This window comes from Melozone crissalis, unplaced genomic scaffold (genome assembly GCF_028551555.1).
Source record: "Melozone crissalis strain CALT ecotype California unplaced genomic scaffold, PUWL_Pcris_2 ptg000026l_1, whole genome shotgun sequence".
Taxonomy (NCBI): domain Eukaryota; kingdom Metazoa; phylum Chordata; class Aves; order Passeriformes; family Passerellidae; genus Melozone; species Melozone crissalis.
In genome coordinates, this window is record NW_026535804.1 from 4,428,186 (window position 1) to 4,567,386 (window position 139,201).

The window sequence follows — 139,201 nt, forward strand, 5'->3', positions numbered from 1 at the left end:
GTCCTCCAAAAACTTGAGAGACCTCCGGGGAATGCCCCATGGCCTCTCCCTTTATTCTAATGAAGCCAAAAAAGGACTCCTCTGTCTCCTTTTTGGCTGTAAACCTCTGGTGTTTGTGGATTAATTTTCCTAACAGTTGTTATATTGTAAAAGAGGTTAAAAGAGTAGTTATAAGAAATTACACCTCAGTAAAGTGCAGCACCCCCCAGCCTGGACAGAACTGTAATGGCCAATAGAGCGCCTTAAACCTTCATGCAAATGAAGGACCCCAAAAGAAACAAATCCAAAGGGACAAAACCAGGATAAAAAGGGGGATTTGACCCAGGGAAGCTGTGCTGTTCCCCTGGAACATCGGGGCCATCGCTGCTGAGCAGCCCCAGAGCCGGCGCTGCTCCATCCTTGAGGGAACGCTCCTGCTCAGCCTGGGCCCCTTGCTTTGGGCCTTTCTTTTATTATAACAAATGCTGAAATCCTTTAGCACTGGGAGCCTGCTCTCATGTTTAACATGTACTGTTAATTTGGTTGTTACATTGTAAAAGGGGTTAAAAGGGCAGTTATAAGAAATTACACCTCAGTAAAGTGCAGCACCCCCCAAAGCCAGCCTGGACAGAACTGTAATGAGCCAATCAAACGCCTTAAAAACCTTCATGCAAAGGGAGGATACAAACAGAATCCAATTCAGAGGGACAAACACAGGATAAAAAGGGGGATCTGACCCAGGGAAGCTGTGCTGTTCCCTGGAGCATTGATCATTGCTGCTGAGCAGCCCCAGCACCGGCGCTGTTCCATCCTTGAGGGAAGATCCTGCTCGGCCTGCGCCCCCTTGCTTTGGGCCTTTCTTTTTATTATAACAAATGCTGAAATCACTTTTGTACCGGGAGCCTGCTCTCGTTTTTAACACGTACTGTTAATTTGGTTGTTACATTGTAAAAGGGTTTAAAAGGGGAGTTATAAGAAATTACACCTCACTAAAGTGCAGCGCCCCCCAAGCCAGCCTGGACAGAACTGTAATGGCCAATAGAGCGCCTTAAACCTTCATGCAAATGAAGGACCCAAACAGAAACCAATCCAGAGGGACAAACACAGGATAAAAAGGGGGATCTGACCCAGGGAAGCTGTGCTGTTCCCTGGAGCATTGATCATTGCTGCTGAGCAGCCCCAGCGCCGGCGCTGTTCCATCCTTGAGGGAAGATCCTGCTCGGCCCGGGCCCCCTTGCTTTGGGCCTTTCTTTTTATTATAAAAAATGCTGAAATCACTTTAGTATCCCTTGCTTTAGGCCTTTCTTTTTATTATAACAAATGCTGAAATCACTTCAGCACCGGGAGTCTGGTTCCATTTTTAACAGCTTGGCACTGAAATTGTTCCTGCGCCTCAAGAGGCTCAGCACTCGTGGCAATGGCACCATTGTGTTGATGGAAAGGTGGATGAGGCTGCAGGGCAGAGTTTAAACACTGTTTGCTGACCCTGAGACACAGCAAACCACACCAGGTGTGGCATTCAGGCATTGCCACCAACCACAGCAAGGTGAGAAGTGTACAAAATCCTCACCAACAGCAAGGAAGGAAAGTGTTTCCCAATACATCAAAATACGAAACTGAAAACAACTCTCCTTCTCTCTGTTTCCATTTCTCCAAAAATGAATGGAAAACAGCTGTGAATTGAGGCTGCTGCTGCCCAGCCCCGTGGTCACACCTTGCTGTGGGCACTGATCAGCCCTTGCTGCTGTTGGAGCTGCAGTGACACCGAGCAAACGCCACAGCCAGCCCTGCCCTGTGCCAGCTGTGCTTCCCTGGGGCTGGGGCAGCAGGATGGGATCCCCTGGGATGGGACAGGAATCCCCATGACATCCCCACAGAACTGCAGAGCAAAGCCAGGGAGGCCACACTATATAAAACACCAAAATCCAGCTAATTTCAGGTCTTCTGAATACTTCATTCCCATTAATTTACATGAGATCCACTCATGGCAGTGTGTGAAAAGAAAGACATTTTGTCTGAAAACACATTTTTGTAATTTATTAGATCTGTACACAGCTAGTGCTGTTCTCATTAGCATATTTTTAACCTTTTAACCTCCATCCCCCCCTCCCCAGGCCAGCAGCCTGTTCCACTGGACACAGGGAAGGCAGAGCCCTCAGCCTCCTCTGGCATCCTGAACTTCCACAGGACCTGAAACACTCGGCAGCCAAAAGGCAAGTTTGATTAGTTTATTTAAAATTAAACATTTCTTTCTGTTTAGCTACTGCACGTGGAGCCAAACCTTGAGTCTGATCATTGTTAGTGCCAGAAAACTGATTCAAAATTAGACTAACAGAGCCCAAACCTGCAGAGAAGCAGCTTCTCAGGTGTTGCCTCAGAACTGCAGGATTTGGGTTCATGCTGAAGCTTTTAACAATTTTAAGCTCAGAGCTGCCCTTCTCTAGTGTGAAAAGGTTTTATGGTTACTGGACATGTTACTGGTGTGGAAAAGCAGCAATGATTTTGCTTGGTTGTAGTTGCTGCACTGATTTCCCTGGGCAGCAGGATGTTCTCCTCCAAGCTGATTTCTTCCTGTTCCATCAGACAGCAGCGTGCAAGGCCCAAGTCGGTATCAAAACAAAATTAAGCAAATCAGAGAAAGCTCCTTGGAAATGCATAGGCAGGAAAAATAATAAAAATCTGCACACTTCACTTGGGATTGTCATTTTCTTGACAAATGCCTTTAAAAAGCCAGGACAACATCCCAGAAAAATCAGAAGACCTGAGGACATTGGTCAAAACTGATTTCTGCCCTCCAATACTGGCTTCATCATTCCAGGTCAAATTTGCAGTTTTTACCACTACATGTGGTTTTTTCCCCACCAAATCAACATAAGTGACATTTGTAAAGTGCTTCAAGATAGTGCTTGAAAATGCTAAGAGTGAAAAGAGGGGCAGAACATCTGTTATCAGCACCCAGCTGATTACTGTGAGTTGGTTTTATCCTCAGAGCAGCATCACTATGTTCTCCTTTGACCTCCTATTAACCAAGAGCTGGCACAAAGGAAAAAGGAGTTTGTGCAGGGCAGTGAAAGAAGGAAAACAAAGGCAACACGAGGATTTCTTCAGGAAAGAGGCCTGAAGCAGAGCTCCAGAGAAGGATGGGTATTTACTTCCCAGATCCATCAGGAAAACACACAGACTCACATGCACAGAGCTCTGCAGGAGGCTTCACACAGCATAAACATAGGCCAAATGAGGAGAGAGGTGGGGCTAATTTAACAAAAAAAAAAAAAAAAGAAAAATTGAAAAATCAAGACACTGATGCTTTTTTTTGAGGGGAGGACATAACTGCTCACCAGAAGCTACTGCCTGAGGGCTGTCAACTATGTCATAGTGAAGCCCTGCCACCTTCTCCAGTTGACAGGAACTTCTCTCTAGTTAGCAGCTTCACAAAAACAATCCTTGTATAAATCCATAAAGCTTTCCCAGATTTTTAAAAGGTTAATTTTACCATTATAATTGCACTTTAAAAACAGGCATCAATCCCTATGCACTCTCCCCAAACACCTCCTCACCTAAAAGAGGAAAGAAAGGCTACAATTATTCACTGTCCTACAGCTACAGGATTCAAAGGTTTGATTTAGGTGCCTGAAGGAAGGATGCAAACACCCACTTTTCAGGGCAGGGCCAGAGTGCATTTTAAAAAACCTGCAGGCTTCACAGCTTGGCTTGCATTGGCTTCAGGTGCTTGTGGAAAGATTCATGAACCTGCAGGACAACAAGACAGAGGTTACAAGGTCAGGTTTGATCTTTGAAACAGTTTTACCTCCTCACATCTTGCAGTGTGTTTGTATACTAAGAATATTTGAATCAGAGGCACTTCAGAGATTTAAGAACAGCCAGATAACTTCTATATTTCAGGCTCTACGTGATAGAAAGCATGAGGATATAAAAAACAGCCTGCCCACTACCTTTCCTTTAAGAAAGAAATGCAAAATTTATATCCATACTATTGTTTGGCATTTTAATTACAAGAAAACTGGTCCAGGTTTCCTAAGGGGCTGTAATGAAGCTCCTAAGCCCCACTGGCTTCAGAAGTACAGAACACTGAGCAAACTGTGGGATTTAACTCCAGCTGCAGTCTCTGGCAGCCCATTGCAGGAGACACAGTCTGCCCTCATCAAATAAAGGCACCAGGAAACAGGATTTACTATTCTGGCTGATGGAGCAGGGACACTTCAGTTTATTTTAGCTCAGCTGCAGCTCCAATCCTAGGCCAGATATACAACATCTGACACCTAAATACTACAGGGTAACAGTTCATTTTCTCCTCCACTCACTGCTAGGGCCTGAAGAGTGGAAGATTATTACAGTGACTTGATGAGGTCTCAGGGGTGAGAGAAGTATGAGAATTTTGTTTGATGATCAGAAGGCTGGATTTATTGATATATGATATATAATACACTATTACTATACTAATAAGAATAAGGAGAGAAGTTGTAGAGGCTGCTAAGCTAAGAATAGAATAGAAAAGAATCTAAAAACAAGAGAGTTTTCTGTCACTGTGTTCTAGAGAGCTTGCCCTGTGATTGGCTCTTAATTGTACACATGGAACATGAACCAATCACAGGTGCATCTTATTGCATTCTACAGCAGCTGATAATCATTGTTTACATTTTCTTTCTGGGGCCTCAGTTTCCCAGAAGATGCACAAATCTCAAAGAAAGGATTTCTATGAAAAAATGTCTGCGACAGAAGATTTGCCAGAAAATGGGCAAGGCTTCCACAGCTACTGTCACTAAACAGAATTAACAGCAAGTGAGAATTGCTTTTGAATTCACTGAAATACTTCAGTTGTTTCTCTGTGGAGTGCACCATTTCCTCCCTCAACTGAGAAGCTCAGGAGATCCCACAGGGATGAATGCAAGGTACACCTGGGAGAGAAAACTACAGAGAGCAAACCGAAAGTAGATTGTTAGTTTTGCTTCATTACTACTTGTGACTTTTCTCCCCACTTCCATGAGATCACTGAGCAGAATTAACAACCCTAAACTGAGTTATTTCTTTGGCCATGTGAGAAGAAGAAGAGAGGTTTCTTTACCTGTGTTTTGTTCAGTGGGGATTTCTTTGCCCACTCAAACATGTTCTCGTAGACGTTGCCGTCGTAGCGGCCGAGCACAGAGCCCAGGTGGACATCATGGAAGTCAAAGGAGTCCACCAGTGCCACTGCATTGGGACGAATGGCAGCCAGGAGCTCCTTCACCTGCTGGTTCACCTGGCTTATCTGGGCACTGCTCAAGATACCAGCCTTGAGAGGGGAAACAAGGATTACACAAGTCACAGATCCTTCCCTTCCCCAAGGTCTCACACAGGTCAGCTTTCCCACACACAAAAATGCAGCAGTTCGGTTTTCTAAGTGATTAAATTGGCAATTTGCCACAGTGCACAAGCAGAAGGAGATGCCCTCCATACTGCCCAGCTATTAATCCTGGATGGGAGATTCACTCTGTGAGTACCTGTAAGTTAACTGTAGCAGCAAGTTTCCTTGGAGAATATGCATATTCATAAATTGTGCCTGACTTCAGGGAAATTTTTAGTAAGCAGCAAAGAGGAAAATGGGAAGACAAAACGTATCATGTCTGCCAGAAGAGCAAACAAAACACTGCTGCACAAATGCATTCTCAAACTGACAGAAGAACAGAAAAAAAGCAATGCCTGACAGTGTAAAGCCATTAACTGAAGGATGGGTTAGAATTTGGAGCACAAGATCCCCTTTCAGGGTTATTAGCTGTGAGACCATCTAACTGCAGCTCCTTTATTAATTCCTTGGTTTTTAACACACAGCAGCTGGCCAACAACTGGAAACCATTTTAGCTAAACCTTGGCACATGCCTGGTTTCCATTTATCACTAGGGAAACCTACAAGAGCCTTCCAGCAAGCTGGCACTGCTAATGACCCTCTGACAACCAACAGCCAAGAACTTACACCTCTAACATCCACACAGCTTGGCATTTAAAGCACATTTGCAAGCAGTGAACCTGGCTTCAGAGATCTGGAGTGCTGGAGGAAGGCACCAACCTGCAGGAAGTCTCCTGCGTTCCTGCTGATGCCGAACAGGGCGTAGAGGAGGCACAGCTCGGTCAGCACCGCGCGCACGGCGGCGTCACCCACCTCAGCCAGCTTGGCTGTGAACAGCTTCACCACCACATAGTGACAGTGGGCCTGCAGGAACCAAACAGGCTCAGTCAGGGACACAGAAACATCAGCAGCTCTCACAGCATGTTTCTTGAGCAGGCACATCACTGACCTCTGATGCCCGCACAAGATCAACAGAAGTTCTGTTCCAGGCATCCTCCTTGCTCTTTCTGTGGGCCAGCTCAGCTTGCAGATTCTTTGCTGCAGATTCTACAAGCCTGTTTTACATGAGGAAGAAAAACAGTTTCAATAATAACACCACATTAACAGGATGACATACACTGAATTCACACATGTCAGTCATGGCACATGAGCTCAGAATTTTTCTCATGTGCTGTGAATGAAGACAGTGACTGGAGTGACAAGTTGTGCTTCTATAACACCAGTAATCACTGCTGCAGCTACAATACAGCTACAGAGGGGTAAGAGGACTTCTGACAGCACACATGTAGTGCTTCAATACCTACTCACAAACAGGTGTCTGTTCTACTCTCCCACTTCCCTCACAATGAACTTTAATATCAGGACTGTTTCTCTCCAGAGAGATCTCTGAGTAGTTTGGTATTTGTAAGTTTGAATATACTTTACACATAAATAAGAAAAAGACACATCACAAAGGACTGAGGAGCAGAGTAACCAGGCTATGGGCAGGCTGTGAGCAACCTCAAAGCCCTTAACCCTGACCCCAACCCAGTAAAGTGCGTCACTTCCTGAAAGCAACACACAGATCAAAGCTTTGCCAGCCACACCTCGAGAACCCAGCACAAACAGGGCAGTGCATCACCACCACCTCACCCAGTTTTTCTTGGCTCAGCCCAGTCAGTGTGAGCTCACCGGGCAGCACGTGACTTGTAGGCCTCCACCAAACTGGAGGGGTCGTTGATCCTCACGGTGACAGTCCTGGCAGCCACGTGCTGGGGCTGGATGCGCTGCCTGGAGAGGTCGTTCAGGTAGGACACCATGCCACTGACCTGCTGGCCAGAGGTCACCTGGGTGTAGCTTTTCATAAGGAACCTGAAAAGAGAGACAGCAGATGGCAGCAGCTCTTACTCATGAGCTGTTTGAATGGACAAAAGTCATCTCACTGAGGCTCAGGCCAGAAAGTTTATCTGTCAAAAATGGGGCAGGGGACAGAAACATGACACCACTTTTGTGCTAATACAGACACTTCTGCTCATTACTTTGTCACCAAATTCACTGTAAATAAAAGACTCCTCAACACCAATTTAGTGTTAAGATTTATTACAGGTGTCTGGTTGCATGGGGATAACTCCTACTTGTGTGCATGTGATTTTTTACAAGTGTGTTGCTTACATACAGTCACTACATGCATATTGTAATTAACTCATTACCATAAAACCTTCCCCACGTTCCCAGACTGAGTTCTTGTTTTGGCTATAGCTGCATTCCTAAGCCAGGTGTCTCCCCCTTATCTCCCAAGTGTCCTTGCTGGGATTCTGTTTCTCTGACCAAAGTTACACAGACATAGCAAAAATCCAATTAACCCTTTTGGTACCAACTCCAGCCACAAGGACCATGAAGAGAGGCTGGAACATGCCTGTGCAGAGCTCCCCTACCTGGCAGTCTGCAGCATCATGACAGTGTTCTCCCCCTCGTAGGTGCAGGACGGGGTGAAGGTGACATAGATGTCAGGAATGCCACTGCAGCGGGAGTAGCCGTGCCCGCCGCACGCCATCCGACACTCCTCGATGCCAGCATTGGCAGTCCAGGAGGTGAACGCCTTCAGCCCCGCTGTCAGGGCGTGCAGCTGAGGGGAAACAGCAAAGCCAGCTTCATTTTCCACTCTTAGCTTGCACACATACATGTTAAGGACTCCCAGAAAAAGAAAAGTGGAGTCAACACCATTCCTGTGCTGTTCCACAGGTTTTTGTTTTCCTTGAAGGAAGTCTTTCCTGAGCCAAATATTTATATGAAAACCCTTGTACATGGAAAGACTTATTTTAAGTCTTTAAGCCTTCTGCCCCTACACATTTTATGTACAAGACTGTTTTCAACTGCCCATTGTCACAAACCCCTATAGAAAATTAACATTTTACAATCCTAACCCCTCAGTATAGTACTGACACTTTGATCAACACACTTGTTCTATCCTAGGCACCTGGAAGAACAATGAAGAAGTTACAGCACAAGCACAAGACCAAGGCTTAACTCCCAAACAGTACTCCATCATTCCTGGAAATGCACCTTTTGAATAAAAATATATTCCCAGTAGCTTTCTCACTGTGCATCACTCCCTGTTTTTTATAAAGTGCTAAATTAATAGAGCAAATAAATGTCACCAGCATATTCTGGACTGGGGGGCTTCTGAAACTACAGAAGTAGAAGACATCTCATGAGTGAAAGCCAAAAAGGTTCGATGACTCTTTTTCCAAGCTGTGAAGAAACCTCACACAAATTCAACCAACACACACTGGTTTCCAGAGGACACAGTACCTCTGGCAGCTCACTGAGGTCCCCCTTGCTGATGTCCCCATTGATACGATGATAGGTGTCCTTTATGTAGGCTCCCACAAAATGGAAGGCGTATGCTGTTGCCAGGAGAGGAAAGAGTTTGTATTGCTGGGTCTGATAATCCAGGATCTGGGGTTCTGGTTCCCTGGAGCAAAACACAGATGAGTCAGCATGTCAGTGGTAGCAGCCTGCTGCAGAAATCCCATTTAGCCCTACTCTAACTAAGTTCACCATCCATATCAAGCCAGACTCTCTAACACCATCCAGCAAAAGCCTCTGGGCAGGGGAGGACATTCCAAGAATGAAAGATTATGCACTCCCCAGGACAAACACTGTTTTGAAACCATACTGAGTGCCAAAGCAAGTATCAGCCACAGCCCCCATTCCTCCCAGTAGTTCAGAATTTTCCCTCAGCAGTTTGGGCTGCTCTGGGTCTCCTGCCCTCACCCTGGCTTCAGCTCAGACTGGTGTCTGACGGCGCTGTAGCGGATGGCGATGGTGCAGGCCCGGGACAGCGAGCGAGCAGAGTCACCCACGATGAGGGAACGGATGAACACCATGGTCCCATAGGTCAGCTTGTCACTCACTGGTTTCACATAGGTGCCATCTGGTTCAACCTGCCAAAAAATAAAAGATTAAAAAAAATACAGCCTGGTGATTTGTGAAGTTTCCTTCCTTTTACATGTTCACACTCAAAACTCATCAAGCAGCCACCCACAATCCTTTTAGTGCAGTACCCAAGCTCACAGGAGCATTCAGCAGGCCCACTTCTAACAGCAGATGCTGAAGCTCGCTGCTTTACCTGGGCATATTTCATCAGCATGTTCTCCCGAGGAATTCGGAAGTTGTCCATTTTCAGGTAGCCATTATCCATTTCATCATAGCCAAACTTGGGGCCAATGTCACCCACTGTGATGCCTGTCACAGACAAAGCCACTTGCATTAAGAAATAAACACCAAACAGCACACAAGAGGTTCAACCCTTCTCCAATAAGGAGATTGGTTAGTTTTCTAGCAAGTCCTAGCAGTCTTATGAGTAAGAGTTAACAGGAACCTTAATCTCTTTGATGGAAAAGTGGTATCCTGGTTTTGGCTGAGATAGAGTGACATTATCTTCCCAGTTGCTGGTACAGTGCTGTGTTCTGGATTTAGCACAAGAACAATGTTGATAACACACTGTTGGTTCAGTTGTGGCTGAGTAGCATTCGCATCAGAGCAAGGACCTCTCAATTTCCACACTGCCCCAACAGTGTGAGGCTGGGGGGGACACAAGAAGCTGGCAGGTGACACAGCCAGGACAGCTGATGCCAGCTGGACAAAGGGATATCCCCCACCATGTGGCATCATGCTCAACAATAAAAATGGGTGAAGCCAGCTGGGGGGAATGACAGCTCTCTGCTCAGGGACTGGCTTGGCATCAGTCAGCTGCTGCTGAGCAATCACACAGTGATCACCTGCTCTGCATGTTCTACTATTAATATTATTGTTGTTGTTGTTACTGTTATTATTGTTGATTTCCCTTCCTTTTCTGTCCTATTAAATTGTCTTTATCTCAGCCTACAACTTCTACGTTTTTCACAACTCTTTCCCCCATCCCTCTGTGTGGAGGGATGTATGTGTTTAGCTGCCTGATGAGTTGAACCACAACAACTGGATATCAAAACATGGGAATCTCCATAACTTCCATGCAGCCCTACTATCCACTCACTGCATGAGCTGTCTATAAAGTTCATCCAGCTAAAGAGTGATGAAAGCTCTTCTTCCCCTATCAGAAAGCAGGACTGTGGAATGCATAGCTGGGACACACTGGGACAGAATCAAATCCCAAACTAAACTTCACTGGGGCAGAATCAAATCCCAAATTAAACTTCACTGGGGCAGAATCAAATCCCAAACTAAACTTCACATTGAAGGTCTGGTAGGAAAGATGGTTTAGTGGTAGTTCAGTTGTAAGAAAGACTCATTTAAGCCCTGTGACCTACCAGCTGAATTCAGCTAACGAAATAAGCCACGGACTTTAACAAACACAGCAGGAAGTTTAACAAACACTGTATACAGTGAGAGAGAAAGAGATGTTATCTGTAATGCACTCCCTGAGTGTGAATCTGTACCTGGCAGAGGTTCATGTGTGCCCAGCTGCCTGATGGGGACAATGAAGGCGTGCAGGCCTTTGCACTGGCCCTGGGTGTAGAGCTGAGCCAGGACGATGGCGTGGTTCGACGTCTTCCCAACTGCAACGGGAGCAGGACTCAGCACAGAAACACAGGCAGACACACTCACACACTGAGTCTCTCTTCTGAGATAACCTCATTACATCATGCTCTAGGAAACCAGATTGACTCCACTGGATGCCACCCCAATTGTACAGATCCATGACAAAATGTTGCTCAAGTCAATGGAAGTTGAACAACACAATTTTCTTGACTATAAAACACTGAGTCCTTAGCACATCCATCAGTGAAGCTGAAGAACTATAAATAAATTGATACAAGAATCAAAAATTACACCAAATCCACAGTGTGAATGGTTCTGAACAACAGTCCAGAGCACACAATGTTTAGCAGGCTCTGATAAGTCTGCTTGTTATGCACGAGTGACTGGATTTCAGCCAACTCTTTGGATCAACTTTCAGCTATCACTCTGCAGATATAACACACACAGCATCACCTCCCTGACTTTCTCCATACACCTTCCAGATTTAGACACACTTACGTCCACCTGGCCACCACTTAATGGAGGTGACAGTGGGGCTGTTGAGGATGAACTCCTGTGTGGAGGGGTCATAAGTGGCTGTTGTTTCCAGGCCCCTGAGATGAGTCCCTGGAAAGAAGCAAACACATTGTTTTGGCAGGAAGTCAGTCACAAAACAGAGAAAAGGACAGAACTGGGCAATGGAAAGTGGAACTCCAGTAGTAATGTTTGAATTTTAATTTTGTTTTTAGGCTATATGTATAAAAAGCTAAATAGCAACAAATTAAGGAAGAACAAGTGAGGGTCAGACCATATTCTGGGACCGCCAATTCTCAGAAAACATTGATTTTTTTCCCCAGTGGTCTAAGACTGGTTTTCCAAGCACCTCCAATCTGACACCTTTTTGCTATCACACACCAGAAGCCCTTTCTCATTCAAAATGTTCCACAGGAACACAATCACCTGAATTTCACTAAAATGCAAAATAAAACCATCCAGTTCTCAGCCACAAGACGAAAAAAACAGTGCCCATCCCCTCCCCATTCCCTCATCAAGCCTACATTCTCCTCACTTGATGGAGCTGATCTCCCAGAAGAGACCATCCACAGCTCCAAAAGCACAAGTAATGGCATGTGTATGCCAGGTGCTGATGCAGGTAGATGAAGAGACTACATAAAGATGGAGATAATTCCAGGAACAGTCTTTGTCTTCTGCCCTCAATGCTTCACTTCCCACACACCTCTCTCAGAGCAGTGGCACTGCCCCTGAATGCTTTAAAAGCTCCCAAAATCCCCAGGCCTACTTGCTCAAACCAGACAAGCAGTGAACACTCCTGAGAGTCTGGACTGGCAGGGCAGGACAAGAGCTCCAGCAGGAAAAAGGAGATCACCTTGCAGCAGCCACGTTCCCAAAGCATGGAGGTAATGGCACATTTCCACAGGCAGCTCAACACAGACTCACTCTGCTGGCAAAGGATCTTCAAACCTCACTAGTTCCAAGAGATTCTCCTCAGACTTGCAGTTACTTTATGCTTCACACAGTCTCTACATTTCCCTTCAACACAAAGGTGAATCCTGCTCATTTTTAGAAAATAATTCTCATCTGCAACTCTGAGGTGACCAAAATTAAAGTTTCCCAAGGCAGAATATCCTCCCTTTGAAACTTGAATTAGAAGTGTTGCAATCACAATACTGCTGGAGTTATCAAAATCCATTTCAAAGCTTGAAAGCGAAGGAACAGCAATGAAAAACAAAGTCAACGTGAGACAGAGAACTCAAAAAGCCCAACACATTTCACAGTCAGTTAAAAAGAACACATGGGAGTGAACTAAGGGGAAAAAGCTCCCCACAGAACATGAGCATTGGAACCAAGGTTAATCCTGAGGTGAACAAGCAACTCTTAATTTTTTGGCATCTCTTTCACCACCTCAAAGCTCTGTCCTTTTGTCTTTACACTGAACTTTATTAGAGCAAAGCAGAACTCCAATGGAAAGAACAGCAAGGGTAAAATGAACAGATGCCACCAAACTGCCAGCACCAGTGATGGGCAGCAATGACACTGGTTTGAATGGCACAAGGAGCCATTCCTTACAGAGCTACACACATCCAACCCTCCCTTCAGAGGAAGAAGGAAGCAGCACATGGCATAATGCTCTATTAACCCTTGCAGAGGCTCTCCACCTTTCCCTAGAACCACAGCAGGCTGTGTAAAACTGTGGGACACACACACACACACTGCTCTAGCAGGCACAGGAATCCTCTGCACACAAAGGCATTGTCAGAAAGAGCATTTACTGAGGGTACTGTACCATGGCCCATCTCAGTCTGGGCATAAGTGCCAATGATCTCCAGGTTCCAGGCAGGCATGAAGAAGCGATCCTGCTGCTCTGGGGTGGCCTGGGTGAGGAGAGTGGGGAGGAACATGCCCAGGTGAAGGTCCAGGGGCTCAGGCCGTCCGCGGTGAACAAAGCTGTGAAGAATTGTCACGGGATGGGAGCGTGAAGGGAATGTTATGGGAGGGAAGCAAGCATGAGGATTCATGGTGGAGATTCAGGAAGAGACAAAAAGAAAAAAAAAATGATTCATGTGTCAATCAGAATTCAGCAAGTGTATTTCAGAGAGCCAGAGCACTGTCCTTTTCTCAGGCTGAGTAATAAGAAATTGCACTCACTTTGAAATAAACATGCTGCAAGGCATTTCCCTGTAATCTTGCAGAAAGTGCATCTGCAACACTCCCCTATTTATGATGCACTATGATTGATTAAAAAAAAGGATGAATCCAAACCAAAAGATGGACCAGACCTTCTGGTTTGAACATCAGAGCATCCCTAACTTCAACGGGCTGAGGCAGTCAGCTGAGAATGTCAGTTTGTTGGAGATGTGATGTGGCTGAATGCAGTGTGCTTTCAACCAAATACAGAAAGTCCACCTTTTTTTGTTTGTTTGTTTTTGTTTGGTTTTTGTTTTTGTGGTTTTTTGTTTGCCTGTTTTGACATGTTTTGAAAGTAGAACCCTGTGGAAGTCCCAGTTTATTCAGCTAAACAAGTTGGATTTTCAACAAATGTTACTTTTTAAAAAAAGACAAATCCTAACTGACTGTACTATTTACTCTGATTTTTAAAAATGAAATATCAGACACAATTAGTGCACATGGCATTTCAAATCAACTCCCTCCAACTTCAGCTATTTTAAAGAACTTTCTTAAAAGGACAGTGCTCTGTAAGTGTAAGTCAAAGTTACACATGAACAACTTGGGAAGAAAGCCAACATTTTTCAATTTGTAAATCACCAGCTCAAATTATCTCCAATTAAACATACTGCAGTAGAATTACTTTTTCTCCATGTTCTGTCAAGCACCACTGTCAGGTAATTAAGTGGTCTATTAAGCTTTTCAATAAAAATAATTAATTAATCATTCAATCTTAAAATATTGGCAGCTTTGAGTATTAAAATGGTGGTGATAGATTGAGGACAAGTACCTTCATCTGGCTCCTTTATGTATGAAATAAATTTAATTTTACTTTAACAGGAATATATATATATTTAAATTATATGCATTATATAAGAGCACTGGTCTGAGCTTGGCTCAAACTCATCTGATATTCTTAGCAAAGTGATAACAATGCATCCTTGGGTCCTCTAAATACACATTAATATGAACTGGTTCTGTCCCTAGGCCTTCCTGAGAACTGCTTTTTTATATTCTCAGACTCCTATAAATAAATTCAACTATCTAATAAACCCAGCAGCATGGTTTTCTAAGCTTTCTGACTGCACAGTGACTGATGGCCTACCGGGAATACCAGATTTTAAGTGAGTCCAGTACTGGTGAGAAGTACTGAACAGCTACAGCTGACAGCCAAAGAGTGACAAAAAAAAAAAAAAAAAAAAGAAAAAAAGAAAATCCCTTATTTATCAGCAGTAGCTATAAACCAGATAGAAACAGCACAGGATTTTCACTTGTTTCATTTTCTGCCCTGTGCTATTTGTGTTTTTTCTTTCTTTGTTTTTTTTTTTTGAGAGACAAAGAGACTTCTTCACTATGAAAGAGGTTAAAATCAACACAGGCTATCACACATATAGTCACCAAGAGAAAACTGAGTAACTACCCATCCAGGCCAGAGTTCAATTCAATAATCCTGAGGTCTGCTTCCCCATCACCAGATTTTAAACATCAGGATTAAATTAAGCAAAGCTCAGTGACAATTACTGCAGCAGCTTCACTGATGGAATATCAGCTACTCAACATTCACAGCAGGAATGCCAGATGTTTGCATTTTTTAATTATTCAGCATAGAAGGCATATCTATTTCACTGTATTCCATTTAGTGTCAAAATACCAATTTAACCATGAAACAACATGAGAACTACAAGGAAATCAACCATCACCAGGCAAGAAAGTGCAATGATTTAATGTGAAATCAGAAGTAAAACCAATCACTGCAGTGTGGATGTGACTGATTTCAAGCAGCTGGTGTGAGAAAGCAAATAAGGCCAGCAGGCCCTGATTGTTGCCATTCAGTTCTCTCTCAGCTTCTGGGGTTCAGCTGGGTTTGTTGAGCAGGACAGAGGACAGGGTTCTTCCACTGAGTCTTCCACAAATGTTTCAGCAGCTGTAACTGAGCAACCAGGCAGCTGCCATTGTGCCATTGCCATCCAGCAGTGTCCAGACTTGACACTTCAGACTTTCCCACTTCAGATGCCAGCACAAGCACTGGAGTCTCTGTTTGTTAACTATTCTTGCTGGTACTTAACAGCCATAATTCCAGGTTCTGGGCCAAGAGACTGTTTTTTGATCCATTAAATGTTTTCCCATTTGAAGCAGTGAAAGTTGCTTTCAACAGCAGCAGGAATAGGATGGTTTTTTTCTTTGTACACAAGACCTTGCCAGGAAGCTGTACATCTGGAAGAGAAGTGCCTGGGGCAAAGCATACCTGACTTTCAACCAGAACTCACAATCTCACCGTGCTCCACTGCCCCTGCAGGAATGCTCCTGACCTGTTTGTGCAGGCCAGCCATGCACTGAGGGCTCTGGCATAAACATCCCAAAGTCAGGCAAAAGCAAAAACCACAGCACTGTTCATTGACACAGTCAACTGGCTCAAGTGAAATTCAGATTCTCGGGGCTTAGAACAACCTCCTCATTTCAAAACAAAGGTAACAACTACCCATGCAGAGATCAGCTAAGAGGTGCATTCTGGAAAAGACCAAAAGGAATCCTGGCATTGTCAGGATGTGAAATGAGGCGGCTGCCTGGCTACAGACATCAACCATTAGCTGAGGAATTTTACCTTTCCCCTTTTGGACTGACCCAGGGAAGATGAAGAATTACCCAGTGGAGTTAGAGCAGAGGTTACCCAGTGATCCCTGCAGGGAACTAACCATGTCCCATCTCGGTTTGGGCGTAGGTGCCAATTATCTTGACTCCACGGACCAGGGGCAGCCACTTCTCCTTCTGAGCAGCAGACGTTTGGGTCTCTATGGTTTTGTGAAACATGCTGAAGTGGAGACCCAAAGGTTCAGGAAAATTGCCCAAGCATGTTCTACAGGAGAGAAATAGAGGGATCTGGATCTCAGTCTTACTGTTAGCATGAACCTGAAAGGCTTTTCCCCAATTGGAGCATAAGATAAATAATCTCTGCCTCATTCAACCTTTTTTTTTTTTTTGTCCCACAAGCAACCTCCAAATGTGGAGGCATCAGAAGCAATGCTAATGGGGAATCAGATGGTATTTTCTTCACCCCATGAATCCTGCTGTTGCTATGTAACTGGAAAAAATATTATTCTACAAAGGTTCATGAGGAACTTGAAACTAAGGACATGAAAACCAAAATATTTTCCCCTCCATCTCTCAGGCTTTGTGGGAATAAATCCCACTGCTGCTGGTAGCCTACAAGTAGGGTATTATTAGTTAGAAGAAATATGTATTAAAAATGAAAAGGTTTCTTTGATGACTGAGCTCTTTTTGGACCAGCTCTGTATTGCCTGCAGCTGCTTCTATCAGTTGTGAGATCTGGAACTCACCTTCAATTAAAATTACCATTACAGTCTAGTGCTGGAGGGAATGGAAAGAAAAATCAGGCATTTTGGGAGAGCTTCACCAAAGCAGAAGTTATTTCATGAAAGAAAACTGTAATCATCTAGTAGCCACAATGCCAGGCAAAGCACATTCTCAATTAAAACATCTTCCCTTCAGCAGCTTGAACAGTTTCTTCGTCTTCAATCTACTGTACACAAATGTTTATTCCATCTAAACTTAAAGATAAAGGAGTTAAAAATGAGCCCTCTGCATAAATACCATAGGGGATGTTCTGCACACAGCTTGTCCATACAGCAGCATTTGTGACTGACATTTTGCACCACGCAGAGAGTAAATAATTGATAATTCAACAGCAGGTCCTGTACAGGCTGTGAAAACCAACCTTAGAGTGAGAGACAAAGCACCACTGGACTGCACATTGCCTGTTTTAAATGAACAAGACTAAATGAGCCATGGATTTTTCCAGGAGCAAAACTATTGTAATCAAGTAATCTAATGCTGGTGATTAAACTGTGCTTTAAGCTGGTGTGGGTGCAGGTACAGTGTCTGAAGTTCCTGGAGCTGAGGCACACAGTTCTTTCACCAAAAATACTCTTGCCTACAGCAGCAGTTACCAAAGCTGATGTTTTCAGGGTGACCAAGGGCTTAAAAATACTGCAAGGACATCAAGACAGAACTTTTTAACACTCTTGTGGTTTTCTAAGTAGGTCATTCTTTTAGCCCAGGACCTACAGAGCAACAGCAGCACCCTTTTCTCCCTCACTGCCTGCAGCACAATTATTGTGCACCTACTCCCTGGGCCCAAAAAGGACAAATCTGCAGGGAGAAAATGAGTGCTGACCTTGAAACATGAAGTTTCAAGGCTTGGGAAGAGCTTGAATGGGTCTTTGCATATTTTCAGCACTCATTGAAAGATCTTGAGAAAAATGTGCAGCTCATGCTTTGCTGTTAGAAAAAATCAGGTCAGACACTGCTTCTTTGAAAGTAATGCTCCAGGAAACATCTCAGAAATCTTCTGAAAGGTCACACCAGCAACTTTCACTGCCTGTGAGGAAGTTTAATCAGAAGTGCCAGATATCTAATGATTGCTATTACCTTCTCTGACAGGAGGAAGACAACAGACATTCTGCAAGTGGATGCTTTAACAGCCCTGTGTCATGGTCATGATGTTTCTGTAGCAAATTGTGCAGGGTTTTAACAGCTTCTTGCATTAACTAAGCTGAAAATTAAATTACAGCAGAAACTGTTCTTCTCTGCATACTCCACACTGAAGACTTAGGATTTCCTTAATGTGCCTTTTAACACCTTGAATGACAATGAGAGAGAATCCTGTTTTCCTCAAACACAGGGCAAACAGAAGAGGTACCAGCTGTGAAGGGAGGAACAACAGCTTTTCTTCCCTTCTGTTTCTTTCTCTGAACTCTCTACTGCTTTCCATTAAAATTTCATCACTCCCAGCACCTGGATTGGCTGTTCTCCAATTCTGCTCTCTGCACTGTGCAACAGTTCAATGACTCTGCTCCAAGACTGATGGTGGCAGTGACCACCTGATCAATGCCCAGCTGCTCTGAGGTCACCCTTGCTACAACAACCAGTGTCACAATGAGCCTGCAGCTCCAAATGCAATTCTGGGAGAAGGTAGTGTAGTAAAATGTGCTTTGGCAATAGAGACCTTCCCAGATTCCACAGCAACCAGTGCCACCCACACAGCAAAAGGCACTCATGTGACAGGTGTGTCACTGGCTCAAGACAGAGGATGCCAGAAGCAAAGCTGTGTGTTCAGAGGCTCCAAAGCCACAGGAAGAGCTGCAAAGCCATCCTCAGGCTGCAGAACTGGGTCACAGAACAGGGGCATTTACTTTACATCAGTCTGTGTGCAAACTTTGCTGCTTTGGGCAGTTCTTGAAGTTACTCTTTCAAGGATGAGCATGAAGGATCATCCTAGGGGAGAAGGAGCAAGAGCTGTGTTTGAGCTGTGCTAACTGGGCTTCAGAGCTGGGCTAACAACTGCTCTGGCAATAAACTCCTGCTCCAGCTCTATCAAAGTAAGATTAAGCCAGACTCATTCACTCTGCATTAATTTAGTAGTGCCCATAGTAGAGTTTTTCTGCTTTGGTTTGCTCAAAGGTCCTAATTTAGAGATGTAAGAACAAATTCCAGCAGGGAAAGTGCACATTCATGCAATGCTTATGAACACAGGAATCATCTGGTGACCAGCAGCTCTCAGATCTTCTCTTCTTCCGTGACCCAGTTTGTCTCAACTGCTTTTCACTTCTTTGTTTAATCCCATTTTCCTCAATGAAAGTTAATTAAAGTTGGAGGTGAATTAAAACTGAGCAGCTCTCTCTCTTCCAAGAGCGTTGGAGCATTACACCAGAAACATTTCCCATTTTTCATGCTGACTTACATTTTGCAGCAGTTAGACTGTAAAAGAAATCTGAAATATTGGCATTTTTTGGCTGATGGCCTTCAAAGCTGTAGTCACAACAGCTGCAACTGCAGTGTTGACACAGAAGAATTACTACATGAAAAGCAATTAAGTATATTTAATAGATCCTCTTATGATTTGGAGTCCAACAAAGCCCTTTGGAAAGAGGAAGGAGGAGCATTCACTTGAACATGTCACAGCAGCAGCAGCAATTGTTTAAGTATATCTTCAGGGCAGTGAAGGAAGCAGCATTTCTCCTCACCTACTCATAAATCAAGCTATAAAGTTGGTGAGTCATGTGCAAAGCTACCTAGAGGTGTTCTGGCACTTCAGGAAAGCTACAGGAAAAAAATTCTTTAAAATTGCATATGTAAATCTGTCCCTGCCTTTTGGGGATAACTGACCAAATTTCTTAAGTTTCCATAAATAGAAATGTCAATCCCAATAAATACAACTTGACATCTGAATCAAGGATGTCAGTCTATTTCATAAACTTCTTTTGAGGCATGTTGCAACACCATAACCATTCAGTTTTCAGTTTGGAAAAATGAATAAGCCCAAACCACTTTCTCCAGGTCACCTTTTGCACTAATGAAGTAATTTCCAGTTAGCACCAATCAGCATGTTTGGATATGGGAGAGAAATATACATAATTTTGTCAGTTGGGTGCAGTTTCACTAAATCTAAAAAATCTTTACCACTCAGCAGGTGGGAAAGTGGGGACTGATGTTAAAATGCAAATGAAAGCAAAGGATGAAAAAAGAATCCTTTCATTTAATCAATTTTTTAAGCAGCAGCAAGCCCACATCCTCCCTTGCCAACACCAGAGATTATAGTAAAGAAGTCATTTCAGAATATCAATAGTGTACAGTTCTTAGTGCAAACACTTCACCTGTAGGCAGGAAGTTTATGCACTGCTTTTCATTCTGTTACACATTATTACAGAAGAAATATGGTATATAAAATAAATAAAAAAAAAGGCAAATACAATCAGTCTGCAGTAACTGCAATTATATTTTGAAATCCTGAATGGTGGCAATTAGATTTTATCTTGGAAAAAAGTAAGCCTTTTTTATTGTTTCTGTTGGCTTTGGACTGTGAATTCTGACTAGTCACACCTGACCATTTATGCCATGTTAGATATGGAGGTACTAGTTGGTATCTAGTTGGTATGAAATATTTATTACACTTTCATTCACTTAGGAATTGCTGAATCCAAAGTAAGCTTATGGAAAGACAAAACTAGAATCTCTCATTTGACTACTTCAGAAAAGTCTGTTTTCATATAATATTGTCACTTAATAATGGTACAAAAAGACAGAAAATTTGTTAAAATATTCCATCTGATAGATTGGATAGACTTTGCTGAATTTTCTCTGTAGAAACAAATAAATAAATGAAGAAACTTCCCCATCACTTTCAATAAACCCTGTGTTGGAAAAAAAATTATTAACTTTGGCTGTGCAGCACCTGAATAATCTCTACTGTCACTGAGCTTGTTCCCTGTTATCACTGTCCACCAATGATGATTTTTAAATTATTTACATTACTCCCATGAGAACTTTCATGACACAGGTCAGTGCAGACCATTTTCTCTGAAAGTAAAACCACAGTGGACAAGATAACTTCATTTTCCTAGTGCCAGGGGTCATGCCCTGGGGCCCATGACAGCTTTTCCACAAAACCAGTCACAGGGGGCTTGTGGCTCATTATTTAATCTGCCAGAGGATATATCCATGGGATTATGAGAGATTTCTAGATCTGTGTAACTTCTCTGTTATCACTTTCTGTTTGATTAAATCAGAAAGAGTTTAACAGAATTAAGGGAAGAAATACATCAAGATCAGGAACTGAGTTCTAATTTCTTCTGGAAGGAATGAAAACTCACATGTAAAGGCAATCTTATTTTCATTAACTTGATCCAAAGGTGGTACTATCAGATAAACCAAAGGTCAGGTACAACAAAAAGCCTCTGGGTCAAAGAGAACCTCTGGAGCTTAGAGGAGGGAGCCAGAGCAGACAGTGAACACAAGAACTTATAAACCATCTTGGAATCGTTTCAAGTATCTCTGCAATGTGACTTTATTGGGTCTAAGTGCAAAGTGAAGTAATCAGCTTTTAGAGATTTCATTAGAAGCTGCAAACTCATCAGATCTATTCAGATTCAAAGTAATTCAGTATAATTTTTTATTCCTTTCAGGAAAAAAAAAAATCTGACTTCAAGTTCTGTTTTTTAGTTTCTGCACCACACAGACAGAAGAGCATATCATTGTTAATGTTGCATTTCTCTTAAAAAAAAAACCCTAAGAAAACACAACATTAAGGAATTCAGGGTTTCATCTGAAATTCACTGAAGCCAGACTCGAGTGGGCTTTTATACAGGTCTTGAGCTTCCTTTAGACGACAAACACAGGAAAAAAGCACAACCCTAGCATCCTTGGTGATGACTGAAGTACAAGAAGCAAACTCTGGATCTTTTTAGGTACCTTTTAAACCAGTAGATCTCCTCGGGATCTGCAATTCCATATTCCCTTAGCTTCATCACCATCAAGGAGCTTTTCCTGATGGCTTGCTCATAGCGCTGGCTACGGGACAGGAAATTCAAATCCTCGTGCTGGAAGTCGGGGTCATTAAGAACTAAGGCCTCTGGCGACAGAACAGGAGAGGAAAACAAACTCAGTTTCCACAAACCTCAGCAGGGAGTGAGCAACGACCCAGCATTTTACCTGCTCTACCTCAAGGCATGGGTATCAAAAAATTGTGAATAAATGAGAGGTTAACGAAATGAGAATGAAATCAAAGCTCTTTGAGAGCTGCTGGCAGTCCCATTCCACACATAAACCCCATTCACAGTTCAAAGCTCTCTGGACTTGGCAGGAGGGCAATTCACTGATGTAAGACCAGCGGGGCCCTCAGCAACAGCCCCAGAGGCTCAGGCAGCCCTGTGAACTCTGAACCCCACGCAGCTCCAGCAGAAGGGCAATAATAACAGGAATAACAGGGGTTATTATCCCCCCTGTGCCAACTGGAAAACAAGGTGCCCAGAGAGCACAGACTTTCTGTGTCCCCCGCTTTGGCAGCGAAGTTTCACAACAACTCTGACAGTCCCAGCCCAGGGAAGAGCCTGGAAGTAGCTCATTAATCTCTCATAACCACATCGCGCCGGCTGACAAACAGATGACATTTGTACTGTTGGGCAAGAGCATGCTAGGAAGGAAAAAGGAGGGGACGGAGCCCATGGGAAGCGGCCTCTGAGCCTCTGGAGGAAGGGGAAACAGAGCAGTAAAAGGACACCGCTCTATCAGGGCCACCCTATGTCCTTTCTGAGGAGGAGGGGGACCAGGGACGTAACGCAGCTCCTGTTCCTCTCTAACCCCCCCTTTACGCTGTCCCTGCACCTGCCAACCCTCTCCTCACAGCTTTCTCCCCTCCTTGGCGTCTCCCCTCTCCACAAAAGCTCCTCCACACCCTCTCCCGCCCCACGACCCCCTCACAACTCCGTGGCTCCTCACCCCGCTATCCCCGCCCTGTATCCCGCTCTCCCTGGGTCTCCCCACTCCGCATCCCCTCCGAGCCCTGACCGGGGCTGTCTCTCCCGGTGCCCGCGGCCCGGGCCCTCCCTCACCGATCTCCTTGCGGCGGCGGGTGCGCTCAGGGCCGCCGTCTAGGATGTGGGTGAGCAGCTCGGGCTGGAAGGTGGCGGCGGCGCGCTCCCTCCGCAGGTCCGCGTTCACCGACATCGCGGCGGCTGCGGCGGCGGCTGTGCCCGATCCCGATCTCAATCCCAGCCCCGATCCCGATCCCGAGTCCTTCCCGTCCCCCCTGCGCCGGCCCCGCCCCCGCGTGACGTCACTGCCGCGACGCCACGTGGTTCCCGAGCGCGCGGGCCGCTGCCGTGCCCGCCCTTCCCGCGGCGGCCATGGCGGAGCAGTGAGCGCGCGTTCGGTGTGTGGGGAGCGGTGCCTCGAATCGCGCTGTGTGTGCATGGAGCAGCGCTGGGAGAGCGCCCGGCATCGGCATGGAGTGGCTAATTAAATAAACAGCTCATTAAGTGCCGTTAGCGGGCTGCGTTTGTGCACGCGTTAGGTACGGTGTTGGGTAGTGCTGTGGATCTGTGTGTAAGGGGCTGCGCTTGGGGCTGGGCCTGCCTTAAATCTCTCTGCAGGGTCCTGTAGTGGAGCTGCCGCATGCATTGGGTAGCACATTGGGTGGGCCCAGGGTATGTGGTGATTGAGGTATGGCTTTTACAACCCAAGTGACTCCGTACGTTAAAAAGTGCATTAAATGCACACTAAATGCCTTGCATCCCTGGCTGATCCACCTTGCTGCACAGTGGGATACAGGAGCAAAACCCGAGCGGTACAGAACAGCCTTTGCCCTTCTGGAGGGGCAGAATTGCCGCTGCTGTTTGAATGTTAGGTGCGGCGGGGATGCGCGGAGCCGCAGAGGGCGGGGAGGTGGGCGGGGACCCTGCCGGAAGGGTTTTCTGAGGGTCCACAGCCTGGCATGGCACTGTGGGGCCGCAGGCCGAGAGGGAGGCGTGTGCAGGGATGGGGTAAGCCGGGATCGCCCTGGTTTCCCCAGCCTCCCACAGAGTCCTCCGTGGGGCATTTTGCAAGGTTGCAACCCCGTGAGCAATGCATGGGGTGGGGAAGGGACACCAAGCATTAAAGCCACAGCACGTGTGTCAGCTCAGTGTCCCCTCTGCTGAGTAGTCAGTGTTGGAGGTCCTTGAATGCCCAGCGATGGACCCACTTGTGTGAGTGGCAGGAGTCCCTGCCTGTGCTGTTGTGCAGCTCTTGGGGTGCCCCACAGAGAGAAAAAAAGAGAGAGAGAGAAAAGCAGTAAATGAGACATGGAAACATTCCAAACACAGGCAACCTGCAATGGAGATCAGAAGAAAAATTATGCCAAAATAAAACCACTTCAGGGCACAGCCAGGGGCTGGGCTATGGCATTGACTGGGCAGGGTTTGAACTTTGCTGAAGCTGCTTTGCATTCTTGCCTTTCTGTGTGCTCTCTGCTGTGGCTGTGACTTGCCTGTGCCAGCCCTGCTCCACCGCAGGCACTCCCAGGAGGTCCCACCTGAGCCTCTCCTTTGCATTAATCCTTCTCACTCCTTGCTGTCTGCTAAACCCTGCCAGACTTCTGATGAAACTTGGCTGGCTTGGATCCAGTTTATTGTTCTCCAGCTGCAGGATCTGACACTGCCAGCACTTTTTTATGTTGCAGTAAGGAAACAGGCTTGGGATCATTCCTGAAGTCTTGCTGCATAGTGCTCTGTCACCCCAGCAGCTGAGGCTATGCCACACTCTCTGAACTGCTCAGTCACCATTCTCCCCACTTCCTGAACCTTTCTCAACTCATCCATAGCCTGAGGGAGACCCAGAGGACCTGGTGAGCTGCCTGTAGTTCATGCTGGGTTGTGTGGGACTGTGCATCTCCTCTTTGTGCCAGGATGCCCTGGGCTTGGCTCATGCAGTGAGCTGCATTAGGACTCAGCAGGGAAGCTCTTGCAGCCCCCTGGATGGTGGAACCTGGGCAAGGAAGGAATTGAAGGGCAGTAGCACAGTTTGGATCAGGTACTGGAGAAGCATGGAGTCAGAGCCTTTACTTTACTGCAGGTCAGCCGTTGTGTGAGATGCTGCCAAGTGCTGGTGTCTATTACTTCCCGTGGGAGATCAACAGCTCAGTCCCTGAGGGGCAGACACTGAGGACATTTGGCAGGTGAGAAGGGTACCCTGCTCTCCTTGCAGGCCAGGCCTTTCCTTCACTGACTGAGCAACCCCTTTTTGGTTGTAATTGGATTTCTGCACAGCTGAGCTTCCCAAATTGATCATTCCCAGGTTATGCTGCTATGACCTGGCCCGGTCTGAAGCCATTCTCACCACGCAGCACAACTCGGCTCACTACCAGGTCTGTGTTGACACCAAGTTTGTGGAGCCATTCCAAGCCCAAGTGGGATCTTCCTATATGGTCCTGGGAGAGGCTGAACACAGGGAAGGTAAATGCTCTGGAAACTGGTGCTCTTTGCTGCTCTTCATGGTACATCAGCTCTTTTGGGGTCCCTGGGTCACTGAGGGCAGCCTGGACCAAGGCTCTTCTCATGCAGCTCCTCCATCACACATGTGATTCAAGGTAGGAGCAGCCTGTCTGTCCCAGCTGACCATGAGAAGAGCCACCCTTATCTTGGTGAAAATCTGGTCCTCTGGCACTGATTTTTTTAGAAACAGGAAGCGTTTCAGCCACATTGCTGGGCTTGTGAAACCTATGCTGAAAAGCCTTCTGGCATCACTGCCAGCCACCACACCGACTGCCTTCGCCCCAAACGTGGCAGATTGCAGCAATACCTCTTTGCAAGTGACTGGATTGGTCTTTGCCATCCTTGAAAGGCTCTAATAATATATTATCCCTGCCCTCAGACATGTGAGGAATGCAGGCAGACTGTGTCATGCAGGGCACCCTGTTGTCCTTTCCTGGGGTGCCCTGTGTTCCAGCTGCTTGGTGCTTTGCGTGGGGAGCTGATCTGAGCTGAGCCATGGGATGGTGAAGCAAATTCTTTGTTATCTTGGCCACAACTGATAAAAAGCATTCACATTCATGCCAAAGAAGTCCTCAGTGCCATGTGGAAAGCAACATTTCACGTGGCCTCTGGAGAGTGACCTGCTAAGCCATTGCTGCAAAATTCCTTTAGAAAATTGTTCTTTTGGTCATCCCAGCCTAGGAGAGAGTTGGCCCCATTTTGCAGGGGTGGAGGGGGAGCAGACTGAGGTGGTGGCTGTGTCACCAAGGCTCTGTCACCAAGATTTGGCCCCTTCTGTGCAGCTCCGTGTTGCCACTTGAATGCCACCAATGAACTGTTGGTAGTAGCCAGCTTTGAGCCTCTTCTAAGCCCTCCTGTCTGCACAGGGGTGTTCAGAAATGACCTCAGACCCATCACTGCTGCTTTTCAGCCAGGGAAAACCAAAATGCATCCAGCCACAAAGCAGACAGATGGCAGACAGATGGGGGTCCTTGAATGCCCAGCGATGGACCCACTTGTGGCACTGGCACTGTTCCCCGGTGCAAGGGGAGTGCAGTGTCAGTCACCAGCATTTTGTAGCCATCAGGGCAGAGGGAAAGCACATCACTGAATTAAGCTGCTCCTGCTGCTCACATCAGTGGCAGCATGCAGCCAGACTGGTCCCCTGAAGTTCTCAGGCTATGATTATTTGCCCAGCTTGAGTCATAATGTTGCCTGAGGGAACTCTCTGTCTCCAAGCTGCTCTGTTTTCCTTTCTCCAGAAACTTCCAGTCCTGTGGTAAAAGCACGAATATTGACCTGCGTGGAAGGGATGAATGTGGCCCTGCTGGAACAAGCCATACAGGAGCAGAGGAAATACTTCAAAGAGAGGCAGGAGCAGAGGGAAAGCAGCACATCCTGACAGCAGCTCTGAGACCAGCCACACGCTGGTCCTTGCACTGCCATTTGCAACAAATATGTTAAAAGCCAATTAGGAAGTGTGTTTGCTGTGGCAAACAGCAAAGTCACTGAGCAGGGAAACACTTGAAGACTGAGTCAATGTGTGGGACTGTGGGCTGTCCATTCCTGCCCCAGGTGTCATGACTGAAAATAGCTCTGGGAAGCAGGTTTGTTGTTTGCTTGGAAGGGTGGTTAAGGAAAGGGAACACTTGGTTTACACTGCTTCTTTCATAATGCACGACATGAAGGAGTCAGAAGCTCTGAATCTGGAGTTCAGCAGCTCACCTTTGGCAGATGGGGGAAAGGGCATTAGCACAAAGTTCATGAGCCCTGCCTGGCTGCGGGCCCATGAGTGCCTGTGTTGGGGTACCCTGACTCAGCTGCCACACAAACAAGCATTCCTGGCAAAACACTCAGCCATCTGCACTGACCAAAGGAGCAAGAAGAACAAAGAGTCACTATTTTCAGTAGCACCTGCCTCTTCAGGTAGGAAGAGCTAGTATCTAAGGGGAGGATTAATTTTAATTCTAAAATAAATATTTGCAGTAGCCTGAGTACTTGTCTTTCTTCCTAAGTTTAAGAGACCTTAAATCACTATTTTTCAAGTATCTAAAGGTTTTGATTTAAATTTTCCTAAATAAAGATGAAAAAAGAAGGCAGCCTGTTATTTATTGATTAAATCCCTCATTCGTGCCAAGTTGGATGTGTTAGGCCCTGCAGAAACCCTATAGATCATGTAAGAAAATTCAGTTTTCCTCCTCCGAAGTACTGGGTGTGTATGGAAGTGGCTGGCTTTAAAAAAGTTGCGAGAAAAGGAGACAAAATTGCATCAGAGGCACTCTGGTGTAAGAACATAATGCCAGGCCCACACAGCTGTATTAAACCATTGACAGAAGGACAGAACATTGCTAATGTCACATGAGAATCAAATGTTTGTGCAAGGGAAAGAAGACTCTCCTGTACTGTGGAAATCCCCAAATTTGGATTGAGCTGTGCCTGTGGTTTGCAGTGGAATGCAGCCATCTCCAGCCTTTTGTGTTTGCACTCAAAGATTTTGAGCCTCTGGCTCAGCAATGGGTTAAATCAGCCCTTTTTTAGGTCACCTAAAAGTTGGGAGTCTTCCCTGTGGACCCACACAGCTGCAATGTCCATGCCCACCCAGAGCTATGGAGCCCCCAGGTCCTCCAGATGAAATTCCCTTTGCCTCTGCCTTTCCTGGTGCCACAATGCATAAGATTATTTTAATCTCATCTTCTGCCAGCTATAAAGTCAATGATTAATTCCCCCTCAAGGACATCTCCCAAAAGGCTGACTGAGCAGCACAACCCATGTTGGGGAGGTTCAAGGGACAATTGTGCAAGACAAAATAAAAAGGGGAAAAAAGGCCAAAAAAAAATCAACTCCACACTCAACATAAAAAACCCAAAAAAACAAACAATAAAAATCCCCCCCAAAAACCCAACAAAAAACTACAAACCAAACCAAAAAAACCCACAACCAAAAACCACCAAAAAACCACCAAACCCAAAAAAAACCAAACCAAAACCTCCCTTTCACCCCCCCAAACCAACCAAACAATAAAAAAGACATTTCTGCTGGATGTTTGCCCTCAGCATGTCCCAGCAAGCCATAATTATGAACCCAATTACTCCACCAATGCCCAGCACTGTGCAGATGGAGCGGGAGAACTTCCCCTGGCCCTGTGCAGTTCATGCCGCTTTTCCTGAGGCCCCAAAGTACATCATTACATCAATTTTCCTCAATTTTTTGCTGTAGCCAGCACACTGCACAACGTGGGCAGCAGAACTAGCAGCTCTGGGCAGCTTCTGTGTAGCCCTGTCCACCTGAAGCTCCTCAGAGCCCACCAGGCCGCCCTGTCCACCCACAGCTGCCCCAGGCAGGTCCCTGAGGGCTCCTCAAGGCTGAGGGAGAACCAAGGTGGGACCCAGACCCCGGCAGCACCTCAGGGAACACCTGGAGGGCTCAAACGCTTTCCCCACATTCCCCTTTTTGTTTCCCGCTTTTTTCCCTCCCCTCAGAGCGCGGTGCTGGCTGCCCCCAGTGCCGTCACCAGGCCGAGGCAGCGCCATGGAGGCCATCCAGGCGTCGTTCCAGAAGGTGGAGAAGATTGGGGAGGGCACCTATGGCGTAGTGTACAAGGCTCGCAACAAGCGCACGGGGCAGCTGGTGGCCCTCAAGAAGATCCGCCTGGATGCGTGAGTGGGGCAAAGCCCTGGGCCTGCCATGGTGCCAGGCCTGTGCCCAGTATGGTGTGGGAGGCACAGAAAAGACTCACATGAGGAGAAAAATGGTGTCTCTAGGATTAAAATAATCTTGTGTACTGTGGCACCAGGAAAGGCAGAGCCAAAGGGAGTGCTGTCTGGAGGGCTTGGGGGCTCTGTGTCTCATGGGCATTGAAGCTGTGTGGGTCCACAGGGAAGACCCCAACTTTTCGGTGATCTAAAAAAGGGCTGATTTAACCCTTTGCTGGGCCAGCAGCTCAAAATCTTTGAGTATGAGTGTTTAGGGCCTGACCTGGCACCACTTGGCCCCGGGTCCATGGCACAGAGCAGGGGGAAGCGGCTGCCATGTTGTGAGGTAATATCTCCCTCAGGGCTGTGCTGTGGGGGTCAGGCAGGGTCAGCCTTGGACCTTCAGGGTGGGACTGAGCAGATAAAAGCTTATTTCTGTTCCCCTGGGTCATCCCTGAGCTGTATGCACAGTGAGGGGGGTCTGCCTGGAGTGGGAGCCAATATGCCCCCCACAGTGGCCTTCAGCATGGGAGAGGTGGCTGCCTGAGGGGCGAAGAGCTTTCAAGCTTTCATTTTCCCCCCTACCTCCAAAAAGAAAGACCAAGGTAATTAATACATTATTGCTTCTCTAAATGCACTCTTAGATGCTTCCAAAGAAGCTCTGGCCCAAGGCTTGCATGTCTAGGTCATCCCCTCCCTCTCCTTGCCCACAGCTCCATTTCCTCTGCCTCACCCCAGCCCACCCCAGTCACTGCTGCACCCCAAACTCAAATGCTCCCTTGGGGTACAGTGGAAGAAGGAAGGGACACAGAGCCCCATTGGTCTGAGGGATCCCCGTGGGTTATGGGGTGCAGTACAGTCTGTCTCTGCCACAGGGAGTCAGAGGGCGTCCCCAGCACTGCGATCCGAGAAATCTCACTGCTGAAGGAGCTGAAGCATCCGAACATAGTCAGGTAAGACCTGGATGCACCCTCTCCACCAGCTCATCCATGAGCTCCTGCTCTGGAAGCAGGCAGCAAGGAGGTTTTTCTGTCATTCCCCAACTGTATAGCAGGACCAAAATGCACAGGAAAATGCAGGAATCCCTTAAACTTCCCTGGCTTTCAGCAATACCTCATGGGTCTGCCACTTCACCAACACACTGCTGCTGCCCCATCCAAGATTCTGCCCTTAAACTGCCCCTCTCTTCTTCAAAGGACCAGCAGAGCAGAGGCATGTGTGGGAGGAGGGATATTTGGGTATTTGCAGAGGTTTGGATCAGATATTGAAGGGAGAGCCTGTACTTCTTTTACAGGCTCCTGGATGTCATACACAGCCAGAAGAAGCTCTATATGGTGTTTGAGTATCTGAATCAGGACCTGAAGAAGTACATGGACTCATGCCAAGCTGGAGAGCTTCCTTTAAGCTTGGTCAAGGTACAGTGTGGAAGGAATGCCAACAGGCAGGGCAGACAGCATGTGCCTGCTGCCTTCTGCTGGGCAGAGCCATCTCAGAGCTGCTTAGACTGTGCCTGGAAATGATTCCTCAGCCTCCCAGATCTCAAACACTTCAGCTGGGAAACCCTCATGGCACTATTGCTCAGAAATGTTTATTTCCCAGCAGTTTCCAGGCTCTCCAGCCTATCCTGCTGCAGAACAAAGGAGGGATCTGTTGCTAATTGCCTTTGTAGAGAGCAATGGGTGGGTGGAAGAGAAAAACAGTGCCGGGACCAGAGTCCCTCTGTCCCCACGTAGTGTGGCAGCAGTTTGTGTGCATTGCTGAGTAGTTTATGGGAACCTGATGTTGCACTGTAACAAGGGCTTTCTTCTCATTCAGATCTATAAGAGATCCAAAGTGCATTGGTTCACACAATCCAGAGTTCAAAGTGTTTTCATCATGGCTTTATCTGAAATCTCCTCTCTCCTCAGAACTACCTTTTCCAGCTGCTGCAGGGTGTGAGCTTCTGCCACTCGCACAGGGTCATCCACAGGGATTTGAAGCCTCAGAACTTGCTCATTAACGAAGCAGGAGCAATCAAGCTGGCTGATTTTGGACTGGCAAGAGCTTTCGGGGTCCCCCTCCGCACGTACACTCATGAGGTAGTGTTGAGGCTCCCTGAGTGGGGTACAAATCCACAGTGGGTGAACAGGAGCAGCAGCAGCAGAAGTTGCTCATCTATAAAAGAGGCACAGCCATGGAATGTGCTCTTAACCTCACCTGCAGCTAAGGGACCTCCATGTCCCCACAAGGTGTGCTGACTGTCTGCTGGAGCCAGGCTGCCAGCTGGGCTCCCACCTTCTCTCCACAGGGTACACTTAATTTGTTCCAGAGTGTGTAATTGAAGAATGTTCTGTTCATCCCAACCTTGCAGGCACTAAAGTGTCTGTAAATTCAGCAAGGCCTTAGCATGCTCTGATTTGTACAGTCACTGCATTCCAGCTGAGAAGGGAGGGTCCCACCCCTCTGGTTTCATCCAGGGAAAGCAGACACAGTTTGTTTGTGGGTTCCTTTCCAGGTGGTGACTCTGTGGTACCGAGCCCCTGAGATACTGCTGGGATGCAGATACTACTCGACCCCTGTGGATATCTGGAGCATTGGCTGCATCTTTGCAGAAATGGTAGGATGGGTTTAAATAATCTCTTTCATGAGCCAGAGGAGGCAGCTGCAGTGGGAAGGAAGGATGAGATACAGAACATCTGGGATACTGTGTTCCCACCCTGTCCTGGGTTTGCTTTATGGAAAGTCCACCCTAAGGGTTAGCTGGTCCTTATCTCAGAAGGAAACCTACCACCCTGGGGCCTGGCAGAAGTTCCAAGTACACTGGAACATGATGCCTCTCCTTGCAAAAGGGGTAACTTCAGCCTCGCCTCACTGCTGCAGCATTTTGACTCTGGGAGGAGATGGCTCTTCCAGATGTCCCCATGGTGGGCTGCAGAGAACAAGCACTCTCGTGGCATGACAGAATGGATCTCCTAGGGATCCATACTCCCCTTGGAAGAGCTGTGGCTAGCCCTGCAGCATAATAGCACTTTTCCTCTTTCCCAAAGTCCCTGAGCTGCAGAGCAGGGAGGAGGGAGCTGGCCAAGAGTGGGAGCAAGCAGTTAGGCACCTGTGATGTTCCCAACCATTGCCTGGCAGAATCACTGCATTGCAACTTCCCTGGTCTGTGCAGTGTTTGCACCTGCTGGGACAGAGGGCTGCTTGCAGCAGGAAATAGGGCACACAACTGATGGAAAGGTGGGAACTGGCCTTTTCTTTTCTTCCCCCAGATGACCAGGAAGGCCCTGTTTCCAGGGGACTCTGAGATCGATCAGCTCTTCCAGATCTTCCGCACCCTGGGCACTCCCACCGAGGTGACCTGGCCTGGTGTCACCCAGCTCCCTGACTACAAGGGCAGCTTCCCCCGGTGGCCGAGGAAGGAGATGAAGGACATTGTTCCAAACTTAGATCGAGATGGGAGAGACTTACTGACGGTGAGTGAGGGCTCAGAACAGGGCCTGGGGATAGACAGGATGTTTTCAAACTGGGTAAGGAATAGGGATATTTGAGATTTAATTATCTGGAAGTGCAGCTGATCTGGGTTGAATGCTCACCTCTGACATTGCAGCAGCACCAAATCATGGAACAGGGCTGTTTTACTCTAAAGAAGGTCTGTCATTGCACGTTCCTCTAGGAACCACTGCACTGGGAGTCAAGGAACTCTTCTTACACAATCCCCAGAGTAACTGCAGTTGTGGGTGACTCCTGGAGCCCAGAGAAGGAAAAAGGCAGGACCAACATCAGCAACTGGGCCCAGCTGTGTGCAGGTGCAATCACTCACCCAGTTTTTAAAATCCTAAATCTGCTGGGTTTTTCCTCTTGACAGCAGTTGCTCCTGTATGATCCCAGCAAGCGCATCTCGGCCAAAGCAGCCCTCAGCCACCAGTACTTCCTCTGCAGAAACTCTGGGAGCCCTGAGCAGCGACCTGTGCTGCGGAGAGACTGCAGATGAGAGGACACAGCTCTCCCCAAGCTCTTGCACCTCCAGGTAGCCCTGCAGATGTGGTCTGGGGCACTTAGCGGGGGCCTGGCTGGAACCCAGGGTCCTGCTTCTCCTGAGGAGCCTGCAAGGGGACATTCTTGGCATTTAGAGACTTTCATTCTGTTGCTGGGGGAAAGTTTGGGTTACAGCCAGGAGAGCTGTTTTGAAGAGGTCATGTGCAAAAGGTGGGGGTAATTTATCAGTATAAGCCACTGAAATATAGAGAAGAGAGCATTTCTCTGAGGTTTGTCTTTCCACTAGTAAGCTAAGGTGACACACAGTGATTTCTGTCCCCAGCTCTGTTGGTGGCAGTTGCTGGCACCAGGCAAGGGGGACACTTCTCTGCTCAGCCCTTTGCTGCTGTTATCAGCCGGGCTTCTCAGCACTGGACAAGCTGTTTAGTCTGAGCTCTTTAACACAGCTGATATCCTGCTCTTTCACAAGCTGAAGAGCACTATCAGGTGTCTTAGTTTGTGCCTTAGCTGTGACCAGGAGGCCAGAGGATCCAGTTAGCATAAAGCAGATCCACTTAGGATAAAGCACTTGCTGCATATGGCTGGAAACAGGGAACAGCTAAAACACTGGCTTTCCATCATCATTCCAGATGTAATGCTGTTTCCTTTGCTTTATTGCCTTGGAAATGTTTTTGCTGTTCAAATGTTTGGGGGATTGTCTCTGACTCTTGGTGTGGTGTTGACATCCTAATTTCTTTTTCTTCAGTATAAAATAAATGCTTGTCATTTGTTCAGAAACCTTGGTGTTCATTGTTTGGCAAAGGCCATCTGGCTGGTAATGCAGGACAGCCTGGCTGGTCCCTTTTTCCACAGAGCCTTTCTCCCTTCCACATGTCCTGCACTCTTTTATCTTTTCCAGCCCAAATCCTTGGCAGATGCAGAGATGTGCTCTCAGTCCTGTCATGGAACTGGTACCAAAAGCGTTAATCCAGTTTCTGCTGTGCCTGTGTACTTTTAGCAAAGAAACAGGGTATGCAGGAGCTGCTTCCTCATCAAGGACAGAAGGAAGATAAGGGGAAGACATCTGCCTTAGGAATGCAGCTATAGCCAAAACAAGATTATAGAAAAAAACTGAACCTGGGAACACGGGGAAGGTTTTATGGTAATGAACAATTATAATACCCACGCAGTGACTGTATATAAGCAATGAACTTGCAGTGAATGGTGTGCACGCCACGTGGAGCTTATCCCCCGTGCACCAGGCCTCTGATAACTTCTTAACACTACTTGGGTGTTAAGGGGTTTTATTTTGCCCACTTTTTGGTGAATTTTGGTGACAGTTATTGGCCACCCAGGTAGGAGCTCTCCTCTGAGCCTCGACGGATCTGTAGTCGACAGATCTCCAGCCGGCACCGAGGGGTTCTCGGGGAGAGCTTCGGCCTCAGACCGTCACGGGCTTGAGGCAAGATCCCTGGGGTGAGTGAAGGCATCGTTTAAATTATTTATCTTGGGGTTATTGACGAGGGGTACGAATCCCCTCACAGAGTTACTGGTGAGGGGTTTGAGGCGCCCAACAGGGGTCAAGTCCCTGGGAAAGCTCACCATCCAGGGTTTTGAGTCCCCAGGACTACTGGGGCTTCCAGTCCCTCAGGACTAGGGGGTTCCAGTTCCCTCCGAGGGGGTCTCCTGGAGCAGGAAACTTAAAGCACTGGTGTAGCTGGCCGAGGAGAAAAAAAAAAGCCAGGCTCGTAACACCGGAGCCAAAGCATTGCTGTACTTGCTTTTGTGGTGGAGTTTGCTTCGATCCTTTGAATTCTTTTTGGTCTCTGGCAGTGTGCGTGTGTGTGTGTGTGTGTGTTGATTTCAGTTTGCCGGCCTGTAAAATCAACACTGGGACGTCCGTGATATAAAGCTCGTTGAGGAAGAGTGTTGAAACTTAACTGACTGTTGGCCTTTCAAAGCATTCGGGGCGTGCTATCGATTATTGATTTGTTTTCTGGTGCGCCGCTGAAATCGCATTTGTGGACGCCAAGCGCCCTCTCGTGCCAGTGCACCCCGGATTCCCGGGCGGGCAGGGGCACCCCCAGCTGCAGCTCAGCCGTTCCCCCGCCGGGATCTTGGCTCGGGGAGGAGGAGGAGAAGAGAAGAAACCCAGCAGACTCGCAGCACAGCAGCCCTGCCCCGGCCCGGCGGGGGCTCGCCTGCTCCAGCGCCAGCCGCCTGGGCAGCATCACCGCCCGCTGCAGCCCAGAACCAGCCGGGGACTCCCCGCACGCAGGTAATCGTTGTATTCGCTTTCCAGCCGCTGTTATATACTTGTATCATTGAGTATGGGGGCGGTCTGTTCTAAAACTAGAGTGGGAAATGAGATCCCGAATTCTCCATTGAAATGTGTATTGAACCGCTGGGAAAAGATAGGGGGAGGTTCGCTACTGAAATCCAAACTAATCCAATACTGTAACCACTGGTGGCCGCTGTATAAACTGGACAATGAGGCCAAGTGGCCGGAGAACGGCACCTTAGATTATCACACCATGTTACAGCTGAGGCTGTTTTGTAGAAGAGAGGAGAAGTGGAGTGAGATGCCTTATGTAGATCTGTTCTTTACTTTAAGAGACCATCTGGAATTGCAAAGGGGGTGCGTGCCCAGCCTGTCAAACCCTCTCATGCTAGCTTTTGGAAAGGCAGGGGAAAAGGACAGGAGATCGAAGCAATATTGCTCCTCTTGTAGTATTGGGCACCGCTGTTTGAAATGCCACTGCCGATGGGAGGAGGATGATGTAGAAATGATAGAGGCACCAGATGCAGGAGACAGGGGCGTAGAGAATTGGGGTGTGCCTGATAAGGGGGAAGCACAAGGAGGGGAGGAGCAGTCAGGGGAGAGGCAAGAGTTAATTTCAAGTCCAGTGGTGGGGAGAACCCAGGGTGAGCAGGAGGTGAGAACAGAAGAGGTAGGGGAGCAAGGGGTGGGAAAGCAGGAGGGAGAGGAGCAGAGGGTGAGGAAGCAGGAGGTAAAGGAGCAGGGGGTGAGAAAGCAGGAGGGAGGGGAGCAGGGGGTGAGAAAGCAGGAGGGAGGGGAGCAGGGGGTGAGAAAGCAGGAGGGAGGGGAGCAGGGGGTAAGAAAGCAGGAGGTAAAGGAGCAGGGGGTGAGAAAGCAGGAGGGAGGGGAGCAGGGGGTAAGAAAGCAGGAGGTAAAGGAGCAGGGGGTGAGAAAGCAGGAGGGAGGGGAGCAGAGGGTGAGAAAGATGGAAGGAGGGGAGCAGGGAGTGAGAAAGCAGGAGGGAGGGGAGCAGGGTGTGAGAAACCAGGAGGGACAGGAGCAGGGCATGAGAAAGCGGGAAGGAGGGGAGCAGGGGGTGAGAAAGCTGGAGATGGGGGAGCAGGAGGTGAGAAAGCAGGAGGGGGATAAGCAGGAGGCCATAGCTCAGCTCTGGACAGGGCTGGGGTCTCACAGCCTGGTAGTGGTGAAGGTGCCTTTCTCCCCAGTCGATCTCGAGGCATGGATGAGACTGGCAGGGCCCTACAGAGAAGATCCAGAGAGAGTATCTAGAGTATTTGAAACCATTCTCAAGACCCAGAACCCAGACTGGGGGGTTATACAAGTTCTGTTAGATACTCTATTAGACTCCACAGAAAGAGAGATGGTACTCAGGACTGCTAGGAAAGAGGTGGACAGGATAGGTACAGCAGGTGCGTTACCAGGAACTGTGGAGGAGCATTTTCCCTCCCAGGACCCCCACTGGAACCCTTACACAAAGGAGGGGAGGGTTTTTCTGGGACAATATCAACAATGGATATTATTTGGCTTTAGACATGCAATGCCAAAGGCAATCAATTGGTCTAAACTTTATGAGGTGAAACAAGAACCACATGAGACTCCAACTGCATTTGTGGAACGCCTGAGGGCAACTGCCAGGAGATACACCAATATTGATCCAGAAAAACCAGAGGAAGCTGTACAGCTGACTTCCATTTTCATAGGGAACTCAGCACCGGATATTAGAAAGAAGTTACAAAAGCTGGAGGGAGCAGAGTCTCGTGACCTGGGAGAACTATTACAAGTGGCCTGGATAGCTTTTAATAACAGGGGAGAAGAGGAAGAAAACAAGATCCGGGAGAGAGAAAAGGAGAAGGAGCAGAAAGAAAAGAGACGCAAAATTGAATGTGAGGAGAGAAAAAAGAAATGGGAAATGGAAAGGGAGGGGAGAGAAAAGAAACGGGAGGTGGAAAGGAAAAAAAGAGAAAGATGTAGGGATGCAATGCTGAGCGCATCCCTGCAAAGGGCGCTGTTCAAGCGCAGGACGGAGCGCGGCTCTGCCCGCGGGGCGCTGCAGCCGAACCAGTGCGCGTATTGCAGGGGGCTGGGGCACTGGAAACGGGAATGCCCCAAAAACCTGAAACGGCACAAGCTCCCCCAGCTGACCCTCCACCAGGAATGACGGGAACCGCGAGGGAGAGCCCCAGCTGAGCCCCTGGTTACAACAGCTGGGGGAAAGAGAAAACTGACTTTCTAAGAGTTGATTTATATTTAAACTATATATATTGACTTATATATGTATACTGACTTTCTAATATTATATTATATTATATTATATTATATTATATTATATTATATTACATTACATTACATTACATTACATTGTATTACATTACATTACATTACATTACATTACATTGTATTACATTACATTACATTACATTACATTATATTTTATTATATTCCATTCCATTCCATTATATTCCATTCCATTCCATTCCATTCCATTCCATTGTTTATGACATTATAAATACTTATTTGGTATTAAATGCAAATCATGGAAAATTAAACCAAGAAACTGTAAATGTTGTTGGTGCAACAGGGAAAAAGAAAAACAAACATTCTTTAACCCTATTAAATTTAAATTTGGCAAATGGTGGGTAACACACCAAATTTTTATATATGTCTGAATGTCCAGTTCCTCTGTTAGGAAGAGACCTGCTAAGTAAATTGGAGGCAGATTTTGTTTAAACATGGAGAAATACAATTATTGGTGCCCAAGACTAAAGCCATCGAGGCAAGGACTTTTGGTTTGCAAGGAACACTGGAACCAGACAATTCTGGAGGAATACCAGAAATAACAGAAAATGCAGTAAACTCTTAACTTGGACCAGTAGAACTCCAGACCATTCCCAACAAGCTCAGCCTGTAAGTATTACCCTGAAACCTGGATGAAAACCAGTAAAGCAGAAACAATATCCTTTAAAGTTAGTATCCAGAGAGGAATCAAGAGACTAATAGAAAATTGAAGGGAATTTGGATTATTGATACAATGTCAGAGCACTCTGATTTTGCCAGTTAAAAAGTCAGGGATGAATACACAGGTTGGTACAGGACCTATGAGCAATAAATCAAATATTCCAGGATATCCACCCTGTTCTAGCCAGTCCCTTTACCCTATCAACATCCCTTACAGAATATCACCAATGGTTTACAGTGTTAGGTTTGAAGGATGCCTTCTTTTGCACACCTCTTGGTAAGCAAAGCCAGGGCATTTTTGCTTTTGAATGGGAAAATCTTCAAACTGGTGGGAAGACTCAACTTACCTGGTTTGTGTCACCACAAAGATTTAGAAATAATCCAACGATTTTTGAGAGCCAACTGGCAAAAGAATTAGACACCTGGAAAAAGGAGAACCCTGAAGGGTCCTGCAGTATGTTGGTGATATCTTACTAATGAAAAGTGCATGGAATTGACTATCAGTCTTCTAAATTTCCTAGGCCAAGGAGGTTACAAAGTATTTTGGGAAAAAGCTCAAATCATGAGCCAGGAAGTTACCTACCTAGGGCTTGAAATAATACCAGGACAGTGGAAATTGGGAATGGACAGAAAAGAGGCCATCTGCTGAGTACCCCAACCTGCAATTGCCTGAGATTTAACAGCATCCCTGGCTGTGGCTGGATGGTGAAGATTGTGGGTTTTAAATTATGGACTTTTGGTCAAATCATTGAGCTTTTAAAGGAGGCCCCCAAAGGACCTTTGATTTGGGCTCCTGAGGGTGAACATATGTTCTGTCACCTGAAGATGGCCCTGATGTCTGCACCCACCTTAGGACTTCCAGACTTAACAAAGCCCTTTGAGCTTTTTGGGCAGGAATGGCAGCACCTCACCCTCAGAGTTCTGGCTCAGAAGGTGGGAGACTTCCTGTGGGGTGCTTTTCAAAACAGCTGGACAAGGTCAGCCAGGGATGGCCCCGATGCCTGCGAGCTGTGGCTGTGACTGTTCTCCTCATCCAAGAGGCCAGGATATTGACTTTGGGACAAAAGATAGCAGTGCACACTTCACACACCATAACCACTGTGTTTGCTGAAAAGGGGGGCACTGGCTTTCCCCATGGCATATGCTGAAATATCAGAGTGTTCTAGTGGAGCAAGAAGATGTGGAGTTGAAAGTAACCACAGTGGTAAATGCAGCCCAAGTCCTGAACATCCCAAAGCAAGGAGAAGAGCAGCTGACCCTGCATTACCTACACACAGTTGAGCAAGTTCATGTAAGCTGACCAGACCTACAAGATGCACCAAGTGAAGATCCAGAATTCTTTACAGAAGGAGGTGGCTTAGTGCAAGATGGCAAATAAAATGCTGGCTATGCCATAGTAACAGCCAAGGTGATAGAAGCTGCACCACTGCCCATGGACACCTCAGCACAGCAGGCAGAGCTCAGTGCTGTGAAGAGCCCTGGAATTGGCAGCAGGAGGAAGAGTAAACATATGGACTGACTCAAAATATGCTTTTAGAGTTGTTCATGCCCATGGAACCATGTGGAAGGAAAGAGGCCTATTAACAGCACAGGGATCTCTGATCAATATACACAAGAGATATTGTCCTTCCCTGATGCCACCCAGTTACCCAGAGAAGTATCTGTGCTACACTGCAGGGCACACCAGCATGGGGATTCCCAAATTCTTGTAGGAAACAGACTTGCTGATAAATCTGCACAAGAGGTTGCACAACAAGGCATCCTGGCATTAATACCTAAGAAAGCTGTTTCACTCCCAGAAGTTAGTCCTGGGTATAGCCAGGCAGATTTAAAATTAGCAACTTACCTAAAAGCCCAGAATAGAGAGGGTGGATGGCTGATAACTCCCAAAAAACAGATCATAGTCTCACCCCAAGTGATATTGCAAATTGTCAAGGACAAATACCAACAAACCCACTGGGGAATCAGTGCTATGGTGACTGGTCCAAGGACTCTGATACCAGTGTCCCTATGACAAAAGGTGTCTAGTCAGTTACAGAAAAGTACCTGATATATCTTAAAAATAATTCTTTGATTTCAAAAGGACTGCCTCCATGGATCACTAACAGAGGAAACACCCCCAGGGATTACTGGCAAATTGTTTTTCCTGAACTGCCACACCAACAACAGTACTGGTATCTCCTGGTATTATTCATTGGACACCTTTTCCAGGTGGCCAGAAGTTTTCCCCTGCTGCACAAAGGCCAGGAAAGTCCCCAAGGTGTTCCTCAAAGAAATCATACCCTGGTCAGGAGTTCCTATTGGGATGTCACTGATTGGGGTCCCCATTTTATACCTGAAGTGTTACAGCAACTTGGTAAGCAGTTGGGTAAGAGTTGGGATTTACATGCTCCATGGGGACTGCAATCTAGCAGAAGGGTTGAGTGAAAGATTCAAACTTTAAAGAGGCAGATTGGCAAAATGTGTCAGGAGGTTTTCTTAAAATGGCCACAGGCTTGCTGTGAGTTAGAGTACAGCCCCACACTAACCTGCAGGTGAGCCTATATGAACTGATGTTTGGGAGATCATATTCTGCTGCAGCTTTCTCTGGATCTGAGGAACAAATTTGGAATTGGGAAAGAGAACATTATTTAATTTTATTAGGGAATTTTATTAGGGAAACCCTTGAATGAGCAAAAAAGGTTTGTCATTCTCTCAGAACCTCTTACCCTAGATGCCCCAGTTCACTCATTGCAGCGTGGGGATCACATACCCATGCAGATCTGGAAACCTGAGCCCCTACAGGAGCAGTGGAAAGGACCTTCTCTGGTTCTCTTGACTACAAGACCAGCTGTGAAAGTGAAAGCAATTAACTCCTGGATAAATTGCTCCCAAATTAAGAGGACTCCTGACTCAGACTGAATCGTGGAAAACACCAGACCCTTCCAGCTGAAAATGTTGAAGACATCTGTAAAGGAGCAGCAAAATGTATAGACTAATATTTATGGGAATTATTTTATCTTTAGGTGGAGATAAAAGAATTTTAAAATTATTTTAAAATTGTTTTAAAATTATTTTAAATTTTATTTTTTTTAAAATATAGTTTTAAATTATCATGAAATTTTTCCGAAGAAAATTTGAAGAAAATTTAATATTGAAGAGAATTTAGTTTGAAAGTAAATGAAGAAGAAAATTTAATATGGACTTGAATCCAAGGGTTTGGTAAGATGAACAATTTGTCCAGCATTACAGCCTGCCTCCCTATCCCCAGCTCAGCAGGGGAACCTATTCCTTGGGGAATTATCCCTGTAAATCTGTCAATGGTGATTCAATCTGATAATCTGACATTACAAAACAGAATGCCCTTAAATCTATTGCTGGCCAAAGAGGAAGGGGGTTGTGGATATTTAAAACTGGATAGAGAACGTTGTGTGTACACATCCCAAATGTAACAGATGATCTCCAGAGACCACAAAATGTGGGCTGAGGGTAGCAAAGCTATCCTGAAACTATTTGGTTCAATAAAATTCTTCAAGGAATAGTGTGATGGTCCCTGACAGGAGGGCTGGCTGGAATACTGGAAATCAGCATGACTGTAATTGTAGTTGTAATAATTATCAGTACTGCTGTTGGCTGTGTTTGCAAAATGATCAGTCATAATCTTGTGGGAATATATCTATTTCTATATAGGTAGAAATCAAGTTGGAACTTATCAAATGGCCTTAAGAAATTTGAGATATTTCAAAGGGGAGAATTGATACCAAAAGGGTTAATCCAATTTCTGCAGTGCCTTTGTATTTTTAGCAAAAAGAAATGGGGCATGCAGGAGCTGCTTTCTCAGCAAGGACCTATTGAATTCCTAAAACATCTGGCTTAGGAATGCAGCTGCAGCCAAAACAAAGCTATAAAAAACCCTGAACCTGGGAGCATGGGGAGGGTTTTATGGTAATGGGCACTTAAAATATGCATGTGGTGATTGTATATAAGCAATGCACTTGTAGAGAATCATGTGCACGTTAGGTGGAGCTTATCCTGTAATAAATGATGCCTCTTCTTAACACTACATTGGTGTTAAGGAGTTTTATTTTACTCAATTTTTGGGGAATTTCAGTGACAGAAGAAGGGGCTGATGGTTCTGCAGCCCAGTGATGTCTCAGGGTGGGACTGCTTTCCACCTGAAGTTGCCACAAACGATTTCAGAATTATGTTCTACTTGTTTAAATACTCAAAAGTCACATCTAATTTACAGAAGCCAAACTTCTGCACTCCTGTTTTTCATGCAGGTGCACACATGTGCTCTCTTAGTAACTGCAATCTAAAAAAACCAATTTCAGCACAACCTGACAGCTGTGCTTTTGCATCTCATGGCCTCTGTGTGGTGACAGCCAGCTTGGAGGCACATTTGTGTGGATGAATCCATGGAAAGATGGATGAATTCTGCTGTGGGAATCATTTCCCTGCCTTTGCATACATGCTGTAAAGTCAATGCTGTGCTGTTTGCTCTATGCAAACAATGCTCATGTTGTACCAGACAAACCGTTTGCAGAAGAGCTTCCTTTTTGTTTTGTTTTTAAAAGATCTGCAGTAAAAATAAATACCAAGGACATTCATCCAGTCCAGAAACATAAATAAAACACTAGAACAAACCTAGCCCAAAAATTGAAGCAACTGACTTAACTTTAAACATTTCTTACCAACTCCACTGCCAGCAAAGGGAACAGCAGCTGTGTTGAAATAACTGCTCTGGGAAAGGCACAGTGCAGCACCATCACCCTGTGCCTGGGAAGGGAGGAAAAGTCAAAAATCCTACCTGGCTCCTCCTGAGCAACTCACAAGGCTCTGGGGAAAGCCTTGTGGCTGAGTGGTGCTTCCTACACAGCAGGACATGACATGAGCTGCTTTCTGCAGATAAGGGGTGCTTGGCAGCAAACAAAAGCATTTTTAGTGAGTGCTTTTCAGACTAGACTGAACTGCTCAGCCACCTCATCATCTCTTAACAACTTCACCCAACCCAGGTAAATCCCTCCTGCCATGCACTTAGGGAGCACTTCATCCAAAGTGATTAACTGCCTGCCTAATTACCACAGCTCCAAGTCTGGTAGTTACAGAGCACTGCCCCAAACCATTAATGACCCCAGAGTAGGGTGAGGGAGGCTGAGCAAACTCACCTGCTGGGCACCTGATTGCTGCTCTGCTTTCAGCCAGCCCAGCGGAGCAGAGCCAAGGCACACAGAGGCTGCTCCCAAGGGCTGGGAGCCCAGGATTCCTGGGAGCTGCACTGCTCCAGGGCCCCTGGGCTGTGCTGGGACAGGATCCTCACCTGGCCATGCTCCTGTGCTTCAGGAGAGCTCCTCCAGTCCATGGCAGCCCAGCTCCAGGGCCTTGCTGCTGATCCAGAGCAGCAGTGTTCTACCGAAGGAAACGGGCTGGGAGTGGATGTTCTGGGCGGTGTGCAATGGTTTTTCCCTGTTGTAAACCAACAGATTCCCAGCAATCATGGCAGCTGAGATGGCCACAAACAGCAGCCACAGGCCTGACAATAACCAGAGACCCTGCAGAGCCTGGGCAGATCTCAGACTGGAAACCTGCTGTTACAGATTATTAATGCTGGGCACTACCTACCACTAGGAGGGTCATGGGAGCTGAGTGTGCTGAGCCTGCCACAGTGGGAACCATTTCTTCCTGGAGCCCAGACTTCAAATTCCAGCTAGGCTATATGGAAATAGAGACTATGCTGCTGGTGTGGTGGGAGAAAACCTCTACTTTCATGGGTTATTTAGGATATGTTGGAGTTCCTGAATAGCATCAGCTAAAAGAGCCCTTGGGAGAGGGGAAGGAGTAGCTGATATGAATATAAAGTAATTTTCTCATCCCATAAACCCAAGGGATGCTCCACAATAGGGTAGATACTAGGGAAGAACATTTGGGATATGAGAATTGCTTGTTTCAGGAAGGACTAGGTGATGGCAGTTACACAGAGGAGCAACATCTTTTTAGTTCACCTAAAGAAATAGCAAGTGCAGATTTTCCAGTGCTGTTTCGGTGGGACTGTACCCCTTTGGTGTTCAAGTCCCTCTTTTAGAGGTGTCCAAATGGTCAGGAAGCAAAGTCCTGTTGGTTTTTCATTTTAAAGACAAATATAACAAAATCTTTAAAAATATGGACTCATAGGTAGAAGGACTTAAGGGGTTCAGTGCTGGGAGATCAGGGACAGCAAGAGTCTACAAAACCCATGTGGATTGGGCTGCAGGGCATGGGATTGCATGGAGCAGGAGTAGCTGTGCCCTCAGCCACAGCCTGCAGAGACAACACAGCCACAGACACTCACTTGCTATATTTATTGCATGCAGAATGACCCAACTGGAAAAACACTCTGGCTCTCCCCCCTTTCTGGGCACAGCCACATTTAACCTACTGCCTGTGAAGTTCTCACAATCAGTCCCTCTCTGGGCTGATCAGGGAACAGCACCTGGGGGCTGTGGGGACCCCTCCGTGGCAGGCCCACGTTTTCTTACTCGCACGGCCGAGCTGTGTTGGGAGGCAGGTAGCTAAGAGAGAAGAGTAGGCAGCCCTAAATGCTAGATGCTCCATTGCTGGGAGCCTGCTGCCTCCATAGGGAGAGGTGTCCTGAAGGGATGAACTCCTGAAGGAACCAGCCCCACTAAGTGCCTTGGTCCATTCAATGCCTGAACCGCGAGAGCCTGGGGGAGCGGCTCGCCTGGTGGTACCGCTGATACCCCTCTGACGCAGCTGGGAGCAGCAGCAGGTGGCTCAGAGAATCCTTCTGGCAGAGGGCCATGGCCTCCTTGTAATTGATCTTCTCTTTAGTGACAGGGTCAATGAGATCTTTTTCATAGTTGGACTCATCCTGGAGCCTGTTGGCGAGGTTGCTCGTTATCATCCCTGTCTGGACAGCTTCCAGCACAGGGATGCGACCCGTTTTCTTGGGATCGATCAGCCCTCCAGTTAGATGCTGGACTTGCAGGTAGGGGAAAGCACTGTCCTTCGTCATCCAGCCCTTCTGAACTGCTTCCCCCACAGACAGCCTCCGCTTGGTCACTGGGTCCTCAATGCCTGTGAAAGCTTTCTGGGCATTGAGGAGTCTCTGCATGTAGGTCCTGTCAATCAGCCCCCTCTCGATCGCCTTATGCACCGAGAACCGGTCCCTGGAAATGAGGTCAATGATTCCCCCCGTGGCAGCCTGGGCTTCCAGGAGCTTCTGAGCTGTCATGGGATCGAGCAGCTTCTTGGCAACAGCAGTCTTGATGTTGTACTTGGTGTTGGTGGTGGTGTCATACACCCCAGCAATGGGGGATGTGTCATCACATATGCCCTTCTGTGAGGCTGGGGGGAAAAAGGTTTGGGTTTGGTGGGTGGTGGGTGATGTGAGTGGGGATTTGGAGATGATGGAGCCAATTGAGAGGGATGAGGGAGGCTTGGTTTCCCCAGCCACCAGCAAGGCAAATTCAGAGATGGGAATCTTGCCATCCCGGTACAGCTGGTACTCCTCCTTTGTGATCCTCCTCAGCCTCAGTGCATCATCGATGGAATACTGCTTCCCACTTTTCTTGTCAAGGAGAAGTGAGATCTCCCCATTTGGGCCCAAGGTGGTGACTTCTTCCCAGTCACACTCCAGCTCTTGCAGCTGGATGTACTGGCCTCTGTCTATGATACCTCGCTTATAGGCTTCGTACGGGGACATGTCCTTCCCTGTGTCAGGGTCCAAGATGGAGATCTTGGTGGAGAGGTTTGTCTCTCTCATCTGGGTCTCATGATTGATTTCTTCACGGTTGACCTTTGACTGGAGATCCCGAATGAACCTCTCCTTGTTGTAGATCTGGTCCTTCTCCCTAAGGATGTCTGCCTCCAGCAGGGAAACCTCGTGTTCCAGCTGCTTCTTCTTCTGCCTGTCATTCTCAGTCCGCTGGCTGAGCAGTTTGGATTCCTCCCGAAGGAAGAGAACTTTCTGCTGTTTCTGCCTCTCCAGCTCCCGCAGTTCACTCTCCAAGTTGGCTCTCTCCTGGATGGCCAGGTTCCTGGCTTTCTGCAGCTCCGTCTCCTCACGAGCCCAAGTCCTCTTCATGCCTTCAGCTCTCTCAATCTTCTCCCGGAGCCGCCGTACCTCCTCTTCCACCTTTTGCTTGGCTGCCCTCTCCCTGCTCAGCAGCTCCCAGATGCGTGCACGTTCACTCTCCAGAGCTCTGTCCTTCTCCACTCTAATCACCTCCTTGTAGATGGTCTTCTCCTGGGATTTGGTTTTCTGCAGGACATCGACTTGCACCTGCAGATTCTTGCACTCTCTCTGCAAGTTCAGCACCTCCATCTTCTCCCGGTCCAGCTCCAAGCGCAGGTTGCTGGCAGACTGTTCCAGGACTGGATCCTTCTCCAGCTTGACCACTTCTTCCATAATGATCTTTTCTTGCACTGGGGCTGGGCTCTCCTCCAGCTCCTTTATTCTCAGTGTAATTTGTCTCATCTCCTTCTCCAGTGCAAGCCTCTTGCTTCGATCCTCCTGAAAGTTGAGCAGCTTCTCTTGCTCTTCCACCAGCACACGAACCTGCTGCACGTCGCGCTCCAGGCGACGCCTGTTGCTCACCTCCTCATCCAGACTGCGTCTCAGCCTGCTGTGCTCATCTCGGAGCTTTGGATCCTTTTGGGTCAGTATCACCTCTTGAACAACCACCTTCTCCTCTGGCTTCCGCCTCTCCAGCAGCATGTATTTGTTCTGCAGGTCATAGATGGCATCCTCTGCAGCTCTCCTCTTCTGGGACATGTTGCGCACCTCCTGACGCAGGCGATCGGCTTCTTTCTCCAGGAGTGGATCATTCTCATAGCGGATGACTTCCTTGTTGACCAGCTTGGTTTCCACCTTGGATCTCTCCCTCCTCCATTCATCCCTTTCCCCCTGCAGCCTAATGAGCTGCTCCTGGGTCCTGCCGTTGGTGTTCACAAGTTCATTGAGCTGCTCTTTCAGCCTGTCAATTTCTCTGAGAATCTCTGGACTCTTTTCATGTTTCACCACCTCCTCTATGACCTCCTTAAATTCCACCTCTGGTTTTTGTGACCTGAGGACTTTGAGCTCTGCTAAGGCCTCTTCCACTTCACTGTCAATCTTTGTCCTTTTCAGAGTGACCTCCTGCAGCTCCCTTTTCAGGTGTGCAATCTGCCTCTCTGTTTCAGGGTCCACCAGGAAGATTTCATTCACCCTCTCTTTTACCTCTATCCTGGGCTTTTGCTTCTCTGCGATGCTGTACTGAGTCTGCAGCTCTCCCAGCTCACCTGTTAGCATCAAGTTTTTGCTCCTCTCTTCTTCAATCAGAGTTTTCAGCTTGGAAGTCTCTTTCAATAACTCTGGGTCCTGCTCTACCTGTTTCACCTCCTTAACAATAATTTTTGGTTCTGTTGTTTCAATCAGTCTTTCCACCTCCTCAATCTTGTTCTTCACTTTCACTATCGCTTCTTCTGCAGACTTCCTTTTGAAGGATTCCTCGTCTATTTGTAACTGCAGGGTCCTAACAGACTTCAACATTTCTGGGTTCTTCTCCAGTTTGATGAGCTCCTTCACCACCACTTTCTCTCGGATGTTGGGCTGCTTTCGCTCCAGCATGTGCAGCTCCCTCTTAAGCTGCTCAAGTTCTGAAGCAGCAGTCAAGCTTTCCTCCTGGAGATGCTTGATCTCCTGACGAAGACTGGCTGCTTGGCCATCCAGGCTTGGATCCTTCTCAATTTTTGTGATCTCTTTGGTGAGGAGCTGGGCAGGAGCGACCTTCTTCTCGCTCTCCATCTGGGCAAGCTTACGGTTCATCCCATCAATGTCTTCTTGCAGGCTCTGCCTCTTTCTGCCTTCCTCTTCAATCTGCTGTACCATCCTAGACAGGTTGCTCTCCACCTGTGGGTCTCTGTAGTATTCAATCACCTCTTTTTCTTCCACTCTTTCAATGGGCTTCTGAGTTTTCAACATCAGCAGCTTGTTTCTGTGTTCCTCCAGGTCCTCTTCAATCCTGGCCACTTTCCTCCTTTCCTCCTCCAGCTGTGATTTCAACCCCTCAGATTCCCTGCTTGCTGTGGCTTTGTTTTCAGCTTTCTGGGTTTGCTCATGTACAGCTTCAATGTCCTCATGCACTTCCTTCTGCAAGGTAAAAAAAAAAAAAAGAATTTAAAAAAAGGCAGGCAAACCAAGCCACTCTTTTAAGGTGACTCAGAGATCTTTTAAATGACATGGCATGGTGGGAGACAAAACTGGCACAGAATCCTCAGGCAGTCTTCAAATAAGGCTGTTTGTAAATTTGTGAGGACACAACCACATCACCTCAAGCAACTGACTTGGTGGTGTGGGAAATGAATTTGTAGAAATTGGGTCTTCCCCTTCAGATGGAGGTGCTGCATCAGCCCACAGAGGTGCTTTGTGCTGCCTTCCTGTATCTGCAGCCAAGGGAGAGCATCACAGCCAGTCCCCAGCTTAATCTCTCGTGCTTCCTGAACCCACTAAAAGTCACCTGGTCCTGAGACCTTTCCTACAGGTGGTTCAAACCTTAGAAAGGTATAAAAATCCTATTGCTTTGAAGGGTTTCCAGAAGGTTGTGAGCACTAAATTCTAGCCACACCCACAAACAAAACTGAAATTCTCAGTCTGTGATGGTTGATTAGCTACGGCTAAGAAAACTGGACTTAAAAGCCCTGATTTTTTTTTTTTCAAGCATAAACTACAGCTCCAGTAAAGAGCTGAGGGCCACCAGAGGTGATGGGAGTCACAACCCAAGATCAGTTTCAGTGAAAGTGTTCTTTCTTGTGGTCTTTTTCTCAGTGGGACTTCCATTCCTGTCCTTCCTCACACTTGGATGTGGAGTCTCAGGGAGGGGTGGGGGAGCCCCAGGCTGAGCAGATCTGAACCCCAGTCTAGAGCACCCCAATCTCTTGCAGTGAGCTCTAAGCTGGTACCTTCTCCACGACCTTCTTGGCAAACTCCAGCCGGCTGAGCTGCTGCTTATTTTCTGCTGCCAGCTCCATGTAGAGCTTGGTGACATCATTTTCCTGCAAAAGAAAGAGTGGTGAGAGCCTTGTGCCCTCCCCCAGACACAGCTCTGCTGCATGGCAGACTCTGCCACACCTCCTTTCACCTGGACCACTTCTGTGTATGTCATAGTTCTAGAGTTTAGTGTCTTCCCATCTGACTCTTTAGAGAGGCACAGAGTCTAAGGACTCCTGCAGGAGATCCTGTCCCTGTAATTTGAATTCCTGTTAGATGCCTGCAGGCCTACACAGGGCCCAGTCTTCCAAATTCACAGATGGAGAGCAGCTGGCAAAAGGCTCAAGGTGATGCAGAACTGGGGTGTAACTGGGAAGAGCACAGAGGAGCTCTGGCTTCTTCCTCTCCCCACACACACACCCTGTAAGTTTTATCTTCATACACAATGTGGTGAGGAGGCAACACCAATCTCAACCAAGGTGCCAGGCACAGCCCTAATTCAGGATCTCACACTCAGGATCTGTCCCTGCTGCTTTGGCCCAGGGACAAAGGGATCCCTGAGGACTCTGACTCTGGGATTAGGACCATAACCAGTGGTGGCTGTAAGATTGGATTAAGGCCTTGCAGAGGACATTGGGGCATGGGTAAGGAGCTGGACAATGGTTTCTGTGTCTTCATCTTAACATTTTACCTGGGCCTGGATGCTTTCCTGCAGGGGGGTCACCCGCAGCCTCTTTGCAGCAGAGTCAGTCAGGGAAGGGTCCAGAGAAGAGCTGTATTTGCCTGCTTCAAACTCATAGTCCTGTCCAGAGCAGACACACGAGAATCAGGTGGGATCTCTTGGGTGAAGTGCTTAGGGAGTGACAAATAGGAGAGGCCATCCTTACATTGAGGGTGGACTGCACGTTTTGGGACAGCCTGATCAGGGCGTTCTTCTCAGGTTCCTTGCTCTGGATCTCCTCCACCAGCCTCTGCAGGAGACACACAAGGTGTTAAGGACACTCTGAAACCCAGCTGCCCAGTAATCAGTAATCAGTAATCAGTAATCCTGCAGCCTAGAGAATCAGCTCAGCTCAGGAAATGGTGGCAACAGGAAGACATTTAGGAAGAGTCTCCAGGGTTTTAGGGTATCTCAGCTGTGCTATAACTTGCCTAGGACTTCTCACACTGATTTATCACAAATAAAATAACTAACAGCCAACAAAGAGACCTCCACAACTCCTTGTCTGAGCTAGTGAGCTTAGAGTCTGCTCAAGGAGAGAAAAATTAAGGACTTGGATACAACATCTTAGCTTGAGGTGCAGTATTTCAGAATCTGAAAGTGTCCTCTCCATGAAGAAGATTTCAGCCTGGAGGTGACTGGCACAGAAGAGGACATCAGCACTGCAGATAAACCCAGCAAGGTTTGGGTATGAGATACACCAGGTTTGAGATACACCAGGTAACACCATCCATGAGCTGCAATCCTTCTCTAGTTCATTCACTGTGGTGGGGAGCACACAGCTAGGAGCTGGCTGGTACTATTTTGCATGTGCTCTTCACAAGCAAATTGCCCCATCCCTGTAAAGTTCCAGGCTGTTCCTGCCCTGGAACACACCTTCTGTGCCTGCAGCTTGTAATTGATCTGGCTTGGCCCATCAGTGGTCTTCACTTGGTGCTTGGGTAGGTTGTTCATCCAGAACATCAGGTTCTCATTGGAGTTTTGGAACTGCTGGTAGGTGAGGCTGATGTTCCTGAGGGTCTTCTCTCTGCACGGCACAAAAGTGGACAGGAATGTTAAGGGAAAGGGCAAAGATTCATGTGCAAGTTCCTAGGGAGGAAGGTGAAAGGTGAAAATGTCACCACAACAAACACCAAGATAACAAAAACAAGGAGGTGACAGCTGATGCCTGAGTGGGGAGCACAACTCTGGAAGCTCAAAGCCTGTGCTGTGAATAGGAAGGTGGCAACTGCACAGAAGGACACACGTGGTCCTCAGTATTACAGGACTGGGGTCAGGATCAGGGTCCTGCAATGCAGAACATACTCAGGGCTTTGACCCTGCCCCACTCTGTCACAGTCTATCCTTTCCTTAGGATTTTTTCTCCTAAGAAGCTGAGAGGCCTCAGGAACAAAATGTAAACATTGGTTATCTGCTGCTGTGGAATGCAACAGGTGCATCTGTGATTGGTCTCATGTGGTTGTTTCTAATTAATGGCCAATCACAGTCCAGCTGGCTCAGACTCTCTGTCCAAGTCACAAGCTTTTGTTCTCATTCTTTCTTTTTCTATTCTTAGCTAGCCTTCTAAAGAAATCCTTTCTTCTATTCTTTTAGTATAGTTTTAATATAATATATATCATAAAATAATAAATCAAGCCTTCTGAAACATGGAGTCAGATCCTCGTCTCTTCCCTCATCCTCAGACCCCTGTGAACACTGTCACACCATTCCACCCTAGCTGAAGGAGCAGGGATGCCCCAGGGGTGGGTGTGGGGGCCTGACTAAATATATGTATTGTAAATACATGTATGGCAGTGATCTCTGTATTGTATTGCCCTGATTCTAGTTGCTGTAAATGGGCTGCAGCTGTGATGTGCTTAATTGGGCAGCAGCTGTAGCCTGTGGAGGTAACTGAGATAAAAGGGGGTGAGGCATTCAGAGAGGGCTGGGGAGGGGCTTCAGCAGAGAAGACAGCAATGACACTGCTGTGAAGATTACAACATCTGGTGACCCCTAATGTGATGAAGAACATGCAGCCATAAGAAAACATCGAAAGAAGGTATGGAACCCCCTGGCATGATAGAAGAGAGGACAGCCGAGAGCTGTGGCAGCCTGAGAACTGGGACTTTAGAATATAATATGGCCTTTGAATCAAGGAGCTGTAACAGCAGCTGTGAGAATATGGCCTTTGAGGAAAAGAGCCTGGGAACATCTAGGGATTTGTATGTGTTCAAGACAGCTGAGAGCTGTGGCAGCCTGAGAGCTGGGACAAAAAGATCCAGGGATATGTATATATTCAATGTATGTATTCAAGACAGCTGAGAGCTGTGGCAGCCTGAGAGCTAGGACTGATATGTGTATTGTAATTATTGTAATTGAAAAATGTGTAAAAGAAAAGGGGGGAAATGTGGGGGCCTGACTAAATATATGTATTGTAAATATATGTATGGCAGTGATCTCTGTATTGTACTGCCCTGATCCTAGTTATTGTAAATGGGCTGCAACTGTGGTGTGCTTAATTGGGCAGCAGCTGTAGCCCATGGAGGTAGCTGAGATAAAAGGGGGGTGTGGCATTCAGAGAGGAGCCCCAGCAGAGAAGACAGCAACAGCACTGCTGTGAAGATTACATCAGGTGGGTGCTCACCTCTGGTCCAGCTGGTCGGCCACGGCGTGGTAGCGGTCATTGAGGAGCTGCACCTCGCGCTTCTGCCGGGGCAGGTCGGGGCAGAACTCCTGGAAGTTGTTCTGCACAGCACTGCAGCTGTGCTCAGCATCCTTCAGCCCCCTGTTGAGCCTCAGCACACAGCCCTCCTGGGCCACCAGGTCCCGTCTCATCTTCTGCAGGCCAGGAAAAAAGACAAAATATTGGAATAGGATCCCAATATTTCCAGGTAGATTGTGCCTGGGCCAGTCTGACCCTTGCTGCTGGCCAAAGGCAACAACTGTGGTGTGTCACCCCAGAGACACCTTTGGCTGGCTGGAGGTTGCAGCTGGGCAGCTGAACAAGTCCAGGCTTGTAGAAACTCAGTTTACCTCAGGAGGGAAGGCTTCAGGCTATGGTGAAGAGGAAGGAGACGGATTCTGTTGGAGGGTTAATATCCAGAGTTTATTCCATGGTCACAGACATCTGAATCATGGTAACAGCTCCAACAGAATACTGAGCACATGGTCCAAGCTCAATTTAAGCCCAGGGACAGGGGGAGGGGAAGGGACAGGTGAGGCACCAACCAGGTGGGAGGGGCAGGGTCTCAAGGGACGAGGGACACCCAGACAGGCCAATGACCCAGGCCCGAATTGCATCCTTTGTACCTGACCAACCACAGGAGGCCTTGCTGGAACGTTCAGCCTGATTGACAGGACTCACTCAGCAAGGGGGAGAGCGGTATAGCCACACCTGGGAAGGGACTGGGAAGTAAAACAGAAAATTGCAACACACTGCAATGACCTTGTGTTGGCATCGGTCAGAGCAGCACCCAAACACCCTCCCTGATGTGCCACTGACTGGGCAGCACTGGGGGCTGGCCAGGCTCTCCAAGTGAGGTGGAAGAGGTGGAGCAGTGAGGTTTATTCACCAGGGAAGCTGGGGAGCAAAGTGGCTTGGACAGTGCATTGAGAAGTTTTGGGGAAGGCAAAACATCAGATCACTGTGGGTGCCAAGGATGGGGCAAGGAGATTGGGAGCAGAAAAGATCAGGGAGAGGTGTGAGGCACAGCAACAGAGACTGGATGCTAAGGGGGTCATGATGTATTTTAGGGACTGCAAAGGGAGAGACAGAGGGACAGAGTGTTTTGCTGTCCAGTGAGAGCAGGTCAACACCAACATCAAACCTTTAAGGAAAAAGTCCTCAAAAATGCTTAATCACTGGTGCCTCAAGGTGCCCTATTAACTCCAGCTTCTCCACTCTGGTCCCTGAGCTCAGGGATCTCCCCCAGTGAGAAGCCTGATGCTCCCCTACCTGCAGGTCATTGGCCCGATCCTGCAGGGCATTGGGGGATGCAGGAATGATGCTGTCCTGAGCCAGCTTGGCCTCAAACGTGCTGACAATCTTGTCTGTGTTCTCAATCTGAGTCTCCAGGTTCAGGGCAGCCTTAGCCCTGGGAAAGGGGAAAAAGAAGGACAAGGTTAGCTACAGAAATCCCACTCTTTCTTTTCTCCCTTTAATGTTTAACCTTACTTAAAATTAGAGCTTCTGCAGGATGTCAGAGAACAAGGAATGTGCTGCTCACAAGTCAGATATGCTGCAGTTCACCACACAGCAGAGCTGGGACACACACCCATTGTGGTGGATTTTCTGTGATGAGGGGATCTCCTCACAAATTACCCACAGGAACTCCTTCACAGGAGTCCTTTGATGATGGATGGGAGGTTTCCAACCTGTGCTGGATCTCAACCAACATCATATAGATCAAAAGCATTTTCTGTCATGCTTCTTGTTGGCACACCTGTGCAAGAACAGCTCCTTCCCTCATCCCCATCACTCACTTCTCGTTGTACAGGCTGGAGAGCATTTTGACATCGCTGTATTTGCTCCTGAGGGCGTTCAGAGTGACAGGGAGCTGGGAAGCTGAGGTGCTGCTGGGTTTCTTGGAAAGGTAGGTCTCACACTCCTTCTGCAAGGCATCCTTGGCTGCCCCCAGGTTCTCAAGTTTCTTTGTTGTTTCCTGGCACACCAGATGGAAGCACAGTCACCCAACACAGCCAGAACAGTGCTGCTGTGGAAATGTGTTTTCCTTCAGGGGCAGGTTTGGCTGTGGGGCTCAGGGTGTGGTGCCCCTCCAGTGCCCCTTGGGGCACAGCCCCATCCAGACTGTGGCTGTCTGGCAGTGCCAGGGTGTGGGAAAGAGATCCACATAGACAGGTGGAAAAAACCAACCTGCCTGAGCCCATCCTGCTGCCAGAGCCAGGTAAACACCCACAGATGAGGATGTAACAAGCTGAAACACTGCAAACCCAGACCTTGACCCAGAGGAAAGGAGGGGGGCTCCAGGGCACTGCTTCTTTTCCTGTCTCACTGACATTGACAAGTCTGTATTTCCCATCAGGTGAGACAAAGCTGGCCTTGGATTAATTCCCTTTATCCCTTAGTCTCTTAGGGTGACAGCCTTCCCAGGACAGGGATCTGGACCACAACTCTGAAATGATTGGACCCTTTTGCTTCAGAGACAAGGAAAGATCCTGCATTTCCTGAGGGTTTCACTTTGTCCCATTTCAAGGGTTCAAGCCAGCCTGAAACCCTTGAATCTGCAGTGTGCTTTTCTCCTTTGGAGCACCAGCTGTCCTCTCCAGTGTTATTTCCATGTTGTCCTGCTTTGGGCCAGGGACACAGAGCTACCAAACTGCTCCTACTCCTGCTCACCTGCTGCTGCTTGATCCTCCTGCCCAGGTCATCTGTAGGGTCACTGTAGTTCACAGGAGACCTCACTCGGTTCAAGACCTCCTTCTCTACCTGCACCAGGTCCTTGCCCACCTGATCCAGGCTGCTGAGGAGCTGGTCAGCTTGGGGATCATCCTGGACTGCTGGAGGGCTCTTGGACAGAGCTGCAGTGAGACACAGCTTAGGTTAATCCCCAGGTTTTAGCTCTGCCATGGTGAGCCTCAGCTGCAAAGGAGGGGCAGAGCCAAGTGCTGCCATGCAGACATGTCCCTTCTCAGCTTTGCCTTTGAACTGCAGCTCTGGGAATAGCACAGATAACCCAGGGTTGGGATTTAGCCACGGCTGCCTGCTCATCCCACAGCCCCCAGCTAGGGAAGAGAACTGCAAGGGACCCAGATTACAAAGCAGGTTTAATTAAAGTTTCTGGATAAGCACATCCCCCTGAAATCCTAAATACCCTGCAGCTGTTGATGGAGCTCAGAGGCTTAGGAAAGGCAGCAGACTTTAAGTGAATTGCTGAGAGAGGAATCAGGTTATCTTTGCCATGGAGGAGAAGGCATCCTCCCACAGGGCCCTCTGCAAGTGTCACTGTGTGAGCTGCAGGGGCTCTGCCCACCCTGGGTGGGTGCTGTGCTCCCAGAGCTGCCTCTGGAGAGGGCTGGGCTATCCAGGTGACAAACCTTGCTGGCTGGGCTGTGCCTGCTCCTTGTGGCTGCGTCTCAGGGTGCTCTGAACCGCTGCTCGCTTCTGCTTCACCGTGTTCAGTTCCCCTTCCAGCCTGTGAGCAGGGAAAGGCATCATCAGCCACGAGGGGCCACAGCACTGACACAGCCCTGCACAGCAGCAGCAGCTCCATGGCTGTGCTGGGGAGGTGTCCCCAAAGGCAAAGCAAGGTGTCCTCAAAGACTGGGAGCCTGCAGCTTGTTGTAACTCAGAGATGTCCCTCAGGAAAGGGCACAGCAGCAAGAGCAGCTGGTGGGTTTGAGCAGCTGAGTTCTCTCAAGGAAGCCAGTGATTCCAACTCTCAGCAGAAGCTATCAAAGCTGGAAATGTGTTTGATATGGTTGCAGTGCTTTGCAGCCTTGCAGGAAACAAGGACAGGTGGCTGCTGCACTAGAAATGCCACGTCTCACTTGTAAGGATGGTTCCTGCCTAATGAAACCAGGGCTGGGATCTGCCAGAGCTGGAAGGACCAAAAAATATTTCTGGGTGAGAAAGGACTCCTCGAAGCAGAAGGAGGGGGGAAGAGGAAGGACCAGGCTGACTGTCATCCCTGCTGTGGATTGTTCCAGCTGAACACTATGTGCTAAAACCAGCAATTCCCAGCTTGCCTGGCTGCTGTCAGATGAGAGCTGTTCCTCTGTGCAGAGGAGCTGAATTTGTGTTTTAAAACACTCACGAAAACCATAAATCCAAAGGACTCAGTAGTCTGGGATGTGTGAAGAGGGGTACACACTGAGGAACACAATGAAGCAATCACACCCATGGCATGCCTGGTGGGCACCCACCCACCTTGGGCATGCCTGCATAGCTCTGAGTCTGGGCTGTGGCCTTTCCTCAGCACTTGAGCAGCCCTGATTTGCCCAAACACCCGGGGCAGTGATTAAAGAGGCAGGGCCAGCCTCCCTGCACCCCGCCCCGTCCTGTGGGAAGGGCAGGAGCTGACAGAGCAGGCAGCAAACCCACACAGAGGCTCAGGGAGCCCTGCTCAGTCTCAGCTGGGGCTGCCTGAGAGCAGATTCCACAGATAACTCTGTCCTGTTTGGCAGGTCCCAAGCTCCAGACTGATTCTGCAATTAATTTAGTCAAACCTATGCAAGTCACATGTTTGGGTGAAGAAATCAAGCCTGACTGCCAGAAAACTCATTGAGAGTGAGGTCTGTGCAGTGTGCAGGGATGTTGAGGAGTGGTAGACACCTGGATAAGACACTTGGGTGCACGGAAAAATCCCCCTCCAAGAAGGATTTAGTACTAGATGGTTGAGAGGCCTGTCCCCAGCTGCTGTCTCTGCAGTCAGGCTGGTTATGACCCAAGAGAGTCCAAAATGTCTCTCTGGGTCAGGGTCTCTGCTGCAGACTCACCTATTGACCTTGTCTATGGACTCAGGGTCAGGAGGAGGGATGGAGAAACAAGCAGAAGGTGCCTCCTGGACCATGCCAGTGCTGCTCTGGATCACCCACATCTCTGGGTTGCTGTTGTCCTTCAGAGTGTACTTGTCCCCTCTGGTCAGCTGCACCTGGGAGGGGACACAAAACCCAGTGAAAGGCTTGGCTTTCTGGCCCTAAGGCAGCTCCTCACACCTCAGAGTCAGGATCTGGAGCAAGCAGAGAAGAATCCAGTTCTCTGTCCCTTCTGAGGGTGCTGCTAGTCCAGCCTCACCTCCCCAGCATCCCAGTCACAGAGGGTGTCCAGGGTGAGGGGCTGAGGGGGACGTGTCCTGCGCAGTTTCAGGGGGCTGATCTCTTTGCTCCTCCTCTTCAGGTCAGTGATGCTCTTCTCTGCCTGCTTCAACGCCTTCTCCTCGTTCTAAACAAAACAGGGGAGACAGAGCTTGTGGCCAGGTCTGGGTAGGAAGGAAGGGGAGGGTCACACTACAGCAGGTATGATGGGAACAATTATTTGGGACTCTTTGTGGGGTGGAATTGAGAGTTTCTCCATTCTCAAGCCCTCCATTTCCCTCCAACACTCTCCTCAGTTTCCTTTGCTCACAGTTCTGCCATTGAGAACACAGCCTGGGTTAACCTTAGGTGAACCCACCACACTTTCATATCAAATATCCTGAAGGAGTTTTCCTTTTCAGAAATGGAACACCTGCCAAGAGATGGCTGCATTCCAGTGTCAGAAAGTACCAAGATTCCAGCATCTCATGAGAGCCAAATGTGTTGCATGCTTGGGAAGATACCATGGTGAACGTGTCCCCTCCCTCTCTCCGGGGCAAATCTTCCTTTCCCATCTGCACCTCACCCCTGAGGTCAGATCTCTTTGTTCCCTCCCTTGCCCTTGGCTCATGAGAGTGCTGAGGAGATGGGAGGATCTTTCCCTGTTGGATGCCAGGCCCTCCAACCCAAGTCTCTTGTGCTAGGGACAGCACAAGGCTTCTCCTTGCACTTCTCCTTCACTCTGATGGTGACCTGGGGCCTGGCTGTGTGTCACTGATGGGGACAGTGCCACCTCAGGGCAGTGTGAGCAGCTTGGATCCCCTCCCTAGCACACAGCTGGGCTGAGCTCTCCCTGTAGGATTATTCCCCCACCTCTTCCCTTTCCCCTTTCTAATTTATTGGGGAGTTTTTAACTTCGGATTTAACTGAGGTCTGGCTGGTGCCACCAGCCGTGAAGGCCTCACCTCCAGCTGAAGCAGCAGATCTGACACCACCCCAGGGCTGTCCTTGTTGAATTTGCTGTATTTGGTGTCCAGGTCAGAGCTCATCTTCTTCAGGGAGCTGCTCACAGCCTCAGCATCATCCTGGAACTGGGGGTGTGGGTAGGGAAACAGTCAGGCATGGGGGGACACCACTGTCCCCAGGTCCAGTGGGGTCTCTCAGTTCCCAGCACCTCTAAAAGGTTCTATTTTGAGGGACATTTCCCCAAAATACCTTTACTAGGGGCAAGCAAAGGGTCTCCCTTCCTCACCCCTTTGCTGTCTCTCCTCCCAGCCTGCCCACTCTGGCCTGACCTGCAGAGCCATGGCCCATGAATTTGCTTTTTACCTTCTTATAGCTCTCCACACTTTTCAGTTGGCTCTCCTGGCAAATGCAGAGATTCAGGAAATTCTGCCACTCGTTCTTCAAGGCTTCCTGGTGGGCCTGTGGTGGGACAGAGCACATCTCAGTGGGTTCCAGCTGGTCCTGCCTCCCCCATCACAGGTCTCCTTTCCTCAGAAGTGCCAGAGATCAGAGGAGGAGCAGAGACAAAGCTGTGCCCAGGCACTGCCTGATGCTGAGCCTGAGTGAGGACACCCCTTGGGAAGGACCTGGCTCACACAGAGCAGCCACCACTTCTCAGGTGGTCTCAGCTCCAGTGGTGCTGGGGACTGAGAGCCCACCACAGCCTGGCACTGCATCTGCAGGCTTGGAAATCCAGCCTTGGAGGATGGGAGCTGCTTTCACGTGGGAGAAGTCACACCAGGAACTTCCCAACAGTGTGAAGGTGGCTGCACTGATGTGTGTGAGCACCTGAGCAAGGGCTGGTCCCAGCACACAGATGTTGGCCACTATGTCCTGGAAATTTTGGAAAGGGTGAAGACCCTGCACTTCCCTCAGCTGCCCTGTGGGGCTGAAGCAGGCAGAAGGATGCTGCAGTGCAGGCAGGGCAGTATGGAAGGAAGGAGTGGCACAGCTGCAGGGAGAGGTGAAGGGGTCTCCTCTGCCCCACCACCTGAAACACTCTCACAGTCCCATGGGACTGGGGAAGGGACCCCTCTCCCCACCTGGATAGGTTTGATGGCTGGGTGCTTCAGCTCAATCATCCTGTCCCCATCGTCCTGCAGGTGGTTCACAAACTCCTCCTGGCTGAGCAGCTCATTGGACTTGAAATCCTGGAGGGAAAAGAAACTTTCTGACCTTGGGGGCATGCAGGGAGCACAGAGGGGTCTCCTGGGGCACCAAACATAACAGAGATGAGGCTCCCGAAGCACAGACAACCTTGCCTGTTTGTTTGTTTGTTTTTTAAAATAGAAGGGGCTAGGCAGAGCTAAAACTAATTAGACACATTTGGGCCTCAGAAAGCATCAGGGCATTTGTTCAAAGAGCATTTTCCTATGCAATTATCCCTCTCATTTTCTGTGTCCCAGCACATGGCAGCCACTGGGTGTTGTACTGTGGCCACTGAGGGCGATGTGGCACCGAGCTCCTCCTTTCTCTCTGATCATGGAAAGCCTCCAATGATCCCACGTGCCAGTTCAGGGGACAGGAGGGGTCCCACAGAGCGGCTCGGTCCTAATTCCAGCACCCAGGGGGGCTCTTCCCCCTCTGTTTTGGAAAGGCTCATGCTCAGGGCTGGTGGTGGCTGTGCAGGGGGCTGGGATGCAGGTTCCCTGTGCCAGGCACCCTGCAGGTGCCCTGTGCCAGGCCTGGCCAGCCTTCCATGGGCAGGACACGCTGGCAGCCCCCAGGGCTCACCTCGTACTCGCGCCGCACGCTCTGCACGTCCAGCATTTGGTCACTCCAGTCCTGCTTCAGGATCTTGGTCTGCTGCTCTGTCAGGTAGCCCAGCTCCTTGGTGCAGCCCTGCAGGTGGTGGTAGAGGCTGCCAAGGCTCTGCCCTCGCCAGATGGAAGCTTTCTGCCCACGCACAGGACGAAGAGAGTGTCAGTGGTCAGCCTAGGGAGTCCTTTTTCCCTCCTCCTCTTCCTCCCCAGGACCACACTCCCATTGCACATCCAGCAGGAGATTCCCAGAAACCTTGGTGGGAAATCTGCTACCACTGGCTCTTATCTGATGGGGCTGCTGCTCCCTTTCCCTCCTCACAGACAAGATGTGTTTGTCTAACCAGAATCCCAGGTGTGGGCTGGTGCCCGGGGCAGTCTCAGAGCTGCTGAATTTCCCACAAATCCCATTTTCAGCATCAGCTTCATGGGCCCAGCTGGGTAAACCCAGGACTTTCTTCCTGGCCACCTCTTTGCTCTGGCTGTTCCTTTCCTCTCTGGAACCCTTGTTAGGGATCAGGGCAAGCCTCCACATTTGCAATCCTGATTTGGAAGTGTGTGGGCTGGGCTGCATTTCCTGGTGCCTTCTGGTCCCTGTGCTCATGGACACAGAGGAAACTGCAGGTCCATGACCCACGAAGAGAAGAGACATGGATCTCACCCTCTGCACTGCCCTGAGGACAGAGAGTTCTTTCATTTACAGCGATCCCAAGGAGGGAAGGAAATGGGGAGATGATATGAGGGACACAACTTTACTGAGCAAGCCCAGGGGTGGCTCCTGTTCTGAACTGGGTGTTCCCTGCCCATCAGGGATGGTGTTACTCTGCTGTAAGACCCCACCTGCTCAGAAAACCACCCAGAATCTTACCAGCAAGTCCTTGTACTGGCTTTTTAAATCTGCCACATCCTGGGTTACACCACAGCCAAGACCAAGGAGGTGAAAAAAAAAAAAAAAAAAAGATGAAGAAAAGCTGTTAGCAAAATATGTGGTGAATGCTGATGAACTGATTTATGGAATTTGCTTTAGAAACCATCCAGGAGCCACCTCCTGGGCCCTCTGCAGAACAAGGGTGTGGAGCAGCAGATGGGACACAGGGCCAGCAGTGGCACAGCCAGCAGGTCCCAGTGCAGTGACAGGGCAGAGGGGACAGAGGGGACAGAGGGGACAGAGGAGCCTTACTCCAGAGCGCAGGTTCTTGATCTGGAGCCCGTAGGCCTCGATCTCCTTCTGCAGGATGTTGTGCTCAGCAATTTGCTTCTCCAGCTCCGACATGCCGGGACCATACTGCCCTGCATCGACTTGTTTCTGTGCAAAGGAGGAGGGCACACACTACAGCCAAGGCTGCATCTCAGGGAGAAACCCCAGGCAGGGCTGGCAGGGCATGGAAAGATCTGGTATCTGATAGGGGCCCAGCAGAAAGGAAGGGGATTTTTTTGTTGTTTCCCATCATTGCTGTTGGTTGCTATTTCCCCAGCCATACACAGGGGCAAAAATAACCAGACACACAACCCTGGGCTACAGACCTGAGCTGAGCCAGCCCCCTGCTCATGGTGACAGGCATGGGATGCACTTAAATACCATCCAGCTTGCAGGGGAATCCAAACTGCCTCCAGTCTGGGAACTCCACATACCCAAACCTTGCAGTGTGAAACCCTGAAAGGCAGGGTTGTAAAATCCTAGGAGACAGCACCTTCCCCATCCCTTCATCCCACAGCAGGACTCTCTCCCTGATCCCCCTCTGGTAACTCTTAACCAGAAGAGGTTAATTCAGAAGGTGCTCCAGAGGGTTTTAAGAGGTAGAAGGAGAGTCTGTCTTTCACTTAGAATTATTATTATTATTTTATATTATTAATTTATCAATTCTATTCATTTATATTATTATTTTATATTTTTGTATTATATTATTTGTTATATTATTCGTGAATTATTCCCACTACCTCCAACAGCCCTGCATTACACTGAGCATGTATATATTATTCATGTTTATCTATATTATTTATGTTTATTATTTTTATATTACTATATTATTTTTATATTATTACTGAATTATTCTCACTACCTCCAACAGCCCTGTGTTACATTGAGCATGCATATATTATTTATGTTTATCTATATTATTTATGTTTATTATTTTTATATTACTATATTATTTTTATATTATTACTGAATTATGCTCACTACCTCCAACAGCCCTGCGTTACATTGAGCATGCATATATTATTATGTTTATTTCTCTTATTTATATTTATTATTTTATATTATTACTGAATGATTCCCACCACCTCCAACATCCCTGCATTATGCTGAGCACGTATATATTATTCATGTTTATTTCTATTGTTTATATTTATTTATAAATTATTATTTTTATATTATTATATTAATTTTTATATTATTACTGAATTATTCCCACCACCTCCAACATTCCAGCGTTATGCTGAGTATGCATATATTATTTATGTTTATTTCTATTATTTCTATTTATTATTTTATATTATTATTTTATATTGATATTTTATATTATTATTTTATATTGATATTTTATATTATTATATTATTTTTTTCTATTTTTACTGAATGATTCCCACCACCTCCACCATTCCAGCATTATGCTGAGCATGCAGTGGCTGGCACAGCCCTAGAGACAGCAGCAAACACTGCCTGTCCTGGCAGGAGATGGAGAGAACCCCCAGCCCCAGGTGTGTTACCATTTTCTGCTCCAGGATCCTGGCCCAGTCCAGCCTGGGCCCCAGCTCGGGGAGGTTCAGCTGCTCGTAGAGGGCGCGGTACTCGGCACAGAGCTGTGTCACACGCTCGTGCAGCTGCTGGATGCTGCAAAACAAGGGAGACGCACAGGTGCCCGTGTCACTCAGAGCACAGGACAGCCAAGGTGGAGCCCAAATTTCACCCCCAAGGCCCAGGTGCTGTTCCTCTGTGGCACTGGCCTCCTTCAGCAGGTGTTACAGGGCTTGCAAGGGTCTTCAGGGTAAAGAGAGAGGCGAGAATGTTGACTTCATGTTCAGAAGGCTTGATTTATTAGGTTATCATATATATTACATTATTACTATGCTAAAAGAAATAGAAGGAAAGTTCTCAGAAGCTAGCTAAGCAAAGAATAGCAAAGGAATGAATAAACAAAGGTCTGTGTCTCAGCAGAGAGTGAGACCCAGCTCTGCCATGAGTGGTCAGTAAATCCAAACATTCACCCAAGACCAATCACGGATCCACCTGTTGCATTCCACAGCAGCAGATAACCATTGTTTGCATTTTGTTGCTGAGGCCACAGCTTCTCAGAAGGGGGAAAAATCTTAAAAAAATTATTTTTATGAAAAGATGTCTGTGACAAGCATGTCCAGCCCTTGTCCTGCTGTTCTCCATCTCCAGGGTTGTCCCAGGAATTGCTGCCCTCAGGATGCTGCAGGGAGGTCAGGGCTGCCCTTCCCAACTGGGGAACTTCCCTCCTGATTTCTGCATAAAGGGCTGGAAGTGAGGGGACCAAAGCACCAGAAGCCAACTGAAGCTCTTCTCCCACTCCAACAACACCTCTGGCTCTGTGCTTGCCCCAGATTAAAGGTATTTATTTTAGGGAAGGCAGAGGAAAAGAGGATTTGCCCTGATAGTGGGGCCACATTTTAGCTCTGCATTTTTCTAGTACCTTTTATAAGGGCTCCCAAAATACTGGAGCCTCTTGGGCAATCGCTCTGGCATCCACCCTGCATACCAATACCTTTATAATAAATTGGCAGAAAAAATTATTTTAAGGCTAAATTCTGTGGGAAGAGGAGTGAAACTACCACTTATGGCAAGGAGTGGAGCTCATTCCATGTCCTGAGGAGGTTCCCAATTGCTCAGTGCCCTCATCACACCTATCCCTCCACTGTACTCACTCTTTCTCTATCTCAAGAGCCTGTGGGTGTTTCAGCCTCTTGGCACGGTCCACATCCAGGAAGAGATCCTTCAGCAGGGTCTCAGCTTCCTTCAAATTCCTGGCATTCTCTGTCTGGAACTCAAAAGCCTTGTTCTTCTGGTGATTGCTGGAGTCCTGGAGGCCAGAGAGACAGAGGAGAAAGCCTTGTTGGACCACAGGGACCTCCCCACACTTTCCTTGGCCAGCACAGAGGCTCTGCATCCTCCACACAGCAGCCACAAAGGAGCCCTGGTGCCCAGGCTCCTGCCCCAGCTCCCTCCCTACCAGGCCCTTTGTGGGCCAGGCTGGCAGCCCCTGGGGCTGTGCTGCCACAGCTGAGACAGCCCTGGCTGTGCAAAGCCTCAGGCACCGAGCAGAGAGAATCTGAGAAGCCTCAGGATGCTGCCCCAAGGGTTGGGAGGCTCTGTGGGGTGTCTGTTCCTCCCCAGCCTCGGGCCAGCCCCCAAACCTGCAGCAGCACACACAGAGCAGACGCCTGACCTGCTGCAGTCCTGGGTGCTGAGAGTTTGGGACTTTCTGTGCTGACAAACTCTGACCCCCAGGAGAGCACTGCATTTGACCTGAGGCTGTGGAGAAGGCTTCCAAAACTGATTGATAGCACTGGGATTATGGGTGTGTAGTTTGATTGGAAGTGTGTAATATCACAGGATGGAAAATTTAGAGTTTAGGTCTTAGAATACAGTAATATATATAAAGCAAGATGGAGGTTTTAGGGTGGAGGCTGGTCCTTCTTCTTCATAGGTTTGGGTGGTGTTCTGGACAGTGCATTTCCAGGCAAAGCCTTTCACCTCCCACCACCCCCTGCCACGAGTGACCTGCTTGAGTCTGGACTGAGTCTCCAGGATGTCCTTCTCCACCTGGTCAGCATTTGTCTGCATGCGGGAGATGAGCACGGCCAGCTCGTTTGTGGAGGACCTGGAGAGGGAACAGCAAAGCAGGTGGGTGGGTAAAGGTTCAGCCCCTCCATCCCTGCCCAGGACCTGCCCCAGGCCTTCCCCCACGTCCCCTGGCTCTCTCAGGAAAGAGCCTGAGCTGTGTCCGAGGGCAGGGGCACACACAGGTGCTCAGTGCCTGCTGCTGCCCTCAGAACTGCTGTGCTCAGAGTCTGGGGTGGGGTTTTGCCACCACCCAGCCCCTCTGCACAACTCCTTGCTGCAGATGCTCCAAACTTTGTGTGCATTCAAAAAAACATCAGAGGGGGAAAAACAATAGAGAAAAAAGAAGGGGAAAAACCCTGCTGTAGGGCTTCCAAAAACACCAGTATGGGGTTGGAAGACCCAAAGCCACAGAGGACTGGAGGCCAGGGGAGCACCCTGCAGAGGCAGCACAACATGCTCACCCTGTTTGGCGGTGCTCCCCTGGGTGCCTGCCCTGGGTGCTGCTGGCACAGGTGGGCTCCAGCCCATCCCAGAGCTGCCATCCTGTTCCTGCCCTTCAGCCCAGAGCAGCCATCCTGTTCCTGTCCTCCATCCCAGAGCTGCCATCCTGTTCCTGCCTGTTCCTGCCCTCCAACCCAGAGCTGCCATCCTGTTCCTGCCTGTTCCTGCCCTTCAGCCCAGAGCAGCCATCCTGTTCCTGTCCTCCATCCCAGAGCTGCCATCCTGTTCCTGCCCTCCATCCCAGAGCTGCCATCCTGGTCCATGTGGAGCTCTCCAGAGGTGGACCAGGGAGACACTGGAGAGCCCAGTGCCACCCCAAGACTGGGCTGCAGGGCACAAGGACTTGCTGCGCAGACCACAAGCCCCTCTGGATGCTATAGGCTGCTGTGGTGTTTTCAGAGCTCGGGGAACAGCAGGAAGCTGAGTCAAGGCAGGTTTAGGTTGGATATCAGGAAAGGGTTTTGTACCCAGAGGATGCTCAGGCACTGAACAGGCTCCCAGGGAAGTGGTCACAGCACTGAGCCTGTCTGAGCTCAAGGAGTGTTTGGACAGTGCTCTCAGCACATGGTGGAATTCTTGGGGTGTCCTGCACAGGGCCAGCAGTTGGACTTGATGATCCTGGTGGGTCCTTTCTAGCTTTGGATAGCCTGTGGTTCCCAGACTCCAATTTCCCAAGGCCATGGCAGAGCTACCAGCCCTCCTCACCCCAGTGGGGCTCCACTGAAGGTTCCCAACAGCCATTCCCTACTGCTGTCACCTCAGTGCCACCACACATCCCATCACAGCCCTTGTCCCACCCTAGGGAACGAGCAGCCCTGCTGGAACAGCTGGATCCAAAGGCTCAGCCAGGCACAGGATGGCTCCCAAGGCTCCCTGCAGACAAGGAAGCAAAAAGCTCAGTGCCACCTTTGTCCCCGTGTCCTGTTGTTTCTGACAGCCCTTGGGGACAGCACTGGCCCTGCCCTGCAGGCAGGGAGAGCACAGCCCTGCCAGGGGGGTGGGCAGGGACAGCAGCACCAGGGATGGAGCCTTGGAATGCTGCCGAGGGGACAAAGTTCAGCAGAGCTGAGCACGTTGTGTGCTGGTGCTGGCAGCTGAGAGCAGGGAAGAGTCTGAGCAGCAGCACTGGGACATCAATGGGGGTCAGCTGGAGTGGGGACACTTCTTCAGGGCAGGTTGGTGCCTCTTTGGTGGAAGAAAAAGGTAGGAGAAAGGTGATGTCCTGCAGCAGAGCCACCACACCCGCCCTTTAGCCGTGTGCTTTCCTTCCCAGCCCCTGAATCGACAAAGGATGGGGGAAACAATTCCCTTAATGGCTCTGCCATTGCTCCAGCTCCTGCTCGACGCTCCAGCTCATTCCAAAGGCTGGAACTGGTGCTGGGATGTTAATTTATTACAGCCCCAAGTGACTCTGACATGCCAGGGAGTGCTATGGTCACCCCAAGCCAAGCACTCGGGTGCCACAGCTCCCGTTTGAAGTGAGCTCAGCCCACACTGAGCACAGCCCATGTGGCTCCAGAGGGAGCACAGCCCCAGTGCTCCTGCTCACAGCGTCCTGCTGTCCCCTTTGCCCAGCCCCTCTCTTGTTTTTAATTTCCCAAGCCCTCAGCTGCCCCAGGTTTGGGGCTGGCCGTGCCTGCAGTGCTCATCGGGAGGTGAAAGGGAACTGCTGAGCTGGGCAGTGCTGCTCTCCGGGTCTAATTCCAGGGACTGTGGAGCCCAAGCAGAGCATCCATCACCACCAAAGCATCATTCCCTGCTGCAGCCCGTGTTTAACATCCCGTTAATCATCCCTCCTACGACACCCCTGCTCTTTGCCGGTGTAACCTGCGGTGCCCAGGGAGATGCACAGGGTGAGTGGGAGCAGCACAGGGCTCGGTCCCTGCGAGCCTGAGCGTGCCGCAGGCTGGAGCTCCCGGAGGTGCCCCCTCCCCAGGAGGTTACACAACCTCCCACTCATCCCTGACACGCCTGGAATGAGGTGGTGTCCCATGAGCAAATACTTGAGCACCACCCAAATTTCCTGCCCGGGCTCTGTGGCAGGGAGGGGATGTGAGTCACGGGCTGGGCTGGGCCCGGAGCCTCTCCCAGAGCCCGGGAACAGCATCGGCCCCCAGCAGCTCTGCCTGAACCCGGCTCCTGTCTAAACACCTTGATGGGGTGTCCTGTTTGAGCCCATGTGGCTGTGGATAACTCTGTGCTGCTCCAGGAGGGGAGGAGTGAGGATCCATCCTCCCCAGGATGGTAGATCACCAACACAATCCTGTTTGTTCCTGCTGGCACTCCCCTTCTGGTTGAAGGAAACACTGGGGCACTCCATCCCTTATTTCCTAAGGTTGGGCATAGGAACCTGCTTTGTTTAGGCTGAGCCATGACAAAACTGTGGCCAGAAAAGATGTCAGCAACCTCGTGGTCACAGGGACTCAGCCCATGCCAGGCTGTGCTGCAGGAGCACCTGAGGCTGGAGGGCAGGATGCTGCTGCCAACAGCCTGGTTAGCAGGAAGGGGGGATGATTCCTGGAGAACATCACCTCAGGAGAAGCAGGGTGTGCTGAGGGGAGTCTGTGCAAACACACACACACACAGCCCGTGGATGCATCCCTGCCCCTCCCTGGGATGTCCTCCTGTCCCTCCCTGCCCATCCCTGCTGCCCCTGGGCAGGAGCTCTCACTCAGCCAGAGCTGGGCCCTGCATTTCAGGGTGGACATGCTGACACCTGGGCTGTGTGAGGCACCTGGCATCAGGTGGGATACAGGCAGCCACGAGCTCCTGTTGGACACCCCTCAGCCCCCTGAACTTCGGGTCCAGCCCCACACACAGAGCATGGGACAGCCACAGCCCTGGGATGGCTGAGGGCAAGCTGGGCAAAGCTCCTCCTGCTCCTCCTCCTCCTCAGCAGCCAGGGCAGCCTCCTCCCCAGGGCCATCTCATGCCTAGGAGAGGCACAGCACTATTATTAGCATTATTAATTGGTTCATTTCTCCTTCCACTTTCTGCCTCCTGGACAGTCCAGCTGCACAGCACGGATGGTGTCTCCCAGCAGCAGCAGGACTGTCCCCACTCCTGGTCACCCCTGCCAGGGCACTTTGAGCAGCACCACAGCTCCACCCACAGCAGTCCCTGACCCCTCTGTCCCTTCCTCGTGGGGTGAAAAGGGCCCAAGGCTGGGTCTGTTCTCCCTGACACACACAGAAGTCCTGGCACATTTTGGTTTGCCAGCAGATCCAAGAAGAGCACCCCTGAGCCCCTGGTCAGTACCTGAGCCCCTGCCAGCTCTGGATCAGAGGAATTGAGGATCAGGAACTAAGCCCTGCCAGTTCTGGGTCAGTACCTCAGCCCTGCCTGTCCCCACACTGCTCCAGACTGATGGGAGCAGCAGAGGGAGATGGTGGGAAAAGCAGCAATCCCAGGAGACACTTAAATCCCAGGAGGTGCCTTGCCATCCACTTCCTTTGTCAGAATCACACCCAGGCACAGCCAGTCCTGCCAGATCCAATCCAATTCCACCTTCCCAAGAGTTTTCCATTTCAGCCCTGCAGTGCCTCCACCTGGAGCAGGGCACAGCCAGGAAGCTCCTCGGGCACAAACCTGTGCTGCTGATGCTTCCCTGGGGTGCATCCACCAAGGTGAGGCAGCAAAGGGCCCTGGCAGGAGGCTCAACACCACAGCCCCAGGGACCAGGAGCCCTCTGTGGGGGTCCAGCTGCTCATCATGAACCCCAGAGAAAGGCAAACTCAGCTGCTGCTGAGGCTCTGGCCTTGGGGCCACCAAGAGAAGCTGTGGGCCACCAACATTTTCTTGGGGCCATCTGCAGAGCGTGTGCTGCTGGCTGCTCCCAAGACAACTCATCCACCTTCATTTTCTCAGCTACTTTGGGCACTGACCCAGCCCCAGGCCATGGCCAAGCAAATGAGGCTGTGTCTGATGGTTGGTGCCTCCTGGAACAAGCACAGCTCAGGAATTGCTGTGCTGCTGGCTCCAGCCTCCATCCTGCAGGGGAAGAGCTGTGAGGTCTTGCTGGGATGCAGCGCCAGTTATTCTGGGAGGTGCGTGCTGGGGCAGAGCCTGCCCAAACCCTCTGCAGCTGCTGAGAAATCCCCAGGCTGCTCTGGGAGCTGGCTGGGGAGGTGCAGAGGTTGCATTAGTGAGGCTGAATAAAGCAGAGCCTGACACAGCTCCAGGCTGCTGGGGAGGTGCCTCAGTGCAGCCAGGCCCCAGGCAAAGCTGGGTGCTCAGAGAGCCCCCAGAGCTGCCTTTGAGATGAGTTTGTGCATGCTCAGCTCCACTGAAGGTTCCCATGGCAGGGTCCAGCTGCTGACACCCCTCAGGCAGCCCCAGCCTTTGGGGGGGTCCCCTTGTCCCCAGGCCCTGCTCCCTGCCCAGCTCCCCCTCTCAGTGGCTGCTGGCTCACCTGGGGTTTGGCCCCAAAGCAGCACATTGTGACCCCCCAGGTGTCCCCCCACACACACACACACTGTCCTAGAGTGCTGCTGGTGGCCCCAGAGATGTGGCCAGCACCCCCTTCACCCTGCATGGCCCCTTTCCTCAGCACAGCCCCCCTGGCTGCTTCCTCAGCTTCCAACCATGGCAGGGCAGAGAGTTCCCATGGAATCAACCAACCCTACAACGTGCAAAATTGCTGAGGAAGGTGGAAAATAATCCTGATTTAACAAGAGCAGCTGGAGGGAGGGCTGAGATCTCCCTGCAGAAGTTCCTCCTCCCAGAGGAGTCCCCGATCCTTGGGAAGCATCACACATCTCATTCCCTCAGCACTGAGGGACTCTTCATAGAACCACAGAATGGTTTGGGTGAAGGGACCTTAAGGACATGGCCAGGGACACCTTCCCCAGAGCAGGGTGCTCTCAGCAGGTCTGAAAGAGGCAAACCCAGGGATGAGACCTGGCCTGTCCCAGGCTGGGTCAGAGCAGCCACCAGCAAACCAAACCCTCCATGCCCTTCCCCTGAGCAGCAGCAGGCTCAGCAACCTTCTCCAGGGATCCAGGGCAGCATCCCAGAGCCTCCCACAGCCAGGGAACCCCAGAGCCTCACACAGCCAGGGAACCCCAGGATCCCAGAGCCTCACACAGCCAGGGAATCCTGGAATCCCAGAACCTCACACAGCCAGGAAACCCCAGGATCTCATACCCAGCTTGGGATCTGCATCAGCACCGAGCACACCCCATTCCACCCAAGCACAGAGGCTGCTTTTATCCTGCTCCTACCTGCCCAAAGAGGGCTTTTTTTTGTACCTCCCTGCTCAGTGACCACAGCTCTGAGCACATTCCAGGGGCTGCAGACACTGCTGGGAAGGAGCATGAAGCCCACCAGAGACCAGGACAGCAGCCAGGCAGCACATTTGGGTAAACAGCAAACCCCAAACTTCTGCTGCTCCATGGGGGATGGCACTTAGGGTGGCTTAAAAACCACTGATCCACAGGGGGATGGCACTTAGGGTGGCTTAAAAACCACGGACCATGCATCCCTTGTCATCCTCCAGGGTCACACAGCACTGACAGGGGTCACACAGCACAGACACAGAGAGGGGACACACAGACACAGACACAGAGAGGGATCACAGAGCACAGACACACAGACAGGGGCCACACAGCAGTGACACAGAGAGGGTCACACAGCACAGACACACAGACGGGGTCACACAGACACACAGAGGGGTCACACAGACACACAGAGGGGTCACACTTACTTGCTCGGTTTGACAGGGGAACCTCTGCTGGGGGAACTTCTGCTCGGGGAGCTTTTGCTCACCCCCTTGAACATGTTGGCGAGGTCCCAGCTGCTGTCCCGGGCTCGGCACGGCTCTGGTGGCTCCCTGCTCCCTGCTCTGCTGTGTGGGATGGAAGGACAGCGCTCGGCGGCGCATAAAGAGCAGCTCCTGCGAGGCTCCTCCCCGAACGCAGGTGAGCAGCAGCAGCGGAGATGGAGGCACCTCTGAAAAAATGACTCGAAAAACCAGTTTAGGGTGGAAAGAGCAGAGCACCAGAGGGAGAACGGGAGACCTCGCCCTGGCTCGGAGAGTGTTCGGGCTCACACAGCCCCAGCCGAGCAGCAGCTTCCCAGCAGAGGGACAGGGAGCACTGTGCAGGCAGGAAAAGCCTGGGAATGTCACTTGCAGGGAGTGCACTGCAGCCATCGAGGCACATTTTAAAGCATCTCCTTGCAGCCTCTGTTTAAAGCGCTACAGAACAGCAGAATCCCCACGGACAAAGCCAGCCGAGCGTTTCCTGAGGTGGCAGCAGCAGTTTGGGAATCAGAAACTCTCAGAACATTTTCAGTCCAGCATTTTCAGTCCAGCATTTTCAGTCCAGCATTTTCTCAGAACAATTCTCAGTCCAGCAAGCTTTTGGCCCAGGCTCAGCACAAGGTGGCCCTGTGGTTCCCAGGAAAACACTGAGGGCTCAGGGCAGGGGGGAGGTCAGCAGCTCCACACAGCATCCCAGGAGCCCCAAACACCAGGATTCACTCGGGACAAACCCAACCCAAAGATGTGGGTCTGAGGCTCTGCCCAGCCACCCTGGCTGCACCAGACCAGGCTTTGCCTCGGGGCAGCTCTTTCCCCTCTCTGTCAGAGTCCCAGGTGGTTCCCACTGAGCCCAGCAGCAGCCTGGCATCCCTGTGGCTCCTGGGGATGCCATCCAGGCTCAGAGGGGCTGCCCAGCCCCAGGGCTCAGACAAAGCCAAGTTCAAAGGTCCCCACAAACCAGGAGCCCTGATCCAGCACAGATCCCACAGCAACACAGGATCTTACCCAGTGCAGGACCAGGGAGGGAGGGCACAGGAGAAGAGGGGGGTCACAGCCCCCACATAAACACCAGCGAGACACCAGTGATGCCAACACAGGTTTATGGTTGTTCTTCACCTGTTTTGTGAGGTCCAAGGACAAACCAGGACCAGAGGAAAAGGCCCAGGATCCACTGTCCCTTCCTGGGTGACCTCTTTGTCCTCTTTAAATTTAAATCACACTTGTCTCAGGAGAGAGGGGAAGACACAGACAGGATGGAAAGTGGTTGCTGAGAGATCACCCCTTTGCCATTGACATCCCAGTGATGCCAGCAGTGATGCTCTGTGGCCAGAGCCAGTCCTGTCATTGGCATTCAAAGGTTTTGAGTGACACAAAGCTTTGCCAGAGATGAGAGCTGAAAGCATTTGTGCCTGATTTTGTGCCCACACAAAACAGAAGCATGGGACAAGCTCTTCTGTGGGGGGCTGCTGTTTGCATGGGCCAGGAGGGGATTCATTCCCTGTCACAGGAAACTAAATTGGACAAGATCAAGTGCCTGTAATCCCCTGGAAAACAGCCCCTGGCACGTGGAGGAAGTTCTGAGGATTAGCACCAAGAGCAAAGCCAGCACACACCAATGCAGCCCTCTGCACAGCTCTTCCCCAGCCATCCATCACCTGGAGCAGCCTGGAGCCCTGGCTGGGCTCCCCCCCTGCACAGCTCCAGCCCAGCACCTTCCTCTGCTCTGCTCTGTGTAACCACACACTGCTGGGGTCCCTGCCCTGTGTCCCTGCCTGTGAGGAGCCCTGGCAGGACACAGCATTTCAGGTCCCTGCTGTCAGCCCGTGCACACACTGACACATGCCCTGGCAGGCAGCAGCAGCCACACAGACAGGACAGACAGACAGACAGGGGATCATCTCTGGCAGGAGAGCATCCCCTTGGCAGGGCACCTGGCTGCTCACAGACCGTGTGAGGCACCAGCTGGGAGGCCAGGCCAGCTCCTGAGCCCCATGCAGGAGCGATGCTGAGCTCCCAGCCTGCCTCAGCTGCCTCTCCCTCGCTCAGCCACACAGGGAGGAGGACAGAGCCCATGCCAGGGGCAGCTCCTGGCTGCCTGCTGCTTGCCCAGCCCTCAGCAAAGCCCCATCCCAGCCTCAGGAGGAAAGGCTGGCAGGGCAAGCCAGGGGATGGCTCTGGGGTGTGGGTCGTGCCAGCCCAGCAGCCCTGGCACAGCACCAGCCCAGGAGTTTCTGCTGCTGCCCAGCACCTGTGGCACACAAGGAACGTTCTGCTGCTGCCAGCTCGGCCTCCCCTGCTCTGTGACGGACACCAGGATGTGCTCAGGGGAAGGGGAAGGCGCTGCAGGAATCCTCAGGGGATTATGGCAGACACTCACACTGGTGCCAGGCACTGCTCACTCCACATCCCCATGGGTTTTGCCCAGACTGGCCCGAGCCGTGCCAGGGCAGAGCTCGGTGGTTAACCCAGACCCTGCAAGAAGCAACAGGCAGGGAGACCAGTTCAACCAGTTGTGCAGCCCAGCCTCCCCCACAGCAGCACCTGGCACTGGGAGCTGGGCATGGCCCACCTGCCCCAGTGCAGCTGAGGCCTGGGCACAGCCCTGGGAGCCATCCTGAGAGCACTGCCAAGGGTCCCCTTGTCCAGAGCACCAGAGCACCCAGTCTGGCGCCCCAGAGCACCCCAGGCTGGCAGCTCCATCTCCAGCAGGATCACTCTGTGCTGCCATGGGGACCAAGCTCTCTCCTGCCAAGCTGGCAGAGCTGCTGTCCCCACACTGGGCAGGGCTGGGCAGCTTCTCCTCATCCCAGCTGTTCCAGCCTGGAAATGCTGCCACCAAACCAGAGCTGCAAAGCCAACCCCAGAGCAGGTTGTGCCTTGCCCAGGCTCATTCCAGCTGGGCTCCAGCTCTGTTTGGGGGCTCAGACACATCTCCTGAGGGAACAGACCTGGGACTGGCTGCTCCTGCAGGGCTCCAGACACAACAGGAGGTGGTATGGGAAGTCACAATCACTTCACTCGTTTTCCAGAGCAGGATTCCTCCCTGTGGCTGGGAACTGTGCCAGGATGCAGATTCCTGGTTTTGCAGGGCAGTCACACAAGAGCAGCTGCCTCTTGCTGCTCACCCAGCTGAGTGGTTGCCTGCAGGGACAGATTGCAGGCACAGCTGCCATGGGGGCCTCGGGAGCACAGAGCTTTTGAGGGCAGGAAGATTTCAGACCCATCCTGGGCTCACCCGAGAGGCTGGCAGAGGCTGCAGGATGGGTGCTGTCCTTATCAGCTCTCTGCTGGGTTTTACAGAGGGGATGGCAGGTGAACATGGCCCATAAATGATTTCCTGTTACCTGTGAAGACCATTTGCATTCTTGGATGACAATGAACTCGCCTCCCCTGTGCCTCTCCCTCCTGAACACCTCTGCACACCATTCCTTGGGATCAGTTTTCCTCCCATTTCACCTCCTTGCTTTCGAACTTTTTCATTCTTGAACTCTTCTCCCTGGGACGTGATGCAACAAAATCAAAGCACTGCCCAAACCTCCCGTGTCATCACACACCCAGAGCTGCTTCTGGCCAGGGGAAATTCCACTTTTGAGGTCCTAAATGACTCTGTAGAGTAGTGGGTGCCACAGCAGAGCAAGGGAAAGACCTTTACAACAAATTTAACCATTGGGAAGTAGGAGGAGAAGCACAGGAACAGCCAGTGAGCACAGATGCAATGGGGGGGTTGGGGTTTGTTCTCCAATTGTTTGGAACCTGGAAACAGCCTAGAGCTGTTTATAAAATACCTATGGAAAAGCAGTTTGTGCATCTCCTCACCCTGTAAAGCCCCTGCTCACAATGACCCATATTTACACCCAATGAAACCAACCCATCTCACCAGCAGCTCCCACCAGCCCATCCCCATCCCCATCCCCAGGGAGCCCCTGCACCCATGGGGGATGCCCTGCTCCCTGGAGATGCTCCTTGTTTGGCAACAGGACCAGGCCAAGGCTTACAAAGGACACCTGATCTTTGCAGCTGGAGACTGAGCCTGCAACACTTGAGCTGACCTCAGCCACAGGGAAACCCTTCTGAGGGTCCCCAAAGCCATGGGGAGCAGTGGGGGATGAAATCACAGCCCCCACCCCACCTTGGAGGGATCAGAGCCTGGCTGCCCACACTCCTCAGTCTCTGGTTGCCCTGCAAGGGCAACCAAGGCCAGCACACTTTCATACAATTCCTATTCCAGCCCTTTTCCCCCCTTGTGGAGCAGTTTTCATACTCCACAAGCCAAAGTGAATCTCCAGAGCCTCAGAACAGCCCAGCTGAAAAAACTGCTCCACCACTGGGACAATGGGACACCTGATACTCTGGAGTCTAAAATTACTGGGTCCTCAAACCCTGTTTTGCTTTGCCTTATCTTTGCCAACTGATAAGCAGAGGGGAAGTGCAAAGGGATCCTCCCTCCAGGTGGAATTAAGCCCCATTCAAAGCTCCCCAGGCTCAGCACCCTGCCAGGGGTCAGGGGGCTCTGGATGCAGAGCCAGCCCAGCTCCAGGGATCTTTCCCCAGGAGCCAGAGGAGGCCCAGGCCAGCACAGCACACATGGGCAGCCCTTGTCCTGCTCCTTTGGATCTCTCTAAGTACAGGGGACGTTCCCACCACGCCATCTCCTTAACAGCCCGGTCTCAGGGCTGTTGTAGACTACTCATCCTCAGACCCTTCAGACATCAAAAGGAGCTGCCTGCTTCGCACCCCACGGCCTCTCCAGCCTCATTCCAGCATCCTGCACCTCCTTGAGTTCAAGCCCCAGAGCTAAGGAGCAGGACATCAGGACAATTCCCTGCAGCAGTTAACGCCTTAGCCTCATTTTCCTCTCCCCAGAGGATTAGCAAGGCTGTAATAGCACGAAATAAATTCACTAATGGCAGATTCTCAGGACACTTTGTCTGGAAAACTTGCTTGTAACTTACAGGATGCAGCCTGCAAATTTGGCTTTATTATCCAGTGACACAGCTGAGGAGCTGCTCCCTGGCAGAGTGATTGGATCTGAACAAGATGTGTCCTAGATCATTAACGAGGCAATGAGGTAATTAAACACCTGCCTGAGAGGCAGCCTTCACTCTCATGGCACAGCTGGAGAAGAAACCCATGGAACCAGAGTGGGAGAGCAGAGCTTTTGGAGTGTTTCTTTCAAAGCTGCTTTGCCCAAACAGGAGTGCCCTGGAGAAGGGACCATACCCTGCAAATGCTGGGATGAAGCACCAGGTGGGCAGCCTGTGCTGGGTGATGGAAAGTGAAATACGAGGGCAGGTTTGCTCCCCACACTCAGGTGCAAGGCAAAGGCCCTGCAAGGTGCAGAATACCTGCAGGATGGTGGATTGCAGGTGGTGGCCAACTGAAACATGTCCTCACAGATGTTCCTGCTTGGGAGAACAACTTCAACAAGGAGCTGGCTGAAGCAGGAGACGCTCAGAGGGGCCCAGGCTGGAGCAGCCCATCCAGCAAGACCTGGAGGCCCTTAGGGGGGAGGGTGCTCACACCAGCTAGGAAGGATCAGATACCCTCCAAACCAAACCAAGCTCCTGGAAGGGCTCTGCTTGCACCACAGGGCTATCAGGGAGAGGGGACAAATCCTTCCAGGGTGACTAAGGCAGGGCACAGAATGGTGACAGCCCCTGCAAAACACCTCCCAACCCATCTGTGAGGGCAGAGGGTGCAGCAGCCAAGAACATTTGAGCCAAGGGGGCTCATACCCCAAACTGCAGCTTCCAGCCCAAATTACAACCACACATAAACCTCCTGCAAAGCTCCAACTGTGAGCTGCTGTTGCCTGATTCAGCAGCAAGTGCTTCTGTGTCACAGGCAGGGACCAGAGCAGGATGAATGTGTCTGCCACAGCTAATTCTCCATGGCCAGACCTCACCTTCCCCGACTTAATTTGATGCTCTGAGAAAATTAGACGCTCTCCTGCTTCTGTGGAAAAAGGCAAGCACTGAAGGTAATTCAGAGGCTTTGATGCTGCTCTTCAGTCATTCGGGCACCACAGCCCCGGCACGGCTCCCTGCACTGACCACGGGCAGGGACGGGAGTCACTAATCCTCATGCACAGCGTGTGAGCCTGGGGCAAAGCGCCGAGTCTGTGCTGGGCACAGACACAATGTACTGCAGCCCAGCGAGGCAGGGACACGATGGTTCCCACAGCAAGAATTCTGACTTTCATATCGGCAGCACCGATATGAACCGTGCTCAGCAGTGGAGGGGTTTGACGAAGATCCCAGCCTGGAAATGCCCAGTGCACGCTCGGAGCTGGAGCGATGCATCCATTGTGGATGTGAATGGACGGCACTGGGAACATGAAAGCTGCGCCCAGGGCCGCCCGCGCACAACAGACATGTAAATAACACCCTTTGAAAGTGGTTCTAAACCTCTCCTCTGAGCCATTACTGCCTTTTAGGCCAGAGGTGGGAAGGTTTTCACCTCAGGTCCCTCCCAGCAGCCCGCGGAAGGGCAGGGGATGGACACAGCCTCCTCCTTCGCAGGCGGAGTCTGCTCTTGGGCTCAGCTCTGGCGCTGGAACCGAGCGCCAGCACTGAGATGCTGGTCACAAAGTAAATCCATAAAGCACACAGAGAGTGAGCACATGGCGGGGTGGATGCTCCCGAACGAGGAATTCCCTGCTTTGGCCCAACCCCGCAGAGATCCCCTCCCCGTGGGCCGAGGGGCAGCCGCCGTGGCTCGGCCGGATCACTGTGGCTCGGCCGGAGCACCGTGGCTCGGCCGCCGTGGGTTCCCCTGGGCTGTTGCTCTGCCGCCGTGGCTCGGCAGGAGCGGGCCCTGCTCAGGCCCAAAGCAGCGCTCACGCACAGGACAGGGGCAGGGAGGGGCTGCATTCCCACCGCTGCTCACCCTCAGTGTGGTTGGGGTGAGCCCAGCACGAAGCTCGGCTGCCGGTGGGGCCTGGTGGGGCCTGCGGGAGCAGCTCCGGGGGGGTTCCGGCGCACCGAGCCCTGAGAGTGCCAGCGCTGAGGGGCCGCTCCCAGGGGGACGGGGATCGGGCAGAGACCCCGGGAGCTCAGCTGGGCCGGGCCGGGCCGGCAGCTGCAGTTCAGCACCTCTTCAGCCCGGAGCAGGGAGGGAGGAGAGGGCAGAGCAGCCGGGCAGCTCCTAACGCTGCCCCAGGCTGCTCCCAGCCCCGCTCTGCCGCGGTCCTACCACGCATCCCTCCCTCCCACCCGGCTCTTTTCCTTGGCAGGAAAACCGACCTCCAGCTGCTCCTGTTTGAAAACAGCAATCCCATCCTGAAGGAAGAGGAGCAGCCACAGAGAGTATCACATTGAATCCCTCCTTAAGTGAGCAAACACCTCAATCGCACCTGGATGCAGCCCACAGGGTACCTGTGCTCTCAGGGCAGTTCACAAAAGCTGTGAGGGAGCACAGGAACCCCTCAGCAGATGCATCTTCTCCCAAGGATGAATTCTTTCCCACTGCAGTTGGACAGGGACTTCCCACTCCTCAGCTCAGCAGCTGCCAGCCAAACCTACAACCTGCTGCTCCAGAGACAGCCACAAAGGCCACAGAGAACTCCTGACAGTGTCAGCCTGGAGTGACCCACAGCTGGAGCAGCTTGGATTAGGCAACAATTTTCTAGCAACACAATCCCTTGTTTAAAACACCCCCAACCCATTTTCTAAAGGAGGCAGACACTGTTATTTAGGAGCTCCCAGGCCAGACTGTTGCAATCCCACGTGCCACCTTTCAGTTCTTTCACTGCCCAGTTTGCCTCATGCTCTGTCCCCCATGAGTCCCTCGAGACCCATCCAGTGTCCCCAGACCCCTCAGAGTGCCCAACCAGAAATAAACATTGCTCAGACACAGGTCTATCACTGGTGGTGGAGTGAGGGCCGTGATGAACATCTCATTCTTATTTTAATAAATGCAATGGTACCAGACACGGCTAGCTCAGCCTGTAATTAAAATTCCAGTGCTAATCCCAAAGATACTCCATAGGAAAAGTTGATTGAAAGCAATCTTCTTGACCATTCTGCTGGAGTTTCCTGTTTTGAGGGCAATCACGTGGCCTCCTCGCCAATTAATTCATGGAAAGAGCCCAAGCGCTTTAAAGGAGCAGCAATGAAAGAGCAGGGCAATGAGGAAGCTTCCAAGCCCCACAACGTGCTCTGAACCTTGCCCTGGCTGTTCCAGGCCCAACACCCGGGCAGGCCCAGGGGAATTGGTTTGTTCTGCACATCAGACACTTCACCTGCCTGCCCTGTGCCCCTGCAGCTCTGTAAGCCCCACCTGAGCCAGCCCAGGCTCCACTGCAGGGCTAAAAGCCTCGGTTTTGTCAGTCTGGTTTGGTCTGCATCATGCAGGTGACTTCAATAACAATTTTCCCCTCTCATTTACATTTTTAGGTTTCTTTTCTTGAGCCTCATCAGCACCTTCCATGATTTAAGCCACACCACTGCTCACAAACCCCACTCCATTCACTTTCCACTAACATTACACCAAAACAAACAAGCCAAGCACCTCGGAGTGGTGTTATCTGAGCCTTGGGGAAGAAGAGACTCCTCCAGAGCTAAGTGGCCATTCCCCAGGGGTTCAGCAGCCCCAGGAGATGGTGTGACCTCGATCTTCTGAGTGCTGGGGAGGCAGAGTGCTCAGTGTTCCTAATACAAACTACACGCCTCAGAGGTCAGGCATAAAAGTTTATTGTTTTCAAATTCCTTATCTGCGTTCAACTCATCAGTTCCCTGTCAAAAGACATTTGGCAGAAAGAGGCCAATGGCTCTTAGGTTGTTGTAGCTGTAACTAGAAAGTGGCCACAGGAGTTTCCCTGGAATCAATCCAGGCACAACACAGAGCTGTGGAAGGAAAGAGTTTGGTGCAAACCAAAGGAGAACATGGCTGTGATTTGATCCAAAAGCTGAGAACAGCAGCTCAGCTGGACACAGGCACCAGGAGAGCTTGGTCACTGTGGGCCTAAAAGGAAATGGGCTTTAAGGGGAAGAGAAAGCTGCCAGTCAAGACCAAGTTTTCTAGAAATTGCCATCTGATGAATAATCTTCCACATTTCTTTCACCTGTACACCTCCCTTTTTTCTGTAAAATGCCCCTGGAATCCAGAGGCGAAGGGAACTGGCTACAACACCAGAAATTCCCATTTTGTTTCCATGTTGCAAAAATTAAACACAAACAAGTTCCTCCTCCCGCTCCCACCTCTTTCTGAGCACAGAGTTCTTCTGTACTTTGAGAACTCACAAATCAGATCAAACTGAACAAAGTGAACATTCATATTAAAATAATGGGAATTGTTAATTCCCCCATTCATCTGACATGCACCTTGCAAGGAAAATTCCCATTACAACAAAAGTCCAATAATTCAAAATGGTCCCGTTTCCAACCTTTACTCCAACGCCTACAAAAGGAGAAAAAACACAAAGTCCAGACAACCAGAACAAACTCTTGCTTCACCTGTCAGGACAGGCTGAGTGAAAACCCACACAGTGCTGGTGGAATCTTCCAAATGCTTTATTTAGGAACAGTTCTGCCCATGTGCTGTGGGTTTTTTCCCTACTGAATTGATCACAATTATGAAATTATCTGCACTTTCAAAGTGCCCATCCCCGTGGCACCTGGGTGCTTTATAAAAACGCTGTCTGGCATGACAGAGATGAATTATCACTCACAAACCTACTGGTCTGCTGTTCCTTATCCCTCATTTCACGTGTAGCTACTGACCAGGGACAAGAAACAAAGCAATAGATGAACTCCAGAAAAAGATCATCTTGTTTTCAGACAAGGCTTAGATCAGAGACAAAACAAACACCAAGACCCAACTTCCCAAGAAGAGCAAGTAGCTATTGCTAAAGCCACCCATGAAGCTATTTTCCCAGGAAAATACTTTCAGGAATAGGTTCTATACTGTATGGAGGTATTTAATGAAGTGTGTGTATGAATAAAGAAGGGTGCTGTTGGCCCAGAATACAAATTCACCGCCACAGCAGGAGTAACCATCAATATTTGATGTTTGCCATCCTTATTCATAAGGAAAGAGGCTCTATTTTGTCATTTCAGAATGTTACATTCTTAAAAAATATAGAGACTTCTGGGTTGAAAGGGAAGGAGAAGTTGCTGGCTTGGCTACTGTTCCACAGCCATTGTGTGGAAGCCTCACCTTGCTGGTTTAGCTCTGCATCTACTTCTGCCTCTATTTCCCAATTACACCCCAATTTCTAGATCAAAAAACCAAATAACAGTGTCAAATTATGGGACAGAGGCAGGAATCAAATTGTATCCATGCCCTGGTCCATGGTGAGTAGATGTGTACCAACCCTGGACAGGTCACTGATCACAAACTTCTCCAAGCAGAAAGGAATTTCTCTGTGCTCCAGGTTATTTTCAGCTATTTATAGTGTATGTTTGTTTCTGAGTAATTGTTTGTCTTTAATACACTGGGAGAGAATGTGTGTGCACAGACATGAACACAGGACACAGGGGAGAAGATGGTAAAACTTCCCTCTCTTGGTTTCAGGTGCAGGTATTTGTGTCCTAGAACCTCTTGGAGCTTCTCCTTCAATACAGAATAAAACCTCTGTTCCTCTGGGGGTCCTGGTTAACTTTTGAATCCAAAAATGCCCTTTATATATCCTGTGAGGCCACTCTTGGCCTTCTGCTCCACCTTGTCCTCCAGAGGTGGGAAAGCAACATGGTTAAGGGCCAGGTCAAAGAACAAGGGTTTGCATGGAATGGGCTGGAATCCTGGTGGGAAGTGCACGAGGCTGACTTGCTTGCTGACGAGGGAAGGATCCAGGCAGAAAGTCTCAAACCGTTCTGAGAGAGGCTGCAAGAGACCAAGGCAGGGACACAAATTAAACCCCAGGCACGTCAAAAGGGTCAAACATCAAACAGGACTGAGCAGCAACTGAAACAAGAGAAGTTCAAGCTCCTCTGTGAGGCCTCTGAAAATGTTTTAAGCTCCTGTCAAAGCACAGCTGCAGGATCTCTGGCAAACCCTCCCAATGTGCAGAGAGAAACCAAATAAAGCAAGCTGCCACTGGGAGCTGCATCTGCCTCCCAGCTCCCACCCCACTGTGTCAGGTACCTTCAGCACCCAGCCTAATAAAATCTCCTAAATACACCAGTCATGACCAAATCTTGATCAATGTGACATTTCTTGTGTTGTGAGACACACTTAGGTAACAAGATAAAGGTGATGGTCATTAAGAGCAGAGCTGGAATTTGCCTGAGCTCTTGGCTCTTACCTTGCCATCCTTGACCTGAGATGGAGACTCAGTCTCATGAGGATCATTTGCATCTGCAAAATTGAACAAAAGGGGGTAAGAATAACAGGCTTGACCTTGGTGTAGAGTAAGATTGTCTCAGGAAGCAGCTGTGCCACAAGCTTAGCCATGATCCTTGCTCTCTGGGATACACAGGACAATATTTTCAGCAGAATCAACTTGATTTCTAGAGTAAGCACCACACACACTCATCTAGAGCCAACACAGCCCTGCAGTGGTGGAGTTTCCCTATCACCCTGCTACAAGAAGGTCTGGAAAGCAGCACAGGCTTTGAGTGAAGCACACAAAAAAAGATGAGAACACGCCAGAGGAGGTCTGTTAAAGCAACATTAAGGCAATAAAGGAGGCAACACACTCCTTGTCCTGGATTCCCAGCAGCAGGCACAGCAAAACCAGCAGCCCAAGAAATCACAAAGTTCATCCATCCCCCAAAGTTCTGCTGGCCAGGCTGACACTGACAGAGAGAACATCACTGCTCTCCTCTTAGTTCACCCAACCAGGCAAAACTGGGATGAGTAAAGCCAAAGTGTCTGCAGCAAAAAATGAAACACTGAACTGTTCTGTGCAGGCTTCCAAAGTGGGTGCACATCCCCAGGAAGGGTTTTAATATCTCTGGGCAGGGAGCAAGATGCCAATGTCCAGCCACTGCCTGCCTACTGCACTACACACAGATGGAAGCAACCAGAACTGGGAGAAAAGTACTTTTCCAAAGCCTGAGTGAACGGTGATGGAGAAACCTTTGGAACTTCAGAAATGAAATAAAAGGAATGAAATAGCTGCAGGGGCTTTGGTCAAGATACATTAGAGCTGAGCTCTAGTATAGTTGTGTTACTCACCTAAAATAGCTGCTGCTTGCAAGGAATACTTCTCTGCATTGACTTGAGTGATGAGATCCTGAACATCAGGCAGCTCCTAAAGCATTCAAGAAAATTATTTGAGAGCCTGAAATGTGTCAGTCTAAGAATCAGAGCAAAGGTAAAACCAGACAGAGTAAGAACTAAGAAATTAACTCCTAGTGTTGATAACCTTTCCCAGAAGGAGAAAAGCTACAGTATTGTGCTTCAGGCACTACAGAAGTTGTATAAGAGAAAATGCACAGGTGAGAAAAAGTGGTAAATTGCTTTGGAGTCGGTGCAAGTCTGTCCCTCCTCCAAGTGGGGAGCTGAAGTGTTCCCATGTCACAAGAAGGTCTCTGCTACAATGACCATTACCGTTCTCCCTAGTTAGAGATCACTCTTGAATTATAATGGCCTGGCACCTAATGAATATTAACAATAAATATTGGGACAGAGCTGTTTCATAAAACCTCAGCTTCAGGACTGGGCTCGTACCTTCAGGCTGTTCCTGTGAGCTCCAGCTCCCGACTGAACCTCGCGCGCGTATTTCAGCACCCTCTCGTACAGCACGAGGGCTTCACTCCACTTCTTCACCAGGACATAGGACTGGGCAATGAAGAAACACCTGCAACAGCCAAGAGAGCATTCCTGATGTGTTTGCTGTCCACACCTTTTGCCAACTGAAATGACTGGCAATAGGAGATATCTTATTTTCCCTTTAGGAACTGTCTCAAAGGACAGAGGAAACTGCATCAAAGGCCTGCACAGCACACAGAGCTGTGCAATGAAACTTCTGAAAGTGTCACATGTGCTAAAGAAAACCTGGATGTTTCTCAGTCACCTGTAAGCTTTGTACACAAGTGTCTTCAATCCAATCTCCTTTTGGAAGTTCTTGTCCTCTTCTAGGCCAGGAAGTTGTGTGAGTTCCACAAGGTTCTGTGCAAAAGAGAGACAAAATAATAAATGCAGGCAATGCCTTCCTCTGGAATCTGCTGGTCTAAGAGAAAGCTGACCCTTTTGACAAGTCAACAGAACACTCCCAGGGAAATAGTTTCCAGTTTTCTAATCATCAGTTTTCCAACCTTGTGAAGGACTCTCATTGAAACTTGTGCAAGTTGCCCTCAGGACAGACTTCCTGACACAAACAAGAATTAGGACAAAGACTCCTTAAATTTCACATGAACTAATTCTTTCATAAGGCATTTCCCTCTCCCATTCACAACTGCTTCAGCCACAGGCTCCCTCAGTTAACTGCAGAATTATGGGAGAAATGGAGAACCTGCTTATGAAGAACAAGTATTTTTAGCTGCTACTTTCCCTGGCCAGCAGAAACTGCAGCAGCTCTAAGGGTGCTGCACAAGAGTCAGAAAGACTATTTTAAAACTTTATTAGAGTGCACAACAAAGGACACCCATTCAAGCAGCAGGTTCTGCTCATAACTAAAAGAGGTTTTTTGTGTTTCATGCAGATGTTGAACATCTTTGAGGCACTTGAAGGTACTCAGCTACTCTTCAGACTTCACGGTAGCTCACTTACAGTGCTGTATTTCTGCAATAACCTTTTGTAACACTCAGGTTTCCTACCCATGCACATCCTGTTTATCCTAAACACACAGTTAGTGTGTTCTCTGGCTGGGCTGCTGTCCTGGGTTGACAATATGATGCTTTTATCCCCAATCGTCTCATTCTGTTTATGTTGAATAATAAGTTTTGTACCTTTAAGAGTGTTCCAGAGAGTGAAGATGGGGAGAGAAGAAGTGTGCAGTTTGTTTCCAGACACTGCACTCCTCCCCCACATTCCTGCTCCTGACTGTGTTGTGTGCGGACAGACAGCGGGACAGAGCTCTTCTTTTGCTTTTTAGTTAGTGTTAGCTAGCTGAGGCAAAGAAGTTCCCTGGACTGGTTTTTTTTCCTTTTCTTTGGACCTCTTGAAACTGCTCTGGACTGAACACCCAGGAGAGCACCGGCAGCTGCAGCTGTGGCCCACCGGGCCGGGCCTGGCCTGCGACAATTCCAGCACCGGAGGGACTGATCACAGACTGAGTGAGCTGAGCTTCAACCTGGGGTTTTCTCAGTTTGTCATCTCTTTTAGAGTGGCAAGGGGTCTCACTGTTTGATATTGTTTTGGTTTTATTGTTTAATAAACAGGTTTTTTCCACCTTTCTCCAAGGAGGTATTTTTTCCTCCCGGACCAGTTGTGGGGAGGGGCCGATTGGATCTGCTTTTCCCACCGGAGCTTCTTTGGGGGATTCTTCCCCAAATTTGCTCTAAACCTGGACAGCAGCTGAGCTGGCTGTGTTTTCCCAGAGGCTGCAGAGCTGGCTGTGTTTTCCCAGCAGTACCTGCAGGATGATGTCGTAGAGGCGGATGAGGTCCTGCGGCCGCGGCGAGCGCTTGCCGTCCTCGTCGGAGCGCTGCTGCTGCAGCAGGGCCTTCTGCAGGGACTTGGCCATGCTCTCGTTGCGCTTGATGGCCGTGGACAGCTTGATGTAGGTCAAATAACTGCCAGAAGAAAGAGAAATCCCATCAGCACTATCACAGCTACTCAGATATTACTCCTCAGATATTACTCTGTGTTCTGAGCTGGTGGCGGAAAAACAGCTGGGAGGTCAATGTGAGAGTCTGGAGGGAAATGTTTACAAAGCTCCCTGAATCAGATCCTTATCTGTACAGTCATCCTTTGGGATCCCAGAGGCCCAGAACAAAAACCCATAAAACAAAATCAAACAAAATAAAATCCTGACATAAGAACATGGCTTCTTCACACTAGCACTGGCAGCAATGTTTGCCTGTTACCTGTGTAAGTACTGGATGTTGGACACCTTCCCAGAATCATTTTCCAGAGAGTGTTCTCGCTGCTTCTGTGGGCAATGGAGATAAAACACTGCATGACTTACTTAAAACTGGCAGCCAAGGGATGAAAAACACAGAACAACTCAGGGTTTGGGTAAGCCATGGAAGGAACAGACTTCTAGGCAAAAGAGGGAGGGCTTCTGCACTGCTATTCCCTCACTCCAGAGGGAGTAAATTCAAATTTTGCAGCACTTTATTAAAGAAATCCCAGCAAGCTGAACACTAAACCACTCCCAAGGAAACATGGTGTCAATGGAAGTAGAAACTGGTGTTTGCTGCTTACCTGGTCAGGTTTCAATTCTTCCCGAACTGCCTGAATGGCATCTCTGCACTCACTGAGTAAAGACTCAAACAAACGTTCCTTTGTCTCCTCATTTTCTGCCTAAGAGCAAAGGAGATTCAAGAAATCAGATTTTTTTTGTACAACGCATGAATTAACTGAGGAGATTAAATGAAGTTTCTCCCAAATTATGTCTTTAAGGTCCATGGGTAGTTAGAACTCCAATCTGTGCCTGTCTGCAACATATTCTTGGGGGAAATCTGCCAGAAATCTTGGGGAATGCAGTTGGTGCTGAGAACTGAACAGCAGTGAAGGCCCAGCAGACACAGCTCAAGGCCTCATTCCTGCACCAGTTACCTTCCTTCCCAGTAACTCCATTCCCTCCTGGATGGCACCTGCACTGCCCCCTGAGCTGAGGCTGGACTGCACTGTGGGAAAGGCCCAGCAACACAAGAGCTGAGCAGCCCTGAACTGGCAAACTACCAATGCAGACAGCTCTTGTTATGCTGATTTAATGTTCCCATGTGGTAAGAACATGCAGATGATTATCTTTTCTCCACTCCCACTCCAGCAATGCTCACAGTGGCAATAACTTGCTTGTTTGAAGCATCTTTCACAGTAACCCTACATTTCAGCAGCAGGAGTGACCGAGTGCTTTTCTGCGGTCACCATAAGTTTTGTTAAAAAAAAAAAAAAAAAAAAAAGTGAAGCAGCTTTTGGCCTTCTGCCCCAAAACCAGAACTTGAAAACAACTTTAAAAAACAAGTTGAAGCCTGATCTCTGCCTAATTTATTGGCATATCGTGTACCCAATTAAACAAGCTCCCAAACCGAAACTCAGCCTTTATTCAGATGCTGAAGGAAACCAGGTGGAGATTGCAAGACTTGCAATGATTCAGTAAGAAAAAACTGCTCAGAAGCAAACCTCAGCCTCAGTGATTGAAGGAAAATTCAAGAGCACCAGCACCATGTTCTGCCACTCTCATCTCATGTAACAGTCTAAGATGAGCTTTGCTGCAATAAATTTGCAATTGTCAAAATGAATAAAAAAATGGCTAAAACCTTGCTCACTGTTAATCTACTGTACAGCTCTGCAGACTCTACCTCTCCACTTTCCACATTCACATACCCAATCAGAAATGTTATTTTTACTCCCTCACAAAGCCTCAGGTATCCTGTGATGGAGGCGGTTTTTTGGGTTTGGGATTTTTTTTTTTGTTTTTAATGTAAGATTTGCTGTGAGAATTTTTAAGGTGGGACTGGCTCCTGAGAATAACCAGAGACAAGTCTGACTGCATTCTCAACCTCACCCAGAGCAGCACAGCAATTTCACTGTAAGCACAAAAATGAAAACAGACACAGCCAGATCATCATTCAGGCACAAACAGGGCAAGGGCTGGGCCCTGCAATGAAACAAAGGCTTTCCTTTCCAAGCAAAAACTCCCTGAGCTGATTCTATGCATAAATACACATGTTCTGATTTGGGAGGTAGATATCAGATCACAGGACTGAGACACAAGTGCTACAGCTGGTGATACAACTGTCCTGACAGAATTGCAGTTTCATCTTAGAGGGTTCATGGAAACCAATCCCACTGAACCCAATCCCAAAAATGTGGAAGTGCTCAGCTGTCAGATTTTCTTTGGTCTAAACCACTGTGTAACATCTCTGACAGCTATTACCACCCATTTTTGCTGCAATCTAGAGATGAGAATCCTTGAGGCAATAGCAGCTAGGAGCACACCTGTGTCATGCTGCCCTGCAGCTCTGTCACTTCTACCTGGGGAGAGCCACCGGGCCCTCAGTCACACCTTCAAATCCACAAAAGGACTGACACAAGCAATTTTAAACCTGGATTCCTGTTTCAGTTTGGCTTATTTGTTCTGCTCCTCCCATCACCAATAAGGCACCAAAGGCAACAGTATAATTGCATTGGGAGACTCCATTTTTACACAAAACAGACTGGTTTGACTTCTAATTAAACCCTGCAGAGCACTGCTGTTATGTCAGGGTTTCAGCTCAGCGAAGATGAGCAGAAAGGTGCCAAAGATCCCAGGAAGCACCATTCATTCACCTGAAGCTGGAGTGCCCATCACAGCTGACACAAGTGCAGAACTGCTGCCAAAAAGGCAAGTTTTAGCCCTCTGGGAATGTAAACAGTGCTGCTGCAATGCTCAGCTCTCACCAGTCCACTCAACTCTGTTTAGTCACAGCTTCCCAGGAATGCAAAGCAAGAGGAGAACAAATTCAGGCTGTTCTGCCACTGCTTTAGGGAGCAACTAAACTGAGAAAGTCCAACTGTCAGCTGCCAGGATTAAGTTAAATGAGGGAACTCTTGAGCTGTACTTCCACCTGCTGGCCACACTTATGTGCTCCCTGAAACCAAATCCACTCAGTGACATCCAATTCCTAACACTATGGGTAACACTCAAGTTTCCCACTCCTAATCACACTCCTCTCACCACTATCCCCTGCTCTGGTCTTAACCCTCTGTAGAGCTTTTGTTTTATAATTCTGTTTTTTATTTATCATAATTATTCTCCTGGAGAGATATAAGGTTTTTAATGCTGCAAAATCCCCATTTTTAGTGGCAACAGTTATTACTGAAGATCCTATCACTGTCTTTTAAAACTCTGAGTGTGTATACAGCCACTGAAAAGCAGGATACCTCCTCTGGTCACCACTTCCAAGGAAAAAAGTACAAGTGGAAAACTTGACTACAATACAAAATACATGAATTGTACGTGCCACTGCAAGTTCCAGTGAGCTGGATTTCAATAAACCTTGTGTGTCCTTTCCAAGTCAGGATATTCCATGATTCTATAAAGTGCTTCAGAACTATTACATGTGAAATTTATTTACATCCTGACATTTATTAATCCACTTCCTGCTTTTGAAGATTTCCAGAAGTCAGTAAGAGAATGGAATAGATCTCATAGTACCTGCTAAGCCTGGCAAATGGCTATTTGTTGCTGAAGAAAACATGGTCAATATGTATTTTCATTTTGGCTACTCTGAAGTTGGAGCATTTGAGCAAGATGCTTAAAGAAATTAGAAGAGTAATTCAAAACCAGTTACTCTTAAAAATGTAACCTTCATTGCCAAGTGATGCACTAATTATAGTGGTTATCACCCTGCTGCTGGAAGGCAGCCCAGAATATTCCTAGGAGCAAGAATACTCAGAACAGATCTCCCAGACTACTCCACTCTGTGAGAGTTTACAATCAGTATTCCCCCACTTTTACCTTCAGCCTTCCAGCCCCAAGTTTAAAAAAAACAAAAGAGATTACTCAAAAGCTTTTAGTTCAGGTGCCAGGTATTGCACAGAAGGAAAGAGGATGGAAGGGCAGGGTGGAGAGGGCTGCTGAGTTACCTGAGCAATCGCTGCCTCGTTGTCAGCCAGCCCCAGCAGGAAGATCCTCACTTTGTCAATCTTCACTGGGACAGTTCTCCCTCTCCACTCCACCTCACTCATGGTGGCTGCCTGCTTTGCCCGAGTCTGGGTGATCAGTGCCTGCACAGAACACACTGAGCTTAGGAGCTTCAATTTACAGGGGTGCAAAACTGAACCTCCTGAATTCATGTTTGATTGACTACTTTGAAATCAAAAGGCTTTTTGGGAAAGTGTTGTTCCCACAGAGTCTAGGCTTGCTTGCTCACTTCTGTTCCATTCTGGCTCTTGAATGTTTGCTGCAGCAATATTCATGCTCAGCACAGTAATAATGAATATTTCAAGCTGAGGCATGCAAATAAATTACCTCCAGTTTTTCTGCAAGAAGACCTTCAGTGCCACCAGACCTCAGTCTCATCTGCATCAACTCATTCATGGCAGACTGGTCACCTGAGAGAATCAACAAATTGGTATCACATTTCCATTTGACTTCAAAATCACTTTCATATACAAAAACTAGACATTACATTTTATACTGGCAGTTTAAGGACAAGCTTGCAATTTTATTCTGACTTCATAGGCAAGCTACCACAAACTGTTATTCTGTCTTTCTACACATAACCACAGGTGCTGTTGCAAAATGAGGCCCCTTCTGTGTCACAGACATCTTTTGTGAAAAATCCTTTCTTTAGGATTTTTCCCTCTGCTGGGAAGTTGAGGCCCCAGAGAAAGAATGTAAACAATGGTTATCTGCTGCTGTGGAACGCAACAGGTGCATCTGTGATTGGCCCATGTTGCATGTTTACAATTAAGGGCCAATCAAAGACAAAGCTCTCTCGGGGACAGAAGGAGAGAGCTCCTTGTTGATTCATTCCTTTTTCTATTCTTAGCATAGCAAGCTTCTGAACTTTTCTCTCTATTCCTATTAGCATAGTCATAATGTATTATATATCATAAATTAATAAATCCAGCCTTCTGATCATGAAGTCAAGATTCTCATCTATCTCTTCACCCCTGAGGAACCCTTGCAAGCCCGGCAACACTTCTGCATTGCTAAACTGTCCCAATACACAAGCAGAATTTGCCCAGAATATTATGGCCTCAGTGTCACTTAGACCAGGGTTTAACTAAATGAATATTGCTTTCCTGGGAACAGATTAAGCCCCCCTTCCCTTACCAATGTTGTAGGCACAGTAGCGAATGTTGGGCGAGATCTCCTCCACACGCTGGTTGTACAGCACAGCTTGTTCTTCTGTGAAAGCATTGGCCAGCTTTTCATAGATGGTCCTACAGCAAAGGACAAATATTAATATTGCAGTGTGTGTCACTTGTGAGGTGCCATCCTAAGGGAACAGTTTGTGTCTCTGCTCTGGAGGATGCTGTTTCTTCAGCAGCACCTCCCAGTTAAGCACAGTTAACAATGCACAGAGTTAGTTATGTTAGTTTAGTTATGTACATAACTAAAGTGATCCAGCACTGTTTCCTGAAGGAAGCTGGTGAAGGGAGGGACTCACTTGCATTTGTTGAAAGCCTCCATTGCTGCCTTCCACTCCTGGTGCTCGAAGCGCAGCATGCCGGTGAGGTAAGCCATGTACGCCTGCACACAGAGCAGAGCAAGGTGTGACAGTCTGTCCCAATTCTCCCTCATCTGCCCCACAATCGTCCTTGGGAGACCACTGAAGAGAAGACCCCCCCCCTGTCTAGAATATCTGTCTCTGAAGGAGAAAAGTGACACGCCACGGGCCCTGAGACCTGAAAGCTCAGTGTTAAGCTCTTGTTTTCACAGGAGTGTTTGCTGTATGCTAAGAAGAGGGGACTGTGCCCCGTTTACAACAACAGCAGCTCTGGAAGCTGTCCCACCTCTCAGCCTGGCTGGACTTCTCCTGAGTTTCAGGTGGTCTCCCACAGAAGACCCTCACCTGTTTTACAACCACCGTGACAGACAGACTGAGATGTAAGGAGCCTCTCCATCAAGGACTGAGACATGAAACTCCTAACAGGCCCCTCCGCTCCTTCCAAGGACTGGGACTGAAACCCCCAGCCCAGGGTGTGTGTGGGGGAGGCAAGCTGACCAAAGTGAGATGTTTGCCTGCAGGTTGTGACCACTGGAGCAAGAAAACAATGGCTGTCATTTACTGCTGAGAACACAGACTACCTGTTACATCTGTTCCCTATTGTATCTGTTCCCCCTCCTCATAATTTTCAGTAATATAAACCTCTGAGTTAGCTAGAGCCTTTGAGATCTCCCCAGCATAACAGGTGGATCCTCAACTGGACTGGACCAAAGGACTTCGTCTCTGCGTTGGTAGCTATATCCCCTCCCTTTCTCTCTCCTCTCTCTTTCTCTATCTCTATATTTTTCTCTCCCTTAATCCCTCTATCACATTTTTGCTGCGGTTATTTCAATAAAACTGCATTTGATTTGATTATCACTGCAAACCCCCTTGTACCGTGTTGGTTTTTGCACTCTGAGATCACTCCTACGAACCATCAGGAAATCTGTCCACTAGGACAGATCCTGACACAAGGTCACGTCCCCCACCAGCAGCACAACTGGGGCCACCTTCAGCAGCAAGGCTGCTGTGACTCCTGCAGGGGGTGACTAAGCCTTGCCCTTTTCACTGGGGCTTCCCACAGAAGACAACTGATTTGGATGACAGGTTACAGCTACCTACATCTTCTCCTTTAACTGCTGCATTTCTAAGGAAGCACAGAATCATAAAATGGAATCACAGAATGGATTGGAAGGGAGCTTAAAGATCATCTAGTTCCAACCCCTTGCCATGACAGGGACACTTTTCACTAGACAAGGTCGCCCAGAAATTAAAGATATTTCTTGTTTGTTATGCCCACTAATGGCCCACTAATGTCACACAACTTTTTTCCCCAGCAATATGCTACACAATGGCAGTTTAATTAAATGAGTACAGCACTGCTGTTCAAAGATTTCACAAGAGCTGTTTCCTGTTTTCCAGAAACAGAACCCCCAAATCTTGCATTCTAGGTGGCTACTTCAGCACATTTAACAAAAAGGTAACTCAGTAGATAAGCAGTTTCTTAGGCTGTGTTGCACCATCTCAGCTGCACTCAATTCTTTGTACTTTTATTATCTATTGAGAGACAGCAATTATTTCTTCACCCCAAATTCCAAAGTTTTCTTGTTCAGCCCTTACTGTACAACAAGAGGGAAGCATCAGTGGTTACCTGAGCTTCCAGCTTAGTCTTGGCATCCACCCTGTTGCTCTCACAGAGCCTCTCCAGCTCCTCAGCGTGTTTCACAGCTTTGCGCAGCCGCGACAGCAAATGGAAGCGCTTGCGGGGCTCCGTGTTGGCCTCCTGCTTCAGCTGCATGGCATAGCTCCAGGCCCTCTCTGCATCCATCAGGATCAGCAGCAAATACCTGCAGGGCACACGAGGGTGCAAGGGACAAGAATGACACTCAGGCAAGAGTTTTATCAGCACCAGCTCTCTGCCATTTGGTCTGCCAAGTTCAGTACCAGTAGTTGGTTAGTAAGAGGCAGATGCTTTTACTTCTTAAAGTTCTAAGCACACAAAGTCTTGATATTCCTGACTAGTTTCTGCTGTGTTTCTCACTCAGAAGTGTAATTACCCCACTGAGGAAGATCATTATGTATCATTCTGTAGCACCACAGACACTACAAAGATAAGTGATTGTCATTTTAGGCCACTCTTCAAACTGGTTCAAAATGTTCTTAACAACACAGGTGAATGCAGCATCGTGTGTTGTTTTATCACAAGAAAAAACAAGACAGGAAACATTTCAAGTATTCCTAAAAGATGGGAAGTGAACCCAAAGTCCTGGCTACCCTCCACATATTCTCTCAGACGAGCATTCTGTCAAATTTAGAAGATTCAAGTAAAACTTGCAGTGCAATATTTCTGTTCAAACAGAAGGGATTGCATCTCTAACCCCAACCTTGCTGGCTACACTCACATTACCAGCATTTCCATGGCTACCTTGCAACAGACCTGAATAAGCATTTCCTCTTCAATGTCACAGGAATTTACTGATTATGAAAAGAATCCATTTTAGCAACTATGAGGGAAGAGAAGGAACAGGTTGTTACTGCTCCTTCTTGTCCCACTGGATCTAAGCAGTGTCTCTTGCACCTGCACTACAGCCTGAACTTTTATTAATATCAACAACACACATCTCTGAAAAGAAACGCTTTGGATGATATTGCACAAAATAGTTTTCCACCTGAAACAGAAATTACTGAAAGGAAACTCTTCAGTACCATACTGAATTCTCAATTCCATCCAGTCCCTGTACCTGTTGTCTGAGAGAATCTCTTCAGTTACTTTCTTCCCAGTGAACTTGTGTCTGTTGCCCATCTTGAAGTTGAGAGTTTTGCGGAGCCGCCTCAGCCTGCGGGAGCAATAACCCCTAAAAAGAGACAACCACAGTCAGAGTTTGGCCAAAGGACAACTCTGCTTCTGTTTACTGCTCTATCCAAATAGGAAAAAAAAAAACTAAGGCTGTACCAGGCAATGTTTTAGCAATTAAAACTCCATGTGTGACATATGGTAGCTCAAAAACTTCCTGTAAAGCAGCAATGAACAGAAAATAAGGTTAGAGAACATGTAGTTATTGATAATCTTGAAAAATCAGGGTATGTGGTCATTACTAGCTGCTTTATGTGTGTTTATTGAACACTGAGCTCTGGAGGAGTACAGTGCCTAGCAGGGAGCTGTGAACACAAGCTCCTGTGGGCAGTGCAGATGCAAGAGCCAGCACAGCCCCACCACAGTGCAGCCGAGGGAGATCAGCACACAGGGCCCCACGTGGAACAGCTTGTCAGGGGTTTCCACCTGGCAGCTGGGTTTTGCTGCCTGCTACAGGGGGTTTCAATTTAAATGAAGTGTAGCCAAGGCCAGGAGCAGCCCCCAGCACTCACCTGTACCTCTGGAAGTCCCCATGCCTCAGGCCGTGCTGCTGCTGCGACTCCTTCACGATCTGCAGGACTGCGGCTGCCGTTAAGGGACACTCACAATGCAGGGCACCAGCTCCTCCTCCCACCCCAAAACAGCAGCAGGGAACCCACAGAGCCCATCAGACAAACACACTCTGAGCACTGGGGCACCCCAAAACCTCCCAACAGCAGAGAGCTGATGGCTCTAAAGCACCTCATGAGCCCAGAGCTCCTGCCTGCCAGCACAGACCGAGACAAACCTCAAGCACCTCCTGCAGACACCCACGGGAGTGCTGCTGTCACCAGAGCTCCCTTTGGGATAAAGACCCCTCCAGGATGAGACACCTGGCCACAGGACCTCCCCAGCCACAACTGTGACACAGATTTGTAGGAAAAATTGTGGTAGAGAAGCTTTCCTGCCCAGAAATGTCCCCTCGCTCAGGAAATGAAGAGAATCACTGCTGCCTGCCCAGCACAAACAAACAAACAAACAAACAAAGTGCCTTCTGAGCACAGAACTCATAAAAAGAGTTTTAGGAAATAACTGATTTTCTCAATTTTCAGCACGTTTCTAGTGTTGCTGCAACAAACATCAGTGACACAAAGCACTGCCCTGTGACCTGGGGCACCATCACTCCATCAGTTCCATCCAGCCTCCCCATCCTGCAGTGGATTGGCAGAGCTCCTGCACTTCCTTTATTCCCTCAGATATTCCTGCCAATAAAACCATGCCACATTCTAGTAAATCTGATGGCTTTCATTCAGTTTACAAGACAGGTTATTTTGTGAAATAAAATCTCCACCACACACAAAAAACCTCTGTGTTTTATATATTCATATTCTAAAATTTCCCTTTTAAGCTTTACCAAGAAGCCTCTAAAGAAAACCCACAAGAGAAAACCAGACTGTACAACAACCTCAACAAAAGAAAAACTACAACTCCACCTAAAGAAACCACCAAACATTTAAAGTTTAAAATGCCAGATGTCTAGCAAAATGTTTTCTTGGGACTACACCTAAAAGAAACTCTCTGAAGCATTAAAACCCTGCACCAATAGTTATTACACTGAATTATTCTACATTTGCAGAACAACCCAGTCCAACTGCAATGTCTCAACACAGATCTCCTCATCCCTGCTGCCTACCCAAGATTTTTTTCACACTCTCTTTTACTCTGCACAGTTACTTGCTGAATTCACACCCCCTGAACTTTTTTATTTTTTCACTGACTTAAACATTCCCAACATCCCCAGGGCAATTGCTATGTCTGCACCTTACCCCACACTTACTGACTACACAACACCTGCCATGTGCCACGTGGAAAATTGCAACCTGATTTCCCCCGGGCTTCCCTCTGACCCAGAAGATAAAACAGCCTGATCACAGCTGTGCAGCTGGACTGGTTTCACGTGGAAGTTTCAACTACAAAACCTCCATGAGTTTTACACGCCGAGATTTCAGAAGCACTAAATCTGCAGGAGCCAGTCTGCCACCTCAGCGCACCTGTTAAGGTTTTTTAAGAATTAATCCTCACTTCAAGCTGCAGTTATCACCACGAGCAGCACATGGGTGCCCTGCTAAGGGTTTTTTGGGTATTATTGCTCACTTCAAGCCGCAGTATCACCAGGAGCAGCTCACAGGTGCCCTGCTCGTACCCGGCCCCGCTGTGGAGACTGCCGCCAGCTGTCCCGGGTTCGGGAGGAGACGCAGCCCAGGCAGAGCGCGATTCCATAAATCAGGAAAGCCAGCCGGCCTTTTATCCCCACCAAACCCTCACAGGCCCAGGCCAGCACCGCCCGCAGCTCCGGGGTGTCCCTGTCCCCGTCCCCGTCGTCCCTGCCCGCCCCGGCCCTGCGAGCCCCGCGATGCCGCCACGTCCCCCCGCCGCCCACGGGGCCGGGCCTGCCACGTCCCCCCGCCGCCGCCGCCGCGTAGGATGCTCTCCAGGCCCAGGCTATCGCCGAGGCCGCCGGGCTGCGGCCCCGCCGGCCGCTCGTTCTCCTTGTTGTCCTTGCCGTCCTTGTGCTCCTTGTTCTCCTCCGCCCCGGCCCCGCGGCCGCCGCCGCCTCCCTGACGCTCCGCCGCCATCTTGCAGCGGGGCCGCGGCCGCAGAGCATCACGGGCCGGGAGCGGCCGCGCGAGGGCCGCCGGGAACGGGGAGGACCCGGGGGGAGCCCGGGCGGGGAGCGGGAACGGGGGAACCGGGACAAGGAACGGGAACAGGGATTGGGGGGATTCGAGACAGGGAACTGGACTGGGAACGGGGGAACGGGATCGGGGGGAACCCGGGACAGGGAACGGGATCGGGGGAATCCGGGATAGGGCTTGGGAACGGGGGATTCGGGACAGGGGGAATCCGGGACAGGGAACGGGATCAGGATCGGGGAACGGGGGAACCAGGACATAGAACGGAATCAACGGGAACATCCGGGACAGGGAACGGGATCGGGGGATCCGGGACTGGGATCGGGGGATCTGGGACTGGGATCGGGATCGGAAATGGAGGAACCGGGACTGGGAACGGGAATGGGACTGGGGGAACTGGGATAGGGATCGGGATCGGAAATGGGATCGGGGGAACCGGGACAGGGAATGGGAATGGGATTGGGAACGGCAGAACCGGGACAGGGAACGGGATCGGGGGAACCGGGACAGGGATGGGAGGATCCGGGATGAGGATCAGGAGAATGCGGGACAGGGATCGGGATCGGGGGGTCCCGGGGCCGGGTCCCACGCAGGGTGCGGGTCCATCCCCGCCCGGCCCCTCCATCCCGGGCTGAGCCCCCGGCTCCGTCACTGTGCTCTGCCCCAGGGATCCGCAATGCTGACCCCAAATCAGCCCCAGGAACCCTGCCCCGCTCACCCACCCCAAATCAGCCCCACCCAACACCCCAATGCTGACCCCAAATCAGCCCCAGCAGCACTGCCCCGCTCACCCACCCAGAACTGACCCCAAATCAGCCCCCAGGGTGACCCCCCCCTTCCTGGCGGTGCTGTTGCTGCTCCGGGCAGCCCTTGGGAGAGGGGCTTTAACCTCCCCCGGGCTGAGCGCTGAAAACAAATCCTCCACTTCCAGCAGCCTTAGCCCCTCGGGCAGTGCAGCTGGGAAAGGAGAGACTGCCCTTATCTCACCTCATCCCGGAGCTATTTCATGCTGTAAGCACCAAAGACCAGGTGCTTTGCACGTGGGGCTGAATACCTCATTTGGGACAAACACCAAATTTATTTGAGCACCTCATGGTGACATTTACACGAACCCCTATGAGTACAAACTGCTCCAAGAGCTGCTCGTGCCCCCAGACCCATCTTTGCCACCCTGGGCTCTGCCTGCCTGGCTCACTTTGCTGTCACACTCCCAGAAGCAATTTGGCTTCTCTCCCCCTCCAAGGGCTCCGCTGTGACCTGTTCTTCCTGATTTCAAACTTCTCCTTTCCTCTCATAGACAGCAAAGCTCAAAGGGGAAAAAAAGGAATAAATAAAAATCAACCATGTCCTCAAGTGGCAGCTTTCTGTGCACATGTTTTAAACTCTTCGCTCCAGGCTCCCAAAGCATCTCCCAGGGATTCATTTCATTCCCAATCTGAACCCAACTGTGCTCCAGGATGATGCTGAACTAAGCAGGCAAAGCAATTAAAGCCCATTTTACAAACAGCAGCTCCTCTCTTGCATCTGGGGCAGTTCACACAGGCTTGGCTTAGGCTGGCACAGCAGCACCCACCCTCAGGTGCCCCAAAAAGCACCCAAAGGACCTAATTCAGAGTCAGGACAGCCACCAGGTGTGGCACAGGAACATTTCTGCCACACCACCTTTCTTGCACACTGGCAGGAAGCTTTGCTGCTCCTCTGGATTCCTCTGGAACCTGGAAATGGGAGGACAAAAGCACCTGGGTGTGTGAATTCCACCCGCAGAGCCCTGAGGGGATCCCTGCAGAGAGGCTGAGCTGCCTTTGGTGTCACAGGGACAGCTGCAGAGAATAAATCCACAGAGTTAAAGGCACTGACATCCCTCTGCCAGCCCCACAGCGTGCCTTTTCCTATTGGTTTTGGTCTTTTCCTCTTGGTTGTGGCCTTTTCCTGTTGATTTTGGCCTTTTCCTATTGGTTTTGGTCTTTTCCTCTTGGTCGTGGCCTTTTCCTATTGATTTTGGCCTTTTCCTATTGATTTTGGCCTTTTCCTCTTGGTTGTGGTCTTTTCCTATTGATTTTCACCTTTTCCTATTGGTTTTAGCCTTTTCCTCTTGGTTTTAGCCTTTTCCTCTTGGTTTTGGCCAGAGGATCTTACTTTTGGGGACCCAGATCATCCTCCTGCACTCCTGCCCAAGTAACCCATCTAGGTCTCAGAACAAGAATACATTTTGCTGCTATTTATCTTTATCCTGCTACTCCCAGGTTTTACTGCTATTGGGAAGAAATTGAGTGTTTCCCCTCGTTTTTTTTTTTTTTTAAATCTCACTCTGCAGCCTAAGGGTGGATGCAGCCTCTCTGCCGGCTGACCAAAGACACCACCAGTACCACCATCCCAATCCCCTGTGGTGTCTGAGCACACAGGGCAGGTCCTACAGGGTGAATCCTCCCTGGGGCCAGGCTTTCCCATGAGATTCCATCCATCCCCGTGGTCGTGGCTGGGGCTGTGGCACAGGAGAGGCTCCCTGGGGACGTGCAGAGGAAGGCAGAGCTGTGCTCCGTGTCTCAGCAGCTCCTTGAGCCCTGTGGGGTGCCCGGATTTCCACTGTACCTGTTTTTGTTCATTATGGCCTGGTTTTCCCTGTGGGATGTCATCAGGGACACGGAGCATCCTCACCCCAAAGGGGTCTGGTTATCTCCAAGCGGGAGCAGGTTTGTGGGGCTGGGCAGCCGAGGGTGGAGAGGGCTCTGTGTGCTCTGGGGGCCGTGTCCAGGGCTGGGAGTGTTATGAATAAGAAGCTTGACTAGGCCAATATTCAAGCAGCAATCAATTTATTATTCAATGTGGTAAAGTATGAGCAATACAGCGCTGGGTACAGCGGGGGAAGTTTTCCCTCCAACTGCACACCGATAATTGAGGGTTACAGGTATTTATAGGGGTACCCATCAGTTTTTTTCAGCAGTTTCTATTTCCAATCTTTTACTCATCAGCAATTTTTATTCCAAATTATTACATCACAATTCCGTACACTATTGTGATTTTAATTTCTCAGATGTATCTCAAAGGAGTATCCCCAGATGGTGACGATCCAGTTTCTGAAAGAAGAAAGACAAATCCCATCTGGTGGGGTCCAGCTCCCCAGATGTGTGTCCACCTTTTAATTGCAGAGATTCTAAATCTCATAACAGTGATGTCCAGCTTCCCTTTGGTCGAAACCATAAACCCTTGAGGTGATGTTCATCTTCCTTTCTCAAGCTGTTTTTCTCTGCTTCAATAAGGCGTGAGATAAGCATATTTCCTTTGTATATATTCAAAGCCATAGTTTCAAGGATACAAGTAATATTCTAAAATTATACTTCAAAAGGTTATTATTGCAGAGCTTTTTATGGATTAAATGCAAGCAAAAAGCAACATCTTTAACACCTTAATTCCAATGCTCCTAAATCAACCAGGGTTAATTTGCAAACAAAAGATAGGTTCAAAGGCCTTTTTCCATGCTTTATTTTCCTCAGTTATTATTAGAATTCACAGCTCTCCCATTGTCGGGGTCCACACATTTCGCATTCACAACTACACACATCGCCTGTTTGTACCTGACACGAAACACAGCTTTGCATCTCACAGGAGGGTCCCCAGAGCCCCCAGCAGGGCGGGCTGGGCGCTGAACGCCCGCTGAGAGAGCGGAGAAGCTGCGGAGCGAGTTAGTTACAGAAGGAATCGACGCACTCAATATTTCCCTCTCCACAGAAGCAAAACAAGGCAGGCTGGGGTGGGGTCAGACGGAAAGTCCTTGGGGAGCCGATTGCAGCTCCCAAGGCTTCCACCCGTGCCGGACCAAAAAGGCAATTCTGCAGGAGGAAGACATGGCACGAAATAGATCTGTTCTGGCTGCAATGTATCACACTGCCCTCCCAGCCGTGGGGAGAAACGCGGTTCCTCTGAAAACCTCACCTCGGGCGTTGTGGTGCGAGGATGGAAAACGCGGACACATGCGCAGGCAGAGGATCCCCATTCCTGAAATCCAGCGCTGCAGCCATGGGGGTGAACAAGCCAACCCTCTTTCAGTGAATACTGAAGGGGGAGGCAATAAGAAAACCCCGCAGACGCCTCACTTTGGGTGCCCAACTCCCTTTGGGGTGCCCAACTCCCTTTGGGGTGCCCAGCCGGGCTGCCCCAGCCCCTCCGGGGGTGACAGCCCTGAGTGACATTTCCCCCCATCCCAGGGCACACCCGGCCCGGTCCGAGCCCCCCGAGAGGAGCGGGGTGCGGGTCCCTCCCCGGGGCGCGGGTCCGTTCCCGGGGTGCGGGTCCGTTCCCGGGGCGCGGGTCCGTTCCTGGGGTGCGGGTCCCTCCCCGGGGTGCGGGTCCGTTCCCGGGGCGCGGGTCCCTCCCCGGGGCGCGGGTCCGTTCCCGGGGCGCGGGTCCCTCCCCGGGGTGCGGGTCCGTTCCCGGGGCGCGCGTCCGTTCCCAGGGTGCGGGTCCGTTCCCGGGGTGCGGGTCCCTCCCCGGGGCTCGGTGCGCGGGGCCGGGCGGGAGCCGCGCCCGGAGCCCCCGGGCCCCCCCGCTCCGCCGGCGCACGGAGAGCGCCGGAGCCGCCCCGCCGGAGCCGCCCCGAGCTCCCGCACGCCCGGAGGAGGTGAAGGGCCCCCGGCTCCCCGTGCGCCCCGGCGGGACCCCCGCTCGCTCCCCATGCACCCCCTCCTTCCCCGTGCGGCTCCCGTGCGCTCCCCGGGCTCCCCTTCCACCCTTGTCCCCCTTGCCGCGCATCCCTGCTGCAGTCTCCTTGCACCCCCTTTCCCGTGCAATCCCCGCTGCGCTCCCCAGCGGGCTCTCCCTGCACCCCCTTTCCCGTGCATTCCCCGCTGACCTCTCCGTGCACCCCCTTTCCTTTGCATCCCTGCTGCACTCCCCACTGCACGTCCTTTCCTACCCACCCCTTCCCTGTGCATCCCTGTGTGCTCCTCACTGACCTCTCCCTGCACCCCCTTTCCCTTTTCCTCCCCACCGTGCTCTCCCCGCACCCCACACGGATCTCCCTGCGCTCCCCCTCACCCCGTGTGCCCCCGGTGCTTTCTCCACGCTCGCTGCCCCCTCCAGCCCCGGGCCGGGCGCTCCCGGCCATGAACGGCTCGCTGGCGGGCTCCGGGGGGGGCTGGCAGCCCGAGTCCGTGATCATCCCCCTCGTGTACTTCATCATCTTCCTCGTGGGCACCGTGGGCAACAGCCTGGTGCTGGCCGTGTTGCTGCGCAACGGGCAGGTGAAGAACACCACCAACCTCTTCATCCTCAACCTGGGGGTGGCCGACCTCTGCTTCATCCTCTTCTGCGTGCCCTTCCAAGCCACCATCTACACGCTGGAGGGATGGGTGTTCGGGCCCTTCATGTGCAAGGCCGTGCACTTCTTCATCTACCTCACCATGTACGCCAGCAGCTTCACCCTGGCCACCGTGTCCCTGGACAGGTAGGAGAGGGAGCAGGGGAGGGGCTGCCTGCATCCTGAGGCTCTCCTTTCTCTGCATCCCACCGGGGCAGATTCCCCTGGGGCTGAATCCTGAGGGCTGTGATCTCCCTGGGCTCCTGGGGAAATCCAGGAGCATTTCCCAGTTGATGTGTGCAAGGAAGTGCAACCCCCCCAGTGTGGAGGACTGCAGATGGGGAACCCTGGCCCCAGTGCCCAGCTGGAGGAAGCTTTCAGACCCCAAAACTGTAGGACTGTTGGACTGGGATTTATCCACAGGCCCCAGCAGTGAAGTGGGGATGAAGAATGAGAAAGAAGCAAAGCTCAGTCCCTGTGCAGCTCTGGCTCTTCCTGGGATGCACAGAGAGAGCCCCTTCCCTCCCCACAGCCCCTGGCAAAGCAGGCAGAACTTGAGGAGAAAAAACCACTGGGATGTTTGAGCTGACACACTGAATTTCCCACCCTCCCCTTCTGTTGGCAAAAAGCCCCTTTCTGTCCCCGTGCTGTCCCTTGTACCAGTGGTTATCCCAGCCTGTTCCAGGGTGGGTTTTGCTGGGAAGCCTGGTGCTCCTGCCTGTGCTTTACCTCAGTCCCTGCCTCTGCAAGGGCCGGTGAGTTATGATCCTGCAGCAAGCGAGAGGCTGGGAGCTCCTGGTGCTGCTCCACTCGGTGCCCAAACCCTGCCAGGTGGGATGTGGAGAGTCCCTGTGCCAGCCCTGGGAGGGCCTGGAGCCCGGCTGGATGTGTCCTGCCACCCCAGCACAGCCCTGCCCTGGCTGCTGACAGCACCCCCAGGGGCTGCCTCTCCCCCTGTGTCCCACGGAGCAGAGGGAACAGATGTGTTGAGGAAGGGAGGGCTTGCACAAGCCTCAGGCCTGGGTGCAATTAAGGGACCAGCTAATTTCAGAGCTGAAAAGGGGTGATGTGCTCTCATGTGTGCCAGTACAAGGAATGCTGTGTCTGGGATTCCTGGGCACCTGCTCCTGCCTTTGTATCCTCACTGCTGCAATCACTTGTGCCAGACAGTGATGGTCAAGTGAGGGTCTGCTGGATTAGGGGAGGGACACAATGGGAACATCCCCACTGTCCCCACAACCACTGCCAAGAGCAGAGTGTGACGGGACAGGGTCAGGGAGAGAATCTTCCTCAGTCCTTTGTGCTGCACAGGGTCCCTAAGAAGCACCAGGGAACCAGTTGTGTGATTCACAGCCCTGGAAATCCCAAATCCATCGTTTCTGCCCTCTCTCCAACCTGCTCCTGGCGATGCTCTCTCTGTGCCCTCCCCAGCACTGCAGCTATGTCCCTCTCCCTTTGCAGGTACTTGGCCATACGATACCCCCTGCACTCCAGGGAGCTGAGGACGCCCAGGAACGCCCTCCTGGCCATTTGTCTCATCTGGGGGCTCTCCTTCATCTTCTCGGGCCCTTACCTCAGCTACTACCAGGAGTTCCAGCTGGCCAACCTGACTGTCTGCCACCCTATCTGGGAGATCTCCCAGCGCAAGATCATGGACACCTGCACCTTCATCTTCAGCTACATCATCCCCGTGCTCATCCTCAGCCTCACGTACGTGCGGACCATTCGCTACCTGTGGCGCTCCGTGGACCCCCTCCAAGACATGTCAGAGTCCAAGAAGGCCAAGAGGAAGGTCACCAGGATGATCATCATCGTGGCCGTGCTGTTCTGCCTCTGCTGGCTGCCCCACCACCTGGTGATCCTGTGCGTGTGGTTCGGGCACTTCCCCCTGAACCACTCCACGTACGTGCTGCGCATCCTCTCGCACATCATCTCCTACGCCAACTCCTGCGTCAACCCCATCGTCTACGCCCTGGTCTCCAAGCACTTCCGCAAGGGCTTCAAGAAGATCTTCGGCTGCCTCCTGCACAAGAGGGCAGCGCACAGGGTGCACGTGGCCCAGGCTGCCCACACGCTCAGCACGCTGGAGGCAGAGCTCAGCGAGCTGACCCAGCTGAGCGAAGCCCTGCCCGGGCGCTCGGCCGCGCGCTGCAGGGTCCCCGCGCAGCCCTGGGGGGAGGCAGGGCTGGAGGGGCAGGAGCACAGAGCAGATGGCTCCTCTGTCACCTCCAACGTCAGCTAGCAGAGCTCCCTCCCACCCCAGGGCTTTGCAGTCTCCTCCAGGCCTGGGGCCGGGCGACGTTTTGGGTCCAGTTGAAGCCTTTTCATTCAAATGCACCCAGAAATCACAACCGTGATGCTGCTGACACAAACTCAGCCAAGAACCAGCCAAGGACAGGATTTTCTTCTACCAAGCCAAGAACCAACCAAGCACAGGATTTTCTTCTTGCTGAGAGCAGAGAGATCAAATCCCAAAGTCCACTGCCATGTGTAAACGCCTGCTCCTCTATCATGGATGGACTTACTCCCTTTTGCATCTACACCCAGAGCCTGTGAAAAGCTCTGGCCCCTCCAACCAGCATTTCCCAGTTGATGTGTGCAAGGAAGTGCAAACCCCCCAATGCTGCAGATGGGGATCCCTGGCCCCAGTGCCCAGCTGGAGGAAGCTTTCAGACCCCAAAACTGTAGGACTGTTGGACTGGGATTTATCCACAGGCCCCAGCAGTGAAGTGGGGATGAAGAATGAGAAAGAAGCAAAGCTCAGTCCCTGTGCAGCTCTGGCTCTTCTGCACAGGGACTGAGCTCTGGAGCTTGTGGGTGCACTTGGAAACATTTGGAAAATCTTGGTTTGTTTGTGTCCTGGTTTAGGAGCTGCATCCCAGGGCAGTGCTGGGCACAAACCCAGCTCAGGTAGGAAAATCCAGGAGCGAAGCACAGAAGGACCAAGGGGAGGGAGGTTGTTTGCTAGGGAAGCACAGCCATGGAGCCATGGTAGGGGAAGGATTTTAATGCCTTTGCACAGCCTGGGGACAGCTCAGCATCTCAAGCAGGAGGCAGGCAGGGCACTGTCACTGAGGTGGGACAGCCAGGGCTGTGTGAGAGCTGGGGGTGCCCAGCAAGCCCAGGAAGCCTCAATAAAGCCCCTCCACCCCACCTGCCGTGTCCAGCTCCTTTGGGAAGCCCCCCAGCTGCAGTGCAGGAGAGGCTGGAGGGTGGTGGGACCTGCTTGGAGGCAGGGAAGCTGAGGGGGGATGGAGGATGTGGGTGATGCCTGAGCACATCCCTGGAGGGGAGCACTGAGGCAGAGGAATGTCACGAATGTCACAGGAATGTCATGGCACAGGAATGTCATGAATGACACAGGAATGTCATGGATGTCACTGCACGCTGAGTGACACTGCTGTGATTCACTCCTATCTTTGAACCCTGCAGAGGCTCTGCCACCAGCCAAGGGCTGTCCGTGAAATCCTTCCTCTTGTTTACCACAAGAGCATCACGGGACCAGGATCAAGTCACCCTTTTGAAAACCCCGTGGCAGAGCACAGCCAGGGTTGGTGGCCAAATGCAGGGAGCTGGGATGAGCTCTGCATCCCTACAATTCCCCCAACAACCCCCATGAAGGTCAGGTCTCTATAAAACTGCATTACACAGGCTCTCAGTCTGTCGGCACAGATTCCACTGTTGTGAATCCCCACAGCAGAGCTCCCCAGGCTAGGATGGGTATTTCTGTCCAGGACCCTGGCTCTCCTTGGGGGTCTGCTCCTGACACAGCCCTCCTCCACCCAGCCCCAGTGCTTGGCCTTTTTGTCTTGAGAAGCTTCTGACTGTAAAACATTTCTTTTCCCCTGCTGAGTGTTATTATAACCAGATCTTCCTCTCCCCACAGACAGGGCCATAAATTGGCCACCTCCTCCTATCAGTGATGGTGATATTTAGTCTAGTCCTGTTCCCAGCATAAGTCACAGAGAGCAGCATATAAGCAGCTCCATTAATTACATCTGCTTTTATCTCCCTGCTCAACCCTTCACAGCCAGGGAAAACATTGAAGCAGCTGCACAAACACAGCTCAAAGCCTCACTTTCCTTGGGCCCTCATTTACCACAGATCTGCCTCCAGTGGATCCCACACACACTGAGGGGTTCTGTGCACTCTCCTGGGCAGTTGTCAGCTCACCTTGGGAATGGAGATGCTCCAATGGATCCCACACACACTGAGGGGTTCTGTGCACTCTCCTGGGCAGTTGTCAGCTCACCTTGGGGATGGAGGTGTTGGCCCACCCCCTCTGCAGTGCCCAAGGGCACAGGTCCCTGTGCTGGCATGGCAGGGGTGCAATATCCCCATGTCCCTGTCAGAGACACTGATTCTGCTCCCCATCCATCCCAGCCCAGCCTTTCCAGCAGCCTCCCAAGCCCTTGGCTGACCCTGCCCTGCCCTGCTGCTGCTCCAGAGCTGCCCAGCCACTGCCCAGCCACATCCCAGGACAGCCCTTCCTCAGCTCCCAGCCCAAAGCATCACTGTGGCCCCTCTGGGCACCACTGGCACCAGCTTATTTCTGGTCACTGCTCAGCAATGAGGTCCCAAAGGGTGACAGCAGGCTGGGGGCAGGCTCTAGTGGTGCTCTGCACCTCCCTGCTGCCTCCAGCACCCCCAAATCCCCTCTGGCATGGCTCACATGGCTGCTCTCAGCCTCTGCAGGGGCAGAGAGGGGCTTGGTGATGGTCACAGCAAGGTCAGGGCTCTGTTGTGACATATCCAACTTCCCTCCTCATTTTATGGATCCTCACCCATCCACTGACTCTCTCACCTGGCTGCAGGTGTAAGAGTGAAGCCAGATCATTACTCTGTTCACAGCAAATTCAGAATTAGAGAAAAAGGCCCTCTACAGCTTATCTGACATTGTCCCTGCTCTGAGGAGGAAAGCATCACCCTCACACCCAGCCCGTGCCTTGATGAGCCCTCCAAGGGCAAACACAAGGTTGTGTTGCCAACACAAAATCATATTCAGAAGCTACTTTCCCCCTCAAATAACAGAGCATATCAGGCCCAGATGGAAAAGACAAGAGCATCAGGATCTGCTGACACTCACCATGCTCCCAGCTGAGAGAAATGGGCTCCTGGTCCATTCCCCTGGGAGGTTTTATCTTAAATTAAGAGCACTGCAAGTCCTTATGTTCCAGTTAAAATTTAATAAAAGCATATTTAACTGGAAGTGAAAAATGAATAGGCTGAACTGAGCTCCCATCAGGCCCAGGAGTGGGCAGGGAGGTGAGGGACACTTGGCTGAAACCTCAGTGTGAACTTTCCAGTGAGCTTTCCACACAGATTTATCACTAGGGTTAGAGAAGTTATTTTGGTTTGTGGGTTTGTTTTCAAATATTTACTCTGTCAAATTTGCTCCCCAGTCTGAGGAGGCAGCAGGGAGCACCCCCAGACCCTGGCACAGCCCCCAGCATGGGCAATGGGCAGCTAAAAAATAAACAAGGCAGAAATGGGGCTCTGGCCCCAAAACCTTGGATGTAGAGACACATTGCCTGTGTCAGGGCAGAACAGGAGGTGAGGGAAGGGGGTCAGACCCCACAGGAGCCTTGGGGGGAGCAAAAGGGGAGGCAGAGGGGGTCCAGCCCCAGCTGTGGCCCCTTGCCATGGTCTCAGCATGACCCCAGGCTCCACTCCCAGCTCTCAGAGGGGCAGGAAGGGCTCAGCCCTGAGAGGGTCAGGCTGTGCCGGCCGCCATGGGCGCTCCTAATTAACGTGTTGCAAACACATTCCTGACCATAAAAAGGCAGGGAGCTCACGGAGCCCTCCCCTGGCGCTGCCGGGGTTGGACACAGCTCAGCCTGGAGCTGCCGCCCTGGGGCAGGGGTGGCTCAGGACACAACTGCTGCTGCTCCCACCGCAGCTCCGGCTCCCCACGCTCATGCCCTGAGCAGGAAGAGGCAGAGTGAGGGAATCTTACAGCCAGGCTGGATTTAGGGAACAGGGACCGGGCGGCTCAGGTTTCCCTTTAACTCAGGGAAATGAGGGTCTGGATTCCCACCTGGGAGCAGCAGAATTTACCTGTTCCCCCAGGGAATTATCACTTCCAGCTCCTCCTTACTGCAGTATCAGCCCCCAGCAGCCTCCTACCCCCATTCCCTCCTCCAGATCAGCCAGGGCATCCCTGGGGTAGAAACAATGCAGTCAGCCACTGGTGCTGCTGATGGAGGGACCAGGATATTTTATATCCCATCTCTGGCTGCATCTGCCCCCCAGCCCTGGTCTGGTCCAGCTTTCCTGGGGCAACAGGCTGACAGCAAAGCCCAGAAAGGCCTCTTTTAGTGGGGGCCATGCAGAGGCATTCCCAGAGCCTCTGGAGAACAGGATGTGGCCCTATCCCAGACCCTTGGACAAACTCACACCTTTTCTTTGAGCTCTGGTTGGCACAAAAGCATCAGCTCAGGGAGGATTTCAGCTCCTGCACACTGAAGCTCAGGTGCTCAGGAAAGCTGCAGGCAGAGCTCCCCCTCCCCTCTCCTGGCTTTCCCTGTGACTGTTCCAGGTGAACTGACTCACCCTGGGAACAGCTGCAGTAAAACATGTTTTACAGCTCAGCATGAATTCCACGCACTCTCCTCAAGAAAGAAATTCATATCAGACTGCTGCAGTGTCAGAAACAGAGCCAGAAAGATGGAATCCAGCTCCTTCTGGTGAATGTCAGGGTGTGTATCCAGCAGACTCAACACTGCATGAAACACAAGGCAGCAGAGTTTTGCTTGTGTATAAAAACCCTGCCCGGCGCCTGCCAGCCTCCAGAGGCTCTGGGTTAAAAACAGCAAGTGCAGGATCTCAGCTTTCCACAGACACTGGGATTTGACAGCAGGAGGAAGGTTTCTGCAGGGAGGGCTCTTGTGTTGGCACTGTGAGCCTGCATGGTCAGGCACACAAAACCAGTCAGGTGCTGGTCAACACTTGAACTCACACCGTGTCCAGCTCTGGGCTGGAGGAGCCTGTCACAACTGCTGCTTTCAGGCATTTGCTACACCAGGCTGAGGAAGAGGAGGCCAGGGGTTCAGGGAGGGCAGGAGCTACCTGAAGAACATCTGTCTGAGGAGGCAGGCAGCTGGGACTGCCACAGCACAACCTGTGCTCTCACCCAGGCTCTAACATCCCACAGCTCCTCCACTGCTGGGCTGATCAGACCCCAGCACACTCTGCTCTAAACACTGCTCAGGTGAATAATGGATTTGCTCCAAGCTGCAAAGCAGCAGCTATTGTGAGGGCTCCTGACTCTATGGAAACCCTGGCTTTCAATTGTTACAGACAAACAATGGAGCAGGCAGCAGGAGAGGGAGAGGGGAGCAGGGAATGCCTGGTCAGAGAGCACAGGTACAGCACAGGTGCCCCAACGCCCTGAAGAGCCTTGGTGCAGTGTCAGAGTCCAGCTCCCCTCTCAAAGCCTGCCAGGAATGCTCCAAGGCACGTGGGAGAGCAGCACTTGCTCTGCACGTGATCCCCACAGTTAAACAAAGGCAATGGGCTCGGCTGCCTGCAGGGAGGAGATGACTCGGATTTGGGAACACAGGAGACAAAGGAAAACAGGGATGGGAGGAAGGTGCTGAGTGGAAATCACTGTGGGAACACCTGCTCTGCCTCAGGTCAGTAAGGAGCAGCACCCAGCCAGGACACCATGGAGCTTCCACTGCTGTCACAGCTGCAGGCCCTGCCATCACCCCACTGCCTCACGTGGAACACTGATACAGGTCTGATTTTGGGGTAAAACATCCCTGTGCATGACTGAACTGCAGCCCTGCCAGGCACCCCAAACCCCACATTCAGCATTGAGCCCCATCACTGAACTAAATTACAGCTGAGATCAACAATGTGACAATAATTTGGGATCCTACACAACTGAGATTCCCAAAACCCATCAGGGAAGCAGGTGGCACCATTTGGAGCTCACAGCTTCCTGCACCTAACAAAAGGGCTCTACCCATACAGGGGTTTTTTGGTAGTGTATTTTTCTTTGTTTTTAAACACACTCCCCATGTCTGCTGCACATCAAGGCATTAACACAAACCCAGGTGAGGTGGATGTGTGGATGTGTCAAGGTAGGAGCCCACAGGGCAGACTTTGCCTTATCCCATGGATCCAGAGCAAAGACAGCCAGGAGTTAGTGTTTCCACAGCTTTATAAATCTGATAAATACAAGTATAACACCCTGCCCACCACAATGGGGCAGGGGAGAAGGGAAGGGAGTCCCAAGGGTTGCTGAGAGAGCACTGGCTTGTACGTGGCAGCTGGAGAGTTCACAACAGCTGGAAATTTATGCTGATGTGTCAAACAGCTTCTCAATCATCTCCCCCACCTGGTCAACCTGGTATTTGATGTATTTCTCAGGGTTCTTGGTGAAGGGCACGTTGCCAAATCTACAAAAGAAAACGGGACAAACAACTGGAACACAGCAAAGAGACCCACTGGTCCCTCCTCTGTCACAAATCAGCTGCAGCACACCCCACTCGAGTGACAGAGTATCCTGTGCAGAGCAAGGACCTGGTTACAGCTGGCCTCACAAGTTTTAGATGAACAGCCCAGGCTGGTTTAGGGTTTTGTGCTCACTGACCAAGGATCAGGCTGACAGCAGATGTCTGCAAATACTCAAGGTCACCTTGGGGATGTCTGAGTGTGCAAAGCAGAGAAGCTCAGATAGGACAATAGAAAAGTGGCTTGCTCAGGCTATGCAAGGCCCCAAAGACCTCAGTAAACCCAAAGAGGAGAGGACAGTGCTGCAGGAGGTCTCACCTGCTCAAAAAGGCACCATAGGTCTCTTTCACAATGGTTTTCTGTGCCCGGCGGATTTTGTCCCGCTGCTCCATGTCTGGGATGGCCCAGGCCTTCTGGATCTTACACAGCTCCTCCAGCCCATCATTAAAACCCTGTCCAAAGACAAACTCAGTGAGCATCCCATCTGCACTCAGATGCTCCTTCCCTCCCCTGGGGATCACCAGAGGTCTCCTCCTCAGGCAGATGTGTGTCCCAATCAAGCAGGGATGTCCTGACACCACCCAACACCTCCTTACCTTGAAGCGCTCCTTTATCATCTGCCTCTCCTTGTCCTTGAGCTGCAACAAGGAGGGAAAAGATCTGATTTCACCTCCAGAAATAAATATCCAACACCAATGTTTGCCCACGGCTCCCCATCCAACCTAAGCAATCCCCAGTACTTGGTTTGGATTCCCTCTCCTACAGCAGTGAGGAGAGAGGTGCAGAGAGCAGCACACCCTATCTCCAGCTGAAAAAGGGTTAACAAGGATAATTTTTAGCCAGAACACACATAAAAGACTTCTTCATGCTTCCAACCCTTTCCAAGGGAAGGTCTCAGGTTCTGAAGATCCAAAATAGAGGCATCTGCTCAGGTGAAGATGTAAGAATGGAGGCAGAGATTGAAAGACTTGATGAATCTAGGGCAGGGCAGATCAGAAGGAAATGCTGCTGTCCACTTGTGCCAGCCACAGTGGTCACTCTGCAGAGTGATACTGGCATGAGATATAAAGGAGGTTTCTAGGACTTTTTTATGACAAAGGAGATGGTTTTTCTGAAAACTTCTGTTGTGTCAAGCCCATCCTTGCCTGTCCTCTCACCTTCACTCCTGGTTGAAAGACAGGCAGGTTTCTCTCAGAGATGTAATCTGTCACCTTCAACCAGCTGCATGTGCAATGAGATGGGAGAGAAGCAGAGAGTTACTCACAGCTCTACCAGAGCACCTCTGTCTTCACCTGTGACCCAAAGGCCAACTCAGACAATGCACACCCCAAAACTTCCCACAGTGACCCCTTCCAGCTCAGACAATGCACACCCCAAAACTTCCCACAGTGACCCGTTCCCAGAATGGATTAATTGCTTGGAAACCAAACATACTCTGCTTTGGTTTTAGCCAAGTTTCTGGTTTAGGTGAGTCTCTCCCACTGCTCCAGCAGCTCCCAGAGTGCCAGAAGCAGGGCAGAGGCAGAGGATGTCACTGACCTGCGCTGGTAGGTCTGGATCTGCTGCTCAATGAGCTCCCTGTAGGATCTCTCAGCTGTTTTCTGTGTCACAGCCACCAGCTGGATCAGCTCAGACCTGGAAGAGCAGGAAACCTGAGGAAGCACCTGAGCCAGCTGCTCTCCAGGCTGCTCTCAGGATGGCAGCATTTCAACCCCCATCAACAAGTTCCTTTCAGCCCCTCACAATAAAATGTTCCTTGAAATGTGCAAACTGGGAGACAGAAGCAACTCTGAGTTACTTTCCACAGCCACATCCTCAATCCTCCCAAGATCAAAGGATTCTCTAAAATCTAAGGCATTTCCTAATGCTTTTATCTTCCACTCTCAGGTAATGTGATGTTTATAATACTGCAAAACCTTCAAAGAAGCAGTTTCAAGGACAGAAGAAAAAGCAGATATGAGGCTGGCAAGTAAATGCTCTCAATGCAGAGCTCCAAAACCATCCAATCAGCCTTGGACTTGAGGGACATTCACTCAGGACACACACTTACTTCTCCAGAGATTTCAGAATGTAGTTGTAGTTGTTATGCAGAAAAATGGCACTCAAAGCTGGGTCTTCATAAACCTTGGATTTGCTAAGCAGGTTAAGCTGCAGGTTGCCCAGAACTTTGCCTTAAAGAGGGAAAAACACAGAACAAGAAGTTTTGCACTGAAACTTATTATTATTGACAAAGCAAACCAAGCTGTGGGCCCACAGCAAAGTGAACAGCACAGGCCTGACTGCCTGCACAAAGGCTACAATCACATGTACTTAACAGTCCTTACACAGATTTTCTGCTGCCTTCCATGCCTTGGCAATGGAGAGGCACTTTGGGTTCAGAGGAACCCCCAGAACCTGCTACAATGCAAGCTCAGGTCTCAGAAGCTGAAGGACCTGCTCTCCATTGTAACAGAAAGAGAAATCACTGATGTCACTTTCTTAACCTCCCCTTTGGCAGCTGGGAGCCTTCATGGGGTTGAAGGTGACAATGGTTTAAGGAACAGCTCTGCAGCACAGTGAGCTGCTGCACTGTGCTTTGCCCTGTCCTACTCTAACAGCCCAACTCCCAGTCTGACCCTTTTTTCATCCCTCCCATCAGACTCCAGCTCAAATCACATGGAAAGATCCCATGGAGAAGAGACACAGCCTGTGCTCTTCACCCAGGAATGAGCCCAGTGAAGGCATTTCCATGGGGCATGTGCAGGAAGCTGATGCCTTCTAGGGGCTACCTAAAAACAGAGGCTCAACAAAATTAAAAGAGTAAAAAGCAGTTCTATTTATTGAAGGGCCTTCAGGTACATTTCAGCCCCTTCCCTGGGGCTACACCCAAAAATGGACAGGGTCATGGGTGTTCATACTTTTTTAAGTTTGGTCTATTTGCACATTGGGGGTTCATTTTCCAATTACAGCTTTAGGTAATGAAGTCATTTACCCAAAGTTTGCTCCCCCCCAATTCACTTTTGTTTACATCTCTTGGGGCCTGAGACACTGAGGTGTCCTTGATTGCCAGGCCTAGAGAGGAATTGTTCTGTCTGACCAAACTGGGAAAGCAGTAGCTAACACTCTATATGGAGTTTAGAGTTACACATTAAAGAATTGCAGGATTACAAATATATGAAAAATACAAAAGCTAAAATCCTAAGGCATCCAAGGTGTGCAGGGTACTCACAGATGTAGGTGCTCAGCAGCCTCCTGCTGAACTCTGAGCTGTAGCTGCTGGCTGAGGAGCTGGTCTCTGAAAGGAAAGTCTTAGGCCAGTTAACATGCCCTGGGGAGAGGGGGTGTGTGGTCAGCCTGCCCCTATTCCTCACCCCTGTTGCTAAGAATTAGCTCCCACTGACAGTGAAACAGCTCCTGCTCCAGAGCCCACTGTCAGCAGCTCATCCAGGCTGAGGGGGCAAGAGCTCTGCACCCTCAATCCTTGTGTCTGCATCAAATACAGAGCACCCTGGCAGAAATACCTCCTTTCCTTCCAGCTGCTCAGGGAACATCCTTTTGATCTGAAAGACTCATAAAACTCCTCCTCCCCATCCATTCCCCCAGCCTGAAAAGTGTTGGTAAGCACTAGAAACTGGCAGTCAGACAACAATGAGCTGGAGCTGTTAACAGCAAGCACACAACAGTAATTGAAACAAGCAGAAGGGCTCTGGAAAGCTTCAGCCATCCCCATGGTTGCTGACAGGGCCTGTGCCAGCATGGGAGGCTGCCCCTGCAGGCAGCAGAGACTCCAGGCTGGCACACGCTCCTGTCTGGAGATGCCTTTCTGCCCTCGAGGGTTTGTGGGCATGGGGCCCACAGGACACGTGGGGTGGCCACCTCCCCCTGCCCCCTCCAGAGAGTCTGGCAGCCAGAGCCAGCTCGGGTGGTCTGGGTTCAGCAGCACCCCTGGGAAAGGCCTCGAGCTCCTGTTGCTGGGAGCTGCACAATAAGGAGCTGAGTGCACGTGGGACAAAGCATGGCACCAGCTGGGCCAATCTGCCACCTGTGCCAAAGAGAGCCAGTGCCATCACAGTGTCTTGAGCCTGTTTCAGCTCCTGTGGCATCCCTCATTGTCTGCTGCTGACAAGCCCTCCCTATTCTCTCCTGGCAAGGATTATTTACCCTCCCCTTTTCCCCCTTTTCAATTATGGGTTAATTTATTTACAACTGCTGGAGGATAAAGAATTAACATACATCACCAGAGCCCGAGGCAATGTGAACAGGTAGGGGTGGGTAGCTTTGCTTACCTCTGGGATCTAAAGGAATATTGTATGTGTCCCCAAGAACTACAGAGATTAGGCAGAGCAGAGAGAAAGGGGAGGGATGAGAGAGAAAAAGAAATGCAAAAGTGCAAAAAGACAGGTTAGAGACCACCATTCCTTTGAGAACAAAGCAGATATTAACACAGAGCAGCCACAGGCAGGGGCACAGGAGAGCAGGCAGGAGTCCCTCCAAGGCCACAAATGGAATGGAGATCACAGAGGAAAGGCAGAGTCCAACCTCCTTCCCCTGCTGGAGACATTGTTTGCATTGTCATTGGTTGTATTTAACACAACACCTCATTCCAAATCAGTCCAAACCCACTTTGAAGGCAAAGCTACCTCAAATCTATGCTGACTTTTCAATCAGCTAAGAGAGATCTCACTGCAAGAAAACATGTCAAGACTTCCAAACAGTGCTGACATCACCATTCAGGGGACAACATGGGAAACAGTTGGTTGTTCCAAGAAAAAATTTCAGACCAATTCTTTGGCCAAGGAGAGAGAGCCAAGGCCCAGAAGGGCCTGAGCACAGTGAGCCTGCAAGTGGAAAAGGCACAAGGCAGTGCTAGAAGTGATGGGGCAAAAGCAGAGACATCCTCATTTGAGTTGATTTACAATTAGCAAAAATTTCCAAACAGAACTTTGCAAGTAACAGTCTGGAGGCAGCTCTGAGCTTCCTCCTACCTCTGCTTCTAATGGGCTCTTTAACCCTCTCCAGTCTGTGCCTCCTCAGGGCCCTGTGCCCCTGAATCTCCAGTCTGCTCTATTCCAACCTCCTTGAAAGCACAAGCTCTGCCAAGAGCTCACTGGAGAGCCTGGAGTTGCTGCTCTGCTCAGAACCAAAAATCCGACTCCAGCTGATAAGCAGCATCACCCTGCTACATGAGCAACTCTCAGCTTCTGATCTATGCATTGATTTCCAGTGGGTCTCTTCAGCAGCCTGGAGAGCAGAACTAAAACTTGTCTCTCTGACAGGATGCACAAATGGCTCCAGACTGCCCATGTCTCAAGGCTGAGGAGATTCTTGCTGCTGCTGTTGTAGTCTGAGCAGAGGATGGTGCTGCTCACACACAGAGCCCAGCTGGAGCAGCCACCCTCACTCCAGTACAGTCACACAGCACCAGGCCAGGGCCAGACTTGGAGCTAAAAGACCCAGGCATCCCCTCTCAGAGCACACCAGCAGCAAACACCCTCCCCATTGTACCTGCCAGGAACTCTGCATCCCTTGGAGTTCTCCAGACAATCAACTGTGTGGTCAAGGCAGATCAGAGGACAAGACAAACCACAGGGGGAAGGACAGGAGGAGAACAAGCTCACAGTGCATGTTGAGGTTTGGTCACTTCAGGGAAGATGTCCAGGGAATCTGAGGAAGGAAGTGCATGCCCAAGCAAGCCCCATGCATGTGTGTACCTTGTGATGCCAGCATGGCACCTGCTGTCTCCTGGAAATCCAGTAATTGCTGTAGGAAGAGGATGGCCTGGAGGCAAAGGAGGGAATTTAAGAGCAGCCATCATTACATCTCCTGTGCTCTGCTATTAAGGATCATGAAGAACCACTTGTCCCCCCACACTTAGAGGCATTCAAGAACAGATCACTACACTCCTCTGAACTGCTGGGTTTTCCCCACACAGTCCCACCATGGCTGAGCGAGGGTCACCAGCTCATCCTGCCATGAAAATTGTATAATTGTTAATGCCAAGACACCTTAATTTAGGAAGCCTCCCTACTGCTCTTTTAAAAATTCCTTCAGAAGCTGTTTTCCACAAAGCATAGTTCAAACCATCACCACGTACATTGCTAGTGAGTTCATGAACTGTCCCATCTTTTGGCATGTTGTACTCCTTGTCTGGATCGTTCTAAAAAGAGAACAGAGAGACATAAGGTGAGCATGGAAGGGGAGACACCTACAATACAACTGCTGCTACCAGTGAGCTGAAGGCTCCTTCATGCAGCCACTCCCAACACCCTCAGGCCCAGCTCCTGCAGTGCCATCTCCTGGTGCCCAGCAACCAGAGCTGCCAGCAGCTCAGAACCTCAGGGCTCTGTTCAGCATGTGACCATCACACCTTCAGCTCACCTACCACTCACCAAGCCCATCTTACACAGGAACAGCTTAACAGGAGTCCTCCAAAATGTTTCAAGGCAGCAATTTTCCTTTCTGTTTAAATAGGATTAATTCTGAGATAGACTTGGTACCTGCAGAGGCCTGGATGCTCATATCAAATTATTTGTAGGATCCCTGCTAAGGATCTTAGGCAAAGGCCTTCTGTGTTTGAAACCAGCACCAAGCATTTGGTATTTGACTGTCCCAAGCATTCCAGCAAGTTCCTGCTTCAGTCAGAAACTACCTGGTATCATGGAAAGCTGAAAGTTAAACTAGGGGTTTCGCTCCAAAAAACCCTCTTCCAAGCCTGATCAGAGACCACTGAGGAGAATCCTACCTTTATGTTGTCTGCAAACTCTTCCAGTGCCTTTGCACCAGTGGTCTCCATGGAAGTGATCAGCCCTGGCAGTTTGTTCTTAGTGCCTGCTGCAGTTCCCTGGAATAATTCCACAATAGGTCAGAAAAGGAAAACAAATAATATCTGAACTTCCACCCAGCACCTACCCTACCTCACCTCCCACCCCAGCATCTCATTCTCAGCTCCCCATATGCCAGAAGAATATTTACAGCACATGAAATATCAACAACACATGAAATCCCACATTTTGCAAGCAGAAAGGGAAGATATTGTGGTGGTCCATCAGGGTCAGGACTTGAACTGAAAAGAGCTGCTGCTGAGAGATGCTGAGTTGCTGCTTCACCAGCTCAGAAAGGAGCAAGGTGCATTTGTGTAACTGCAGTCCATACTGGGGGACAGAAGCAGCATGGCTTTGCTCAAAGCCACTGTGACAATCCAGAAAACACAAGCCACAGGACCCTCTCCAATCCCATCACATTTACCTGCAAAACCTGGTCAAATTCTGGCTTCATCTGCTTGAGATGCTTCAGGATGGGGAAGATTGTGAGCACAGCTGAGTAGTCATGTCTGATGATGGCTTTCCGGGCAGCTGAGACAATGTTATCACCCTCCATGATCAAATTATCCAACGACTCCTGCAACAAAGCCAGAGACTCATGAGGAAGGAACAGGATTTGTACCCAGGCAGCACAAAGGGCTCAGTGCAGGACACCCATTCCTGATGCATCATCTGGGGTACCAGTGTGTGGAGAGTTTTGTCAAAGAGTGGCTTGAGGAGAGAGGACACAGCCGAATTGATTTGGTAGAGATGTCCTAACTAGGGCAGAGGCCTTTTTGCAGGCAGGGTGTCTGTTGAGAAAGTAGCAGGCTAAAGAATGGAAAAGTACAAGACAGTGGTTAATTCCAAATCTTGCACCTGCAAAGATAACGTGTCCTTGGGCCTAGCGGAGGATGATAAAGAAATGGACAGCGAGGTGTGAGAAGTAGAGAACGTGGGCCCAAAGGAATGTGGATGAGTTAATGGTATAGTTTAACCAATAGATTGCTTGGCTTACAGAATATTCATGAGCTTATTATTTGCTGTATAAGTGTTTGATGCTTTCTTTAATAAACTGGACCTGTGATGAACCATCTGGTGTCCTGGTCTCCTTCCTACGACACCAGTGAGCACATGTTCTCCAGCCTCTCTGCAGGCCCTGGCTCCCTCAACAGAGGCTCAACTGACCTGGATGAGAGAATCAAAGGTCTTCTTCTGGTGGTGCTCTGGGACAATTTCTGTCAGGAGCTGGTATTCGCTCTGGGCCAGTTTGACGAAGGCACTGACGCAGTGGATGTACGCGTCGATCTCGATGTCGAAGACGTCGTCCCTCCCTGCAAGGGCAAGATGCCTTTGGTTTACACAAGGAGCATGAGGCTCTTCTGGGAAAGCTGATTCTGTGTGTGAGAACAAGAGTCATCTTCTCACCACTCCTGCCCTGGGTTTGTGTGTGGGAATCTCTGAGTAGCCTGCAGGAGGCAGGAAAAGCCACCTGCAGCTCAGGAAATGCACATCAGGGCACCACCTCCTTCCAGCCTCGTGACAGGAGTGAAGTTTGGAGCTCTGCTGGGATGCAGACTAAATTTAATCAAGGGCTTGAACACAGAGTACTAAACTCAGGAAGGTCTGAGGTGAATTATTCAACATCTCTGCTTGTATTTTTAGAATTCCTTCTCTCCATCCGTCATGCAGATGAAGAAGTGCCATTTGGCATCAACATTTCTGGGAAATAAAGGCTGTCCTGGAAGGCAGCTTCTTCCTGCTTGCAGAAACAAGATAAAAAAACCAGGCTGATGAACATTTACATCTTATGAAGCAGGAATATCAGCACAGCTAGGTGAATTATCTGCCACACAATGCTGCATACAAATGCAAATATCTTAGTCCTAGAATATGAATATCTCAAAGATCCATCAAAGATCCTATGTGGCAGGCATGAGAAGTGATAGAAGGGCCAGCACCAACTCGTGCCAACCACTGCTGGATGTGTCTGCAGGACAGACACAGACAGACCCCATCCTGCAAGACTAAGATGACACAGAGAGGCCTTCTCTAAGCTATAGGCTGCTGCTTGTCTCCTCCCAGAGACTTTTGCTGGAAAAAGGACCAATTCTTCCCCATGCTGACAGGTCCCTCAGGTCGATATTTCAGCAATTTTGGTCAGCAGAGGAGACACAGATTGCCTGCTGTGCAGTGGTGCACTGTAGCATGTGGGCACTGCTCCTTTTGCCACCTACAGGAAAATGTCCCTCAGCATGGTGACCTTTGCTTGGACCAAGTTGGGCTCCTTGTCTGAGGGCTTGGGACGGGGTGTGATTAGTAGCAGTGAATCCTACTGAGAAGAGCCAGAGCTTCTTAGCCAGAGGAGGCTCATGCTTCAGGAGCAGCCCTGGCTGCACCATGAGAGTGGAACACAGAGCACAGGGAAGCAGGGGACAGCTGGCTCCCAGTGCCACCCCAGTACTTACCCACAGCTGGCCCGTGCTTGTCGCCCAGGGCATCGCAAAGGTGCTTAACGCGTAAGTCATGCTCATGACCTAGGAGGTGGCAGCCGGCACAAACAGAAGGCGCAATTTATCCAGGGTGGTCACAGCAAGGATGCTCACTCTGCCTGGAAGCTGCTTCAAGCCTGGCTTATTTGATCTGGTGGACATTTATTTCCCTACAGTCCCAGGAATGCTTCCTGACCAAATCCTTTTGTTGGGCTATATAGCAGTAGCAACCCTTTGAAACCTGATGAGAAGTGTGATTTGTTTCTTGGACCACAAGAGTCCCTTGAACCTCCTGCCGTGTGTTCTGAATGGGATTACAGGCATCAGAGTCCAGTTTTTACCCACAACCATTAAAAAAATCAAACTCAAAGGCCCTCTCCTGCTCAGCATGAGGATTTTCCCCCATGTGAGTGATGTTAGTCACCATCTGGGGTTTAGCAGGCTACAGCACAGGTGCTGAGGAGACCTGCTTAGGATGGAATCATAGCAGGAGGCAGGAATGTCTTAGAGATGCTTTGAAGCATCTTCTCCCTTATCTAGCACCACCTCTAGGAGCAGAGGAGGTCAGAAAACAGGAGTCACCCATTCAGGCAGGTCTGCAGAGAAAAGATGTACAGGCACAATGCACTGAGCTACCTGTGGTCCAACACTTCAGCACCAGGTTTGGAAGGGTCACGAGGAAACTGAACATTTCAAAGTCCAGGCAAAAAGAAAAGAGAACAGGAACACCACAAGCAGATGTTAGCAGAGCTTCCATTACCCAGGTGGCTGTGGTGGGTCAATGTCAAGGTAACATTCTTCTCCACCTCTTCTCATGCTTATGGAGAATTTGAAATTCAGACAGTAAATTCTGAATAAATAAAACAAAAATAATTTGGTTCCACCATCTCTTTGGTTCCAGCATCTCTTTGGTTCCCCAATCCAATGCTGTCCACCAAGCACTGAACCAATGGAAGCCCCACCTGGGAAAGCAAGGCTGATACACAGAGAAAGTCAAGGGTGAAGTAGCTCGAGCTGTGATTACCTTCCATAGGAATGAGGTTAGAGGCCCCCTTTTTCCCATCTAGACCATGCTGAGAGTACTGTTTCAGAAGGTTCTGAGCCTTACGGATCGTGCCTGTCACCAGAACCAGAGAGAAGAGACAAGAAGACCTAGAAAATGAGTGAAAGAAAACAAACCCAGAACACCAGCCCTCCACCAGCAAGTCACCTGGCCCCAGCAAGAGGATGCTGGGCAGCAATGAGGATGCTCAGCACAGGAATGTGAACCCCAAACTCATGTCCAAGTGTGCAGATACAGTGGCATTTCCAGAATGCCTCCCTGCTTTGAGGCTGGGGGCATAAATTCCAGCCAGGGATACAGAATCAGTTTGGAGACACAGCACAGTATGGCTGGGTGATAAGCACAACCAGAGAAGGGAAGGCATGGAGCTCCCTTCTGTGTAAAGGGTTTACTGAAGTTGGTGCTCTGCAGACAGAAGGTTTCCTGCTTTTCCTCAGCTGTGGAAGCAGGGCTCTGCATATGGACAATTCCTGTCTGGCAACATGATGCCTGCTCCTCAGAGCCACAACTGCAGTCCCTTAGTACAGGTGCCTTTTTGAAGGGTATTTTCTGAGCATAATCAATAAAGAGCCATCAGGAGCCCCAGAGCCAAGACAAGGAATGGTACAGGAAGCAGGAAAAGGGTGACAACCTCTGGGCTTTTTTTTGCAGCAGCAATTCCCATCACAGGAATCCCAGAATAATGGATGCTGCCCACCCATGTGTAACTTGCACTAGGCCACCCTAATCCCCAAGACACTTCTCTTCTAAAGAACTGCAAATCAATTAAAACCATGGAAAAAAAAAATAACACTGGGTTAAAAGATTTATACTTGAAACACACAAAAACCAGACAGAACTGAACAAAAGGCAGTGCTGGATATACAGCTGGAAAGCACAAAACAAAGCATTAATGAGACAACTGAAGCCTAGGCAGTGTTTCCACGTTAAAAGGTTAGTTGTCATGCAACAAGCTACAATTATCACAAGCACACTGACACCCTCCCAGAGCAGACCTTTGCTGTTGCCTGCACAACAGGGAACTGGAAGTTTTGGGAAGGTGGAAGGGGTTTCTATAGGAGACCCAAATGAAACAGAACTGAGCTGAGTAATGAAGAAGCCAAAAAGCATAAAAATGCTGCTGCCAAAATTAAGAATTGTTCTTCTGCTATAAAGTAATAAACAATTCAAACATGCAGAAGATCTCTACTTCCACCACTAACTGTGAGCCCCAGTGCAGCCTGGAAATGAGTGCTGGCTGCCCAAATGCTGAAGGGAGCCCAGGTACACACTGCTGCACACCCCTGGAACAACATTCCAGGGTGCAGGACAGCTCCATCCCATAATGGGATTTATGGCAAGGGAAAGGAGACTTCAGGTCCCCCAGACAGTGGGGGAGAACAGGAGAGAAAAGCTCCCCTTGAATTACCAAACTGCCTTAACCTGGTGCACTTACTAAATGACAGAACATGGTTCCCAAAATGCAATATTTCACTGGTAATATTGTCTTTCTACCACCTCAAGAGTGTTCTCAATCACTTTGTAAAGAAAGAAAAAATCATATCCATGTAACACTTTCTTCTAGCAGGAAACTTCTCCCCTCCTGACCCACACCTGGGAGATGGGAAAGATGGGAAGCCTCACACCCTTGCTGGCTGATGCATTTGGCTCCCAAGTTTCTGCCATACGATCAAATGAGGGCTATGCCTCTTCTTCCAAGCTTCCTGATGCTTTTCACACCCTGCATCTCCACTTTATTCTTAGCTACTTCCACAAACCTCAAGAGCTTGGGCACACCAGCAAGCTCCTCTGAGCAAGGAGGGCCCAGCAGCTGCAGAGAGCTCAATTCAGGCACTGTTCTTCCACCATTCCCATTTTCAAGCATTTAGGAGGAGGGGGGAAAATACAAAGGAATAAAAATAGAGGGTGAATTGGTGTGAAAACCAAGCAGACAGTACAACTGCTGCTGCTGTGAGCTGGCTCTCACTCCACAGGTATGCAGTGGATGTTTTCACAGCCCACCCTTGATGGTTTATTCTCTTTTTCAAATTTTTTCCCTCTTTTTCTCAATTTCAGGAGCTGATTATGCTGCATTTTATTTACATAAGCACAATTACCTGTGTTTACTGACACACACTGAGTGTTCAGTGTCCAGGAGCATCACTTCAGTGCTGCTGGATCCCTCTGACTTGGCATCATAATTAGGCTTTAACTGATTCTGGTGGAAGCCAAATGCTTTTGTTCCAGGATTGTTTTCCCCTATTAAGCAGCTCCTTAACCAAATGGGACTGTGTTTCAGCTACTAATGAAAACATCACATTCAAGCCAGGCAGTGATCAGGCTGGGAAACAGGAATGGGCTCTTTACTCTGCCACTCAACCTGCCTGTAGGTGCCACCTCACTGGAGCACTAAGGAAACTGGAAAAGAGCTCCCCTGTAGTCTGAAAAGAGCCTCCAAAGGTTAAAAACCACCTGAAACCTTTGCTTCTGCAGCCCAGTTGCTCCATGGAGTGGGGTTTGAACATGCATGAGACACTTTTACAAATATAACTCATTCTCTTGTTTCTCTCTTCCATTAGGCAGCAGGGCAACACATCCTCTTTTCTTCACTGCAGGAATCTGCATGAAACCAGACAATGCCCTCTGGCTTTTGTAGGCAGCCAGGCCAGGTGGCTCCCCAGCCCACCCCAAAAGTGCAGAGCTGCTGAGCTGCCTGCTGCTCTCAAGCCCAAAGAGAGCACAGGGCCTACAGGCATCACAAACAAACTTTGTTTTATGTACATATGTTTGCAGCAGGATGATTTGGGAACCTGAATACACCTGCTGAAAGGGATTGCTGATATTCCAAACATCAAATTAAAACCAGAAAAAGCCCACAAATCATCAGTTCAACTTGACCTGTCAAGTGTCACTTAAAAGGAGACAACTCTGCTTTAGAAGCATCTCCAGCAGTCAGATTTTTACCTCCATGATGTAGTAACAGGAGACAGCACAGGGTACATCAACAGACAAAACAGGAACAGAGAGATGAAGACCCTCTGAAACAACACATGGATATGGAGCATGTTCTCTAGAATTCAGCACAGCCTCTGGGGCCATCTCTGCCTTGTTAACCCTGCTCCTCACCTTCCCTTTAGCTTCTCTTGTGCTTTGTTTTGTGGTAAAAAAGAGCTATAGCACATCAGATTTAGTTTGTTATTTACCCCTTGCAACAGGTTAAAGTGTGCATTGGGGTGTGCACTGGGATATTCTTCCTCAAGGACCAAGGAAATCAAGTTTCTTGTTGGAGCTGTCAGAAAACCCCCTTCTCTGAAACCCAGAATGGCAGAACTTGAAAAAAACCTTTGTCCAAATTGAACAAAGGCTAAACCCAGGGGACTCAAACACCACCAGAGAATGTTGCTCTGCAGAGAGCCACTGTGCCAGTGTGAAGGTGGTGCGAGACCTCCACCTCAAGAGCTGTACTTGAAAGCTAATGGAACTGCAGAAAAAACACTGAATCTGTGCCCAAAGACGACACTTCTCCATTTTTAATTTCACTGAAGTACAATTCAGCAGTCATAAGAGATGGCTGCTGTATGAGGTTCAACATCCACTGTCCTTCAAGAGCTGCAGTCTGGTTCTCTGCTTCAGGAAGACTGGAGACAAATGAGCCACTATTTTTTCCTGACATTACAATAACCCAATGGATCACTTGAGACACTTTCCTTCATGCACCATCAGCTCCCTAGTGCATTCAGACCATGCTCTACCTGCTCCATCTCACAAAACCCAATTGAGCTGGGCATAAAGACATGAAAATCTTCTGGCACATCTACAGCTGAGGCTTTCTTCATGACAAGTCATTCTGGATGCCCAAATGCATCCACCTTGGAGGAGTCCTGTTTGTAGGAACTTGTGCTCTCCAACGTGTGGGCTCCTCTCTATGGAGCATCCAAGATCTGAGACTCTTTAAAAAATCCCTAGGATTTTTCAATAATCTGCCCATAAAAACAAAGCATCTCCCCCATCCCTGACTCTTTATCTAAGAGCACAGGGGAGATACAATCACTTGTCAGGCTGCTCAGAAATGTTTGCTGACCATGCTGAATTCATAACAATAAAAACACAGGAACCTTTTCAGAATCAGGTGATAACTGAGAAGTGTTGACCAAATCTGAAGCATCTGCAACCTGAGCTTCCTATGGCTCAACTACAGAATCCCACTGGCACCTTTCAGTGCCTCTGAGCCTTACCAAGTGATTCTCTGCTGCCAGGAAAAATTCACTGAAATTCACAGACCAATTCCATCAGCTTTCAGGGACAGCTCCAGGGCACAGCAGCAATGGCAGAGATTGATTTTAAAAGACCACAGGGGTGATGTCTGGATGCCACAGCCTTCCCCCTCCAAATATCCCAGGCACACCCTCTGCTGTAGCAAGAAAAGGCCCAGCAAAGCCTCTCCACACACAGAAGTGAAGAGAGTGAGCACCAGGGCCAGCACACACACACATAGACACATTACCTGGGATGAGGACTGCATTCACATCAGGATTATAAAAATAAACACAACACAATTAAAATGGGTATTTCTTCTTCCTCCCTTTCCCCATCCCATCCATTCCCAGTTCCTACCCACATTTCCTACTATTTTAACAGTATTTGGACAACACAGGACAAAAAAGGGAAGGGGAGTATTGGCCAGGTAAACCTACAGAAATATGAACTTTTCTGATGTGATCACAGTTACAGAGGAGACAACAGAGTGCTGGGACACAGAGGATCAATATCCCTATGCTGGCTTTTGCTGTTCCTCCTGGCTGTGCTCCCACCAGATGGCATATTCCAGAGATGGGAACTCCAGAATGACCAACCTCAGCCAGCTGCACCAAATGCAGCAAAACTGCATTGTGAGGAGAGAAGGAATAACCCATCAGCCACATTCATAGCTCTTCCTGAGACAGGCTGAGGGCAGAGTTTTAAGAGCCTTTCTAAAGGCTTCAGACAATGCTGTATCTCATTTCTGTAGTCACCTACCTAATCCCCATCTCAACTCCTGGGGGCTTCTTGCTTTCCAGCACAATAATAATTTATTCACAGCTAATGACTGAAGTGAGGTGTTTTATCAGATATGAGCTTTCTATTTGCTGTGGCACAGGCTACATTCCACATGCCAAGGCTCAGGATTTTACCTGGTGTTCTTCTAGATCAAATCCTTTCATGGCCCACTCAGGTCTCTTTTCACTCATCTCCTTTGTTAAGGAGACATACACAGGGCCTCTCTTTAGAGCACCCAGAGAACAGACCTGATGGCTTGACAGACAGACAGAGTCTGTAATCCCAATGCTGAATCCAGAGCAGAGAAGTGCTTACCTCCAAAAATCTCACCTAAATGTCCTAAAACCACATTTTAGACACAGAGATACCTCAGCAATGAGAAGGCCTGAGGATGTGTTAACATCCAGTGCAGTGACCCCTCCTGGGGGACTCACCTGGTCTCTTGATGGGCTTTTTGGTGGGGGTGTCCTTCCTTTTGTTCTGAATGGCAGGGGAATAGGGCACCCCTGAGGAGGAGCTGTTCTTACGGAAATGGTCCTTCAGCCCCTTGATGGAGCGGTCGAGCTGCACGGAGCGGATCTGGAAGTAAACTGTCATGAAATCTGAGGAGACAAGGTAAAAATGAGATTATAAGCACACAGGGAACACTATATGGTAAAGCAGACACTTTATACCACTGTAGGGACTTAAAAGCATTGGTGTGGGACCCCAAGTCAGCATCCTTCCCTCCCACAGCATCTCCTATTTTCTTCAAAAACTTCTTCTCCCTTCCCCTGCAATCCTCATTCCAGCCCTCCCACCACACACAACATTAATTCCACCACCACCAAGTGGTGGAACTGACAGGAGATATTTGTGCAAGGCATTGTCAATTCAAGTGCTCTGTTTCCAGCATGAGAGACTTCACACACTTTTCAGGATTCATGGCACTTGGGAATTTAATGAGGTGATTGTCATTTGAAAGCAGAATGCAAACTGACTAATAAAATATGCTCTGTATGCATGAGTTGCCTTTGATCATGGAAAAATCCCTAAGAAGCTTTTAAGGATGTTCACCATACTTGGAAGGCACAGTAATCCCCCCTTCAGGAGTGAATCAGTGAGGTGGGGGGTGACTCTTGGAGCTGCATGAATGTGAAAGTTCACATTTCCCGTACAAGTCTACAAAGTCACTCAATCCTGAAGGAAAAGTTAATAAAAGGACTATAAAGCTCTAGGCAGTTCTTGATGCTGCAGAATAGGAAAGGAGACATGTACAGACTAAAGAAAGTCTGTGCTGCTTTCCTCCTTGCCCTTGGTCACATTCTGTGCAGAGAGTTCTGGTCATAAATATTTCCCAGATGGGAATAAGTGCCCAGTGTCTTGCACATTTATAAAACCTGAGCACTGGGTAGCTGCAGCTTCATCTCAAGGCATTACAGGTGCAAGTGCAGTGGATTTTTGCTACAGGACAGACTTTGCATTAACATAATTCGTGCTTTGTTTACACAGCTCATTGTTCAACCCACAACCCATCACTTCAGTCTCACTGCAAAAAAAAAAAAGGCAAGCAGGACCTCCAGGTGCTGGAAAGACTGAAATACTCAGCTGAAAGGTGCCACTAAGGTGCCACTCATCCTGCCAGTGGTGCCCACAGGGACAGAGGGGCAGCAGACACACCTTGGTTCCTGCCATTCTCCACCAGCCAGCCCGAGATGCGGACGATGTCGTGCAGGACGCTCTCCGGGAGGTGCTCCAGGGACATCTCCTCCTGTGTGTCCATCTCCTCATCCCCACTGATCAGGTCCAGGATCAGGATGGGTGGCACTGGCTTGGTGTGTCGGGTCATCAAGCTGCGGAACTCCGACTCCAGGGATTCCTTGCCCCGCTCAAAGAGGGATTTCTGCACAAAACAGCAGGGCAGAAGCAGAACAGGAATTCCGTAATCAGTCACTCAGGAGTATTTTTGCATAAGAACATCCTTCCTAACCACTGCCAAGTACTGCAGGCTTCAAACTCCAACCACACCTGCATCTGAGATTTGTAGAGTCAATTAAATTTAAGAAATGCTTGGGAGTTGTTCAAGTGGGATTTGAGGAGATCACCCATTCTGCTCAAGCAGCTGAAGGAAGAGTTTCAATCTACTCCTCCTCCACAGGTGCAAGCGCTGCTTTCAGAGTCCTCCTGGCACAACAGAGAGACAGAGCAAAATGCCAGGAGCAGAAATTGTGCCCAGAAGCCAAAGCAATGATTCCTTCAGCTGTGCCCAAACACCACCTTCCCCAGGCAGCAAAGTCACAGCCCCACCAGCAGGGGACAGGCAGCAGGGCTGTGGCTGTCCCCTCTCATCACCCACAGCTTCCAGGTCACCCACCACACGGTTCAGCTCCGGGCTGTCGGGGTTGTTGTCCTGGAAGTATTCCACTGCCTTCTGGATTTTGTCCATGCAATTCAAGTATTCCTCCAACCTCCCCGTGGGGCTAAAAATAAAAGCAGAAATAAAAAGTTGTTTTTGCCCAAGAAGCAAACAAACATAATAACAAGAAAGCACCAAACCAGACTCAGGATAAAAATAACAAGGGAAATCTCAATTCCCTTTTCTTCAGCTAGGAGGAGATCATGGAATTCCCTTCTGCCTGCACCCAGTGCCACAGCAGGATACCCAACCCACACAGCAAGTGCAGAAGTACTGATGGTGGAGCAGCACACAACTCTCAGCCTTGCTTTGCTCTCCCAGACAGGCCCTGATGGGAAGGCAGAGGGAACTGCACATCCCATCTCAGACATGAGCCATCCAACACCCTCCCAGAGCAGGAGGCTCCAGAACAGCTCTGGTACATCCTGGATGCAGTGACAACCTCCATGAGCAGGGAAAACCTTTGGGAAAAGGGCAGAGGAAAACAGAGCAGCCACCAGTGTTCATGGAGATTGCAAAGAGAGCACCTCTGCAAGATCTGGAAGAGATCCCAATGCAGAGTCTGAGTTGTCTTTGCCTGTGGAAATGGCTGAATGTCAAGTCAGGGTGGACTGGGGATGAGGAAAGAGTGTAGGAAGGGTACCAAGCATCCCAAGGGTGTGTGGAGTCAGCTTCCCCACCTCTATCTCCAAAATCCAACAGGATGAAGCTCCCAGCAGGATTTATCTGCTCAACTCACCCTTCCTTGATGATCTTCTCTGTGTCCTTGGCCACGTGGTAGTAACTGATGACGTGATCCAAGCAGGACAGGGTCTTCTCCACGTTCTCCTGCAGGCGCTGCAGGTTCTCTGTCTGCTTGTGGACAGGGATGATGGAGTTCTCCAGCTTCATCAAACGGCTCTCAAAGGAGGAGAGGATTGAAACCTACACACCAGAGAGAGACCAACAGCTGAGGACTTCCTTCCTATGGAGAGGGCAGGACTTAGAGCAGTGAGGTCAGGGATCTTCAGGGCCTAGCTTTTGGTTTTGGGCTCTGCTACTAATTTGCCATGGCTCCTCAGCAGCTGTTTCCATCCCTCTGTGTCCTGGTTTTTATTAACAATCACAGAACAGATCACCTGCCATAGAGGGATGGGCCAATCCCACGTGAAATGCTTACAAAGAGTGAAGATAATGTTCCAAGACAGTAAAAAAGACAAGCAAAATTCTCTTCACCAACAGAAAATAAATCCACAGGAACTGCCTGGAGGTGCCCCATGTAAAAAGAGCAGCAAAAGCACAAGCAGCAGCCCCTTTGCTCCACACTGAGACCCAAATAGGAGCTGCACAAGGACCAGCCTAGTGAGAATCTTCTTTTCTACCAGACATTTGGTTTTTAAGAGGATCCTGATAGTGCTTCTGACAGCTGGGAAACCACAGCAAGCTCATAAAAGGGTGCCTCAGTCACCTTTTCCAGGCCAAAAGGTAATTCCTAGGAGATTCACTCCTATGTCTTGTTTTCCATACTTCTCTGGTGGTGCCTCTATGACTTTTTTAAAGCACTGAGACCAAGACTGGACAGAGTATATAAGCTGAGGGCTTATGAGCCATTACAACACAATAATTACTTTTTTACCTTTACGCAGAACACTCACAAAATAAAACTCCAAACAAAACCTGAATTATGAAGCAACAACACAATGCTGTTGCACAAACTAGTTCTGAGATCTCTTAATACCTTTTCCCAAAGAGAGAGGGCTGACTGTAGCAGAGATGAGGCCAACAGCTCAGCTGAGCCCTCAGCAGAGCAGGAGAGAAGCTCAGTATTGAAGCATTTCTCAGGTTTCCCCTTTGCCCAGTCACTGAAACCAAAGTGGTTCATGGCTCCACATCCCTCAGATGGGCACAACAACAGCCTCGAAAACCAATAACCTAAGAAAAAGTAAAGCCAGGCCCAACATTAGGACATCCCTACCATGTTCTTGGTGAGCTGGTCACTCTTCTCAAGGCTCTCTTTGATAAAGGACAGAGTTTCTTCTTCCTGTTAGTAAGATGAAAAAAAAAACCCTCTTAAATTCTGAACACTAAGGTGTAAGTCACGAAACAGTACACACAGGTTTTGACCAATCTTGTAAACTGTTGCAAGCCATGTTGGGTCTGATGCTGATTCTGTGGCCACATTTTAATATTGCCACCTCTTAAAAGAAATCCGGGCAAGTAACCCAAGGTGGGGACACATCCTATAATGAGTCAGGGGGTTTATGAATCCATTGTTTCCCTTCAATGCCATGAGCATCAGCACAAAATAAAATTAACAGTTTTCCCACTGAGGCACAAGGACTCAGAGCACACATTTCGCTGCCACAGCACAACATAGGTGTTGCACTGGCACCTCCAAATCCGCCGGGAACTCAAGTGTCCGATGCAAAGCAGCCACCGAGGGCTGGTATAAGGGCATCAAGCCCACAGATGGGGGGAACATCAGCCTGCAAGGGCTGGATTGAGTCCCCAAAGGCCCCAGCAGAGGGGGAGCTGCAGCCGGTCAGGGCTGCCCTCACAGGCTGCACCTGCCGGGAGAGCCCCCGGACCCTCCCAAGAGCCGAGAGGGGAAACCCAGGCCCAAAGCGGGGAGCAAAGATGCCCCGACCCTGCAAACCAGGCCTTGAAGGGCGATCTGGGGGTGTTCCCAAGCCAGGAGGGGGATGCCGAGAGCCTTGAGGGGTCCCGGGGCGCCCCCCGCCCGGTGAGGAGCTCCAGACCCAGCCCCATCTGCCCGGCAACGCCGGGGGGCTGCGGGCCCGGGCCCAGCCCCAGGCCCCGGCAGCGCCCGCAGAGCGTCCCAGGCCCAACCGCACCTGCTTGAGCTTGTCCTCGATCTCCCTCCTGCGGGCCGACACCTCCTCGCCCGGGATCATCGCGCCGAGCCGCTCCGCCGCTCGCTCCCACCGCGCCCGGCCCGTCACTGCCGCGCCGCCATGATGGGCGCGGCGGGGCGCACCGAGCATGCGCAGAGAGCGCCGCCGCCATCTTGAGAGTGGCGCCGTTCAAGAAAGGCCCGAGGGTGGCAGGGGTTATGGCGCATGCGCACTGCGCTGCCAGCGGCCATGTTGGGAGTGGCGGGAGGGCTGCGCCGCCATCTTGGGAGTGGCGCGATGGGTGACAGAACCACAGGCTCAATTATTTTGGATTTCGAGAATATCGAGTCCAGCCCGTGCCCCAACACCCCCTTGGCAAGCAGACCATGGCACCGAGTGCCACGTCCTGTCTTAAACATCTCCAGGGCCAGTGACTCCACCACCTCCCTGGACAGCCCGTTCCATTGTCTAATCACAATTATTGTAAAGAAATTTCTCTTCATCTCCAACCTAAAGCTCCTCTGGCACAGCTTGAAACTATGTCCTCTCGTCCTGAGCGTGGCACTGTTGCGTAAAATTTTCTTAAGAGAGGATGTTCTTTGATGTTTGATCTTTGTGTACTTTCAAGGCTAATCAACAATAAAGGAGATTTAATCCGTGAAAGACATAGCAGCCAACAAGTTCTAAGTGATGTGCAGCTGTTAGAAAAACAAATTGCATATTGGTAGAATTGCCTTGTAAAGGTTTAAGGTTTGACATTTTTAAATTATCTCAGGGGGAGGTTAACAAAGCTTGGGAAGAAGGATGTACCACTGATAGTGGGCACAAAAAATGCAGAATTTACAGGCCATGAGGACATTTGGCAGAACCCTCCAGATAAGGAAGGAACTTATAAAACCAACTCAGCAACTGGGCTGAATCAGCTCTGAGTAACTGTAATTCCAGCAGGGGCAGATTTAAAAAGCCCACCAACCCAAAAGAAGAGAAAGACTGAGCATGTGGACTAATTAGCATGGCTAGTGAGAGAATAATTTCCCAATAGAAGATAGAATAATAATTAATAAGAAAACTTGTAGCAAATGTAATTTGTAGCAAATCAACAAAAATTCCTTCGTTTGCTAAAATGTATAAATAGTAAAAGGTTTGGATAGTTGTCATGGCCTGATTTGTGGAATCCCAGCGAGCACCCAGAGTTGTGCAGCTCTGGAATAAATAATCAATGTCTCTCTTGAGTGTGTCACAATTGGCTTACTGCACTGGGGGTAACAAATCTGAATTTGTGCACAACAGATGTGGAAGGAGAGTCCAGGAGTTTGAGCCCAGGGCAGTGAAATCATAAAAAGTGAGCGTGAATTATGTCAGCCCACCCCTGTCCTGCATCCTTTCTAGGGAGAAGGGTTATCCCACGGGGGAGCTGCTCCCTCCCACAGCACGGGGGGATGGCCAGGGGTGTCACACACCCTGTGTCCCCTAAACCACCCCAAGCCCAGAGCAGGTTCTGCAGCTCCTGAAGGTTCTCCAGCCCTTGCAGGTTCTCCAGCCCTTGCAGGTTCTCCAGCCCCAGCTCCTGCAGTCCTGCTCCTCTCCAAGGCTCCTGCCACACGCAGGGACTGCGGTGTGCCCATCCATCTTCCCCTTGTCAAACCTCCCCGGGCTCCAGAGAAAAGCTCTTTTTTTATTCAACAATGGATTTCACAACCCACCCTGTCCTGCTGCCCCTGGATGTGCCCAAGCTCTGGCTCTGATTTTTCCCTGTGTTTTGTGAGGATACCTGATAAAGGGGATTTGAGAGTATAAGAGAGAAGATTCCTGTCCAGGCTCAGCACCCAGCACCTTTTGTGCTTTCCCACACTTGGGCTGGTGTGATTGGCAAAGATCTTTCTCCCAGAACAGCAGATCCACATTTTTCTTTACAGCATTCCATGCTCTTTCTGCCAGCCCTCACCCCTTCATTCAAAGGGCAGCCAGAGCCAGAAGGAACCTCCCTTGGGGAGCAGTTGTGTGTGTTTTGCCCAGTAATGCTGTTATTTCCTGAAAAACCACCAAAAAGGCTCCCTCACCCTTTGTGGAGCAACAGTTCCTCAGAGCAAAGTGGGATAGATGCACCCACCTCACATGCCAGCTGTGTGGGGTGATAAGGAGACAATAAATGTGCAGAAATAAATGCACAGCATTGTGTAAAAACTGCTGGACCCTGTGCAGCACCACATCCAAGAGGAAGCAGCAGAAAGGAAAGAAAAAACAAAACCCAAATGAATGGCTGGTCAAACGGAAAGAGTCCAAGGGGTTATTTTGGGTAAAAGGAAAAAGAAAGGGTAGAAACGCAGCAGTTTGAGCTGATGCCTCAGGTTTTAGCTTTTATATTTTCCAGACTCTATTCTGCTTTAGCGTGTAGGTCTAGGCTCATATCAGGGGATGGTGAGCTCTGTGCACAAAGCAGGGAGACAAAACAATTCCTCTTCTAGCTGGGCACCAAGGACAGACCCAGATCTCAGGCCCAGGAGCACAAACACTGTGGGCTGAAGAGAGGAAAACAAGAAGGATGGGACTGCATGGGCTAAAGCTGGAATTGGACAAAAACCAAAATTAATGCAGCCAGAAGCCTCAGAGAGAGGCATTTGATATGGGAGAGGAGAGAGACCAGAGTATGGACAACCCAAGATTAACTCCAAGATGCAAATGGAGCAGAACTGATCACAGTGAGAGTCCCCGTGCCCGGTCGTGCATTTTGGGACCATTTTGGCTCCTCTTGGGTGCAGCCCTGGCTGGGCTCTGGTGCTGACCAAGGTGGATCTTAATAAATCCCTATTTATTCTTTAGCTCTGTCCAGCCTCTGCTCTAGGCCAGTTTCACAAGACATCAGAGCGTGCTCTAAAGAAGGCAAAGCTCACGGGTGTGTGAGCGCAGGTCGGGCGGGCTGCTTCCCAGCGGGGCGCGGAGCGGCGGCTCCGGGACAATGCCGGGGCAATGCCGGGACAATCCCGCTCCGTTCCCGCTCCGTTCCCGCCCGGTTCCCGCTCCGTTCCCGCCGGCGGTTCCTCCCCGCGGTTCAGCGCTGCGTGCCCGGGACGCGGCCCCGGCCGGGCTGGAATGCTGAGTCACCTCCTGCTTCCCCCGCAAAGCCGCGCTTTACCCGCCGCAGAAGGGATTTGCATTATCAGCACGGGCACAGAGGGTGGGAAATGCAGCCAGCTTCGTAGGAAACACGAAAGGCTTCACAATTACAGATTTCCCCAAAGAACAGCTATTCATAAAGAAATCGAGAGCCGCAAAAAACTATTTTTTTTTCTTGCAAAGAAGTCTCCATAACATTAACAAGAAGGACATCTCTCCCTAAGTGAACTAAAAAATACGATTTTAGAAGTGATAAACTGACTAAAATTTTAAATTTTATTCCTTTGCATTATCAGTAAAAAAAAACATATATATATATATCTCTATATATATTCTATTGTATAGAAGTATACAATAGAATATATTGTATACTATTGCATAGAACCATATATATATACACTATAGAAGTATATATATGTATATATATAGAGAGGGTGTATATATATACTATATATATACAGAGTAGAAGTATAGAAGTATATATATACTATAGAAGTGTATATATATAGAGTATATATATTCTACATAGAAGTGTATATATATACACTTCTATTGTGTATATATATATATACTTCTATATAGATTGTATATATCTATATCTATTGTAGAGAGAAGTACTCTAAAGGTTTTGTCCTAATTCTCATTATGCTTTCTTTTAGTTACTATTAATAAATTCTTCTTTATACCCTTTTAAAGTTTTAAACCTACTTCACCTTTCTCCTAATCCCACCTCGCAACAGAAAACGAGTACATTGGTGATTTCACCAACACTAAAGCCATCACGCTCAATACTACATTACGCAAAAAAACCCTCAAAATTAACAAAACCTCAAATTAGCAAACCAAAACCACTACAGTGCCTAACTAAGGGTCGCATCCTCAGTGCAGTGCTAATGTGAGATGCAAAGCTGTGTTTCATGTCAGGTACAAACAGGCGACGTGTGTATTTGTGAATGCGAAATGTGTGGACCCCGACAATGGGAGAGCTGTGAATTCTAATAATAACTGAGGAAAACAAAGCATGGAAAAAGGCCTTTGAACCTATCTTTTGTTTGCAAATTAACCCTAGTTGATTTAGGAGCATTGGAATTAAGGTGTTAAAGATGTTGCTTTTTGCCTGCATTTAATCCATAAAGAGTTCTGCAATAATAACCTTTTGAAGTATAATGTTAGAATATTACTTGTATCCTTGAAATTATAGCTTTGGAATATATGTAAAGGAAATATGCTTATCTCACGCCTTATTGAAGCAGAGAAAAACAGCTTGAGAAAGGAAGATGAACATCACCTCAAGGGTTTATGGTTTCAACCAAAGGGAAGTTGGACATCACTGTTATGAGATTTATAGTCTCTGCAATTAAAAGGTGGACACACATCTGGGGAGCCGGACCCCACCAGATGGGATTCGTCTTTCTTCTTTCAGAAACTGGACCATCACCATCTGGGGATACTCCTTTGAGATACATCTGAGAAATTAAAATCACAATAGTGTATAGAATTGTGATGTAATAATTTGGAATGAAAATTGCTGATGAGTAAAAGATTGGAAATAGAAACTGCTGAAAAACACTGATGAGTACCCTGTCAATACCTGTAACCCTCAATTATCGGTGTGCAGTTGGAGGGAAAACTTCCCCCACTGTACTCAGCACTGTATTGCTCATACTTTACCACATTGAATAATAAATTGATTGCTGCTTGAATATTGGCCTAGTCAAGCTTCTTATTCACAACAGCAATGAGGGAGTTAATGAGTCCCTTTCAGTGCCTTTGCTAAACAAAACTGGTTCCAGCGCTCCGAATTCCCGGAGCCCGGCTGGGATGGGAGCGCGGCGGCCCCGGGGTGTGGAGGCTGCGGGGTTCGAGCCACGGCCCCGCTCCGTTGTTCAGCAACGCGAGCTTGCACCACCGCAGGCATGAGGAAGTGGCACCTGCTGGCGGGGACGTGACAGTCCCTCTGTCCGAGGACAAGGTGTTCAGGGCGTTGGCCTCCCAAAATGCCACTGGAAAGAAAAGGGAGCCCGATTAGCAGCGGGGGAAACTGAGGCACAGAGGGGTTTTGCTTTGCCTGCTCAGGGTTTGGCAGTGAATTGCTGAATAGACCCAGATATCCCCCAGATTCCTGTTTTTACTGTTTCCCTTTATGTGGCAAAGGTCATTGCACAAAAGTGTGATCTTGACAAGATTTGGAGAAATTCGATTAAAAGTAGCTCTTAAAGCAGGGACTTTCTGTCCCCTGCCTTGTGCCTTGGTACTGCTCATCCCAGGAACAGTTCCTGCATTAAAATATAGTGCCGTTTTATAAATAATAAACTATTTTATTGCAAAAAAAAATGAATTGTGCCTGCTCTTGCTTCCAACTGGCAGGGTTAATCCTGCTCCTGCAAGAGAGGACAGTGAGGAGGGGATGCTGGGGATGCAGCAGGGCAGCAGGATTCCCAAACCGCAGGAGCTGCCTGAGGATGCAGTGAGGGCAAAACAAGATTAATGCAGCCAGGAGCCTCAGAGAGGGCTTTGCATTTGATGTGGGAGAAGAGAGAGATCAGAGTATGGAGGAGTCAGGATTAACATAAATTTACAAACCTTCCATTCTGGGCTGTAGGGTCCTGGACTGTGTTCCCCCATGGTGGGACCCAGCAGTGCCCAGGCTGCAGGAACACTTGGGAACAGTCACTAGTGTTAGCCCTCCCCAGACACAGCCTGTTCTGGCTCCCCTCAGGTCAGCTGAATACAAAAGGTGACAAATCTTCAGCCAAATTCATCTTCAGCCATAAAACCAATAGCTCTGAGCTGCCTGACAAGCTGCCAGTTTTCCCTTCCAGGAGGGGTTATAAGCAGGGAAGCCCTGAGAGAGGGGGTGAGTGTGCACAGGCAGGGTGTGGGGTGTGCACAAGGAGGGTATGGGATGGGCACAGGCTGGGTATGGGATGGGCACAGGCAAGGTATGGGATGGGCACAGGCAGGGTATGGGGTGTGCACAGGCAGGGCATGGGATGGGCACAGGCAGGGTATGGGGTGTGCACAGGCAGGGTATGGGATGGGCACAGGCAGGGTACAGGATGGGCACAGGCAGGGTATGGGATGGGCACAGGCAGGGTATGGGCTGTGCACAGGCAGGGTATGGGATGGGCACTGGCAGGGTATGGGCTGTGCACAGGCAGGGTATGGGATGGGCACTGGCAGGGAATGGGGAGTGCACAGGCAGGGTATGGGATGGGCACAGGCTGAGTATGGGATGGGCACAGGCAGGGTGTGGGGTGTGCACAGGCAGGGTATGGGATGGGCACTGGCAGGGAATGGGGAGTGCACAGGCAGGGTATGGGATGGGCACAGGCAGGGTATGGGATGGGCACAGGCAGGGTATGGGGAGTGCACAGGCAGGGTATGGGCTGTGCACAGGCAGGGTATGGGATGGGCACTGGCAGGGTACAGGATGTACCTAGGCACGTTCCCTTGACTGTTACGTGCCCATGAACTTGAAGGGATGAGACAAGAACCAAATCCAGCACAGGACTTTGCCTCCCTGGTAACGCCTGAGCCCTTCTGACTTCGCTTTGATCCTGACCTGCAGGGTCCAGAGCTCTGCCTTGTGCCACAGGGATGTGCACTGCTCCTGGAAAACCACATCCACTTGGGCTTCAGCAGCTTCCCAGCCATTTCCGTGTGTCCCTGAGCAGGGCCATGCCAGCGCTGCTGCTCCAGGGAAGGATGTGGCACAGCTGGAACTGCCCTGACACAGAGCCTAGCAGGGAAATCCCTCAAGAGCCCTCCCTGCTCCTTGCAGGAGGGAGCTCAAGGCAATCAGCCCCTCCAAGGCTGGCCCCAGAAGCCCCTCCAAGCTTTCAACTATCACAGACCCAAGCTGTGCTCTCCTTCCCCCTAGCTTTATTTGCAGAGGGAATTAAGGTCCTGCTGGGAAAACCTCCCCTGTGCTCTGATAACTGCCTGCAGAGCCAGCTCTAAATGGCTTTTTGTAAATGAAAGCCAGGATTAACGAGGTTCCCCTCGTCACTGTTTACTCAGTGCTCTGCCAGAGTGAGGGGAGCAGGACAGAGACCCCCTGCTCTGGGCAAGCCCCTCGGGCCACCAAGGAGCTGGCACATACTGGGGACTAGCAAGGTGCCACCCAGCACCTGGCAGAGCCTCCCTGGAGATTCCCAGAGGGGTTTGGGATGGTGGGATGTGTGTGCACGTAGCAGAAACCTTGGTATGGGACAGGGCATCTCCAGGGCACCGAGTTTTGTGAGCTGGGGGCCAGCCTGAGGGATGATGCTCATTTTCTTCCTATGCCACGTTGCTGGGGAAGGAAGGGGGGTGTTTGCCATGTGGGTTGGTGCTGGGCACACATCCCCCCTGTGACAGGAATGGGGAGGCTGTGCTGGGCTGCAGCTGGCCCCATCCCCTCGGCAGGAATCCACTCAGGGATGGCAAAGAGGCCATGGGGTCTGCTGAGGGGTGCAGGTGCAATGAGCCCCGTGCAGAGGGGACTCTCCTCAGCCATCCCTGCCTGCCTGAAGCAGGACAAGGGGGTCCTGCCTCTGTCTGCTGCACCCCCAGGGACTGCAGCCACCACAGCCGCCCTGCACAGCTCCGACCTTTGGATGTTTGCACAT

At 49.8% G+C, this 139,201-nt stretch overlaps 7 protein-coding genes across 8 annotated transcripts; 3 read left to right on the top strand and 4 right to left on the bottom strand.

Moving 5' to 3' along the window:
* Positions 1–2,001: 2,001 nt before the first annotated feature.
* Positions 2,002–23,112, bottom strand: ACOX1 (acyl-CoA oxidase 1). Its single transcript, XM_054278905.1, has 14 exons — positions 22,912–23,112; positions 21,773–21,932; positions 13,128–13,288; positions 11,342–11,449; positions 10,741–10,860; positions 9,432–9,547; positions 9,077–9,246; positions 8,612–8,774; positions 7,735–7,925; positions 6,992–7,171; positions 6,270–6,375; positions 6,041–6,184; positions 5,063–5,269; positions 2,002–3,729 (listed from the first exon to the last, which is right to left on the bottom strand). The coding sequence occupies exons 1-14, from the start codon at positions 23,024–23,026 to the stop codon at positions 3,679–3,681; spliced, it is 1,992 nt and encodes a 663-aa protein (XP_054134880.1). The 5' UTR covers positions 23,027–23,112; the 3' UTR covers positions 2,002–3,678.
* Positions 23,113–23,262: 150 nt separating this feature from the next.
* On the top strand, positions 23,263–27,311 carry TEN1 (TEN1 subunit of CST complex). The gene is made up of 4 exons (XM_054278913.1): positions 23,263–23,372; positions 24,911–25,013; positions 25,133–25,290; positions 26,571–27,311. Exons 2-4 carry the CDS (start codon positions 24,928–24,930, stop codon positions 26,708–26,710), a joined length of 384 nt encoding a protein of 127 aa, XP_054134888.1. The 5' UTR covers positions 23,263–23,372; positions 24,911–24,927; the 3' UTR covers positions 26,711–27,311.
* A 1,525-nt stretch (positions 27,312–28,836) lies between these two features.
* On the top strand, positions 28,837–32,970 carry CDK3 (cyclin dependent kinase 3). The gene is made up of 7 exons (XM_054278909.1): positions 28,837–28,964; positions 29,876–29,953; positions 30,295–30,415; positions 30,908–31,078; positions 31,495–31,596; positions 32,249–32,452; positions 32,845–32,970. The coding sequence occupies exons 1-7, from the start codon at positions 28,837–28,839 to the stop codon at positions 32,968–32,970; spliced, it is 930 nt and encodes a 309-aa protein (XP_054134884.1).
* An 11,878-nt stretch (positions 32,971–44,848) lies between these two features.
* On the bottom strand, positions 44,849–71,438 carry EVPL (envoplakin). Its single transcript, XM_054278904.1, has 22 exons — positions 71,365–71,438; positions 65,097–65,196; positions 64,241–64,395; positions 63,062–63,185; positions 61,533–61,658; positions 61,221–61,259; positions 60,327–60,488; positions 59,636–59,743; positions 58,917–59,012; positions 58,553–58,678; positions 57,589–57,735; positions 57,291–57,445; positions 55,890–55,987; positions 55,192–55,373; positions 54,318–54,496; positions 53,791–53,929; positions 52,480–52,673; positions 50,733–50,883; positions 50,023–50,106; positions 49,827–49,937; positions 49,108–49,200; positions 44,849–48,298 (listed from the first exon to the last, which is right to left on the bottom strand). Exons 1-22 carry the CDS (start codon positions 71,436–71,438, stop codon positions 44,849–44,851), a joined length of 6,093 nt encoding a protein of 2,030 aa, XP_054134879.1.
* Positions 71,439–80,100: 8,662 nt separating this feature from the next.
* On the bottom strand, positions 80,101–97,103 carry SRP68 (signal recognition particle 68). Its single transcript, XM_054278940.1, has 16 exons — positions 96,938–97,103; positions 94,983–95,049; positions 94,358–94,471; positions 93,268–93,463; positions 91,578–91,660; positions 91,241–91,350; positions 90,431–90,513; positions 90,046–90,186; positions 86,677–86,775; positions 86,337–86,401; positions 85,883–86,042; positions 84,383–84,477; positions 84,037–84,166; positions 83,542–83,617; positions 82,667–82,719; positions 80,101–82,245 (listed from the first exon to the last, which is right to left on the bottom strand). The coding sequence occupies exons 1-16, from the start codon at positions 97,083–97,085 to the stop codon at positions 82,018–82,020; spliced, it is 1,848 nt and encodes a 615-aa protein (XP_054134915.1). The 5' UTR covers positions 97,086–97,103; the 3' UTR covers positions 80,101–82,017.
* A 4,780-nt stretch (positions 97,104–101,883) lies between these two features.
* On the top strand, positions 101,884–104,677 carry GALR2 (galanin receptor 2). Its single transcript, XM_054278963.1, has 3 exons — positions 101,884–102,095; positions 102,225–102,582; positions 103,897–104,677. The coding sequence occupies exons 2-3, from the start codon at positions 102,242–102,244 to the stop codon at positions 104,675–104,677; spliced, it is 1,122 nt and encodes a 373-aa protein (XP_054134938.1). The 5' UTR covers positions 101,884–102,095; positions 102,225–102,241.
* Positions 104,678–110,584: 5,907 nt separating this feature from the next.
* EXOC7 (exocyst complex component 7) lies at positions 110,585–131,601 on the bottom strand. 2 transcript variants are annotated; one of them, XM_054278774.1, is made up of 20 exons: positions 131,475–131,601; positions 130,595–130,660; positions 129,380–129,564; positions 128,599–128,704; positions 127,905–128,127; positions 126,680–126,847; positions 121,191–121,283; positions 118,863–119,008; positions 118,120–118,272; positions 117,617–117,715; positions 116,969–117,031; positions 116,586–116,652; positions 115,161–115,199; positions 114,104–114,169; positions 112,946–113,066; positions 112,435–112,530; positions 112,053–112,116; positions 111,492–111,533; positions 111,214–111,347; positions 110,585–110,840 (listed from the first exon to the last, which is right to left on the bottom strand). In XM_054278774.1, the coding sequence occupies exons 1-20, from the start codon at positions 131,532–131,534 to the stop codon at positions 110,738–110,740; spliced, it is 2,094 nt and encodes a 697-aa protein (XP_054134749.1). In that variant the 5' UTR covers positions 131,535–131,601; the 3' UTR covers positions 110,585–110,737. The 2 variants fall into 2 exon arrangements, with proteins under 2 accessions (XP_054134749.1, XP_054134750.1); XM_054278775.1 differs by lacking the exon at positions 115,161–115,199.
* Positions 131,602–139,201: the final 7,600 nt, after the last annotated feature.

Bases quoted from the DNA above. Each gene is read 5' to 3' on its own strand.
- CDK3 (XM_054278909.1), top strand. From the start codon at position 28,837: ATGGAGGCCATCCAGGCGTCGTTCCAGAAGGTGGAGAAGATTGGGGAG. The intron at 29,954-30,294 runs GTAAGACCTGGA...CTTCTTTTACAG, and splicing joins AAGCATCCGAACATAGTCAG to GCTCCTGGATGTCATACACA. The intron at 31,597-32,248 runs GTAGGATGGGTT...TTCTTCCCCCAG, and splicing joins GCTGCATCTTTGCAGAAATG to ATGACCAGGAAGGCCCTGTT.
- EVPL (XM_054278904.1), bottom strand. From the start codon at position 71,438: ATGTTCAAGGGGGTGAGCAAAAGCTCCCCGAGCAGAAGTTCCCCCAGC. The intron at 59,744-60,326 runs GTGAGCCCTGGG...TTTTCCCTCCAG, and splicing joins GCGTGCGGCGCGAGTACGAG to GATTTCAAGTCCAATGAGCT. The intron at 55,988-57,290 runs GTGAGTCTGCAG...CCCTGCTCACAG, and splicing joins TCCATAGACAAGGTCAATAG to GCTGGAAGGGGAACTGAACA.
- GALR2 (XM_054278963.1), top strand. From the start codon at position 102,242: ATGAACGGCTCGCTGGCGGGCTCCGGGGGGGGCTGGCAGCCCGAGTCC. The intron at 102,583-103,896 runs GTAGGAGAGGGA...CTCCCTTTGCAG, and splicing joins GCCACCGTGTCCCTGGACAG to GTACTTGGCCATACGATACC.
- TEN1 (XM_054278913.1), top strand. From the start codon at position 24,928: ATGCTGCCAAGTGCTGGTGTCTATTACTTCCCGTGGGAGATCAACAGC. The intron at 25,014-25,132 runs GTGAGAAGGGTA...GATCATTCCCAG, and splicing joins ACACTGAGGACATTTGGCAG to GTTATGCTGCTATGACCTGG. The intron at 25,291-26,570 runs GTAAATGCTCTG...TCCTTTCTCCAG, and splicing joins AGAGGCTGAACACAGGGAAG to AAACTTCCAGTCCTGTGGTA.
- ACOX1 (XM_054278905.1), bottom strand. From the start codon at position 23,026: ATGTCGGTGAACGCGGACCTGCGGAGGGAGCGCGCCGCCGCCACCTTC. The intron at 9,247-9,431 runs GTAAAGCAGCGA...ATTTTTTGGCAG, and splicing joins TGCTGATGAAATATGCCCAG to GTTGAACCAGATGGCACCTA. The intron at 6,185-6,269 runs GTCAGTGATGTG...TGGTTCCTGCAG, and splicing joins ATCTTGTGCGGGCATCAGAG to GCCCACTGTCACTATGTGGT.
- EXOC7 (XM_054278774.1), bottom strand. From the start codon at position 131,534: ATGATCCCGGGCGAGGAGGTGTCGGCCCGCAGGAGGGAGATCGAGGAC. The intron at 117,032-117,616 runs GTAGGATTCTCC...TTCTCTTTTTAG, and splicing joins AGTTTGCAGACAACATAAAG to AACGATCCAGACAAGGAGTA. The intron at 113,067-114,103 runs GTGAGTACCCTG...TCCCTCTTTAAG, and splicing joins GCTGCTGAGCACCTACATCT to GCAAAGTTCTGGGCAACCTG.
- SRP68 (XM_054278940.1), bottom strand. From the start codon at position 97,085: ATGGCGGCGGAGCGTCAGGGAGGCGGCGGCGGCCGCGGGGCCGGGGCG. The intron at 93,464-94,357 runs GTACAGGGACTG...TGTGCCCTGCAG, and splicing joins GAGATTCTCTCAGACAACAG to GTATTTGCTGCTGATCCTGA. The intron at 82,720-83,541 runs GTGAGTAACACA...TCAATTTTGCAG, and splicing joins GCAAGCAGCAGCTATTTTAG to ATGCAAATGATCCTCATGAG.